The 101,098-nt window shown below is 43.6% G+C and overlaps 4 protein-coding genes and 1 long non-coding RNA gene across 6 annotated transcripts in view; 3 read left to right on the forward strand and 2 right to left on the reverse strand.

Moving 5' to 3' along the window:
- The first annotated feature begins 22,422 nt into the window (after positions 1–22,422).
- Positions 22,423–30,518, forward strand: serpine3 (serpin peptidase inhibitor, clade E (nexin, plasminogen activator inhibitor type 1), member 3). The gene is made up of 8 exons (XM_072444084.1): positions 22,423–22,684; positions 23,721–23,948; positions 25,835–26,086; positions 26,675–26,873; positions 28,594–28,694; positions 29,830–29,913; positions 29,985–30,068; positions 30,399–30,518. The coding sequence occupies exons 1-8, from the start codon at positions 22,423–22,425 to the stop codon at positions 30,449–30,451; spliced, it is 1,263 nt and encodes a 420-aa protein (XP_072300185.1). The 3' UTR covers positions 30,452–30,518.
- Positions 30,519–31,168: 650 nt separating this feature from the next.
- Positions 31,169–60,831, reverse strand: ints6 (integrator complex subunit 6). Of its 2 annotated transcripts, none has more exons than XM_072445260.1 (18): positions 60,171–60,831; positions 60,046–60,090; positions 57,753–57,902; positions 48,353–48,442; positions 47,455–47,638; positions 45,138–45,263; positions 44,062–44,213; positions 42,998–43,150; positions 42,497–42,629; positions 41,095–41,189; positions 40,905–41,015; positions 39,398–39,610; positions 37,951–38,077; positions 37,098–37,240; positions 36,009–36,195; positions 35,416–35,793; positions 34,724–34,817; positions 31,169–34,554 (listed from the first exon to the last, which is right to left on the reverse strand). In XM_072445260.1, the coding sequence occupies exons 1-18, from the start codon at positions 60,279–60,281 to the stop codon at positions 34,461–34,463; spliced, it is 2,586 nt and encodes an 861-aa protein (XP_072301361.1). In that variant the 5' UTR covers positions 60,282–60,831; the 3' UTR covers positions 31,169–34,460. The 2 variants fall into 2 exon arrangements, with proteins under 2 accessions (XP_072301361.1, XP_072301360.1); XM_072445259.1 differs by having other exon boundaries at positions 60,013–60,090; positions 60,171–60,829.
- A 3,597-nt stretch (positions 60,832–64,428) lies between these two features.
- On the forward strand, positions 64,429–80,777 carry wdfy2 (WD repeat and FYVE domain containing 2). The gene is made up of 12 exons (XM_072445261.1): positions 64,429–64,672; positions 68,451–68,518; positions 70,582–70,655; positions 71,753–71,807; positions 72,726–72,876; positions 73,571–73,683; positions 73,800–73,926; positions 74,790–74,895; positions 74,975–75,076; positions 76,865–76,995; positions 77,316–77,424; positions 78,261–80,777. The coding sequence occupies exons 1-12, from the start codon at positions 64,533–64,535 to the stop codon at positions 78,288–78,290; spliced, it is 1,206 nt and encodes a 401-aa protein (XP_072301362.1). The 5' UTR covers positions 64,429–64,532; the 3' UTR covers positions 78,291–80,777.
- A 3,188-nt stretch (positions 80,778–83,965) lies between these two features.
- Positions 83,966–85,228, forward strand: LOC140359241 (uncharacterized). The gene is made up of 3 exons (XR_011926849.1): positions 83,966–84,081; positions 84,154–84,263; positions 85,132–85,228. It is a non-coding gene; the product is annotated as an uncharacterized lncRNA (long non-coding RNA).
- Positions 85,229–97,182: 11,954 nt separating this feature from the next.
- dhrs12 (dehydrogenase/reductase (SDR family) member 12) overlaps positions 97,183–101,098 on the reverse strand; it is a 13,211-nt gene continuing 9,295 nt past the window's right edge. Inside the window, exons 8-10 of the mRNA XM_072445262.1 lie at positions 98,414–98,504; positions 97,825–97,962; positions 97,183–97,740 (exon numbers count right to left, since the gene is read on the reverse strand). Coding sequence (XP_072301363.1) covers positions 97,628–97,740; positions 97,825–97,962; positions 98,414–98,504 — 342 coding nt within the window. The 3' untranslated portion in view covers positions 97,183–97,627. The remainder of the gene's footprint in view (positions 97,741–97,824; positions 97,963–98,413; positions 98,505–101,098) is intronic.

Raw genomic sequence — 101,098 nt, forward strand, 5'->3', positions numbered from 1 at the left:
CTCTCGGCTCCTCCTCTCAGCTCCTCCTCTCAGCTCCTCCTCTCGGCTCCTCCTCTCAGCTCCTCCTCTCGGCTCCTCCTCTCAGCTCCTCCTCTCGGCTCCTCCTCTCAGCTCCTCCTCTCAGCTCCTCCTCCTCACGCTGCAGTTTAAATCTGGTTAAAAACCTGCCTTTTCTCTCGGGCCTTTCAAACACAAACTGAGCCAAGTCATTATGTTTTATTCACTTCATGTGTATTTTAATTATATATAATTGTATATAATTGTATGTATTATTGCACTTTGCTGTACAGCACTTTGGGCCTTTAAACTTGTGAGTGTGTTTCATAAATAAACCGTGATATTGGGTCAGACGACACATTTACCTTGAGCCTCGTGGACATGATTATATTAAGTTTATAATGTTATTTCCTGGTTGGACATGAGCACAAATACCACATATGTTGAGGTAATTCCAACCACGATATAAACCATAATCCATACATTACACAGCACAATCTGACAGTAAATATGACCTGATAACACCTTTATTTTGTCATAAAAGAGTACGTTTAAATCAGATGTGCAGATACAATAACACCCGTGACACTGGTGATCAGAACAGAGGTGCGTTCAAAAGGTAAAGTTCCTGTGCTGTTTTTAAATCCAGAAATCATCTCCAGACTCCAACATTTCTGCCTCAAATCAACAGGTCGGGCGGGGCAAGCTAGCTTTTGCTCTGTTTCCCTCGTGGCGATTCCCTCTGCTGCCAGCAGATGGAGTGCTTTACTTAAGAGCGACTTTAGAGCCCAATAACAACACAAATAAAACGTCATATATGTTGTTTTGGACCCGGCTCTAAACTGAAACAAATCGAATAAACAATTGAATGTTCTGTAAAACGATTAGTCGACAAACAAACGTTTTGGCCGACTAAGATGGAATAAGACTTAAAAAGACTTTAGTTTGAAGACAAAGCATCTTTTGTGTCGACTCACAGTTATATTTTGTCGCTCCTGCTGCAGGTAACGTATCATAAATGTACAATAAATGTGTTTTTCATATATATGTACAACAGACTTCGCAAAGTATATATATTTACACAGTTTAACAATAAAGAAGATTATGTTGCACTGTCATTTGTGTTTGTGCCTTTCATATTTACTCCTGTTGTAGTAAATGTGTAATAAATGAAATAAATAGAAATAAATCGAGTTTTCTGTGCAAAAAAACGCAAAGGTTTTGAAATATTAAAGTAGAATTGTGTTTGAATCTCACACTGAAGTTGATCCACGACAGAAACGACCAGATTTATTTACTTTTGAAATAAATTGTACTTTTCGGAATAGATTTCTGCCTCTGTACTTGTACTTCTACTTGATACTTCTTGTTTGAAGTAACAGTACTCTTACTCTAGTCAAGGTTTTGGTTCCTTTTCTCACTGTGACTAAATCAGAAACAACAAAAATGGACTTTTGCGCTTCGTTCTTTCCTTTAGACATGATTTATTCTGATTTTTGTGTTTATTTTTAAATAAATACCATTAATATTGTGTTTGTCCAAATAGATTTAAATACATGTTACGTCCTAGCGGTTTTTGCAAATACATTTTACACTTAATCAATGATTATTTGAGTCACTACTTTAATATAATTTCAATAATTTCAAAGTAAATAGTAATAGTAATAGCGGTATAATTACACTCTTTCACCTTAAATTTTTAGTGTTTTTTTCTTCAATATTCTGTTGTAGTAAAAGGTATTTTCCTGATCTAGAGCAGTTAAAGTTCCGTACTGACCCTTTAATGTGCAACTGTCCGTCTTTGATCAAATATATTCCAGAGAAAAGTGTGTGTAAAATCTGAATTGTTTTAGCCAGAACGTCCTTTGTTTCTCCTTTTTTGAATTCCGAGTTCTTTTTGACCCTGTCATTGCGTCATCGCGTTATCGTATCATCGTGTTATTGTGTCATCGCGTTATTGCGTTATTGTGTCATTGTGTTATTGTGTCATTGTGTTATTGTGTCATTGTGTTATTGTGTCATTGTGTTATTGTGTCATCGCGTTATTGCGTTATTGTGTCATTGTGTTATTGTGTCATTGTGTTATTGTGTCATTGTGTTATTGTGTCATTGCGTTATTGCGTTATTGTGTTATTGTGTCATTGTGTTATTGTGTCATTGTGTTATTGTGTCATCGTGTTATCGTGTCATTGTGTTATTGTGTCATTGTGTTATTGTGTCATTGCGTTATTGTGTCATCGTGTTATCGTGTCATTGTGTTATTGTGTTATTGTGTCATTGTGTTATTGTGTTATTGTGTTATTGTGTCATCGCGTTATTGTGTTATTGTGTCATTGCATCATTGCGTCATTGTGTTATTGTGTTATTGTGTCATTGTGTTATTGTTTTATTGTGTTATTGTGTTATTGTGTCATTGTGTTATTGTGTCATTGTGTCATTGTGTCATTGTGTCATTGCATCATTGTGTCATTGTGTCATTGTGTTATTGTGTCATTGTTTTATTGTGTTATTGTGTTATTGTGTCATTGTGTTATTGTGTCATTGTGTCATTGTGTCATTGTGTTATTGTGTCATTGCATCATTGTGTCATTGTGTCATTGTGTTATTGTGTCATTGCATCATTGTGTCATTGCGTCATTGTGTTATTGTGTCATTGCATCATTGCGTCATTGTGTTATTGTGTTATTGTGTCATTGTGTTATTGTGTCATTGTGTCATTGTGTTATTGTGTCATCGCGTCATCGTGTTATTGTGTCATTGTGTTATTGTGTCATTGCGTCATTGTTTTATTGTGTTATTGTGTTATTGTGTTATTGCGTCATTGTGTTATTGTGTTATTCTGTCATTGTGTCATTGTGTCATTGTGTTATTGTGTCATTGCATCATTGCGTCATTGTGTTATTGTGTTATTGTGTTATTGTGTCATTGTGTTATTGTGTTATTGTGTTATTGTGTCATTGTGTTATTGTGTCACCGTGTCATTGCGTCATCGTGTTATTGTGTTATTGTGTCATTGTATCATTGTGTTATTGTAGTAGAAAAAGCTTCAGTTGTTTCATCTGGACTCAGTTTGAAAAAATAGACGTTTCGACTCTCATCCAAGAGTCATTGTCAATAAAAGAATTTAGATCGAGAACTCCGATATTAATACTGTTCTGTACGGAGTTATTGTGTCATTGTGTTATTGCGTCATTGTGTCATTGCGTTATTGTGTCATTGTGTTATTGTGTCATTGTGTTATTGTGTTATTGTGTCATTGCGTCATTGCGTTATTGTGTTATTGTGTTATTGCGTTATTGTGTCATTGTGTCATTGTGTTATTGTGTTATTGTGTTATTGTGTCATTGCGTCATTGTGTTATTGTGATTGTGTCATTGCATTATTGTGTCATTGTGTTATTGTGTTATTGTGTTATTGTGTCATCGTGTCATTGTGTTATTGTGATTGTGTCATTGCGTCATTGTGTTATTGTGATTGTGTCATTGTGTTATTGTGTCATCGTGTCATTGTGTTATTGTGATTGTGTCATTGCGTCATTGTGTTATTGTGATTGTGTCATTGTGTTATTGTGTCATCGTGTCATCGCGTTATTGTGTCATTGTGTCATTGTGATTGTGTCATTGCGTTATTGTGTCATTGTGTTATTGTGTTATTGCGTTATTGTGTTATTGCGTTATTGTGTTATTGCGTTATTGTGTTATTGCGTTATTGTGTCATTGTTATTGTGTTATTGTGTTATTGCGTTATTGTGTTATTGCGTTATTGTGTCATTGTTATTGTGTTATTGTGTTATTGTGTTATTGCGTTATTGTGTTATTGTGTCATTGTGTTATTGTGTTATTGTGTCATTGCGTTATTGTGTCATTGTGTTATTGTGTCATTGTGTTATTGTGTTATTGTGTCATTGCGTCATTGCGTTATTGTGTTATTGTGTTATTGTGTTATTGTGTCATCGTGTCATTGTGTTATTGTGTTATTGTGTCATCGTGTCATTGTGTTATTGTGATTGTGTCATTGCGTTATTGTGTCATTGCGTTATTGTGTTATTGCGTTATTGTGTTATTGCGTTATTGTGTTATTGCGTTATTGTGTTATTGCGTTATTGTGTCATTGTTATTGTGTTATTGTGTTATTGTGTTATTGTGATTGTGTCATTGCGTTATTGTGTCATTGTGTTATTGTGTTATTGCGTTATTGTGTTATTGTGTTATTGCGTTATTGTGTCATTGTGTCATTGTGATTGTGTCATTGCGTTATTGTGTCATTGTGTTATTGTGTTATTGCGTTATTGTGTTATTGCGTTATTGTGTCATTGTTATTGTGTTATTGTGTTATTGCGTTATTGTGTTATTGCGTTATTGTGTCATTGTTATTGTGTTATTGTGTTATTGTGTTATTACGTTATTGTGTTATTGTGTCATTGTGTCATTGCGTTATTGTGTTATTGTGTTATTGCGTTATTGTGTCATTGTTATTGTGTTATTGTGTTATTGTGTTATTGTGTTATTGTGTCATTGTGTCATTGTGTCATTGTGTCATTGCGTCATTCCGTTATTGCGTTATTGTGTTATTGTGTAATTGTTATTGTGTTATTGCGTTATTAGGCCCGAGCGCCACAAGCTGGCGAGAGGCCTATTAATCCCGTAAGGCCGTGCGAAGCACGGCTGCGAAAGTGCACACGTTTTGCGCACGAAATCGAGCGGGAAGCGCTCGCCCACTTCCAAACACTCACTAACGCACTCCTTCACTCACGCAAGCCCCGTGCATACTAATTAGTAGTAGGAAAATGGAACATTACCGTTGTAAACGGGCGAAGGCCGTGCAAAAGTGCGCACTAAACGAGCACATTACATTTGGATGACGACCGACTCATTTGCGCTAAGTAGCTCACGAATACATTCCCCATCTCTTACATGTTCCGTGCATATAAACATCCATCCATCCATCTTCTGCCGCTTTATCCGGGGCCGGGTCGCGGGGGCAGCAGTCTGAGCAGGGACTCCCAGACCTCCTCCTCCCCAGACACTTCCTCTAACTCCTCCGGGGGGATTCCGAGGTGCTCCCAGGCCAGCCGAGAGACATAGTCTCTCCAGCGTGTCCTGGGTCTTCCCCGGGGCCTCTTCCCGGTGGGACATGCCTGAAACACCTCCCGAGGGAGGCGCCCAGGAGGCATCCGGAACAGATGCCCGAGCCACCTCAGCTGGCTCCTCTCGACGTGGAGGAGCAGCGGCTCTACTCCGAGCTCCCCCGTGTGGCCGAGCTCCTCACCTTATCTCTAAGGGAGCGCCCAGCCACACGGCGGAGGAAACTCATTTCGACCGCTTGTATCCGCAATCTTGTTCTTTTGGTCACTACCCAAAGCTCATGACCCAAAGCTCATGACCATAGGTGAGGTCAGAACGTAGACCGACCGGTAAATAGAGAGCTTTGCCTTTCGGCTCAGCTCCTTCTTCACCACAACGGTCCGATGCAGCGACTGCATCACAGCAGCCGCTGCACCGATCCGCTTGTCGATCTCACGCTCCATCCTTCCCTCACTCGTGAACAAGACCCCGAGATACTTGAACTCCTCCACTTGGGGCAAGGACACCCCACCCACCTGGAGAGGGCAAGCCACCTTTTTCCGGTCGAGAACCATGGCCTCGGATTTGGAGGTGCTGATTCTCATCCCAGCCGCTTCACACTCGGCTGCAAACCGTCCCAGTGCATGTTGCAGGTCCGGGTTTGATGGAGCCATCAGGACAACATCGTCTACAAACAGCAGAGATGAGATCCTGTGGTCCCCAAACCGGACACCCTCCGACCCCTGACTGCGCCTAGAAATTCTGTCCATAAAAATTATGAACAGAACCGGTGACAAAGGGCAGCCCTGGCGGAGTCCAACATGCACTGGGAACAGGTCTGACTTACTGCCGGCAATGCGAACACAGCTCCTGCTCCGGTCATACAGGGACCGGACAGCCCTGAGCGAAGGGCCCCGGACCCCGTACTCCCGGAGCACCCCCCAAAGGACACACCGAGGGACACGGTCGAAAGCCTTCTCCAGATCCACAAAGCACATGTGGACTGGTTGGGCAAACTCCCATGAACCCTCGAGCACCCGATGGAGGGTATAGAGCTGGTCCAGTGTTCCACGACCGGGACGAAAACCACTCTGCTCCTCCTGAATCCGAGGTTCGACTATCGGTCGGATTCTCCTCTCCAGTACCTTGGAATAGACCTTACCCGGGAGGCTGAGGAGTGTGATCCCTCTGTAGTTGGAACACACCCTCCGGTCCCCCTTCTTGAACGGAGGGACCACCACCCCGGTCTGCCAGTCCAGAGGCACGGTCCCCGACCGCCACGCGATGTTGCAGAGACGTGTCAACCAAGACAGTCCTACAACATCCAGATACTTTAGGTACTCAGGGCAGATCTCATCCACCCCCGGAGCCCTGCCACCGAGGAGTTTGCGAACAACCTCAGTGACTTCAGCTTGGGTGATGGATGAGCCAGCCTCCGAGTCCCCGGTCTCCACTTCCTCTTCGGAAGACGTGACTGAGGGATTAAGGAGATCCTCAAAGTATTCCTTCCACCGTCCGACGACATCCCCAGTCGAGGTCAGCAGGCCTCCACCCGAAACCGTAAACGGTGTTGGTGAGACACTGCTTCCCCCTCCTGAGGCGCCGGACGGTTTGCCAGAATTTCTTTGGTGTCCTCCTCCATGGCCTCCCCGAACTCCTCCCAGTCCCGGGTTTTTGCCTCTGCGACAGCACGAGCCGCGGCTCGCTTGGCCTGCCGATACCCGTCGATGACCTCCGGAGACCTACAAGCCAGAGTGGCCTGATAGGCCTCCTTCTTCAGTCTGACGGCATCCCTTACTTCCGGTGTCCACCACCGGGTTCGGGGGTTGCCGCCACGACAGGCACCGGAGACCTTGCGACCACAGCTCCGAGCAGCCGCATCAACAATGGAGGCGGAGAACATGGTCCACTCGGACTCAATGTCCCCAACCTCCCCCGGGACATGGGAGAAGCTCTCCCGGAGGTGCGAGTTGAATACCCTACTGACAGAGGGCTCCATTAGACGTTCCCAACAGACCCTCACAATGCGCTTGGGTCTGCCAAGTCTGTCCGGCTTCCTCCTCCGCCAGCGGATCCAACTCACCACCAGGTGGTGATCGGTTGACAACTCTGCCCCTCTCCGGCCTAGGGTGTCCTGGTGCCATGTGCACTGATGGACACCCTTGTGCTTGAACATGGTGTTTGTTATGGACAATCCGTGGCTAGCACAGAAGTCCAATAACTGAACACCGCTCGGGTTCAGATCGGGGAAGCCGTTCTTCCCGATCACCCCTCTCCAGGTGTCACTGTCATTGCCCACGTGGGCGTTGAAGTCCCCCAGTAGAACAACGGAGTCCCCGGTCGGTGCACTGTCCAGTACCCCTCCCAAAGACTCCAAGAAGGCCGGGTACTCTGCACTGCTGTTTGGCCCGTAGGCTGCCACAACAGTGAGAGACCTGTCCCCCACCCGAAGGCGGAGGGACGCGACCCTCTCGTTCACCGGGGTGAACTCCAACACGTGGTGGCTGAGCTGAGGGGCTATCAGCAAGCCCACATCAGCCCGCCGCCTCTCCCCGCGGGCAACACCAGAGAAGTGGAGCGTCCAGCCCCTCTCGAGGAGATGGGTTCCAGAGCCCAAACTGTGCGTGGAGGTGAGGCCGACTATATCTAGTCGGTATCGCTCAACCTCCCGCACAAGCTCACGCTCTTTCCCCCCCAGCGAGGTGACATTCCATGTCCCCAGAGTTAGTATCTGTGTCTGGAGATCTGGTCGCCGAGGCCCCTGCCGTCGACTGCCGCCCAGATCTCTCTGCACCGGCCCCGCATATAAACATGTAATGCAAAAATTGAACATTATTACTGTATAGAGGGCCAAAAACACAAAGTGGGCGGAGCCCACTCAAAATTAACGAAAGTACCCGTCAGTGACCAGGGACCCACACCATTTCAGAAAATGTATAGTTTATGATATTTGAAAAATGGGAAACATTGTTTTCGCATCGGAATATTCTTCTTCTTCTTCTTCTTCTTCTTCTTCTTCTTCTTCTTCTTCTTCTTCTTCTTCTTCTTCTTCTTCTTCTTCTCCTCCTCCTTCTTCTTCTTCTTCTCCTTCTTCTCCTTCTTCTTCTCGGGACCAACCCCCCTATTTTTCACCCAGTGAACATTGACGAAAAGTGGGTTAGGGTTATTGTGTTATTGTGTTATTGTTATTGTGTTATTGTGTTATTGTTATTGCGTTATTGTGTTATTGTGTTATTGTGTTATTGTGTTATCGTGTCATTGTGTTATTGTGATTGAGTCATTGCGTTATTGTGTCATTGTGTTATTGTGTTATTGTGTTATTGCGTTATTGTGTTATTGTGTCATTGTGTTATTGTGTTACTGTGTCATTGCGTTATTGTGTCATTGTGTTATTGTGTCATTGTATTATTGTGTTATTGTGTCATTGCGTCATTGCGTTATTGTGTTATTGTGTTATTGTGTTATTGTGTCATCGTGTCATTGTGTTATTGTGTTATTGTGTCATCGTGTCATTGTGTTATTGTGATTGTGTCATTGCGTTATTGTGTCATTGCGTTATTGTGTTATTGCGTTATTGTGTTATTGCGTTATTGTGTTATTGCGTTATTGTGTTATTGCGTTATTGTGTCATTGTTATTGTGTTATTGTGTTATTGCGTTATTGTGTTATTGCGTTATTGTGTTATTGCGTTATTGTGTCATTGTTATTGTGTTATTGTGTTATTGCGTTATTGTGTTATTGTTATTGCGTTATTGTGTTATTGTGTTATTGTGTTATTGTGTTATTGTTATTGCGTTATTGCGTTATTGCGTTATTGTGTTATTAGTTATTGTGTTATTGTGTCATTGTGTCATTGTGTTATTGTTATTGCGTTATTGTGTTATTGTTATTGTGTTATTAGTTATTGTGTTATTGTGTTATTAGTTATTGTGTTGTTAGTGTTTTAAACTGCCGCGGTTCAGATTCAAAGCAAGAATCCAGTGGTTTTCTTGAATTACAGAGCGTTTTATTTCCTCTGCTGTTTCGACCAAACAACAGTCGCTCCGGATTTCATTTGGAGACTAGAAAACTAAACGTCTCTCTGACAAATGAAGGTAAAGATAAAGAAGTAAGACATTTAAAGCATTTATATTTGTTATAAACGCTTTTTCAGTCTGATCGCTCTGAGATGAATCAGGTCGATACAAGACCAGATGTAGTGAAAAGAATAAACACATAAACGCATTATTATTTCAGGGATATAAAGAGCATTTTAAGGCAATGCTGAGGTGGCTAAACATCTTGTAAAATGCCGCCCTCTAGTGGTGCGGCCTCGAAACTGGCCTCATGGAAATACACTGACTTTGGCGTGAGTTTAAGTTTGATTTAACCTCAAACTGTCTGAGATTCTTTTCCCGTTCAATCCAATCGATCAAATATATTCTTAAGCTACAGCGAGATGTTTGTTTGAAGTCCAATCATGGGTTTGTTTGGTCTGGTTTGGTCCCAAAAAAATCCAGATTTCACGAATAAATAAACATCTTTTCACTGAAGTAAAAAACACCTCAAATGTACAAAAAAGTTCACCACAATTATTAAAAATCCAAAGCGCCGTCTTGGATTTGCATCACTGTATTTAAATGAGAGGATAAAGCACGATTCTACAGAAGGTTAAAACCAAAACACTGCACATCGTCATGGAGATGGATACAGTACGTTTGTTAAATATTATCGCCAAAAGAAGATTTCCCGGTGGAAGGTTTGTGGAGGTGTAAGTCTCAGAACCTATTTTAGTGCAATAAACACTAGTTTAGTCTATTTTTTGGTTGAAAAGTGACACGGTGGGGCTTTAATCACACAATAGTGGTACTTTCCTTTCCTAATGTCTAACTTTATAATATATTACAATTGAATACATAACTGAATGTGAAAGTAGAATAGAGCATAAAGTACAGATGCCTTACAGTACTTTTACTTTAGTACCTACCAACCAGTTTAAGATTTTAAAATTTTTGATTCACTCTTTCCTTGTCGTAAGCACAGATTTTGCCCATGGATTCTGAACTTAACTCTTGAAATATTGAGTTTGTAAAGGAGACTGGGCGTGGTTGTCACACTTTTCACTAAACAGCGCATCGCTCATCATCAATACATCTCACAAAACATATTAAAGTTACTTTCCTGGACTTATCAGAGACTAAACCAGGACTAAACGTGTGTAAAAGCTCTTTCTCTTGCATGTGTTTTCTACCTCGCCTCGGCCCTGAGCGCGCTGTGGGGTCTTCGGAGCCGCAGAGGGGGAAATCTGAACATTTGCAGTAACTTAATCAGCTCCGAGGAAGAGGTGACGTCACCGCGGACCAATCAGGTCGCAGTCTGGTTTGAGTTAAGTCTCTGTGGATCTGGAACAGGCTCAGTTTGTGGCTCCGTTTGCCCACATTTACGCTGGAAACACGGCTCGTTATCACGGAAATGTACAAGCGAGTATGACTGTTGGACACGGAGACTTTTTAAAGACAGTATCGGACAAATACAAGTGGAAATACTCTGAACTGAATAAAGTGTATTCAAGTTAAAAATCAGTTACTCTTGTTGGATCTTTTGATTTCATATTGCTGCTGTATTTGTTGTTAAATGGTCTTTTGTATGAAGTTTAGTCCAGATAATGATTATGATTATTGAACTGGGATCATTCTTTAGTCGACTGTCACACGGTCGGGCAAATGTAGACGCTGTTTGGTAATAATTTTTGAGCAATAAAAACGCTTGTGATGAACTAAAAGCACAATAAATACTGTATGTCTGAAGACCTTTGAGTTATGTAGCTTTTTAAAGTACTTTTGGATCTTAGCAGAGGTGTTTCATGTTTTACTGCTTGGATGGCATCGGTTTGCTGAGAATGTTCCGCAGTGTGAACATTGAACGTGTCCGTCTCCATGGAAACAAGCAGATGGCGCCAACAGGCCTGGGCAGAGATTTGGTGAGACCAGCTCATTCTTCCAAATATCAGGTCCAAACCCAATGTAACCAGGTGTAAACCAGGTTTAAACAAGTCTAACCAGGTATAAACCAGGTCTAAACCATGTCTAAACCAGGTCTAAAGAAGCTTAACCAGGTCTAAACCAGGTCTAAACCAGGTCTAAACCAGGTCTAAAGAAGCTTAACCAGGTCTAAACCAGGTCTAAACCAGGTCTAAACCAGGTCTAAACCAGGTCTAAAGAAGCTTAACCAGGTCTAAACCAGGTCTAAACCAGGTCTAACCAGGTCTAACCTGGGCTAATCAAGTCTAAAGAAGCTTAACCAGGTCTAAACCAGGTCTAAACCAGGTCTAAAGAAGCTTAACCAGGTCTAAACCAGGTCTAAACCAGGTCTAACCAGGTCTAACCTGGGCTAATCAAGTCTAAAGAAGCTTAACCAGGTCTAAACCAGGTCTAAACCAGGTCTAAAGAAGCTTAACCAGGTCTAAACCAGGTCTAAACCAGGTCTAAAGAAGCTTAACCAGGTCTAAACCAGGTCTAAACCAGGTCTAACCAGGTCTAACCTGGGCTAATCAAGTCTAAAGAAGCTTAACCAGGTCTAAACCAGGTCTAAACCAGGTCTAAACCAGGTCTAACCAGGTCTAACCTGGGCTAATCAAGTCTAAAGAAGCTTAACCAGGTCTAAACCAGGTCTAAAGAAGCGTAACCAGGTCTAAACCAGGTCTAAACCAGGTCTAACCAGGTCTAAAGAAGCTTAACCAGGTCTAAACCAGGTCTAAACCAGGTCTAACCAGGTCTAACCAGGTCTAACCAGGTCTAACCTGGGCTAATCAAGTCTAAAGAAGCTTAACCAGGTCTAAACCAGGACTAAACCTGGTCAAAACAAGCCTAACCAGGTCTAAACCAGGTCTAAACCAGGTCTAAACTAAGTCTAAACTATTGGAACAAAGTGGAGGTCAAAGGCCAGTCATTATCCTCAGTTATTCAGGGCTGTTCTCGTGTTTTCACTGTTAAACGTTACAATGCTTCACAAACAGACGTTGCGTGCTCCGTCTCCTCAGGGGCTTTTCCCACATCTGTGCCCAGGTGTGGAGCTCTGCCGTGGGGCTCTGCGGCTCACGTCTCCCAGGCTCTGCCGTGGGGCTCTGCCGTGGAGCTCTGCCGTGGGGCTCTGCCGTGGGGCTCTGCCGTGGGGCTCTGCCGTGGAGCTCTGCCGTGGAGCTCTGCCGTGGGGCTCTGCCGTGGGGCTCTGCCGTGGGGCTCTGCCGTGGAGCTCTGCCGTGGGGCTCTGCCGTGGAGCTCTGCCGTGGAGCTCTGCCGTGGGGCTCTGCCGTGGGGCTCTGTGGCTCACGTCGCCCAGACTCTGCCGTGGGGCTCTGCGGCTCACGTCTCCCAGGCTCTGCCGTGGAGCGCTGCCGTGGGGCTCTGCCGTGGGGCTCTGCGGCTCACGTCTCTCAGGCTCTGCCGTGGGGCTCTGCGGCTCATGTCGCCCAGGCGTGGAGCTCTGCCGTGGAGCTCTGCCGTGGAGCTCTGCCGTGGGGCTCTGCCGTGGGGCTCTGCGGCTCACGTCTCCCAGGCTCTGCCGTGGGGCTCTGTGGCTCACGTCGCCCAGACTCTGCCGTGGGGCTCTGCGGCTCACGTCTCCCAGACTCTGCCGTGGGGCTCTGTGGCTCACGTTGCCCAGACTCTGCCGTGGGGCTCTGCGGCTCACGTCGCCCAGACTCTGCCGTGGGGCTCTAAGGCTCATGTCGCCCAGGTGTGGAGCGCTGCCGTGGGGCTCTGCCGTGGGGCTCTGCAGCTCACGTCTCCCAGGCTCTGCCGTGGGGCTCTGCCGTGGAGCTCTGCTGTGGGGCTCTGCCGTGGGGCTCTGCCGTGGAGCTCTGCCGTGGGGCTCTGCCGTGGGGCTCTGCCGTGGGGCTCTGCCGTGGAGCTCTGCCGTGGGGCTCTGCCGTGGAGCTCTGCCGTGGGGCTCTGCAATGGGGCTCTGCGGCTCACGTCTCCCAGGCTCTGCCGTGGGGCTCTGCCGTGGAGCTCTGCCGTGGGGCTCTGCCGTGGAGCTCTGCCGTGGGGCTCTGCAATGGGGCTCTGCGGCTCACGTCTCCCAGGCTCTGCCGTGGGGCTCTGCCGTGGAGCTCTGCCGTGGGGCTCTGCAATGGGGCTCTGCGGCTCACGTCTCCCAGGCTCTGCCGTGGGGCTCTGCCGTGAGCCGTGGGGCTCTGCCGTGGGGCTCTGCCATGGGGCTCAGCGGGTCACGTCTCCCAGGCTCTGCCGTGGGGCTCTGCGGCTCACGTCGCCCAGGCCGTGCAGTGCCAGCTCCTCAGGCTCTAATCCCGCTCTGTACCTGGCGGTTCGTTCTGGCGACACCGGCTCCTCTCTCTCTCCGCTCTGCAGTCCCTCTAATCCTCCACACTCCAGCGCCTCGGCCTGGGAAACCCGCACCGATGTGGGCCACAACCAGCCACCGACACGTGACCCGGTGCTACGTGGAGACGGAGACGCTGCAGACGAATCTGTGGCACTTTGGGTTGTAATAAATCTCGACTTTCTGCATATATTTGTGCCATTTTCTCCTGCAGAAGCTCAAACCTGCAAGTGAAATGTGAAGGAGCTGCTGTGGTCCAACAACACTTCTGAAGGCGCTAAATCGGTTCATGCCAACGTGTGTCACAAGAATTAAACTGCCACATTGTTGCTGCGGGAAGCGACAAGTGTCATTATAAAAACACAAAATTGGTTCACAAATGTGTCGTTTTCTGCCTGAAAACGTCTCACGGGGAAACTCTAGGGTAATGAATGAAGTTAGGACTATGTCAGGGAAATGGATGAAGACTGAAGGCGTCTCATTTCTGCTGTTGTCCACAATAAAAACTATAATCCAATGGAATGAGTCGACACTTCCTCCTGTAGTTGTTCTCCTGACCTCTGGTAGAGCCTGTGAAAGTGTCCCTGTGAGGTCAGAGGTCGGCCTGAATGGAGAGCCCGGGGACAGGTTCCACAGTGTAAGGATTAAGTTACTGCCGAGCGGCGAAAGGCGCAGGCGTCGCCGCGGACGACGCCGCAGGTCCAAACAAACAACAAGGTCCGAGTCTGAGCCCTTCATTGGATGAATGTGAGCGTGAGCGCGTCAGGTTTAAAGTTTATCAGAAGAAAATGTGTGCGAAAAGAAGAAGCTGTTACTTATGTTTCTTATGTACAGCTGCAAGAAAAAGTACTAATCCTGTAAAAGTGTAGTACTTTAAGAGTGACAAATACAAGTAATTCACACAGATCTGGAGAACTAAAGCATCAAATTGTTCTCATTTTTGGTCGACAGGAGCAATTTTCCTGGTCATTTTTACATAATCGCGCTCAAAGACTTAAAGTAACTAAAGGACTTAAAGGAACTTAAAGGAACATGCGAGATGTCTCCATAAACAAGCTAAAATTAAACCATTCAGGCCTAAAACCAGAAGAATAAATACTTTTACTTTTTAAATGGAGAAGAAAATACAGATATTTTCTCTCAAATTTGAAAAGTGCCGTTTTCTTTTTCTTATTTTCTTTTTCCTCTCACAAAGTTGTAAAGATCAGGCCTTAAAGTTGCTCCTAAACACTCCAAACTACTATCTTGAACGTCATGAAATGTTGATGGAATATACAGAAGGATTTGTTCATATCTAATTCTGAATCAGACTTATTCATTTTTAAATGTCATAAATGAGGCAAAATTTGTAAGTCAATTTTCGGTCAGATCAAATGTATTATTATTATTATTATTATTATTATTATAATAAGGCGTTGAAATCGGTCCATTTTTCAGGATTTAAATGTTCCAAATTTGTGCAATTTTGGCTTATTTCTATATGAAAACATGACATGATGAAAAATGTGTAATACATTTTTTTCCTTACATTTATGAGCGTAAACGACAGTAAAAATGTATGATTTTTTCCTCTTCGCCTGCAGCGTCTCACCTTGAACTTGAACATATTTTATCCAGTTGCAAAACCCACGTCAGCAATTTTGAGAGTTTGGGGTTTTGTTCTGAACCCAACTAAAACACGGCTTGTACGTGTTTGAAACCTTGTGTGTGGTAAATGCCTTGCGCTAAATATGAATTATTTTTTTGGGGGATTTTGAGCTTTCGATTTCCATCTTTGCCGGTTAAAAGTCTGTGTAAAGTCGTGTAAAAGCCGTTAAAAAGCCTCGACACACTTTTCAACATTTATCAACCAATTTTGGGTTTATGAAAAAGGCAAAGTACAAAAAAGTAAACACTCGTAGAAAGAACATGCCTCGACCAGCCTCAATTTATAATGAACCGATTGACCAACATTTAATCGTTCACGTTTAGTTTTTTAATATGTACAACAAAAGTTTAAAAAATGCTCTATTATCACATTTAAATTATACAAATGATACACAGACTAAATAAAATATAAAAAGTCAGAAACATAATGTATCCTTGTATAAAAAATAAAATAGAATGTCCGGGACGAGCGATATTTCATTATTAACTGTGCTCGTTTGATGCGGGAGTAATTATTGTACTTTATTAGATATGAACTTAACTGACCTCCGAGTGGCGAGAGCAAACGCGTCATTGTTTTTGCTGATAAGCTTGATTTGGCTGCATCAGAATTTAAAGTTTGGTGATTTTGGACTGTTTTACTCCACTGAATGTCCCTCTTGTCGTGTCATTGTCTAATATATGAACCTTGGATCTGCTCGTTTATTTCTGTCACAAGTGCGTTCTGACATCCCAAACACAATAACACTTAATTAAACACGTAATTCACAAAAAGCAAAAGGAAATTGTGCCATAAACTGTACATTATTGTCACAAACTAAGACTCAGCTGAGAGTTGCACATTTAAACTTCTTCTCAAACAACTCACGTGTTTGGTTTTGTCTTTACTGTTGATGGATTCAGTGCTTCAGGCCTCGTCCCAAAGGTATCCATATCTTCAGGAGTTTTGAGGCCCAAATGCATCAGGACGGTCCCAAAACACACACTTGACCACTGCAGTTTCTCCACCATCTCCCTGTGGTTAGCGTTAGCAGGTACTTTGACACCGTGTAGTAATACATTTTTCCAACAGAACTTTTATATCATTCACATTGCACAGGTTGTACAAAAATCTCCTCAACGTTCTGACTGAGTGGCAGGATTATGGATGATGAAATGTGTTCTTTTGTTTTTTTTGGTCTTTGCTTTTTATGTTTTGGTTGTAAAAGTCTTGATTATTAGAATCTGAAAACTCTAATATCCATTTGAAAGCCAGAACTTCTCTTTTAGCTTCTTCTAAAGCCACGTGTTGCTTAACCTTTGGGGCTGGTTGTCTCATGGAGCCTGGGGGAAGGAAGTTGGAGGAAGTTCAGAATCCATGGGTAAAATTTGTGCTCACGACAAGGAAAGAGTGAATCAAAAAACGTTATAATCTTAAACTGGTTAGTCTATGATCGAGATTTCACGCCGTACAGCACATGTTTGATATTTAAAGTCTGGGTAACAAACGGTATAAAGGTTATTCAGATTGTCCTGAGATCAATAAAGTGCTGTTTCTGACATCATCATCACACTCCATTTCAGAGCTATGTATTTGGGCCTCAAAACTCCTGCCAAGGACACAATCGATGGATACTTTTGGAACGTATTCCTGGAAGAGGATAATACAAACTTCACCAATGATCAAGGAACGGATTGACATGTGTAAAATGCAAAAAATGTAATTCAGCCTCAATTTGAAAATCAATTTATTCAACAAACTTTGGACTAAATGGGACGAGAACTTGGGACAATTTATGCTGGTGAGTCTTTTTATTTATTCATATATATGTTTTTTTTGTGACATATTTCTCTGTCATGTTCTGTGATTTTATAATTTGTTTATAATAATAATAATAAATATAGCCGCAAGCGGCAATGATCGGCCCTCGCCGCGCCGCCGCCACGCCGCAAGAGGAGGGGGCGCTAACGCACCCCAATTGTAATTTTATTACGCCTACTGCTGAATCTGTGACGCTGTCACATCTTCTCCCCTTTGTTTTACCATCAAAAAGCTATTTTATTTTGAATTCTTGGCAAAATGTGCAGCTTTGCCGCACAGACACCGTGACTCTTTGAATAAAAATGTGGATAACTTTTGATGGTCCACCCCTGAAGATGAGTCTCACCAAATTTCAGGTTAATAGGGCTAACGCCCTAAGAGGAGTTTGTGAAAGTCTAAAGTGTAAACATGTTCTGGCGATTTCCCCATTGGAATAACATGGGAGGTTTTGGTCATCGTTACGGCAAAGCCATAACAATTATGACATGGGTCTCATTGACTTTTCTGATGGGGATGCCAAAATTGAGTTGTGTGTCAAATTTCATATAATTTCGCAAAACTAAACATTTAACCTCCATATAAAATCTGTAGGGGGCGCTGTGGCGCCAAATTAATTTATTTCACTTCAAGTAGGTTTAGGGCAAAGAGTTTAACAACTGATTCTAATTTGACGCAATTCGGACTATCCACATTTTTATTCAAAGAGTCACGGTGTCTGTGCGGCAAAGACGCACATTTTGCCAAGAATTAAAAATAAAATAGCTTTTTGATGGTAAACCAAAGGGGAGAAGATGTGACAGCGTCACAGATTCAGCAGTAGGCGTAATAAAAGGACAATTGGGGCGCGTTAGAGCCCCCTCCTCTTGCGGCGTGGCGGCGGCGTGGCGGCTTGGTGAGGGCCGATCATTGCCGCTTGCGGCTATATTTAGGCCCGAGCGCCACAAGCTGGCGAGAGGCCTATTAATCTCGACTGCGAAAGCGCTCGCCCACTTCCAAACACTCACTAACGCACTCCTTCACTCACGCACGCCCCGTGCATACTAATTAAGTAATTTAGTAATATACATTACCGTTGTAAACGGGCGAAGCCCGTGCAAAAGTGCGCACTAAACGAGCACTTACATTATGAAGTGTAATTTATTTATTAGGCACTCGGGCCTAATAAATAAAATTACAAAAATTACGAAAATAAAAAAATAGATATTGTTGGCTAATTCTGGCACATTTACAGAAATGTTAATTAAATGCTCTGTCCCAGAAAATAAAAAAATAAATTAAAATTAAAATTAAATTAAATAAATTAAATAAATTAAATAAATTAAATAAAATAAATAAAATAAATAAAATAAATAAAATAAAATAAACAAAAATAATATATTGGCTAATTCTGGCATATTTACAGAAATGTTTATTAAATGCACTGTCCCTGAAATAAATAAATAAAAATACATTGACAAAAACAGAAATAAAGAAATGCCCGTCACCTTTTATAACCTGAGACGTGAGAACCGCGTGCGTGTTTCCCGCGCGCTCCGGTCCCGGGGTCGCTCCCGTGGCCGCTCCTGAGTGGGACGTGTCGGTCCGTGACATGCCTCGCTCCGCCTGGTCCTTATAGCCCCGAGCTCCGCAGCGGTGGTACGGACATCGCCGACGGAGATCCCCAACACAGAGCCTTAAAACGCGGTCCCATGACTCGTTAGAGTCGGAGCGCGCCCGGAGCGTTTTAGCCCGGAGACGGAGACGCAGCGGCGGAGAGAGAAGACGCACGACACAGCGAAGAGGCAAAGAGGATCCGAGGACAGGACACCGCGGGATTTGAACCAACTAACACCTGTTCTGGACCAATAAACACCTGCTCTGGACCAATAAACACCTGCTCTGGACCAATACACACCTGTTCTGGACCAATAAACACCTGCTCTGGACCAATAAACACCTGTTCTGGACCAATAAACACCTGCTCTGGACCAATAAACACCTGCTCTGGACCAATAAACACCTGCTCTGGACCAATAAACACCTGTTCTGGACCAATACACGCCTGCTCTGGACCAATACACACCTGTTCTGGACCAATACACACCTGTTCTGGACCAATAAACACCTGTTCTGGACCAATAAACACCTGTTCTGGACCAATACACACCTGTTCTGGACCAATAAACACCTGCTCTGGACCAATAAACACCTGCTCTGGACCAATACACACCTGTTCTGGACCAATAAACACCTGCTCTGGACCAATAAAAACCTGCTCTGGACCAATAAACACCTGTTCTGGACCAACAAACACCTGTTCTGGACCAATAAACACCTGCTCTGGACCAACAAACACCTGTTCTGGACCAATAAACACCTGCTCTGGACCATTAAACACCTGTTCTGGACCAATAAACACCTGCTCTGGACCAATAATCACCTGTTCTGGACCAATAAACACCTGTTCTGGACCAATACACACCTGTTCTGGACCAATAAACACCTGCTTTGGACCAATAAACACCTGTTCTGGACCAATAAACACCTGTTCTGGACCAATAAACACCTGCTCTGGACCAATAAACACCTGCTCTGGACCAACAAACACCTGTTCTGGACCAATACACACCTGCTCTGGACCATTAAACACCTGTTCTGGACCAATAAACACCTGCTCTGGACCAATAATCACCTGTTCTGGACCAATACACACCTGTTCTGGACCAATAAACACCTGCTCTGGACCAATAAACACCTGTTCTGGACCAATACACACCTGTTCTGGACCAATACACACCTGTTCTGGACCAATAAACACCTGTTCTGGACCAATAAACACCTGTTCTGGACCAATACACACCTGTTCTGGACCAATAATCACCTGTTCTGGACCAATACACACCTGTTCTGGACCAATAAACACCTGCTCTGGACCAACAAACACCTTCTCTGGACCAATACACACCTGTTCTGGACCAATACACACCTGTTCTGGACCAATAAACACCTGTTCTGGACCAATACACACCTGTTCTGGACCAATAAACACCTGCTCTGGACCAACAAACACCTGTTCTGGACCAATACACACCTGCTCTGGACCAATAAACACCTGTTCTGGACCAATACACACCTGTTCTGGACCAATACACACCTGTTCTGGACCAATACACACCTGCTCTGGACTTTACACAGGTGTAGCTCAGGTAAGTCCAGTTTGTCTTCTAAATTTTTTTGGGGGGGAAACATCAATCAATCAACCAACCTTTATTTATAGAGTCCTTCACAACACTTAAAGTGACCAAATCAACTGACCATTAAACTAAATAAAAACAAACTGTACAAAATAAAGTGACATTACATCACAGTGTTAAAAGCCAGGGGCTCATGTCGGGGGGCACATGTCGGGGGGTCATGTCGGGGGGCTCATGTCGGGGGGCTCATGTTGGGGGGCACATGTCGGGGGGCTCATGTCGGGGGGCTCATGTCGGGGGCACATGTCGGGGGGCTCATGTCGGGGGGCTCATGTCGGGGGCACATGTCGGGGGGCTCATGTCGGGGGGCTCATGTCGGGGGCTCATGTCAGGGGCCAGTTTGTTCCAGAGTCTGGGACCAGTGACAGAGAAAGCTGGATCCCTCCAGTGCTTGAGTCTGGCTCTGGGACGTCCAGTAAAAGCCAACCTGTCGACCTCAGAGTCCTGCTTGTGTCACGAGCAGACAGGAGCTCAGACAGATAAGGAGGTGCCAGGCCATTTATAGCTTTAAAAACAAAAGGTAAATTTTAAAATAAATTCTAAAAGAAACGTGAAGCCAGTGAAGAGTGAAAAGAACCGGGGTGATGTGCATCATTAAGTTTAACTACACAATTCTATGTCATGAAGAACGTAGATTATTACATTTACTATTAAAAGAAATATTTACTATTCTCTAAATATTTTCTGGCTGCATATACTTTTAAGTAAAACCTTTTCCTCTTGTCTATGTCGACAATATGAAATTATTAGTGTTTCTTGCGCCGCTTCTCCAGATGAGGTTTAGTTTTTCTCATTTTTGTCCTTTGAAAAAACTGATTTTATTTTTATTTATTTTTTTAGGCCAAATATTTTTCTTTCCGATGACATTAAATCACATAAATCAGATGTTACGATCAGATAGTTACTCTTTCATGAGTCGTAAATTTTCACCAAATACTTTACTCTTGGTTTCCTGGATCAGTACGATACGCAGTATGGCCTTAAAAGGCGTTATGGACGATTTTTCGGCGATTTGAGAACTCAGGCGGAAGTGCACTCCCCCCGTGCGGACTGATTCACCCAGTGAACATTGTCGAAAAGTCACAAAAATTAGCACACCTCTAAAAGTCGTGCTTCTCTACATTCTGGAGAGATTTTATTAATTGGCGCGTCTAGCGCCCCCAAATGTACCAAAAATGCATTGAGAGATAGGAAATGACCAAAAAAAATCTTATCGTAAAATCATGAAATTTGGCGCAGAGGAAGATGGTGACAAGAGAAGGACAAAATATTATTACGGCAACGCCGTCCGCCCAACCAAATGTCAGCCATATTGGTTCAAAAACTTGGGAGTTTTTCCAAATGTCGTACTTTTATGAACTCCTCCCAGGGCGTTGGCCCTAAAAAGCTGAAATTTGGTGAAAATGGTGCTGAGGAGTGGGACATCAAAAGTTATTCAAATTACATTGATACCTGTCACGGTCTCTGTGCGGCGAAGCCACAAACTTTAGCTAGAATTTCAGAAATTTCCAAAATTTTAAATTTGCTGACGTTTGCGCAGATAGAGTCCGAATTGCGTCAAGTTACAATCAGTTGTTAAACTCTTTGCCCTAAAACTACTTGAAGTGAAATAAATTAATTTGGTGCGATAGTGCCCCTGTGAACTCCTCCTTGGGCGTTAGCCCTATTAACCTGAAATTTGGTGAGACTCATCTTCAGGAGTGGACCATCAGAATTTATCAACTTTTTATTCTAAGAGTCATGGTCTCTGTGCGGCCAAGAATTCAAAATAAAATTGCTTTTTGAATGGTAAAACAAAGGGGAGAAGATGTGACAGCGTCATGGATTCAGCAGTAGGTGTGATAAAAGGACAATTGGGGCGCGTTAGTGCCCCCTCCTCTTGCGGCGTGGCGGCGGTGGCGTGGCGAGGGCCGATCATTATATTTATTAAAATTTGTATTAAGAGTATAAGAAGTTTTCTATAAAAGTGTTTCTACAAGAGTGTTTTTTAGAAGTTATACTATAAGTCGTACCTTTTTTCATAGTATTGGCCGGGGTTCGACTTATACTTATGTTTATACTTATATACCTATACTTAAACACCAGAGCAACTTATATGTGATATTTTTTGTTATTTTCACTCTTGCAACCGCATTTCATAGTCGCATTTTCAGTTTTTCTTCCCTATTATAATGTTTTGCCTGGTGCGACTTATAGTCCGGAAAATACGGTAATACACTTCTGTACCTACTCTGTGATGCAACCCTGGAGATTTCCCCATTGTGGGACAAATAAATAAAGGCTTATCTTATCTTAATCACTGATGCTTTTCCTCCTCCGCTCGCTCCAGATCTCTGCGGCGGCGGCGGACCCTGCGGCGGACATGCCCGGCCTGCGCCTCGTCTCCTCGCTCCTGCTCAGCCTCCTCGTGGCCCCGGCGCTCGCGGACAGCCTCCAGGAGAACATGAGGGACCTGCACTCGCGCTTCTCCCTGGCGCTGTACCAGTCCCTGAGCGCCGGGCAGAACCGGACCAACCTGGTGCTCTCGCCGCTCTCCGTGGCCCTGTCGCTGGGCCTGCTGCAGCTCGGCGCCCGGGGGAACACGCTCGCGCAGCTGGAGGGGACGCTCGGCTACAGCGTTCGAGGTGGGCGACACCCGGGGAGTTATTAATTCGGGGTTAGAAAAAGAAACAGCATTTAACTGTTCTGTCAATGTCACTGGGGTCGAGCCTGGAGCAAAGGCGACTTGTCTTGTCTTTGTGAGAGGCTTGGAGGAAGTAGTGGTGATGGTGGTAGTCGCAGTATAAGTAGTAGTAGTGGCAGTCGTAATAGTATTTGTTGTTGGTCAGTGCAGTTGGTACCAGGACTCGAGGGTCTGGAGCCGTCATACCAAATGTAATCTCATTAACAGCAGCGCTGCGGCCAGTGGGACACATCTACTTCACTTTTAAGAATATGTAAATACAGGTTGTGTCTGTGGGCGGGGTCATCGAGGTGTCCGCCCAGGGACCGCTGCCATCTTGGACCGCCGCCGCCCTGGACCGCCGCCGCTCTGGACCGCCGCCGCCCTGTACCGCCGCCGTCTGGGACCACCGCCCTGGACCGCCACAGCCACCTTGGACCGCCCCCTTGTGGATCTGGAGAGGGCGTTTGACCGTGTCCCTCGTGGTGCCCTTCGGGGGGAGCTCTGGGATAATGGGGTCCAGGGTCGCGGTATCGGACTGTGAAGGAGGAGCTGAGTCGAAAAGGTTCTCAATCTACATTCCGTCCCTCACCTATGGTCATGAGCTTTGGGTAATGACCGAAAGGACGAGATTACAATTACAGTTTCCTCAGCTCAGTCACACGGGAGGAGCTCGGAGTAGAGTCGCTGCTCCTTCTACCCGTGAAGAGGAGGCAGGTTGAGGTGGCTCCTGAGGTTCGGGCATCTGTTCAGGAGCCTCGTGGTGAAGACCCAGGACACGCTGGAGGGACAAAGTCTTTGGGGCCTGGGAAGTTCAAGTCTGATTTCTCAGCTCTGATGTGGTGAAGCTTGTTGAAACGTTCTGCTTTGTTCTGCTCTGATTGAGAAAGTGTAGAACTCCTCTCAATCTGACCATGAATGTAGCTACAGAGGTTTCACAGAAGGATGAAACATCTCTCCAAAGCTGAGATCTTTATTGCTGGTTCTCCTCTCCGCAGAGCCTCACGTGCGAGACTTCCTGTTCCTCTCGCGCTCCTCGCTAAACTCCTCGGAGGGCGTGAAGCTGCTGCAGACCTGCTCGCTCCTGGTCCAGTCCTCGGTGCAGGTCCAGCCGGACTTCCTCCACTCGGCGGCGGCGTGGTTCAGCGCCAACGTGGTCCAGGCGAACTTCAGCCAGACGACCGGACGAGAGCTGCGGGAGCGGAAGCACGATGAGCGGAAGCACGGTGAGCGGAAGCACGGTGAGCGGAAGCACGGTACGGTGAACGGAAGCACGGTGAGCATCCGCGCAACTGCAGCCACAACTCTGTCAGTCTGCCCCGGGGTAGCTGTGTCTACAAGTGTCTTAAGTTATGACCGAGGAGAAGGAACGTTTATGGTAGAGCTCCAATCGACTAAAGAGCTTTGTACAGACTAAATGGAAGACAAGGTGTAGGGTAAAGCATCTTGTTGGCGCGCTTGTTTATGAAAGAAAAGGCATGAATCAAACAGTTCAAATGAATGTTAAATCCCTGCCATGTACAATTCTAACACAGAGATAACAGAGCTCGCTTCCCATCTGTCCCTATCGAATGTGACGACGACTTACGCGGGCGCTCCAGGATCGCGCCGATTCCCCTGCTCTGCCAAATATTTACAACGTTCAGATATAAGGTGGAATATGACGGTTGACGCCTTCGCTCAGTCCCTCCGCCCAGGTGGCCCCCTAATCAAAGAGTGTCTCAAAAGGAACAATGGAGTATGTGTTTTGCGTGTAAGGAGTAAACCCTTCTAGTTTAATACAGTCTAAAATGAATGTAGTTGGTTATACTTTAATACAGTAATGGTTAAATCAATAAAATTGCTAATACAAGATAGTAATGGTTAACATATTTGGTTTCCCCTTCAATCTCAATCACAATATTTAGAGGATATTGTAATCGACGCATCATGAACGTGCATAAATGTGCATGTAAATGTTTTTAACGAGATTAAAGTATCGCACAAAAAGTGATTGGACCATCAGATTATCAACAAAAAGCTAGAAATATCACTTTATGTGGGAGATTTCACAAGACCAGGTGTAATTGTTGTAATTAACAATATTTAAACTGCGCATATCTTCAAAACAGCAATTGCGATGATCTATTTCTTCTTATCTCTAGCGTCTAGTGAGTGTATTTATGTGTAAAAGGCAGATTAAACTCGCAATTATCTCCCAAATTTTAAGATAAGATGATGCAAAATAATTAGCCGACTGATAAACATTTGGACAACAAAGACAGTATTGATTGGTTATTTGTCTAAACGACTGAAGCGCTAGTTTATGGCCAAAATGTCTTCTACAAAAAGTATAAAATGAGTTTATCTTATGATTCTTATGTTAAACATCTGGCAAAAATGTACCGGACGAGTTTATTCCTTTTACAGTTTAAAATAATCTTGATTTAGTCATTTACACAATTAATATAAATTGGAAAAATATGAGCTATTCAGTCATTTACTATAAAGACATGAACGACTAAAAAAACAAGAGAACCTGTTTTATGTTCTTTAAAGTCCAGATGAAAGTTCTGCTGTTTTTAGAATTATGACTTAGTTTGGTGGTAAAGAACCTGTGGTAAATATTTATCATAGTTTTACGTCCGTTAAGTTGCAGTTTGTGAAGAAATTGTGAAAAATAAGAGTTTAAAATGACAGGAAGTAGAGCTGAATCCCTCTGTGATGTCATCAGTGTGCGACACAGAGACAGTTTACACTCACACACTTTTATGACAGTTTAAACCGTCATTAAACAAAATGAAGCTGTTTTATGGTATTATTGTGTGTCAGATCAGAACTGGCTCTTGTTTACAGTCTGGTTGCTATGGTAACAGCTGTGGACTAACCTCTATGTCATATTTGTGCTCACGTCCAACCAGGAAGTACAATTATAAACTTTATTGAGATGGTTCAAACTGGGGACAAATGGGCAAAATGTTTAGTCAAATCTGAAATATAATTGTGTTTACTACGTTTTAGTGAAATGTGTATTCATATGTTCAGTACTTTTACTTTAGTACTTTAGTTACTTTTGCACCACTGTGATGTGAAATGACCATCGACTTGACTTAAACCCTTCCCTCTCCCTCAGACGAGCCGTGGGCGTCGTCGGGCGGCGGCGGCAGCAGCAGCGGCGAGCTCTCGGGCTCCGGCGACCCTCAGGCCCCGGACGCCCCCTGGTGGCCAGCGCGGGCGCAGATGGCGCTGGTGAACATGGTCAGCTTCAGGGGCGCGTGGCAGAAACAGTTTGTCTTCACGCACACGCAGAACCTCCCCTTCCAGCTCGCCGACGGCAGCGCCATCAAAGTACCCATGATGCACCAGGCCTCCGACGTCAGATACGGTGAGACTCCAGTGAGGAACTTTGACTTTGTGTTGGTAAAATACAAATAAAGTACAAATACAATTGGATTGGAGAAATTAAAGAGTGCACATGACTCTCCCTGGTGTTTGAAACTGAATATTACATAATTTGAAAGAGAAAAAGTCCTAAATATGTTAAGGCAAGGCAAGTTTTTTGTAGAGCACATTTCATAAACGAGGCAATTCAAAGTGCTTCACAGCAGGAAAAATGCATTAAAATCACAAAGAAATGACAGACCACATACACAGCATTCCAGACACTCTTTCCCATGTTTATTTGACATCGCAGCATGACAGGCGTCTGCGGGACGGACACATCACTTTTAGATTGATTCTTTCCCATATCAGCGCGAAACCAGAAGCCAAGTCCACATTTTCTCGTCTTGAAAATAAAAATAAAAACATTACATTCCCACAATCTGGCACTAAACGTCTGCATTTTGACAGCTAAAAGACAAAATGTACCTCAGGACAGTTTCAGCTCTTTGTCTGTGCCACGCTCACGTTTCACCTGAAGAAGAAGAACGTCCCGGTGCGAGCTAAAGCGTGGCTGCTGCGCCCCCTGCAGGTCAGTTCCGAGCCAGCTCAGAGCAGCGCTACACGGTGCTGGAGCTGCCGTACCTGGGCCGCGCCCTGAGCCTGCAGCTGGTCCTGCCCTCGGACCGCAGGACGCCGCTGTGGGCCCTGGAGGCTCAGCTCGGGCCCCGGCAGCTCTGGGCCTGGGACGCCGGGCTGAGGAGGACCAGGATGGACATCTTCATCCCCAGGTCAGACTCACTGCGTGTGTTTTACAATGTCTGAGGTCAAACATGAAGAAAACGCACGTATAAATGTAGATATAAAGGAGAATTATGTACCGTATTTTCTGGACTATAAGTCGCACTGGAGTATAAGTCGCACCAGCCAAAAAATGTATCATAGAGAATCAAAAAACATATATAAGTTGCACTGGAGTATGAAATGCGGTTGCAAGTGTGATAATAACAAATAATATCACATATAAGTCGCTCTGGAGTATAAGTATGAGTATATAAGTATAAATGTAAGTATAAGTCGCACCCCGGCCAAAACTATGAAAAAAGGAAAATACGGTACTTTCTCTACTCTTTTTACTTGATTCATAATAATTTAGAGTACTGTATCTTTTTCTGTGTTTACGTTTGGCTTCAACATAAAATATATTAAAGTTCAGTTTTGAGTGAAACCAGATTGAACTGATCTCTGAAATCTAATACTAACATTTCCCAAACGCAATTTTGAGGCTCGATACTCGATAGTCGATACCGATTTCGATACCGCAGTGAGAATAAAGAACGCTTTCCACACAAACAACAGCCTGTTCTCGATGTTTCCACGTGTTTTCTGACGGAGTTCGAGATCATTCTAAAGGTCCAACTTTGTTCCGTTTGTATCGTTTCTAGTATCGATATTTGTTCTCGTTTCGATATCGGTTTTGGCATCGATTAGTGTCCGATTTCCGATACTTTTGACATCCCTGGTCTCGTCCTCGTGGAGCCAACATTCTGTCTCGTCCATGATGAAAACCGTCTTAACATTTATCATACAATAACTTTATTATATTTATAAAGTAAATTATACTTTATAGTAATTATGTGGTGGATGAGTACATTTTATTTATAGTGTGTCGTCTTTTTATAGCTAAGAATTTATTTTACCAATCACATTTTTGCCACATTTATTATTATTTATTTTTAGTTCATTTCTGGCTATTTTACTTTATTTTGCGTATTGATCATTTTTTTAGATTATTTCTGTAGATTTAGTGCAGTAAATATGAAGTCGCTGTTTCCTGTTGTGTTTTCTGGAACGTCGTTTACTTTGTTTGTTGCTTTGGAGAACAAACTGAGCCCGATTCATCCCAGAACGTTTGATTTGACTGTAAATAAGAGTTATTTACAGCTTTATTTTTATATAGTTTTTAACATGTCCAGCCGTCCTTTCATCAGAGATGGACAAAAGGGAATAAATTAAGCACCCCTCATGTTACGTTTAGTGTCAATTTCATCTTTTTTATTTATTTATAAGTTCTATTGTGATTTGAAAATAACGTTCAAAAGAAAAAATACCAGCTAAAATAAGATAATGAGTTAAAAAGAGCTTGAAATTATTATCATTTATCTTGTTTTGATTATATTTCAACTGATTTGAAGTAAGATTGCAAATGGAACAAGCATAAAATATTTAGTTTGGCTTAAAATAAGAAAAATGCAAGCGTTTTCTAACTTGAAATGTGGGAAAAAAAATGCTAAAACTTGAAATAAGAACAAAGTGATTTTTCTATTGGCAAATCTTATTTAATAAAATCAAAAATCAAAATAAACTAAAAAATCTAGATAAATACAACTTAATTCGATCACTTTTCGACTTATTATTTAAGATAGTACATTTTCCCAGCGTAGAATTACTTTATGCACAGATTGCACTCGACAAATAAAGGTTTTCTCAGTCCAGTGTTGACGTTTCCAGGTTTAAAATGCAGAACCGGTTCAACCTGAGGTCGGTGCTGCCCGCGATGGGAATCGCCGACGCGTTGGACCCGACCGCCGCCGACTTCTCCAGGATCTCAGGTCAGGAAACAACCGCCTTTCAAACATTCACAACTTCACCGAGCCTCGTCTCGCGCGGCAGAGACGGAGCTACGCAAAACCACTTAAAAATGAAACGTCTAGAATAATATCCCAAAAGTGATATTTCTGCACTTTTGTGGTTGGTTCATGTTTCCGATGCATTCTGAAGGTGTTTGATGAGTAAAACGGACAAAACAGCACAAATTTTGGACATTTATATCTGAAAAATTGACAAAACCAGGTTTTTTTGGTGACGCAAGACACAAGAACATTGAGGGTTTTGAATTTCTTATTTACCGTATTTTCCGCACTATAAGGCGCACTTAAAAGCCTTTCATTTTCTCAAAAAGCGACAGTGCGCCTTATAATCCAGTGCGGCTTATATATGGAGTCATTCTGGTGGCGATTTTGTGTGGTACACGTTTTGTTTTGCTTAATGCGCCTTATAGTGTGGAAAATACGGTAGTTTTTGAGTAAAAAAGATCCGACTGAAAATGTGCCTGTGGGTGAGATACATTTGAAGAGAACTACTTTGGAGGTCAAAATGTCCCAAAAAATCTATGGACGAAGTGGATTTATTGAAATAATTAAGCATCTTCAGGAGAAGACTGGACAATGTCGTCGTTTCCACACGAAAATGTTTCATTATTTCATTTACAATGTCCATAACAATCAAACCCAAATCCCCTCTGTGCAGTTTCAAATCCAACGCCTCGACAAAATGAAGAAGGAAATGTAAACCTGGCTCTGTTTATGCTCCAAACGTAGGACATTTTCACACATAAAATGCCCAATTTAAAAAAAATATGAAAACATGATGAAAAATGTTAATGAACCACACGAGAAGATTCAAATTTAAATCTTTAAATCAAAGGTTTTTTTCCTTTAACCTGAACATCGTTATCGAGACTAAAAAAATCAACATATTAATTTATTTTAAGTTTTTTTGAATGATTAGTTTGTTTTTTAGTTTGTTGTTGTATTTTTGTGTGTGTAAATAATGGTGAAGGTGGAATATCTCGTTTAGTCTATAAAAATGAATAAAACATAAAACCTCTGTTGCCGTCTCTCGGTCTGAATAAACACAAACAAAAAGCTCAAAACCGGACTAACTGACCGAGCATTTGTGCCGCAGACGAGGGCCTGTACGTGTCCGACGCCTTTCACGACGCGAGGATGGAGGTGACCGAGGGCGGGACCAAAGCGGCGGCGGCGACAGGTCACAGATATTACTCGTACGTCGTTCACCGGGCGACGGGCGAATACTGAACGATCTCGTTTCTTTTGCAGCGATGGTGCTCCTCAAGCGATCCCGAGCTCCCGTGTTCAAGGCCGACCGACCGTTTCTGTTCCTGCTGCGGCAAAGTAAAACAGGTAACGCCTCCGTCGCCGCGGGTTACGCCCAGTTCTTTTGTGGATTTATTGAAAAAAAAGAAACAACAAAAAAGCTGCAAGAAACATTTGAAATCTAAACATAATCACAATGTGCAGTTTAGAAGATTGCAAAAGATTTTTTTTACATTTTGCCTAATTATCTTTAATTAAGTCCAAATAATCATGTTTCTTATGTCAAATACGGCTCAGAAGGAGTCAATATTAAAAAAAAACTGATAAATTACTATTTTTTTAATGTTTGAAGTTCTCTTTCTGACTCGTTGTTGATGAAACGCTCTTGGAAACAAACACTTTCACCTTGTGTTTTAGGTTCAGTCTTGTTCATGGGTCGAGTGATGAATCCAGTCACCCAATCATCGTGAGTCTTTTCTCCTCCAAGCCCCGCCCCCAAACGTTACGCGCTGGTATTTATTCAGACTCCAGGAAGAGACTTTATTTTTGTACAGATCTGTAAATAAAATTTTATTACATGTTTTTACAACACGTTTGTTTTTGTGTCGTTCTTTAACCTGTTTCATGAAACCTGCTCCGCAAATAACACGTTTATGACACGTTTATAACATGTTCATAACACATTTCACACATTTATAACATGTTTAACACCTTTGTAACACGATTATAAGATGTTTGACACGTTTATAACACGTTTATAACATGTTTATGGCCCATTTATGAGTTTGACTTGTTTGACACGTTTATAACACGTTGATAACACACTTAGAACACTCACTACACTATAGTCACCGGGACAGGCTCGTCACATTTCGTAAATAAAGTTTTCACAAGTTTGGTGATTTAATTTAATTTATATAGATTTTTTAATCCTCTTGAAAAATGCATTAATGTAAATATGCTCCATCTAGAAGTCTTCATATTTCAACATTTGGTTGATCAGGCTTTTGAAATGTACTAAAATAAAAGTTCGCAGCGCCAATATCATTTGTGTTTGTAGTTTTCAGGTGTAAATCAAGTTATTTTATTAAAAAAAAAAAAACTAAAATCCAACCACTTCATTTATTTTAAAATCATTCAATTTAATTCCTGAATAAACGTGGAGCAAAGACGATGCAGACGGCAGATTGTAACATGAACACTTTATTTACACGGCCCTTCACAGTGTAAAATAGAAACTTTATCCATGGGAATACTTACATTAATACATAATACAAAAAGGCCATTCCCCTCCGAACACTCGCCTCCTTAAATAGTTACTCTAGACTTATTTACATCTTTACAGTGTATTCAAAATACTCTTTTGGTAGCGACCGCTCGACGACGCACAACACGTATGGCAGATTTTGGTCCCTGTCAAAGTAAGAAGTGAGAGGAGGAAAAAGGGAGGAAAAAAACTGCGACTTCCACCAAGAATCCAAACTCCAGCTCGACTCTGACGTTTGTGCAATGAAAGGTCAAAGGTCGCGCGGCAGATTTCAGCTTTCACCGTGACCATTTTAGACATTTCAAATCCCCAAAACACGGCTTTTTAAATGTTCAGTGGAGTTTTAATAACGTTTAAGTTGATTCCGATTTAGTTTATGGGGTAAAAGTGGCAAATTGTCGTACATAAATCTGGTTTTCTTGTTATTTACAGTCGAAGATGGTTTTAAAGGACAATATATATAATATTAAGCATTATTTGTATCGTTTTTAGCCTTCAAACCTGCTCTCGAGTACCTTTAGTTTGGCATCTCATGATTTGGGACAAAAAAACCAAGGCGACTTCTTGTCACTCTGGCTTTTTCCACACCAAGAACTGACTTATGGCTCCATCTACTGGCAGCAGAGGGAATTACACAAGTGCGACGAACGATGACCAGCTTTCCTCGGACGTGCTAATGAGGCGGCGCAGTTGTACCCATCGCGATTTGGCGAGTCCGTTGGCGATTTACAGACTTCAAACAGGCACAGAAGATTCTCGGCGCCACGTCACAGGTAGAATATGACATCACACATCGGGGGAAGTCAGAACTGAGCGCTGCCGACGCTGAATAAAGCTAAATGTGTGGAAGATGATTTGTTCGATCCGATTCGGTATTTTGAACACGGGTGACGTCCTAGTTCTGAAGTTTTTTTTTTTTCCTGAACCTTTTAAATGTCAAATGTGCAGATTTTCAAGCCCTCAAACTGAAAAATAAATTCAGAGTGACAAATTTGCAATTGAAAAATATTCTAGATGCGAAGATTCACTCGATCAATTTTTTTTATTCATTCATTTTACACTCTTGGAAACTGGTGGGTTGCTGGCCTCGCATTGCCTGGAATATTCCACAGTATGGCATTAAACGCAGGTTTAAACTCAAATATTCAGAGATAAAAATTCGCCGGCGTTTAAAATTCAAAACAAATCTTCTGTAAAACTCCAGGTGTTTTTGAACAATGTTTGTGTCCTTTATTATTAATTATTGCCGATATCAATGAGAAAACTGCATTTTCTTTCGATTCTGAACACCACTAAATGGGTTAAAACGTCATTATTCTTTACGTTCTTTTTTCTGGTGTGTTTTCCAGATTGAATGGAACAATGTGAGTTTGTAGGCGATTCATTTCCACTGTAAAAAGTGCTACAATGTTGCCATTCGATCCAATAGCGCAGCAGAATTTGAATTTAAAAGTTGAATAAAACATCAAACTGAAGATGAAGATTTTACTGGAAATATAGTTTAATATTAAACTAAGATAATGTACTTTTTGAACAGTCATTTTTGGACAATAAATGTTTAGTTTCAATTTATGCACATTCATGACCATGTTCACAGAATTAATGATGTTTTACCTGCTTTTTTGCAATTATTTTTGGATTAATTTGAATGTAACAGTGGAGGGAATCTTCACAAATTCTGCGTTAATTTTTCTTTTTTTCCCCCATTAAAAACAGATTATTTTTTCCCCTTAAATTTTCCATTAATTTCCTTTTTTGCATTGAAAACCTAAAATTTTTCTTTTCCCCCATTGAAACCCGAATCCCCCCCCCCAAATTTTCATGAATTTCCTTTTTCAATGAAAACATATTTTTTTCTCTCTCAAATTTCCTTTTTTAACATCAAATATTCATACATTTTCTAAGCAAAGTCCTATTTAACATGGCAAACTCTTTAAAAATGTGACTTCAGATGGAAATAACTCATATTTTAAAGCAGTCTCGCCTCTTCACAGAGCCGACCCGTAAGCTGCTAGTCCCCACGGTGATAGACAGGTTTAATGCCACACTACGGATCGTTATTGCATTCTAGGACGTCGACACGTTCTAAACTTATTTAATATGCTTTTTTTAGCATTTTAGCGCAAAGTTTTCCTGGTTTAGAGTCTTAGTGGAGTGCTGAGTTCAAGGGGTGCGGGAAAAGTGCATTTGTATCTCCGTGGAAACCAAAGAGCGGAGAGTTTAAGACCGAACGGGAGGCGATCCGAATCCACCCTGAGTTTTTGACCCAAACGTACGAAAAGAACGACGGCTTGGAACAGCTTCTGAACGTCTCAAACGAGTTCCCCAAAACCTCGTCAATTCTTCTTCTTTGTTAAATTAGTATTCTTATTCCACTCGGACAAAAAGACCAGCAGCGAAACCGACAAGAGCTCGAGCCCAGAACTCTCAACGTGAGACCAACAACCGGATTGTTCTGAAAGCAGCGCCAAGACCAGGTTTAGTCCCAGTTCAGACCCAGTTTAGACCTGGTTTATCCCTCTGTTCAGACGCAGTTTAGACCTGGTTTATCCCTCTGTTCAGACGCAGTTTAGACCTGGTTTATCCCTCTGTTCAGACGCAGTTTAGACCTGGTTTATCCCTCTGTTCAGACCCAGTTTAGACCTGGTTTATCCCTCTGTTCAGACCCAGTTTAGACCTGGTTTATCCCTCTGTTCAGACTGGTTTTAGTCATAATGGTCAAGACTGCATCATGTAGATCTCGTCTAAATCAGTGTTAGTCTCAGTTTAATCCTGGTTTAACCCGGACTTGAGCCTGGGGTTTTACCAAGTCCCGGTTAAGTCCCGGTTAAGTCCCGGTTAAGTCCCGGTTAAGTCCCGGTTAAGTCCCGGTTTAACACAGGTTTTTCCATTTTACCTTTGGATTTCAACCATGTCTGACTGTTCTTTGCCCTTTCAAGGTGATGAACAGTAGAACAGTTTGCAAATAACTGGTCTAAACACAGGTGAAGGTCTGGACCTGGTCTGGACCCGTTCTGGACCTGGTCTGGACCCGTTCTGGACCTGGTCTGGACCCGTTCTGGACCTGGTCTGGACCCGTTCTGGACCTGGTCTGGACCCGTTCTGGACCTTGTCTGGACCCGAGCTGGACCCGAGCTGGACCGCAGCAGGACCTGTTCTGGACCCGGTCTGGTCTCTGTGGGTCTTAAGCGTCCATGATCCGGGGCCCGGTCTCAGTGTGAGTCCACGTGGTTCATGTTGTTGGATCTGTTGTGAATTTCCTCCAGAAAGTTCTCCAGTTGCTCGATCAGAACTCGCTTCTTAAACCTGAAGAACAAATATTTAAAATGAACGTTACACTTTTTAAACAATAATAAATCAGGTTTGTAAAGAAGCTCATGAGACACTAATGATGAGTCTTTACACATTACACTGTACAAATGACCATGAAGTCACATGACACGTGTAAACAAAGTGGGAGGGGCTTCATCCTGACCTCGCCGCTTCTTTGATGATGTTTTGTAGGAAAATGAGCCGCGTGTCCAAAGTTCCCTGGATCTGTTTCAGGAAGTGGAAAATTTTGTCGTAGTCTAGGAAAAAAAAAAAAAAAAAGAGGAAAAAGTTAACGTCACAGACTCGTCACACACGAGCAGACTCGTCACACGCTCTCAGACTCGTCACACGCTCTCAGACTCGTCACACGCTCTCAGACTCGTCACACGCTCTCAGACTCGTCACACGCTCTCAGACTCGTCACACGCTCTCAGACTCGTCACACGCTCTCAGACTCGTCACACGCTCTCAGACTCGTCACACGCTCTCAGACTCGTCACACGCTCTCAGACTCGTCACGCGCTCTCAGACTCGTCACGCGCTCTCAGACTCGTCACGCGCTCTCAGACTCGTCACGCGCTCTCAGACTCGCCACGCGCTCTCAGACTCGCCACGCGCTCTCAGACTCGCCACACGCTCTCAGACTCGCCACACGCTCTCACTCGCCACACGCTCTCAGACTCGCCACACGCTCTCAGACTCGCCACACGCTCTCAGACTCGTCACACGCTCTCAGACTCGTCACACGCTCTCAGACTCGTCACACGCTCTCAGACTCGTCACACGCTCTCAGACTCGTCACACGCTCTCAGACTCGTCACACGCTCTCAGACTCGTCACAGACTCATCACTCACGTCGCCCTGGCTTCCTGATCTCCTTGGTGATGAGCGCTCGCAGCTCGTTGTTGACCTTGGCCGTCTCACTGTGGATGTGCTTCTTCAGTGTTTGTGGGGACAGGTATCGAGGGGGCGGATCCTCCAGCTGCATTTCCTCCTCCGCCGCGCCTTCGTTCTCCTCCGGATGCTCGGCGCCGTGGGCCTGGCCGTTATGCTCCTCCTCCTCCGGCTCCTCCCCCTCGTCCTCCTCCTGGTGTTTGCTGTTGTGCGACGAGTCTATGTGGTTTTCTTCACATATCGAGTCCGTGTCCGAGTCAGAGTTTTGGTCAGAGCCGCAGTGATTCTCGTTCAGATGGTTTATGACGATGTCCGGTTCAGGGAGGTCATCGGGCAGCTCTGAATGTACAGGAAATGTAAAGGTCACTAAATGTTAAGGTCATTAAATGTACAGGTCATGAGAAAAACACTTTTATTCAAAAGTCCAAAAGCCACGATTAGTCAGGCCCAGTCTCAGGTCAGGCCCAGTCTCAGGGCGCCCCCCGTCCCGTCTCCGGCCCCCCGTCCCAGCCCCCCTCGCCCCGTCTCCAGCCCCCCCCCCCGTCCCGTCTCACCAGTGTTGTGGCGTGGGCTGCTGGCTGGACTCACTGGCGGTGTGTAGGCCCGTCCCAGTCTGAGCAGAGGCGACATGCAGCGCCTGCGTTTGGGACCGCCCCCCTGAAGGTTACTGCTGTCCACGGGACGTTTGCCCTTGTTCTGAGGCCCGGTCACAAACTCATCCGCCTCGTCGATCATCATGCCCTGAAACCACAGAATTTATGATACTTTCCACCATCACAAGCCAGATACTTCAACAAGTATTAAAACTAGATTAATTTGAATAAATATTGGAGTGTCCACGTTTAACTGGTTTACCAATTAACCGCTTGTAACGAGCTTGTAGCCCCGGCCTCGTGTCGTTCTAGCCCCGGCCTCGTGTCGTTCTAGCCCCGGCCTCGTGTCGTTCTAGCCCCGGCCTCGTGTCGTTCTAGCCCCGGCCTCGTGTCGTTCTAGCCCCGGCCTCGTGTCGTTCTAGCCCCGGCCTCGTGTCGTTCTAGCCCCGGCCTCGTGTCGTTCTAGCCCCGGCCTCGTGTCGTTCTAGCCCCGGCCTCGTGTCGTTCTAGCCCCGGCCTCGTGTCGTTCTAGCCCCGGCCTCGTGTCGTTCTAGCCCCGGCCTCGTGTCGTTCTAGCCCCGGCCTCGTGTCGTTCTAGCCCCGGCCTCGTGTCGTTCTAGCCCCGGCCTCGTGTCGTTCTAGCCCCGGCCTCGTGTCGTTCTAGCCCCGGCCTCGTGTCGTTCTAGCCCCGGCCTCGTGTCGTTCTAGCCCCGGCCTCGTGTCGTTCTAGCCCCGGCCTCGTGTCGTTCTAGCCCCGGCCTCGTGTCGTTCTAGCCCCGGCCTCGTGTCGTTCTAGCCCCGGCCTCGTGTCGTTCTAGCCCCGGCCTCGTGTCGTTCTAGCCCCGGCCTCGTGTCGTTCTAGCCCCGGCCTCGTGTCGTTCTAGCCCCGGCCTCGTGTCGTTCTAGCCCCGGCCTCGTGTCGTTCTAGCCCCGGCCTCGTGTAGTTCTAGCCCCGGCCTCGTGTAGTTCTAGCCCCGGCCTCGTGTAGTTCTAGCCCCGGCCTCGTGTAGTTCTAGTTTTGGCCTCATGTAGTTCCTGGTAAATCCGCACCTTCTTGTCGAGTTTGAAGGGGTTCCCAAACGTGTGCAGCCGCTTGGGCTGCTCCGGGTCGGCGTCTCGGAGCGGCTGTGGAGCGGCTTTCAGGAAGTCCTGGTAGTTCCCCATCTGAGCGATCGGCACGCTGTGGAGGTGGTCTGAAAACGCCGGACAAACGTTCAACATCACGAGGACTAGAAGTAGTTGTTAAGAAAATAACTAATCTCAAACACTGCCATTTAATACCCGAGAAACGCCTTTAAAGCTAAACTATGAAAGAGAATGAACCACTGGCATTTTAGCTTCTTAATACCGGCTCCAGTTGATAGTTTTTCCTCATTCTAATGGTTCTGCCGGGCAAAGATTGCACTTGTAACGATGGAAAATAAAGGCAGAGCGTTTCCTTTAGCCTGGCGCGTGAAATAAGGCTGCCCCAAATAAATTGTATGCTTGCTGTAACCCTACCCAACATTTTTCAAGTGGGTTGGTCGGTAGGTAAATTCTTCTTTTTATTTTTTTTTTACTTTGAAGGCAAAAAAATTAAAAAATCCAAATCGTCGCCATTTTTTGATTCTGCCAGTGATTCTTCCGCAGCAAACCGCAGAGAGTTCTCCTTCGTGTTAAGTTTCATTTCTGGACAGTTTTTGCGACATTTTCGGCTTTAAAATATTTCTAGCAATTTCCAGTGCTACAAAATTATTGAATACGGCGTTTAAAAATAAAATAAAACGGTCGTCGAGTAGGCGAGATAAGAAAAGAAAAAAAGGCATTTTTTTTTTTCCAGTCGGCTACCGAGTCGGTCGGGTTACGGCAAACAGACATATTTTTTTGCTCTGGATAAAGAGGCCTGAGCCCCGTGGCCGCTCACCAGAGTCGTGTCCTCGCAACGTGCAGACGGTGGTCTTCAACATGTTCCTCCTCATCCGGCTGAGCTGGTCCAGGAGGTGCGAGCGCGGGATGTCGTACGGGTTCCTGAAACTCTGCGGCTTCAGACCCTGACGGAGGAAACACACGGGATTATACAGACCGCCGATTGTGACTGATCTACGACACCCGCGGATTACCAGGTCAGAGTTTGGACATTTTAAATTGAAACTGGCAGAAGAAACAATAAGTTACAAAAATAATAATATTACGAGTGTAGAATGAGCTGAAATGACTAGTTTGTACGATGTGGCCTGAATAACTTTTATCAAATATGCGACATCTGTACAATCGGAACAGCTGAATCTAAATCTACTCCATAATAAAAGTCAATTTTGCGTTTTCATTTTATGCTTTTGTTTCAGAGGAAGTAACGAATGAGAAAAAAAACAACACGATCTAACAATGACTTTGTTACTGAAATCAAGACAAAGTAACAGAAAATATAGGATTTTCTTTCATTCTCATTGTCCAACACGTTACGATTCCTCAAGTTTGTGGCCAGTTTTATGAAATGTGACTTTCAGAACCACAAATATGAGACAAAAACAGTCATAAACGTTTAGGTGCATCGTTTCGACAATCGATCGAATTATAAAGACTTAAAAGATATGCATTGTTTGTATAATTATTTTTACTATGAATTATTTTATTATTGATTATTAATTTTATTGTTATTGTTCATTTTTCAATTATTATTTATTTTTTGTATTATTATTGATATCTCATGGTTTTGAACTAAATAAACAAACAAAATACCGATGCCATTTCCCACGGCGCTGAGTTTTGGCAGAGGGATTTACACGTTTAAAATAAACAAACTCGCCTGCTGACTCGCTGTAGAAGCTAATGCTAATGCTAGGTGTACGTATCGTGATGAAACGGGAAAAATCTAGAGTCTAGAGATGATTTATGGATTTAAAAACAGCAGATGATTCTCAGCCGCGTCACAGATGGAGAAAATGTCACAGATGGAGAAAATGGAGAAAATGTCACGGACGGAGAAAACGTCACAGATGGAGAAAATGTCACAGGTGGAGGAGATTCAGAACGGAGTGTTTTTGAGGCTCGGAGGGAGAGAACTTTCTAACCAGGATTCACCTGTGAATGAAGCTAAATGTGCTCCAGGTGTGTTTAATATCCATCCATCCATTTTCTACCGCTTGTTCCCTTTCGGGTCGCGGGTGACTGGAGCCTATCCCAGTGACTTCGGGCTTTAGGCGGGGTACATCCTGGACAGTGGCCAACTCGTCGTGTTTAATATTGCTTAGAAAATAGTATAGATAATAGTATTTTTGTTTTGTTCTTATAATGAATGCTGAAAAATCCTGATCGATTAACCCAAACATCTTGACATAATAAAAGGCAAAGCTCTCGGCGCTCCTCTTTACCTTGTTGAGCAGAGCGAGCTGGAAGCCCTGGAACTCTTTGGGGTTGAGCTCGATGGGCAGAGGCAAGTCTCCGGTCAGACTGTGCAGCTGCTGAATGAAGTCCCGCCTCTGGGCCAACGACACGCCTCCTCCTCGCCACCGCACCTTGATCCCAGCTTCAAGAGGCGGCTTCTTCCCGATGGACGAGATCAAGCGGTCGTACTCGATCTTTGTCTGGAAGGAAATGATGAATTAAACACCGAACCGCAGGAAGAAAAGGAGCCAGAGTCAGGACTAAACATTGACCAGCCTCCTGCTGGTGCCAGATTCAGGACTAAACATGGAGCGGCCTCCTGCTGGTGCCAGTCAGGACTAAACATGGACCGGCCTCCTGCTGGTGCCAGAGTCAGGACTAAACATGGACCGGCCTCCTGCTGGTGCCAGAGTCAGGACTAAACATGGACCGGCCTCCTGCTGGTGCCAGAGTCAGGACTAAACATGGACCGGCCTCCTGCTGGTGCCAGAGTCAGGACTAAACATGGACCGGCCTCCTGCTGGTGCCAGAGTCAGGACTAAACATGGACCGGCCTCCTGCTGGTGCCAGAGTCAGGACTAAACATGGACCAGCCTCCTGCTGGTGCCAGAGTCAGGACTAAACATGGACCGGCCTCCTGCTGGTGCCAGAGTCAGGACTAAACATGGACCGGCCTCCTGCTGGTGCCAGAGTCAGGACTGAACATGGACCGGCCTCCTGCTGGTGCCAGAGTCAGGACTAAACATGGACCGGCCTCCTGCTGGTGCCAGAGTCAGGACTAAACATGGACCGGCCTCCTGCTGGTGCCAGAGTCAGGACTAAACATGGACCGGCCTCCTGCTGGTGCCAGAGTCAGGACTAAACATGGATCGGCCTCCTGCTGGTGCCAGAGTCAGGACTAAACATGGACCGGCCTCCTGCTGGTTCCAGAGTCAGGACTATGAATATCGAACGTCAAATAAACCACATTTACAGATTATCCTCTTAACAAAATCAACCTTTTCCAGGCAAAAAAATAAAAACATTTAAATAAAATGTACTGTATTTTCGGTATTATAAGTCGCACCTTTTTACATCGTTTTTGACGGGGAGCGACTTATTTGTGATATAATTAGTTATTTTCACACCGACAACCACAAGAGGGCGCTCTAGGCTCTAAGCGATGAAGAAGAATCTGCACTTCCTCTACCTCTGGAGTTTGTGGAGTTGTTTAGAAGTGACACAGAGGAAGAAGAATTCAATGGATTTAGTGATTTGGGGTAAAACTGATGCTTTGGTAAACTTCTTAGCATGTTCTTTATGCTATAGTTATCTGAATAACTGTTCATATGTTACGTTAACATACCAGACGAAGGTGTTAGCGTTAGCATACGTACACCTATTCACCATGTTCTCTTCTGTAGTTTTATTCTTAGTTACAGTTGAACCCAGCATTGTTTGGTAAATATCTCCACACGCCGACTTTAAACTATTAAACTTTTGATTGTTGCAAACCTGTTGGCTGAGCTTCTTCAGGTACGACACGACGCTGTAGCTCAGGCCGTACTCCATGTTGTCCGCCAGCAGGTTCGGCGCTCCCATGATTCTAAGCGCCTTTTTCAACGCCTGAAACAAGACAGCGGTTAGTCCCGGGCCGAGTCGCTTTGTACCGTAAACTAGCGAGCATCGTGCGCCGTCCACTGACCCCGATGTAGTACGGCGGCATCGTCTTCAAGTAGTTTTCAAAGGACTGTCGCCATTTTATAGTTGGCTTGAACTTGTGCACTTTTATCAAGTCGTCTGCGGAGGGAAAAGAGTGGGAAAAGTCAGATTACATGAGTCATTTTCGATAGCAGAGGCGCGTTCCATTCACCAGTGTCACTTTGTGAAGAGATTCGACTTCTTTGAGTAGCACTAGACGTCCTACTTTAAAATCAAACTTGAGCGATGATGAAGTCGCTTTACGTCGACAATTATGACATAATCTTAGAGTTTCCGATATGATTCAGCTTTTCTAATTTTTAGCGTCCATAGTTTGAAAACACCAGATTTTGTGCTTTGTTTAACGCATTGTCCTTTCAATCACGCTGACGACTCAAAAACTATAAAAACGACGCAAGAGAAACTAACAATTACCGTATTTTACGGCGTAAAAGTCGCACCAGCCATAAAATGCATAATAGAGAAGAAAAAAACACATAAGTTGCACTGGAGTATGAAATGCAGTTGCAAGTGTGAAAATAACAAATAATATCACATATAAGTCGCTCCGAAGTATAAGTATAAGTATAAATATAAGTATAAGTCGCACCCCGGCCAAAACTATGAAAAAAGGTGCAACTTATAGTCTGGAAAATACGGTAATACATTTTGACTCTTACTTAGTCGTTCCTCGGTCCATTTCTTTGTACTTCTACTCAAGTAATATTATGATACGTAGAGTTGTCAAAAGTATCACAAGTCAGATACTAATCGATATCAAAACTAGTACATAAATTTGATTGTTTGCTTCATCAGAACAAGACCACATTAAAACAAAGAAAGTAGCGGTTTTGTGTTGAAAATCAGTGTCGTATTATTACCGTATTTTCCGGACTAGAACTCTTATAGTTTTGGCCGCGGTGCGATTTATGCTTACATTTATACTTGTATACTTATACTCCAGTGCGACTTATACTCCGGAAAATACGGTAAAAGGGGTTTTCATTGTCATTGTGGTATCGAAATCAGTATAAAGCCTATTCCTTTGCATCAAAACCGAGTTCAACCCTTAAACATCACAACTTTTATACTTTAAAGTGACGTAACTCTCACGCGACTGTGCGATTACAAAAATGACTCAAACGTGGCGTGTTTGAGTAGAAGAATCTCTCGGAATGGGGCGTGTTTGGCTGCGGGGGGCGTGTTTGGCTGCGCGGGGGCGTGTTTGGCTGCGCGGGGGCGTGTTTGGCTGCGCGGGGGCGTGTTTGGCTGCGCGGGGGCGTGTTCGGCTGCGCGGGGGCGTGTTCGGCTGCGCGGGGGCGTGTTCGGCTGCGCGGGGGCGTGTTCGGTTGCGCGGGGGCGTGTTCGGCTGCGCGGGGGCGTGTTCGGCTGCGGGGGCGCCTCACCGAGCAGCGGCAGCAGCACGGGGTAATTGTAGGGCATGACGAATAGGTTGACGCAGTTGAGAGCCGTGCTGGCCTTCAGGTAGCCAAACGGTTGACCCAGGTCGCTGTATTTGGCACTGTTGCACACGAACACCTGCAGGGGGCGACAGAGAACACATGCTAGACACAGACTGACCAAAGCCTCTGACCGGTTGGACCATTCGCTCAACTAAAACGCAGTCAACAGAGAGAATTCACTTTTAGAGGGTTCAAAAAGTTTTGTTGTTGTCTTCATAAAAGTTGTTTAATGTAAAAAAAAAAAAAAGTCTTTATAAACTTTTTGACGCGTTTAAGATGGAAAAATCTGTTTTTGCAATACGTTTTATTTATTATCTGGCTTTATTAAACTATCGCAGATTTTCAGCAATATTCTCAGTAAAAAATAAATAAACCAACAGAGCACAAAAAGAAGAAACTAAACAGAAACCAGACCCTCTTCCCTGTGGCCGCAGTAGCACTGACCTGCCAGCAGGTGTGTGGAGACTTCCTCTCCAGGATGAACTGTGTGAGCGGCGACGGCTCCAGCTCGTATTTGTCAAACGGGACTTTGTCGATGACCATGGGCTCAGAGTCGAGGCAGGAGAAGCGCACGTGAGGGTGGGCCGAGCGCGGCGGCTAAACAGAGACGTTTAAGTCAAGACTTTACACCAGTTTAACACATAATCAGCTTCATCTCAGTAACATATAGAAACAACACTTTCTTATGGGCAGATTCAACTTGGCAGAAAAAGTAAGGCAACAGAGCCTGGTTTAGTCCTGGTTTAGGGCCTGTTTAGGCCTGGTTTTAGACTGGTTTAAGTGCTTCACACCTCTATGTTATGCCGTGTAGAGACATGTAATTTTGTTCTGTCAATTAGGAAAAATATAATCACCTATGATAGAAAGTCTAACAAGTCATAACATTTAAATACATTTCTGAATGTGTCCGCATGTCAGCTGTGAATGAGACCATTTGTGATTAGTCGTGACCCTCCCTCAGCCCTTCTCCCTCAGCCCTTCTCCCTCAGCCCCTCTCCCTCAGCCCTTCTCCCTCAGCCCTTCTCCCTCAGCCCTTCTCCCTCAGCCCCTCTCCCTCAGCCCTTCTCCCTCAGCCCTTCTCCCTCAGCCCCTCTCCCTCAGCCCCTCTCCCTCAGCCCCTCTCCCTCAGCCCTTCTCCCTCAGCCCCTCTCCCTCAGCCCTTCTCCCTCAGCCCTTCTCCCTCAGCCCCTCTCCCTCAGCCCCTCTCCCTCAGCCCCTCTCCCTCAGCCCCTCTCCCTCAGCCCCTCTCCCTCAGCCCCTCTCCCTCAGCCCCTCTCCCTCAGCCCCTCTCCCTCAGCCCCTCTCCCTCAGCCCCTCTCCCTCAGCCCCTCTCCCTCAGCCCCTCTCCCTCAGCCCCTCTCCCTCAGCCCCTCTCCCTCAGCCCCTCTCCCTCAGCCCTTCTCCCTCAGCCCTTCTCCCTCAGCCCTTCTCCCTCAGCCCTTCTCCCTCAGCCCTTCTCCCTCAGCCCTCTCCCTCAGCCCTCTCCCTCAGCCCACTCCCTCACTCACCAGCGTGGGCGAGTTCTGGTCGGGCCAAAAGGCCTCGGGGATCGGCCAGTGTCCGACGGGAACTCCAGTTTTGGGGTTTGGTCTGACGTAGATGAGTTTGTGACAGCAGTGCCAGGTCTGGAGGCCGGGCTTCAGCGGCTCCACCGGGGCGTCTGCGTCAGGACAGAGGAAAGACACGGATTAGGGACGAGACAACACCAGACTCTGGCATCATGTATAATAAACAAATGGTCCGACTCAGCTTCACTTTCATTGTAGATTATAGTCAGAACCGTGTCTCTTCTCCGCTTTATCTCATTTAAATCAGTATATCATCCTTTTCATATCGAATTTCAATTATTTTTGAGCGACATATCTTATATTATTTGTTATTTTCACACTTGCAACTGCATTTCATACTCCAGTGCCACTTATGTTTTTTTCTTCTCTATTATGCCTTTTTTGGCTGGTGCGACTTATACTCCGGAAAATACGGTAAACAGTGCAATAATGGCTATCTGGACAATAAACAGACTCCAGATCATGCCATGTGCCAAAGGAGAGGTTTTATGACCCGGACAGAGCAGTATTCACACCAAAATGACACAGGAAATGTATAAATGTCATGTGTTTCTCCATCAACACTTTAGCCGAGTCAAACGGAGTCAAAATCTCATTGAATTACACAATCTAAATGACAGATTTATCAAAATACTTCTGCTGGATTGATAATATAATAATCGTGAGTTTCCACCCATGGAATGTTTAAGCAGATTTTTGATGGATTTCTAAAACACAAAAATGACAATTCGGACCATTTTAGAAGCAAAAAAGCAGTTTCAATTCAATCTGTACTCAAAAAAAAAAAGCTTTTATATTGCTTACATATCATAAGTGCATTAATAACTTATTGACTTGACTATCATTCAGAAAGTTTGATTTCGTAAAGCTGTGCTCGATTAGACTGGAGGTTTCAGATTCGACGCAATTAAAGGATGATATGGGGGAAAAAAGGTTTATCTCCATGTCTTGGGATTATCTCAATGGCGATATTCATCATTGTTCCACGTTGGTTGGAGTTGGCGGTGGCTCCTCACCCTCGAGAGGCGGCGGGTCGGGTCCGGTCTTCTCGAAGTTGATGACGACGCCGCTCTGGATCTTCTGGACCAGAGACTCCAGACACTGGTTCAACATGCGCTGGGAAAACACGCTGTACGAACGACCTGGAAAACACACACACCAACTGATGAGCGTCGACTCTTTGTCCACCAGACGGCGCCAGAACGCTCCAAATGCATCCGTTTGAATTAGAAGATTGGGAAATAATATGACGTGTACTTGGATCACGTGGATATCCTCATAAATGACCTGAAGACATGAATAATAACGTTGCAACTGACGATTAGTTGAGTAGTTATTTATATTGTAAAGAGACATTTAAAATACATTAGCAACCAATTAAAAGCTGAAATATGGTGATTAAAGGCTTCTAAAACAATTAGATTTACAAATAAAAGTCATTAATTAAAAACAACAAATTCTTTATAATTTTTTGCCATTTTGATTTAATAATGCTGCCGTCTTTGTTATAAAAAGGTCTTTTCGTACGTGTTTTAGAGTCTATTTAGTCCAGATAATGATTAAGATTAAATACAATTAGAGGTGGATGATAATGGGGAACAAAGGTTTATCTTTATATGTTTTGGGATTATCTCAATGACAATATTCAGACCAATATTGCATGATCAGACCATATGCGCTAAAACATGCCACAAATGTAGTTGTTTTAGGCTTAAGTATTGAATAAAACCTAATCTGAGAGTAAAAAAGCAGAAATATCCCTTTGATGCTTGGAGTTCACACTCAGATCACAGGTAAGTGATGTCTGAGAAAGCAGGTGCTCATCGAGGTCATTGAGGGCAAAAATCTAATCCAAAAATCAATAATAAAAAGGTCTTTTCTAATACTTTATCAACCCACGGTCTTCAACAAGGCAAAGTGCACTTCAAAAACAACATTCACATGTACAAACATCCTCTAAATTTGAATATATTTCACACTTCTACTAAGGAAAACACTAACAATTAACATTAAACACACATTTTGTCATTATTACAAAATGGATATTATTTGCAAACAAGTCTAACAATCAACAATCAATCAAACGATGCACGGTGGCAAAGCGGTTAGCGCTCCTGCCTCACAAGAAGGATCTCTGCATGTTCTCCCCGTGTTACTGTGGGTTCTCTCCGGCTCCTCCCACAGTCCAAACACATGCATGTGTTAGGCTAAACTGGCCCTAGTGAATGAATGTGAGAGCGAATGTTTGTCTGTGTCTCTGTCTCTATGGTAACCCTGCAATGAGCTGGCCCCTGTCCAGGGTGTGCCCCGCCTAAGGCCCAAAGTAACAGGGACAGGCTCCAGTCACCCTTGACCCTGAACGGGAACAAGCGGTAGAAAATAAATGAATTAATTCTCCATAATGACAATGTGAAAGAATTTTTTTTTTTTTTATTTAAAAATATGAAAAACTGAACTAGTTAATGTAAAATCACTTTCCTAACGCATTAGTGGCGTCCAGATTAAAGTTTATAAGTGCTTTTCACACTGCCACGGTAACGCCAACAGCTAGTATGCCAACAGCGCGTTTTCTTGGTTTGCGGCCGATAAAAACCCTCTATAATTAGTTTTGTTAAAACCTTGACGTGATCTGTGATGAACTCAAGGATCGTAAACGTTCCACGCTGCTCAAAAACAACACAAAACACGACCTTAAACTGAGTCATCTGCGCTCCCCTGGCAACGGGAAGCGAGACACGCCGAACAGAACGCTCCGAACGTGATTCATCGAACAAACTTGAGGAGTTGTGCTCTAAACCTGGAGCTTGCCCCGGCCTGTTCCTCGCGGAGCCGCAGTTTGAGGTCGGCCCCTAAGACACTGAGGATATTACAAGCAGCTTCAGTGGATGGTTCAGAACACGAACCACTCAGCAAAGTTACTCTAAAGGAACGTTGAACAGGTGGCTTGTAAAACGGTCATAACCTTTATCAAAGTGTTACGTTTTGGCTAAAATAAATCAATAAAATACATACCAAAAAGTAGGGATGGAAGTATGTGGTTATTGTATCGTCAAAAGTCTAATCGAATTATACGATCCTTTGCTTAAAAGTATCGCTTTGTTACAGCAACAGCTAAAGAAACAGAGGGAACCACACATGGACCATGATCCTTTGCTCCATTTCAGTGCAGACAAAGATAACGTTTATCGCAATAATAATATATTGTATCGTGAAATGACGATATCGTACGGTGAGATTCGCTTATCTTTACATCCTAAACGTGTAAAAAAAGGCGCTGATGAATACAAATAATGATCTCAAAGTAGACTCCTGGTCGTTGAGGATCGCTCTCACCTCCAGTGACCTCACACATGGGAGTGATGGGCGAGTCGTCGGACGGGACGCCGCCCAAAGGCTCCGGCTCCACGGACGACACCCCCGGGATCCGGAGCACCAGCGCGAACAGACGCTGGTCCCACCGAAATGGCTCCTTGGTCAGTTCTGAGCCGGGCAGGGGTGTGGTCAGAGGCAGGTGCAGCTGTGGAAGAGAAGAAGAGAAAGTGTTCACTAGATGATCTTATACTACCGATTGTTATGTCCGTGTCATTCGGTCCGGTCCAGAGTCGTCTGCTCACGGCTTAAGGGAGCGGTACGACAGAGCAGTACAAGAACTGACCACTGGGGGCAGTAGTGAACCCAGCGCAACAGAGGAAGCTCAACGTTTTAAACAAGTGACGAGCTGCAAAACAAAACGCGTCTCTCGCCTCGTTTTCTTGGCTCTTTCCCAAAAAACGTGATCTGAAAACTGTCGTGGTCGCCTCCATGTTTGTTTTTCTTGTTGCACTTTTGTCTCTTCCGTTTAAACTATTCATATAGTTTGTATATATATATTTTCTTACATTTGTGAAATAATTATATGAATAATAATAAAGATATACCGTATTTTCCAGACTATAAGTTGCACCTTTTTCATAGTTTTGCCCGGGGTGCGACTTATACTTATATTTATACTTATACTCCGGAGCGACTTATATTATTTGTTATTTTCACACTTGCAACTGCATTTCATACTTCAGTGCAACTTATGTTTTTTTCTTCTCTATTATGCATTTTTTAACTGGTGCGACTTATACTCCAGTGCGACTTATAGTCCAGAAAATACGGTACTTTAAAACACATTTAAACGATGACATTTCTCGTAAAGAGTGCGACGCAATGAATCACAAAAGAGTTGTGACACAAAATGGCCAACCTCGTCTTGGACTCCTCCGGTGCTCGTCAGCTTGTTGCCGTCGGTGATGGCGATGATGATGGCGGGTTCGAGGAAAAAGGGATTTCGTCCCTGTGAAGACAAAATCACAAAGAACAGATTAAAACACAAAATAACAACAACACGCATATAATTCATCTATTTGTTGTGTCGATAAACGGAATTACAGAATGAGTAATCGAGCTCGTATCGAGTGTATTATTACTTATTTAGGTTTATTTGACAAGGACGAGTCACGCGCTACATTTGAGCCGGGGAAAATGCTGAATGTCCGTCCCTTGTTGGGCTTTTACGTGGAAAAGAGCGTCATAAACAGCACAAAGACGCAGGCATTTGTACACGTTTTAATTGTGTAAATGTGATGTAGTTTTCTAAAGTTAAAGTATTCAAACTAACGGTGGTGGGATTTATTGGTTTCTTAAGCAGAAGTTGCGTCCACAAATGTCCACTACAGTCAGTAATCTGAATGGTCGTGGATCACAAAGGGCATCTGACGTAAACACCTGCTGAATAAGGGCGTGGCCGTGTCAGGTTTCCGTGTTACGATACAGGGCAGTAAACACTAAAACACATAAACTTAGATAAATCTTAGATAAACATGACAAGGAACTAATTAGAAAACAGAAGTATTAGCAAACAGCGTCATCATAAACAGTCCCTTCTGCTGTTGTGCGTTTAAAGCGCCCCCTACAGGTCGGACCACTCACTGAACTAAAATGCGGTCAAGATAAATGTTTGGAATTTTGCTAAAAGTTATTAAAATGTCATCACAGAATAGCACGTTTTTCCAAGTTTTCAAATTTCACTTCCTGTTGGTAATTGATGACATCGCACTAGGAAATTACCCAGCAAACACTGGGCCAAAAGTCATTTGATGTCACTTTTGTTTATTTCCCAAATTAAAAAATGAGAGCCACTTTAAATTTGTTGAATTCATGTTTAAAGATTTAAAAAAGTTGTTTCTTTGTGTAAATTATGCATAAACTTTGACTAGTGATGTCACTTCCTGTCATTTTCAACAGATTTTCATTGTTTTCTCCACAAATACACACTCGATTGGTGTAAAACTATAATTAATATGTACTGCAGGTATAAATACACCAAATAAAGTCAAAATTAGGAAATAGTAAAAACCTGTCAGTCATTCCTGTCGTACGTGACCAGCTTTACATGTTTTGACTTATTTGTGCTCAGTTCTTACATTAAGTTACAGTTAGCTCTTAAAGTGAGCCATGTATCATCCCGATTCTGGGTCTAACAAAACGATTTTGTGGCAGTGAAATGAGACAAAGTACCAGGAGTTAATAGTGCATGTTCATCAAGCCGAGATTTATACTGCGCTTACGACTTATACTGTGACTCAGACCCACGGAGCGTCCAGATGAAGAGCGATGGGTCACCGAGCGGAAGACGGGGAGGACTCCCACATTCATCATGTTTAGGGGGAAACAGGTGCGTCGAGGAACCCCACAGAGAAAGGTCCTGGACTTGCACTGAACCCAGGCTCAGTGTGGAAAGACTTAAAGAGCTTGTGACTGGGTTTTGAGATGTTCTAATTTTGACTTTATTTAGTGCATTTGTACCTGTTGTACATATAAATTCAGTTTTATCGTCTGGACTCTCATCCAAGAGTCATTCTAAATCTGTGAATCGAGTCTGGGAATTCAGGTTTTATATCCAACTCTGTGTAAGCCCCGCCCACTGTTGTACAAGTGGCATAAATTGTAAAGAGCGTTACATATGTGAGACTAAACAGCTACAAGAGGCTCATCAGCACAGAAGACACTGGAGTTCAGGACCACAGAGCGACGTGCATCTTCATCTTAAAGCCACAAACCATCAAAGACGGTGAGAAGATTCTGAGCAGCAGAAAAGACGGTTTGAAAGAGTTAAAGAGGCAATCTTTGTTAAAAAAAAAGAATGCCTCGTGTTTTGAACCTGGAGCGGGAGACGCCCGGGGCATCTGATGCTAATCAGGTACACAGTGAGGAGGGAGCCAAAGTCAGGTGACAATAGGAGGCTGATAGCCCATTACAGGGCTGCTAGTAAACAAAGAGAGTAGTCTCAAGTGAAACCAAAAACTCCCTTCAACAGGAGGTCCCGCCCAGCGGGAGGAGTTTCCCCAGACCTGATTCACAGATTGATAATGACTCTTGGATGAGAGTTTCAATGTTTTGTTTTTCTAAAAACAGTCCTGAAATACCTGGGATTCTTCTAGCATCTGAACACGCTCAGCAGGTTTTATAAGTAACATTTGATTGTTCTGCTTAAGCAATCAGAATAAACACTGCTCTCCAAATAGTAACGTGGATGTGATTGTGATGATTCTTTTCAGCCCTAGTGAAGCACTTTAAAGCGTGCTTAGAGCATTAGCCGCCGCTCCGTCAACCTTGACTATATTTAACGAGTGCTTCACACCAGAGACTGAAAGTGGAGCAGGGCGTGTCCATCTCTCAGGGCACGAGATGATTTGGAGAGTGGATTGTGCCAAAGGTTGGGCCCAAAAAGAGAAAACTAATATCATGAAGTTACGTTGTAAAAAACTGTAGGAGTTTAAATGGCCTAGAGTCGGGCGGAATGGATCTACAATTGTTTTATTTGGTGTATTAGATCGACTCTTTAAACATTTGTAAAAAGAAGTCTGGGATAGAGTCAAAAGTGAAGAGAAATATCATGTGAGTTCAATGAGAAAAACGGATTATCTCAGAAGTTGTTTGTGTCAAATGAAAAGCACTCCTACAAAACATTACATTTGTTTATACGATTATAAAAAGATATTTGGGGTTTTTGATGAAGGCAAATACTGGAAAAATGCTCACAAAAATGTCAAACCTACAAAAGATTTTCATTTTATCCACAAATATATTACACATGATTCAGTTACGCATTTGCATCGTAACATTACACGTCTTACCATGAATTATACATTTGTGAATCTCAAATACAATTCTGAAGCCTAACCAACATAAAAACAGAATTCAACTGACAATTTTACCCTGAAAATGTCTTATTTTTTGTAATAAAGACTTCATTTGCATTTAAATCCGATGTCAATTAATCATGAACAATCTACACAATGTTTTTCTGAATTACATTCAGAGTAACTTTCCTCAACAGAAATTATAAAAAAAAAAGAAAAAAACGTTTAAAAATGTGTTTTTCGCTGACAGAGCATTGACTGTGGACTTCTACGTTGAAAAATAGATAAATCGCAGTCCTAAAATTGCAACTTCTAATGTTTAAAATTAACAAAGGCAGTAATTATCATGTTTTGAGGGATTCTTGCATTAGTTTAACAATTAATATTTCAGTTTACTTAGATTCTAATGCTCGAACAGACGTATTTTCCTGCCCTAACATTACAACAACGAGCCAAATTTCAAGGTCACATTCGACAAATCTTTAACTCGACTTTTCAGGGACAGAAACAACACAACACATACTTGAAAAATCTCAAAAAAAATCTCAAAAACAATGATCGGGTGCAGAAGAAATAAACCGTTATTCACTCTTCACCCTAAAGAAGCTGGAACAGAATGTGAACTGGACTGAACTCTAAACACGGCTTTAGTTTCAATAAAAACAGTTTTGAAACGCGTTACTGTAATTTAACACCTCAAGAAGAAGAGGAACATCTCGTTACCGCGGTTACTCAAATCTCACCAAACCATTGCTTGATTCTTTTCTTTCTAAATTCAACAGTCTCTTTTACATCATAATGATCACCGTAAACAACATTAAAGGACATTTATTGCGCATTATTTGTGTCGTTTTTGGGGCTTAAAAATGCTCTCCAGGACTTTCACTTTGGGATCGCATGTTAAAATAATGTAACAACCAAAAGCACAAGTTCAATCATCAGCTTTTGGTATCAACGCTCCATCCAGGATACGTCATAAGGCGCTGGTATAGCTGGCAGCCCGGTGTAAACGCTCTCTCTTCTTTCTCACACTTATTGTGCTTTATCTCCTATATTTTGTAAATATAGTTAGTATATTTTTTCTACTTTACTGTACGATAGGGACACGCGCTGGAATAGTTTTTTAATTCAACTGTTTTTGACTTTTTTCGGCTGGATTTGAGCGTTTTTCGTTGCGTTCGTTGTGTTGTTGTGACGTGAGCTAGCTCCGAGCGAGGCCACCAGCCTTTCTGGTGTTCTTTCTGGTCTTGTTCCGGTTTGTGCGTTTGTCGTCAAGTGTTTTAACAATGAAAAAGAGAAAATATAAACATTAAAAGAAAATTAGATTAGTTGTTGTTTTTTTGTCATTTTGATTTAATATGATCTTTGTTATAAAAAAGCATGCATTTGAGAGTCTGTTCAGTCTAAATGTCACGAGGCAAATAAGATATAGACCAATCATTATTTTTCTGATTCAGTTTAATTCAATAATAATTTAATTGTGTTTAAGAAGGTTAAATATGGTCGTTGACATAAAACGTCACGAAAGAGCCGTTCAGTCCATTAATCGGTCAAAATGGTGTTTGTTGAGTACTTGTGTTGGGATTCATATGGACCACAGCAGAAAAAGGAAAGCGTGGAGTGATTTAGTTTGAGATTTGAAAGTAAATTTAAAGATAGAAATAGTAGTAAGTCTTATTGTGTGAAGTTTGATCGTAAATATAGCTTTGCAGCGCCCTGATTCAGCCCAAGGCGGCGTGCGTTTAGTCCAAAACAGCACTTTGCTCTTCTGTCTTTCCTGCTCTTCCTCCTTCTGAGTGACATTTGTCTCATTACTTTATTTAAAACTGATTTAATTTCAAAGCATATTTTTGGTTTGTGAATCTGTGCCTGGGATGTCAAGACTATCAAGTTAAATCTATAATTGGGACGTTTTAGAAGGAAAATTTAGTATTTTTAGTTCTATCCATCGTCCATAAAATAGACAAATGTAACAACTTTATGTCTTTCAAAAAGGTAAAAGTTTGTAAAGCCGATCACAAACTGGAGGAACAGTAACATGTCAGACCTCGGGAATGACAGAAAATGAAAGGTTTCACTGTCATTTGGTCTCAATAACGGTGAAGAATCCTTAAATCGTGATAATCATAACTTTAAACTGTTATATTGTGACATTTCTAACCTGCGCTTGAATCTGAATCGAATCTCTCAAGTTTCAAATCACTTTAAATAACTCATTTGATTTGTAAATCTGTAGTTTTGCATGAGAGTTTGAATTTGCATTTGTGGATCGCTTTTGACACGAGCATTCTGCCTTTCTGCTTTTTTTTAAAATCACAATTGTAAACACGCAAATCTAAACTGAAATGTAAATCCGGCCTTATGAGCACTTGCTGCATCGATAAGTCAATACGAGACTCATTTCACCACGTAGCCTCCCGCTTCATACCAGGCTCGGTTTCCTTCTCAAACGCCCGGCAACGCGACGTACACAGCTTTTAGTCACCCCTGTCATGAAAAACAAAAAAAGGGCACGATTCTGATGTGTCAGACCCTAAAATATAACACCAAGTGTTGGAAATGAAGCTCATTAAAACTGTCTGGGAGTAGACCAACGTTTATTAGCATAGCCACGCAAACTAGCATTAGCAGCTAACGACCTGACACAAACAGCTCAGTCTGGAGTGATATCTGCAAGTTCCACCGTCACACACTTCTGGACAAACGGGGTCTTTGGGGACGCGACAGAAGAGAAAGAATCCTTTGTTTTGAGATGTTTTGTTGGCAGAGCCCACAGTGAACATGCAGCTTTTGTCGTCAAGATGGCAGCAGAGTGCGTGACATCACTGCTGACTTATTCAATTTTTTCTTAACTTTCTGAATCACGCTTTTAAACTGCTTTAAAAACGCACTTTATTTTCAAGTCTCTAAAGTATTCGACTCAACACAAGTCAACACTATGGACAGATCATGGACCGGCATGTTTCTGGGTAAATGTAATAGTCGAGGTAGAATTACCAGACAAAAAGGTCAAACGTCTGTAAAATGAATCACAAAATTGCGGAACGATCAACATATTTTTAAATCAGCTTTTTTTGTAGGCATTTGTTTTGTTTTAATTTTACTCCATTTTTCCACACATTGTTCATCTTTAGATACTGTATTTCTGCAATTTTGTGGTTATTTTGGTTGTAATTGGCGGTTCTTTAACAGTCACAATTGAAAAACAGGAGAACCTTCATATAGACTTTAGATTACAATGGCATTACCTATTTTTAATGTATTAATTTGATTAATTTGACTCATTTAATGCAATTTTATGGTTTTGCTTTGGAGTATCGTCGTCTTAGCCGGAGATCGTCACGTTATCCCGGCGGACATCCTAAGGAAAACGCAAAGTTTGACATGGTCTATAAGAGATCTTCTACTGAGAGTGTTTTTCAAACTTCCTATAAGTGATCTGTTCTTTTCTTCTGTGTCTACCTCTGTATCTATCTGCGTTGCATCAATGAAATTTCCCCATGTGGGACAATAAAGGAATATCTTATCTTATCTTAATATTATGACTCTTTATCGTTTTAGGAGCACTAACGTCCCATTGTGCACTTTTACTTGATTTATAGTTTATTAAATGAAATATAAATAAAAAGCGGCTTTGGATCAAACAAAATCTCTTGTTTCATTAACATTTCATAAAATTAACATTAACTGATGACATAAACGTATAAACCTCCAATCAGAAGATCACGCGGTTGAATTGTGAAATACATTTTTAAACACTTTTCTTAAATATTGACGAGTCCATTTGAAATTAGTTGAATAAAGCGTTTATCTGCGCTGGGCTGTGACCTTTGACACGTCACGTTATCATTTGTAAACTCCAGAGATAAACGCCTTTCATGACAACAACTAAACCACTAAAGACGCATTCTATCAAGTTTTACATTTAATTACGAGTTTCTAACGAGCTAATATTGAGTGCATTGAATTATTAACACATTATCCACATTAAACGCAAAAAGTAAGTCTGTTTATTGACAAATGTGGGAAACCCCGAGCGACCGTGTCCTCAGCTAAACCGAGGGCCAAATGATGAAGGAAAAGACGCAATTTTCAATAACCACGTTCAGTATTTTTGCTCCACTCGCGAGAAAATGATCCGAGCTTTTACTCGTGGTCCTGTTTTAATCCTTCTTAAACGTTTGAATTTGTAAATGACTTGAATAAAAGGTGTTTCCATTCATAAAAAGGAGACGTGGCCCAATGTCTAAAACAAACCAAACATTATGACAATACATGTGTTTTGCGGATTAGTCTTAAAAAGCATAAAAATAAACTACAGTGTTCAATCACAACGTAACATTTATAATCAAACATTTGTATAAAATAGAAATGCGTTCACCTTTGCCACACTGAATAAATGAATATTGCGATGATATATTTTATTATACTGTACTTTTCAGACTTTAAGCCGCTGATTTTTCTCCCCCCACACTTTGAACCCTACGGCCACCGGGGGGCGCTCTAGCAGGAGGCGCACACTCTCCCCCTCCTCAGACTCTCTCTCTCTCCCCCACAGACTCGCACTCTCCCCCTCCTCAGACTCGCACTCTCCCCCTCCTCAGACTCTCTCTCTCTCTCTCTCTCGCACTCTCCCCCTCCTCAGACTCTCTCTCTCTCTCTCTCGCACTCTCCCCCTCCTCAGACTCTCTCTCTCTCTCTCCCCCTCCTCAGACTCTCTCTCTCTCTCCCCCTCCTCAGACTCTCTCTCTCTCTCCCCCTCCTCAGACTCTCTCTCTCTCTCCCCCTCCTCAGACTCTCGCGCACTCTCCCCCTCCTCAGACTCTCGCGCACTCTCCCCCTCCTCAGACTCTCGCGCACTCTCCCCCTCCTCAGACTCTCGCGCACTCTCCCCCTCCTCAGACTCTCGCGCACTCTCCCCCTCCTCAGACTCTCGCGCACTCTCCCCCTCCTCAGACTCTCGCGCACTCTCCCCCTCCTCAGACTCTCGCGCACTCTCCCCCTCCTCAGACTCTCGCGCACTCTCCCCCTCCTCAGACTCTCGCGCACTCTCCCCCTCCTCAGACTCTCGCGCACTCTCCCCCTCCTCAGACTCTCGCGCACTCTCCCCCTCCTCAGACTCGCACTCACCCCCTCCTCAGACTCGCACTCTCCCCCTCCTCAGACTCGCACTCTCCCCCTCCTCAGACTCGCACTCTCCCCCTCCTCAGACTCGCACTCTCCCCCTCCTCAGACTCGCACTCTCCCCCTCCTCAGACTCGCACTCTCCCCCTCCTCAGACTCGCACTCTCCCCCTCCTCAGACTCGCACTCTCCCCCTCCTCAGACTCGCACTCTCCCCCTCCTCAGACTCGCACTCTCCCCCTCCTCAGACTCGCACTCTCCCCCTCCTCAGACTCGCACTCTCCCCCTCCTCAGACTCGCACTCTCCCCCTCCTCAGACTCGCACTCTCCCCCTCCTCAGACTCGCACTCTCCCCCTCCTCAGACTCGCACTCTCCCCCTCCTCAGACTCTCCCTCTCCCCCTCCTCAGACTCTCCCTCTCCCCCTCCTCAGACTCTCCCTCTCCCCCTCCTCAGACTCTCTCCCTCTCCTCAGACTCTCTCCCTCTCCCCCTCCTCAGACTCTCCCTCTCCCCCTCCTCAGACTCTCTCCCTCTCCCCCTCCTCAGACTCTCTCTCTCTCCCCCTCCTCGCACTCTCTCTCTCTCCTCAGACTCGCACTCTCCCCCTCCTCAGACTCGCACTCTCCCCCTCCTCAGACTCGCACTCTCCCCCTCCTCAGACTCGCACTCTCCCCCTCCTCAGACTCGCACTCTCCCCCTCCTCAGACTCGCACTCTCCCCCTCCTCAGACTCGCACTCTCCCCCTAGTTAATTGCCAGTATTTTGATGGTATTTCCAAGCCTTTTATTCTGCCGTAACTGAACTTTCCCAGACACAAAATAAAGCTGCACCGTCCCTCACCCTCAACCCCCGTTCTGCCCCCCTCACACACCAGAGGCCCCCCCTCACACACCAGAAGCCCCCCCCTCACACACCAGAGGCCCCCCTCACACACCAGAGGCCCCCCCTCACACACCAAAGGCCCCCCCTCACACACCAGAAGCCCCCCCTCATACACCAGAGCCCCCCCCCCCTCACACCAGAAGCCCCTCCTCATACACCAGAGCCCCCCTCACACCAGAAGCCACCCCTCATACACCAGAGCCCCCCCTCACACCAGAAGCCCCTCCTCATACACCAGAGCCCCCCCCTCACACCAGAAGCCCCTCTCATACACTGTTTGTCGTGGATGCTTGTGTCTTGCATGTGGGCGACAGTATGCGGGCGGTGCTTGGACAGTGGGCGGGGCCGGGACAGGAGGGGGGGAGTCACTTGTGTTTTTGTGGGGGGGCGTGTGGCACTTTATGCACAGCACGTTCACACGCCGTGGTTCGCCTCGTGGGGGCGGGGCTTACGTACCTGTCCGTAGTTGTCTATCCCGCTCACTAATCTATTGAGATTGAGCAAATCGAAGGAGGTCCTCAGCGAGTGGCCGATGGAGGTGAGTCCGTTGGCCTGGAGGTTCCTCAGCTCGGTCATGAACGTGGCGTGGCTCTCCTTCCAGCCGGCCTGAAAGAGAAAATGACCCGCGGGCCGTTAAGACGAAGGCGATCTGATCATTTTGTTACGTTTCATAACTTCTTTCCTTCACGGTTTCATTAGAGTTTGTGTTTTACATAATTTTTCTCCAATTTACTGCCTGTGAAAGTCATATACATTGATAGAATTTTTGTATAAACTGCCGTACGGTATCTAAAGTAAATATATGTGATGTGTAATATGTTGTGTACAGTTTGTCTCAGTTAAAAACAAGATGTCACCTTCAAATAAAATGTAATGTCGTGTCAGTGAACGTCTTTGTGACCTCAAAAACATTGTAATAAAGTTGTACCGTATTTTCCGGACTACAAGTGGCACCTTTTTTCATAGTTTTGGCTGGGGTGAGACTTATGTGATATTATTTGTTATTTTCACCTCATTTCATACTCCAACTTTACTCCATACTTATGTTTTTTTCTACTCTATTATGCATTTTTTGGCTGGTGCGACTTATACTCCGGAGACTACATCTGATGTGTAATATGTTAAGATTAAAAATAAGATGTCACGTCAAATAAAATGTAATATGTCAGTAAACGTCTTTGTGTGACCAAAAAAAATAAAAAAAAAACAGCATCAAGTTGTATTATGTAAGAATTGTATGGAACACGGGCTCATGTGTTTTATTCTAGCACTTTAAAAACTTGTGGCATATTATTTTGTGCTTTGACAGAGCTACAATGCATTAAAAGTCCTTGTTAAATGACACACACACACACACACACACACACACACACACACACACACACACACACACACACACACACACACACACACACACACACACACACACACACACACACACACACACACACACACACACACACACACACACACACACACACACACACACACACACACACACACACACACACACACACACACACACACACACACACACACACACACACACACACACACACACACACACACACACACACACACACACACACACACACACACACACACACACACACACACACACACACACACACACACACACACACACACACACACACACACACACACACACACACACACACACACACACACACACACACACACACACACACACACACACACACACACACACACACACACACACACAAGTTGAAATTTCCTATAATTATATATAATATAGACATGAATATCATTAAAACACGAACATACACGCCTAATAACAATAATAAACAGATGATATACTATAATAAACTGATTTAATGCTTAAATCCAAAGTTAGTAGTTACTCTGAGTGAGAGACCAAACTCAGGAGGCACCTGAGATAAAAAAGCTCAGTCCACATCAATAAAATATCTTTTTTTGTTAAATAAAAAATAAATCAGTGTTTCCGAACCAAGGAAATGTTGTAACGGCTTGAGACTTCCAAAAGAAGGTGACATTTCATTTAATTTGCAGATAAAAATGTCATTTGGGGGAAAAAAATAAATAAATCATATTTTTGGTGGATTTTAGATACAAATACCTAATAATAATAATAATAACAGATGACATACTACAATAAACTGATTTATTTGCCTAAATCCAAAGTCAGGAGGTACTTTGAGGCACTAGAGATAAAACATCTCAGTCTACACCACTAAAAACATGATGTAGATTTGAAAATGATGAACTTTAAAGTATCTGCTCAAACTTCCATCATTTCCAGAGCATTTTTAGCCCAAACAGAGCGCCAGTGCCACGAGCTTGATCTGATCCAATAAAAGCTGTCAGGAGTGTCATTGTTCCCATAATAGAGTGGAAATGGAAGTCCAAAACAAGTGTAGTGTCCCCGCGTGTGTCCCCCCCACCCCGCGTCCCCGCCCCCAACACCGCCTCGCTGTATAAATAACACCCAGAGTTCCTTGCTGGACACATTGAAACAAAATGTCGGCCATGTTTTAAAAGGGGCATGAAAAAGCTGCTCCTGAAGAAGATTTCCTCCGCACAATACGATACTGGAGCGTTTCTGGACGGCGGGAGGACGCGCGTGGGGAGGGGGGGGTGGGGGGGGGGGGGGGTGGACACGGACACATAGCGAGCCGCGTAAAGCCGGACACGTCCACGAAAGACAAAACTCTACCTTAATTCCGAACGGAACCTCTTCAAAATTTACCAACATGTACCGGTCCCCGCGGCTCGCCGGATCTCTGCCCCGGAGCTGCGGACACAAGAGCGGGTGCACGGTTACGGACTGCGCCGGGAGGGAGTCCCCCGCGAGTGTCCCGGTGTTTACAGTACCTTCATAAAAGTCTCAACTGCGCCTTTCGCTATGTCCAGGAAGGTAGTGCCCAGATGGGTGCGCTGGTTCATTGAAGCGGACGTGTCTATCAGAAAAAGTAAAACGGGCATTGTGATGGTATGACACGTTCTGCATGGACTCGGTGTCAGGACAACGCTGCCAAAACGCAACAAAAATCTTTTGTTCTCCCCAGCGCCAGTATCACCTCTCAAAGAGCTAGCTAGCGGCTAACGGCTAACGGTCTGTCTCACACATTCTTTCAAAAAAGTGTCAGAATACTGAGTTCAGAGGCCCTTTCCGGGCAAACTACACTAAAAAACTCCAACCCCGGGGGCAGGTTATTGATTTGCGAGGGATATTGATAATTTGAACACTATATTGTAAATATTTCTAAGTTTCATCGTCACAAAGTTCCCCCACAGAGTGTCCTGCTCTGCCTGCACTGACTGTGCGCTGCTCGAGCGCAGCTTTTATACGAGGAGCCGCCGCAGGCTCCGCCCCCACAGCGGGCTTTGCCTGTCACGTGGACAAGCTCTGGTCTGCCATTGGCCGCTTTGTGTCCTTCATTACCATATCCAAATAAGGCAAAAGCCCAGGGCCTGCTGCGCATGCGCGGTTTGTCTGAGAGGAATGCAAGGAAAATACTCTTTACAGGATAAAGTGTTAAAAACAGCCTAAATCAGGGCGCGCTTTGTGTTTCCGGCCGCGAGACAGACGCGGCAGCAGCTCCGTCATGTCCGCGGCGTCAGGTTCAGGGGGAAGCGTTACATAATGTGTGTTCTTGTGTGTACTCGGGCGTGGGCTCAAAGACAGTCCTTGAAAAAGAGCTGTGATCTAATACATCCTGCATCTGAGCCGTGTGCGCGGCTCTAACGCCACTTATTACACACATGCTTCAGGCACGAGCCCACTTCATTATATATGTCACTGAACGTAAATAGGCCATGATGTCCTGAGTGCGGGACATGCGGGAACATGCGGGGAACATGTGGAGTATCGCTGCGGGGACACGCGCTCGCCGCCCCCCGCGCGCCTCCACACTTTCCCCCGGCCCGTCTCGGGGGGTCTCGGGGACTCCTCTGGGGGTTTATGAGCCGCTCAGGCGGACGCGAGGCCCGGGATCGAGCCACAGCGTAAATACCCTTGACAGGCACACGGCTCCTCAGCGCCTCTCACGCGGCCAGAGCAGGTTCAGACACAAATACTGAAGTCAAACTGAAGTAAACACGACACGCGCGATGATCTGGCGCCATTTGCGTAATCAGTCCGTGGAAAACATGATGACTTCCGTGAAGAATGCGGAGCCGCGGTCCGAGACTGTTGACAGCGCGGAGCAGAACTGTCTTTTGTCTGACGTTTCTTGGAGACACTTGTTTTGGAGGATCGACAGCAAGCGACAAAACCGCAGCACTTCCGGTTAGACGGAGCTTCACAATAAAACAAGCTTGTCCGAGTATAACTTGATTTACTGCATCAGACAGTGTGTAAAACCACGGGACAGTCACTATGTTATACAATCACGTGGTGAAATAAAATGTTTAACCGGGACGTATGTCGTACATGACTTTTATGAGCTTTAGCATTGTTAGCACGTGTTCCCTCATTAGACGCTTACTCAGAGTTTGATTTTCATCCACTCGTTCATGTTTGAGTAATCTGGTATTGTCCAGCGTTTGAGGCTCGAGTGCTCTGACAAATTCTGTCTTCACCTACCCCTTATGTCCGCCCACATCTCTGCACTGGTACTGTCAATTATTGTAAAAAAAACAGTTACCTGTAGAATTTATCTAATTAAAACAAAAAAAACAACTGTAACTTACGGATTTCATGTAGTTTAATGTACGTAATTAACATATATCATATTTTTAAATACTCTGCAGTGTCTTGTAACTTCAAAAAGAATATGTAGAAGATTAATTGGTTTGTATACTATAAACATAAGAATATTGTGTTATTTTTGACATTATTGCTTTGGGTTTTTATTTTATTGTGATCTTTTACAATATAATAAGTAAATGTCGCAGCAAATGATAAACATAACTTAAGCGGATGTGTACACTTGTAAAATAGCGTTGGCAAATGCGTTCAAACTTCCACAAACTCAACCTAGCTTGAATTAATGATATTTAATAGATCAATAAAGCAAAAGGAGTATGTTATAGAACGCTTATTATTTTGCTAATTCTTATGTTTATCGGTCAATCAGGAAGTTTTATTGTGACAGGGCTCCTCTTTGACAAGGAGGGGCGGTGTTTCGGTACTGTAAATAGAACGCTAGAGAGATATTGCCATGGCAACCCACAGTAACAAAATCCAGTTCCAGCAGCCATGTTCGAACTGTAAAATTCAACTCCAGAATTCATATACAAACAGGAAGTTGCATTTTTAATTACAACTTTCTTTTACTTTTATAATCGAACCTAAACTGTTGTATTTCTGTTTCATCTAATTTACTTTTTCTACCATAAAAATGTCCCTCCTCTGTCTCTCCTCTGTCCCTCCTTTGTCCCTCCTCTGTCTCTCCTCTGTCTCTCTCCTCTGTCCCTCCTTTGTCCCTCCTCTGTCTCTCCTCTGTCTTGAAGTCTAAAGAATGCAGTCTGAAGAATAAAGCCTAAGATGTACAAGTACAGTAGGTGGCGGTTTATGTAACACTTGGATCCCAACCTCCATAAAACAGCAAAGAACAAGAACAAGAGAGTGGACTCATACAAGTACCTGTGTGTTCATCTGAACCACAAACTGGACTGGACTCATAACACAGACGCACTGTACAGGAAGAGCCAGAGTCGGCTCTACCTCCTGAGGAGACTCAGGTCTTTTGGAGTGACAGGGCCACTCCTGAAGACCTTCTACGACTCTGTGGTGGCATCAGCCCTCCTGTACGGTGTGGTCTGCTGGAGCAGCAGCATCACAGAGAGGGAGAGGAGGAAGCTGGACAAAGTCATCTAGAAGTCCAGCTCCGTCCTGGGCAGTGCTCTGGACTCGGTGCAGGAGGTGGGGGACAGGAGGATCCTGGCTAGATTCACATCTATGCTTGACCATGAGTGTCGCCCCCTGCAGGACACTCTGTCCGCTCTGAAGAGCAGCTTCAGTGAGAGACTGATCCACCCTCGCTGTGTGAAGGAAAGGTTTCACAGGTCTTTCCTTCCTGCTGCTGTCAGACTTTATAACAAACACTGTTAGTCCTGAACATGTGTATACTGGCTTAATCATGTGCAATACTGACATAACCATGTGCAATACAGACATAATCATGTGCAATACTGTCATAATCATGTGCAATACTGTCATAATCATGTGCAATACTCTGACATAATGTCAATCATATCGGTACAACATTCTCCGTCCATATAACTGCTGTAAATAAGAGTGTTACTTTTGTTACTATTATTTTTTTAAAACTTTTTATTAAAGGCGGTATGGAAGATTTTTCGGCGATTTGAGAACGCAGGCGGAAGTGCGCATGCCACTCCCCCGTGCGGACTGATACAACACACACGTACGTTTGTTTATTAGTGCAATGGCGCGCATCGCATCGTTCGTCTCCCGTAGATTTCTGTCCACTTCTGCGTCAGCTCGAACAGTCTTTCTCCGTCTTCATTTTGCCCTGTACACTGAGGGAACTATATTATGATAGATCCATGCGCTTAGGCACGCGGAAACGTGGGGACGAGCCTGACGCGGCTGCAGGTGAGCAGTAGGTGCGTTTTATGATTTATACGTGGCAGGACAAATGATTTATCCACGCCACAAGGAAATATGATAAAAAATTTGCTGAAAAAAATCGTCCATACTACCTTTAAGAATATGAGTTAAAAAAAAGTTTTGGATAAATTATCTGTTGTTTTACTTCTGTACCTACATGTGTTGCAACACTGGACTTTCCCAATTGTGTGGACGAATAAAGGCATATCTTATCTTATCTTAAGAAGAAGAATCAGGAAGTAAAATTATGAACCAAACCGGGGTCAAAGTTTACAGATAAATCTAAAATATACTCGTATTTTAACTGCGTTTTATATTTTTGAATCAGTAGTTCAACTAGTTCTGGGCCTGTATTTACATTATTTCCATTAAATCTATGCTGTTGTTGCAGTCACAACATGGCCGCCGCAGATGCCAGACCCTCGCGCATGTCTCTAGCGTCCCTTTACCACGTGGTCTTTACGCCGTGACGCTGTCAGCTGACCGCCCGTGACCGCCCCGCCGCCGCCGCGCGCTCCTCTCTCGCCCCGGCCACAACACAGCCGCCGCTCCCCGCTCTCTCCTCCACCTCCAACCCGCCTCCGGAGCTCCCGTCTGCGGTTATGCTCTCCCCGGGGCCCCGGCTGGAAGTCTCGACACCGGCGGAGCGTTGACCCATGGCGGCGGAGACCCAAGGCGCGCCCCCCCGGGATCGGACGCCGTCTCTGCGGAGCTCCGTGGACGCTTTCCAGGATGTGGTCAGCGCCGCGGTCATCATCCCGAGAGAGGATGGGGTCATCAGCGTGTCCGAGGACAGGTACGACCGGCCATGGCGCGAGCTCCGAACACGCGCGTTATTTACGTTATTTTTGGACCAGTTTGCGGTGTTTTTACTGCGCTTTTTACGGCGCTGCCTCTTCTTTCTTGCGTAAAACGCGCATTCTGGTTAAATATTAGCTTATTTTGCACCGCGCGCAGTGTTTTGGCCTAAATCGCGTGGCTGAATTATGCAATAGTCTTTGGAATCGACTTTATTTTTCACCATTTACATAAGTTATTGGTTAATCCGTAGTGAAGAGAAGAAGAGGACAGTTATATTGTAATGTTTTATACTAATGTGTTACAAATTATAATTACAGTCGCATGTGTTGACAGTTTTTCCACCAATAGACGTTGTATACTTATTATATTTTGTTATAAAGTGTTTTTTTCCGCTTGCATCAAACATGTCTTATAGTGTTAGCTTTATGCCATATGGTGGAACGTTCAAGGCTTTTAAGTCGCATCTCCATGGAGACGAGCGGGTTAGCGGCCCTCCTTTGGAAAAGTTACACAGTGCACCTTTAATTTAACCCCCTAATACTCAGGACGCGTGGGAGTTTTTCTTTATTTTTTTCCATTTTGTCCAGATAAAAGGAACTCTCGAGCTGCTTTGATGTGCTGTGTTTGAAAATAAAGCTATAACTCCCTTATTTCCAGTTAAATCAATCATTCTGTGGTCAGTTTGTTCTCTAAACACGCAAATACAATTACCGTACTTTCCGGACTATAAGCCACACTTGTTTCATAGTTTTGGCCAGTGTAACTTATACTTATATATTTATACTCCGGAGCGACTTATATGTGATATTATTTGTTATTTTCACACTTGCAACTACATTTCATACTCCAGTGTGACATATATATGTTTTTTTCTTCTCTATTATGCATTTTTTTGGCTGGAAATAGTTAAAGTCCGGAAAATACGGTATTAAGACTTTTATATGGATTCTGCCTGGATATTTTTGCTTTAGTTTTACCTGAAACTCATTTTTAGCATATTTACCTTCAGCTTTTAAAAGAGAATTGTCAAAACTCATTTTAGTGTCAATCAGACCGCCGTCCAACACCAGATTTACTCATTTATGTGTTTAACAAAGTAAATATAGATGGGATTTAAACCAGATTTCCTCTGAGCAGCGCTTTTTTCTACTTATATCAGAGTAAAACAGACGTCAAGAGTCAAAAACTTCAGAGTCTCAGCTTCACAAAAGCTCCAGAGGGTCAGGAACTGCTTCAATTTAAGGGTTTTTAATAATAATTTAGCGTAAAATACAGTTCAGTCTTCTCACTCTAGATACGTTTGTTTCTCTTTTTTACATCCAGACAAACACTTTATATTTTCACTCATTAGATCTACACACGCTTTTGGAGTTATGTTTGTGAAGCCATCAAAACATCCCTTTAGTAGTTGTTTTACAGAAGAAAAGGTGAAATTGTGTTGTCCGCCGCCGTGTGGACCAGTGACGTCTGTGGAGAGTCGTAAACCTTGTCATTTGCGAGGCCGTTCGGTGTCACGACGAGGCTGTAAAGACGTGTTTGTTTGTTTCACGACGAAAAACCCAACGCCGACCTACGTTTTTGTTTCACGTTGTCCTTTTTTATGTAATGATTTGACGTCGAGTCGACCGAATGTGTTGGACTCAAGCGATTAACGCGTTCGATTAACAGACACGGTTCGAACAGAGGTCAACATTTGCTTTTACGACCGCGCAAGTGGACTTAAAAAAAAAAAGTTTATTTTTTTTGTTTTTTTTGTTTTTGTTTTACAAAAAAGAACCAACACAAAGAACATGACCAGAGAGCAAAACTGAAAAAAAGAACAGACGTCAACTAAACATTTAAAGTAGGAAAAACAGCGAGTCCAGTGTTTATTATTATTATTATTTATACCGTATTTTCCGGAGCATAAGTTGCACCAGCCAAAAAATGCATAATAGAGAAGAAAAAAACATATATAAGTCGCACTGGAGTATAAGTCGCATTTTTTGTGGAAATGTATTTGATAAAATCCAAGACCAAGAACAGACATTTCATCTTGAAATGCTGTTTAAAATAATAACAGATAGAGAACATGGTGAATAGGTGTACGTATGCTAACGCTAACACCTTCAGCTACATGACGTATGCTAACGCTAACACCTTCAGCTACATGACGTATGCTAACGCTAACACCTTCAGCTACATGAGGCACAGACAGAACTGTGGTAAGTGTCTGGTATGTTAACGTAACATATGAACAGTTATTCAGATAACTATAGCATAAAGAACATGCTAACAAGTTTAGCAAAGCATCAGTTTTACCCCAAATCACTAAATCCATTGAATTCTTCTTCCTCTGTGTCACTTCTAAACAATGCCACAAACTCCAGAGGAAGAGGAAGTGCAGATTCTTCTTCTGCGTCGCTTAGAGCCTAGAGCGCCCTCTTGAGGTTGTCCAGTTTCCACGCCGCCAAAAGTACTTTCCAAACGTATCCATCCACTGTGTCCGTGGCAGGAGATTTTAGGCCCAAATACGTTCATTTTCACCTGTTAATTCGCACTCTAAAACGTTTCCAGTTTCCTGTCGATTTGTTTTGCGACGGAAAGTGCTCAGTGGTGTTTAGAACCACAATACAAAATAACTAAGTAGTAAGATGTCCAGATTATTAGTTTGTATTAGATAGTCGACGATTGTGATTTGCTAAGGTCACAATATAATCATAAAGAACCAAATACTCACAAATTTTGAAGCAACGTTATATATTTTTATTGCAATTTATTGTCCAAAAAATAGACCTAAATGTAAATAACCTTTTTTATCCGGCTGTTTCTGTCACATTTAACTTCATTTTGACATTCAGAAAGCTACATTTCGTAAAGCTGCTCACAAACTTGAGGAATTGTAACATAAAGAATGAAAGAAAATTAAAGATTTCACTATTGTGGTCTGTCCTAAACCAGTAACACACGTCATCACATGCAAAGCCGTAAACACACAATGCTGTGTCTGTAGCATCTATTTATGATTTGCATAATCCTTTACAGCTTCTAGAATGTGCACTTTTATCAGGAAGGTGCTCAAATGTGCCCGTAAATGTCTGGTTCGAGGTTTGCAGGAGTGCGTTTACACAGCGAGGGTCAAAAACTGCCTTTAATTTACAGAGAGACGTCGCGGTTTTGCCTGAAATGTTCCGTTTTTGCCCGTAAAATCTAAAATATAGTTGAATAAATGAAAAGTACGTAGGTTTTCGACCCGTGCGTCTTTAAACTGTTCACGCCAGGCACCTTCTAAGAGGACATTTGACCTTTCTAAATTCAAACCTGGCCTAAAACACATAGTCATCTAGGTCTAAATTAGAGCTCAACCAGATTTAAAAGAAGACTATTCATGCACTTTGCCAGTTCTGAACCAGGAATGACCCAAGGGAGGACAAAAATGTGGATTAAATTTTCTCTGTTTCAGCAAATATTGGAACTGTGGAGGGATTTTAGACCATACTGTTGGACATTCCAGGACAAGAAATAACATTTTCTACATTTTGGGACGAGCAGGAAACTCTAATATTGCATTTTTACACATCACACGAATGTAAACGTAACACAAACGCACAAATATCACCTTGGACGCTCGCTTTTTGTACATTCTCGAGATGATTTTCTGGATTTTGTGACCCCTGTGACCCCTGTGCATACCTCTCGAAGCATCAATTGCGTGTTTTCTTGTATTTTCTTGATAATAGCACGTTTGATGCCGTTTGATGCATCTTAATGATGTACACGTGGTATTTTTCCAGGACTATTCGGGTTTGGCTGAAAAGAGACAGCGGTCAGTACTGGCCCAGTGTTTACCACACCATGCCATGTAAGTACTTCATCGTCTGATTGTAGTTATTTAACGATTATTCAAGATTATTGAGACTGTGACCAAACAGTGGAATTTTTCATTTTCTTTCATTCTCGTGGTCTAACATGTGACTGTTCTTCATTTTGTTGCGGCTGTCTGAAAGACAAAACAAAGTTGAAGGTTGAAAGTTTAGGTCACAGAGCTCCCACCGCAGGCCACAGAGCTCCCCCTGCAGGCCATAGAGCTCCCCCTGCAGGCCACAGAGCTCCCCCTGCAGGCCATCGAGCTCCCCCTGTAGGCCACAGAGCTCCCCCTGCAGGCCACAGAGCTCCCCCTGCAGGCCATAGAGCTCCCCCTGCAGGCCACAGAGCTCCCCCTGCAGGCCATAGAGCTCCCCCTGCAGGCCATAGAGCTCCCCCTGCAGGCCATAGAGCTCCCCCTGCAGGCCATAGAGCCCCCCTGTAGATCATAGAGCTCCCACCACAGGCCACAGAGCTCTCCCTGCAGGCCACAGAGCTCCCCCTGCAGGCCATAGAGCTCCCCCTGCAGGCCATCGAGCTCCCCCTGCAGGCCATCGAGCTCCCCCTGCAGGCCATCGAGCTCCCCCTGTAGGCCACAGAGCTCCCCCTGCAGGCCACAGAGCTCCCCCTGCAGGCCACAGAGCTCCCCCTGTAGGCCACAGAGCTCCCCCTGTAGGCCACAGAGCTCCCCCTGCAGGCCACAGAGCTCCCCCTGCAGGCCACAGAGCTCCCCCTGCAGGCGATAGAGCTCCCCCTGCAGGCGATAGAGCACCCCCTGCAGGCCACAGAGCTCCTGCAGGTCATAGAGCTCCCCCTGCAGGCGATAGAGCTCCCCCTGCAGGCGATAGAGCACCCCCTGCAGGCCACAGAGCTCCTGCAGGTCATAGAGCTCCCCCTGCGGGCCACAGAGCTCCCCCTGCGGGCCATAGAGCTCCCCCTGTAGATCATAGAGCTTCTCCTGCAGGCGATAGAGCTCCCCCTGCAGGCCATAGAGCTCCCCCTATAGGCCATAGAGCTCCCCTATAGGCCATAGAGCTCCCCCTGTAGATCATAGAGCTCCCCCTGTAGATCATAGAGCTCCCCCTGTAGATCATAGAGCTCCCCCTGCAGGCGATAGAGCTCCAGAGCGCAAAGTATTCAGATTTTCTCGCATTTCACTCATTTAAATCGACTGTGACGTGTCAGATTTACGCTTCCTGTTCGAGCGTATAACCCGTCTCTTACTCACCGGCTCCAGGGAAGTTCCTCTTCGTTTTTGCAGCCGAAGGAAAATTCGAGCCGCCGTCAGCACAAAGTCCAGATCACAGCGCTGCGTTCAGTCTCGGACAAAGTGGATGAGTGCTTAAGTTAACGACGGAATAATCATTGATAGTCACTTCCTGGTTATTAAAACTCCTTCATTTCAAAGACAGTTTAAGACAGATCAGACCTTAAAGTTAATCCTACACATACCAAACTTTACAGACGTGTATGTAATAACATTTTGACGGATTATACAGAAGGATTTGTTTGTATCTAATTCTGAGCCTGATTTATTAACGTTGAAAGTCTAAAAAAATGTGGCAAAATTTCCATTTTTAGGCACATTTTCAGTCAGATTTAGTGTACTCAAAAACGAAATAAGAAATCCAAAATCCCCTTTGCACATTTTGTTCTGTTTCGAATATGTCAACAAAATTAAGCAATACATTTAAACCTGGCTCTGTCGATTTTTCAGATTTAAATGTCCCAAATAAGTGCAATTTTCGCAGTTTTCACACACAAAACGCCTTATTTCTATATGAAAACATGACATGATGAAAAACTTGCAATACATGTTTTTCTTACATTTGCGCGAGTAAACGACAGCAGAAGTCTCAAATTGATATATTTTAATTTCATATTTTTTCCTATTCCCCTGCAGCGTCTGGCCTCAAGCAGTTAAAGGGGAACTGTGTCGTTTATCACGTGTTAAATGCTATTGTACCGTTTTTTCCCTCACGTTTCTGGTTTTACATTTGGTTAAACACTAAACCGTCTTGACTGAATGAATTTAATCATTATTTGTTGTGTTTTTCGCAGCCTCTTGCACGTGTATGTCCTTTAATCCCGAGACCAGGAGACTTTCTATCGGGATGGACACCGGAAACGTCTCTGTAAGAATCACACTCTCACACAACAGTCAGTTAGCTTTAGCATCTTTAGCAAGGAGAGGCTACATTTGCGTTAGCATTAGCATTCGTCTAAACTTGGCAGACACAGGAAGCATCTCTGTAAGAATCACAAAATAGTCAGTTAGCTTTAGCGTTTTTAGCAAGGAGAGGCTACATTAGCGTTAACATTAGCATTGGTCTAAACTTGGCAGTATCTCAAATAAATGGTCAATAATGGTGTTTTTTTTTTTAAATTAGAATGACAAAACTGACTAACGTTGCCTCTAACAGAGTCTAATTCACTTTTATAATTCCTTTTTGTTTTTGTGATAATGTTTAGGGAATTGACTAAAACCTGTTGCTAATAAGCGGTTTACCGTTAGCGTTCTTAACACTGTTGTAAATGTAGATTTTAGCTGCAAAATCGCAACAATTATGTGAATAACTGTGACTAGTCGACTATTATTATAACCGTAATTGTATTTTGATCATTGTAGTTGTTGTCTGGACTTTACAGACGCTTAACACACGACAAAAGACCTTTTATAACAAATCAAAGTGTCAAAAATCAATAAAACATTTCTGATTTAAAAAATACACTTAATTTATTTATAGTATTTTCTATCTAGAAGCTTTCAGTTGCCACATCTCAACCTTTATTTGGTTAAAATGTATTTAAAATTCTACTGAAGGAATTGTTAATTGCAGCTCTTTTTGTCTTTTCAAGGACGGCAGTGAATATATTCTATTTAAATGTGCGTTATGTTACTGTTGTGCCTCCATTGATGGCATTAACTTGTCTATCCAACCAAAAAATAATAATCGTGACCATTTTTAGAAGCGAATTACTTAGTTATTAATCTTTTTAATTCAACCTCTAGTAAAAAAACACACACATTTAAGTTTATCTTGTCTTTCAGAAAGTTGGATGTCATAAAGCTTGTCACAAACATGAGGAACAGAAAGAAAATGAAAGATGTCACTGTCGTTTGGCCTCTTTAATAATCATCAAACATCAGAATATGTGATATCGTGAGGATTTTCTGCATTTTTCTGTCTAAAGAGGACATTCTCTTTTCCGTTTCCTGTCTTTGTTCCAGGAGTTCATCCTGTCAGAGGATTACAATAAGATGACCCCGACCAACACCTACCAGGGTGAGTGCACATGTGAACCGGTCCTACACGTCCAGAGACTCACATTTATCTACGATCTGTTGTTCACGCCAAAAAATGCATAATAGAGAAGAAAAAACATAAATAAGTCGCATTTTTGGGGGAAATTTAATCTTAAGAACAGACATTTCCTCTTGAAACACAATTTAAAATAATAACAGATGAGAGAACATGGTGAATAGGTGTACGTATGCTAACGCTAACACCTTCAGCTACATGACGTATGCTAACGCTAACACCTTCAGCTACATGACGTATGCTAACGCTAACACCTTCAGCTACATGAGGCACAGACAGAACTGTGGTAAGTGTCTGGTATGTTAACGTAACATATGAACAGTTATTCAGATAACTATAGCATAAAGAACATGCTAACAAGTTTACCAAAGCATCAGTTTTACCCCAAATCACTCAATCCATTGAATTCTTCTTCCTCTGTGTCACTTCTAAACAACGCCACAAACTCCAGAGGAAGAGGAAGTGCAGATTCTTCTTCTGCGTCGCTTAGAGCCTAGAGCGCCCTCTTGAGGTTGTCAGTGTGAAAATAACAAATAATATCACATATAAGTCGCTCTGGAGTATAAGTCGCACCCCGACCAAAACTATGAAAAAAGGTGCATCTTATAGTCTGGAAAATACGGTACTTTATTTTGTCCGTCAGGAAGTTAAATTTCGTAAAAGTCGGTCACAAACCTGAGATTTCACCGTTGTTTGGTCTCAAGAATCGCTAATTCGTGACGTTTTTCTCACAATAATCGTAGCATTTAGCTTTCTACCGTGTCGATACTCTTGAGTCCAACTTGCAGTGTATATATAATTTAAACGTGTCCGATACTGACACGCATCTTGTTTCTCCCTCCCGCCCCGCCCCGCCCTGCCCCGCCCCGTCCCGCCCCGCAGCTCACCAGGGAAAAGTGTCGGCGCTGCTGTTCGTGCTGGAGATGGAGTGGCTGCTCAGCGCCGGGCAGGACAAGAGCTTCACGTGGCACTGTTCCGAGAGCGGGCAGCAGCTGGGCACGCACCGCACCTCCTCCTGGGTCTCCGGGCTCCAGCATCCTTCACCGCTCCTATAGTGCAGCCGCAAGCTTGGAATAACGACTCGCTGCGATTTGATGCATGTCCTCCCCTCTCGCTCTCTCATCCCCCATTTCACGCTGTCCTCTCCTGTCTATTAAAAAAGAAAAAAGGAAAAGGAAAACAGACAGCATTACCGTATTTTCCGGACTATAAGTGACACCGGAGTATAAGTCGCACCAGCCAAAAAATGCATAATAGAGAAGAAAAAAACATATATAAGTCGCACTGAAGTATAAGTACAAGTACAATAAGTATAAGTTGCACCCCGGCCAAAACTATGAAAAAAGGTGCGACTTATAATCCGGAAAATACAGTATTTCTGCACTCTTTTGGGTCCGTTTACGTGATTTTTTTGCGCAACACTTGAACCGCGCACGATACATTTAAAGACACATTTTGCACATTTAAAACAAATGTACAAATTGTGCTGTTCGGTGGTTTTTAAGGCTCTTGACAATTTGCTGCATGCCCTCCCCTCTCTTGCTCTCATCCCCCATTCTCACCCTGTCCTCTCCTGTCTATTTAAGCCTACGGGCCACAAAAATCTTGAAAAACAAACGTACTGAAACGCGATAGAAGAACACCGACGGGGGTTTCGCGGGCGATGTTCGTCTTCATCGAGCTAACCGCCGCCCATAGCGTCAGTGTCGGCCCTTAACCGGCGCCAGGTTCGACGTGGAGACTCGCCATGCGTTCGTGGGGGACCAGTCGGGACAAGTGACCATCCTGAAGCTGGAGCAAGACTCGTGCAGCCTCGTCACCACCTTCAAGGGCCACACCGGTAACGAGCACCGCACATTCTGTCTTATTCTGTCTGTTGTTTGTACGCTAAATCAATAATGTCCCCGTGCTGCTACGTTCATCCTGTTGCATGTCGGTATTTGTCGCCCCTTGCAGGCAACGTGACGGCGCTGTGCTGGGACCCGGTGCAGAGGGTGCTGTTTTCGGGGAGCTCGGATCACTCCATCATCATGTGGGACATCGGGGGGAGAAAGGGCACCGCCATCGAGCTGCAGGGCCACGGGTAAAGGCAAACGCAAGGTCGTACGGCGCGCGACGGGGCCCAATGGTGTGGGGGCCGAGCGGTTTAAGGGCCGAGCGGTTTAAGGGCCGAGCGGTTTAAGGGCCGAGCGGTTTAAGGGCCGAGCGGTTTAAGGGCCGAGCGGTTTAAGGGCCGAGCGGTTTAAGGGCCGAGCGGTTTAAGGGCCGAACGGTTTAGGGGCCGAACGGTTTGGGGGCCGAACGGTTTGGGGGCCGAACGGTTTGGGGGCAGAACGGTTTGGGGGCAGAACGGTTTAAGGGCCGAACGGTTTAAGGGCCGAACGGTTTAAGGGCCGAACGGTTTAAGGGCCGAACGGTTTAAGGGCCGAACGGTTTAAGGGCCGAACGGTTTAAGGGCCTAACGGTTTAAGGGCCTAACGGTTTAAGGGCCTAACGGTTTAAGGGCCTAACGGTTTAAGGGCCTAACGGTTTAAGGGCCTAACGGTTTAAGGGCCTAACGGTTTAAGGGCCTAACGGTTTAAGGGCCTAACGGTTTAAGGGCCTAACGGTTTAAGGGCCTAACGGTTTAAGGGCCTAACGGTTTAAGGGCCTAACGCTTTGGGGGCCGAACGCTTTGGGGGCCGAACGCTTTGGGGGCCGAACGCTTTGGGGGCCGAACGCTTTGGGGGCCGAACGCTTTAATAGCCACATCACAGACACGTCTTCACGGTGAAGCGTCTGGATGCCGTTAGCGTTACCTCGGCGACGCACAGAGCCGTAACTCCGCTCCGTTTCGCCGCGGCGTTGAACCGTCCGGGACAAAGCCATTACTACGCCGCACATTTCGCCCACAACCGAAATGTGCCGTCCCGTTATCGATCGATACATTCTGCTCTTTGTCGGCAGCGAGAAGATCGAGGGCCTGTGCTACGCCACTCACACGCGACAGCTCATCTCCTGCAGCTCCGACGGCGCCATCGTCGTCTGGAACATGGACGTCGCGCGGCAGGAAGTGAGCCATATTTGGACGTTACGAATGTAATTGTAAAAAGTCCCGTCCTCGTTATTGTGAGTGCGCTTTGTGCTCGCAGACTCCCGAGTGGCTGGACAGCGACTCGTGTCAGAAATGTGAGCAGCCGTTTTTCTGGAACTTCAAGCAGATGTGGGACACGAAGAAGATCGGCCTCAGACAGGTAAACGCGCCAGAACGGATTCGTCACGAGTAAAAGTGACAGTCAAAAGGGGGCGTAGATCAGAGGGACGGCTTGTGCTGGTCTTTTTGTCTTCAGAACGGACAATGTGCAGGTTTAGAATCATTTAAAACTTGGGAATTTGTATTTGTTTTTAATGTTTTGGCTCGAAACCAATGGCGAGGGAGGAAATAGATCATATATGGAATCGGGACGAAAGTTATCGGAATGGAAGTTACAAAGCAGAAAATCAGGCGGTTAAAGACACGGCTTGGGAAATAGGAGATCATGGGTTTCGACTCCCGCACGGAGCCCAATTTATTACTTATATATTGCACAGTCTGTTTTGGGATGAGTTAGCTCGCTAATACAGAGCCATGGCATAAACTAGTTTTAACCAGACTAAGTAAACCTAACTTTCCTCATTCATTGTCATTATTCAACTTCAAGAAAATAATGGCTAAAGTTTCTATTTTGTGTTCAATTGCTTTTCTTTGTACTCGTTTATCCCGCGTTCGTTCATTTACGAGCGCTGCGTTCGAATGTCCTCCCTAGTCCCTGACCCCTCATTCACTGCACAGTCCTGTACAGTGCGCTCAATCACTCACTACGGGTCTGCAAATGTCAGATAAAAATGGATTTCTGTAACACATGTTGGTCAAATCTATGTATTTATGGACTAATAATCACCGTACGAGTCATGGCGCTCGCATGAAATGACAAACGGACCAGATTATGGACGAGTATGTGTCTAAATATACATTAAATCATTCAACTTTTTCCCTGTGATCTCAAGCTAAGCTAAGCGGCTAACGCTAGCAACTTAGAGGTGTAATGGTTCATTTAGTGTTGAGTTAATATTCTCGAGTCAGTAGTGTGATTAAACAGTTCATCTGTTGTGTGGGTCCAGTCAAAGACCTGTCAATGTTGTTTTTCCGACACTTGCAATGCATTGTGGTCTATATTGACGGGTCTAGTGGCCATCGCTGGACACTACTTTTCAAGGTGCATTATGGGACATTTTGTACGCATTAGTTTTTCAGCTGTTGGACATTGGAACAGCACTACAAACGGCGCCCTCTGTAGGTAAGAGTGACGCAGGTGTTTTTATTGCCTCGTGCATTTGTTTTTGTTCTGACATTCGCTCACCGTTGGGTCTTGTATCAAAAGGTCGGTCGGCCATTTCTTGCCTCATTTTTATTCACATCGTGCTTGTAAGGTCGGGTGTCCCGGGCCAGACCGGTGAACGGGCAGTGGCCAGAAAAAGTGTGATGCCGGTCGGGCCAACTACACAGTCCTGTAAAAAAGAACAATGTATAGCAGAAGGAAATGTAATCTGATGAAACGTAAAGCGCGGTAGTGGAAGTTGCGAGGACGTTACCGGGCCGATAAACTTCCACATTACTCGTCCTCGCTCATCGACACGGTTGAACGTGCTCAGACTGGAGCGACTGGTCCACGTGCACACATGAAGGCTTTTGCTGGAGGGAACATCTAGTTTTGAAGTACACATTTTTCTGGTCTGTTGTGTTTTTACGTCGTATCGTGCTAACCGAGCGCTCTCTGATGTGAGCGCTTACTGTCACAGGCCCCGCAACTGCATGAATAAAGAAACAAATATGAGTAAAACATGACGAAAAAACCTGTTCCACATCTATTTTCTCACATCAATGTCAGTAAACTACAGAAAACAAATCCAAAATGGCGTCTGTAGCGTTAGAGTTAAGCTTTTTTTTCCCCCTCTTTTCAGCCTTTAAATGTCTGTCGTTCTCCCTTGTCTGTTCCCCTCAGCACCACTGCAGGAAGTGCGGTCAGGCCGTGTGTGGGAAGTGCTCGTCCAAGCGCTCGTCCATTCCCCTGATGGGCTTCGAGTTCGAGGTGCGAGTGTGCGACGGCTGCTTCGGCTCCATCACGGACGAGGAGTGAGTCATCAATTAGACTTTATTTCACATTCTAAACATAATTCAACAAAATAAAGTCGCTCTGATACATTTTAATTATTATTATTATTATTTTTTTACATTAGATGAGTTTTGGCCCAGTGTTTGCTGGGTAAATTCCTTGTGTGATGTCATCGATTACAAACAGGAAGTGAAATTATAAACCTAAAAAATTGCTTTTGTGGGATAACAGTTTTAAAAAAATAATTTTAGCAACATTTTAAATAAACCGTAACTGCATTTCAGTTTGAGTCGTCCGACCTGTAGGGGGCGCTTTAAATCAGTTTTCTCTTGTTTTTCAGCCGCGCGCCCACAGCCACCTTCCACAACAGCAAGCACAACATCGTTTACATGCACTACGAGCCGGCCACGGGCTGCCTGCTGACCTCTGGCACGGACAAGGTCATCAAGGTACTGAGGAAAGACTCGCTGTGTGGTTCAGACCCCTGTGACTGCTGGTCCCATCCACATGTGACCAGGGTCAACCAAGGTCAACCAGGGTCAACTGAGGAAAGACCCGCTGTGTGGTTCATACCCCTGTGACTGCTGGTCCTACATGGAACCAGGGTCAACGTCTGCTCTGTCAGCGTAAATGCACCAACGCCTCAGACTCAACCCCAAAGACACCATCGTTGTCAGTTGAAAGGACTTGAAACCATAAGATTAATATGGCAAGTTTGTGGAGTCAATTCCAAACTAATAATCATAAAGTTCAACATTTGAGAATGATGAGGTCCTATGGACAAGATGCAACACAAAAACAAAGCAATGTAGTTTATTCAATCCAATGCAGTGAATAAAAGCATAAAGAGCGTTACATAGTGAGACTGAAGAGCCACTGCACAAGAGGCTCTATCGGCACAGAAGACACTGGAGTTCAGGACCACAGAGCGCCGTGCATCGTCATCTTAAAGACACAAACCACTCTATAGAAGACAGCGAGGAGAAGATTCTGAACAGGAGAAAAGATGGTTTGAAAGAAGAGTTAAAGAGACTATCTTTGTTCAAAAAAGAGAATCCTTCTTTAAACACAAATTAAGTTTAAGGTTCAATTTACCGGTCGTATACAAGTCTGGTATATCGTGTTTTGAAGCCGTTGGGCGATATGATAACGATATGATTTCCATGACCCATTGCAGGGACGTGAGGGTAACAAAGAAGATTAGTGTAAACGGGACAGGCTGTAATCAGGAGGTTCTGCTTCTGACCTGCACAACTTTAACGTGTTTCTGTTTTCTCGCTCACAGTTGTGGGACATGACGGCCGTTGTGTCCTGAAGTCGTTCAACACCTGGACGGTGGAGAAACGGGCGTGTTCCCCATTTATCGAGCGGGACGATCGTTTTCTGGTGCACGTTTACATCGAGAGTTACCGCGGCGACGGACACGGCTCGGCCTCTTCTGTTTCCTGCACGTTTGGTCCTTCTACACTCGCCGTGCCACTTAAACCAACAAAATAATCCAACTTAAACTCATTTCCCGGCTCGATCGATACACGGCACATCTACGTTTGCGTGCGCACTAAAAATCCAATCGATGATCTGGTTTCTCGTCATTGGATGATTGAAACGCCATGGAAACGGTCACATCTGACGTAATCTGATTTCTCTGAGCGTTCGTGTCCGTGCAGGTTTTGAGGATGGATATTAAGCTGAACAAAGAGACAAAAATGAAAGAGAAAATCGTCTTTAGTCGTTGGGTCGATTAATCGGTCGTTGGAGTCGTAGTTTTGGTCGACAAATCCTTTTATTGAGATTAATAGGAGTTAAATGGACAGCAAAAATGAGAGAGTATGGCGTAAATTAGCTGTTTTTTTTTTTTTTGTATTTTTGGCGGTATTTATACGTAAAAAGGCAGATTAAACGCATGATTCACAAAATGACTCCGTCTTTACACATGAATACATCATTTCCCACTACTTTTTCCTGCATTGACAGTTGTTTTTGTGCATGAATGTCGTTTTATAATCACAGTTTTTGTCACATACATAAAGTTGGGTTTGACAGTTTTGGCCACACCCCCTTTTCGTCGACCAATCGCGCGGCAGGGCGCGTCTTCAGTCGACCCGATCGAACCTATCGATTAACCGGCACGTGTTTCAATCAGATTCGCTGTAAACTCGCCGCCAAAACAATCACGTTTTCTGATTATTCGATTTGTCTGCGGCGCCGCCTACAACCTGCAGAGGGAGCCAGAGAGTCTGTGTCAACCACGCGCTAAAAGAGGTGAACTGTAAAGACAAAACTTTCCGAGCGGTACGTTGATTTAGAAGCTGTTTGATGTGAATTTTCTCTTTTCTTTGTGGCAGTTGGACAAATTTGTCACTCGAAATTCGCCTCTCGCTCAATATAATTCGTGAATTGGTAAATTTGCGCCGCGTAAAGGTGCAAGACGTAGTTAGTTAAGTGAAAATACTTATCGTGGGCATTGACGGACGATGATCTGCACCAACTTACTCCATTTATTCAGTTCATGTGTCATTTCTGTTTGGCCGTTTTGGTCTTTTTTTTCTCCCAAAGCTGTGTAAAAATGTAAATTATGATTATTGTTACAGTGTTTTTTTTTTCTGTTTAAAGCGAATCCAAACAGTCCTAAATCAAGTGCGATTATCGAATATGAACTCGAACCCACTGGCGTTGTACCCGAGACCGTTTGAAGTTTATAACGACTATAATATGTAACTTAGAAGGACGAGCAGGTAAAACTGTACAAAGACATGAAAATAGCTTGAATTATCAATCGTTTCAACTTTCAAACACAAAGAGGCGTGTGTTAGTTTACGAACTCAAAACGGCCTGAAAACTGATTTCGTACAGATAAACCTGGTTTAGACTTGGTTTAGACTTGGTTTGGACCTGGTTAAGACCTGGTTTAGACCTGGTTTAGACCTGGTTTAGACCTAGTTTAGACCTGGTTTAGACCTGGTTTAGACCTAGTTTAGACCTGGTTTAGACCTAGTTTAGACCTAGTTTAGACCTAGTTTAGACCTAGTTTAGACCTGGTTTAGACCTAGTTTAGACCTGGTTTAGACCTAGTTTAGACCTAGTTTAGACCTAGTTTAGACCTGGTTTAGACCTGGTTTAGACCTGGTTTAGACCTGGTTTAGACCTGGTTTAGACCTGGTTTAGACCTAGTTTAGACCTAGTTTAGACCTAGTTTAGACCTAGTTTAGACCTAGTTTAGACCTGGTTTAGACCTGGTTTAGACCTGGTTTAGACCTGGTCCAGACCCGGTGGTACTCAGAAGGGAAAAAGCTGGTATTGTAGTTAAAGTCTCTGTGGAGAGCAGAAAAGTTCCGTAGTGAAGCTTTTAAGAGGAAGACTAAAGGGTCGAGGGTGCAACACCAGCTCGTGAAAATGCGCATGAAGGCGTCAAATCTCACTTTTAAATCAAGTCTTTTCTGTTTTACGTGTGCTTGAATCATTCCTTGTTTTGGAGTAATTTATTGTTGTTTTGTGTCATTATCAGTGCTGAATAAAGTTCCCATCATGCAACAGAATGAAACAAATGGCTAAATGTTAATGCGTTTCATGTTCGCGTCTCAAACAATATCACGTATCCTGGAAGCACTGATAAAAATGAAGCAAAGTCGCTGCTATGAAGTGAAATTATCAACAAAAAAAATGTATTGATCATTTTGTTTGTTTGCTTTTAAAATCCTTTTGTTTGTGCAGTTGGAGTTGTACGTGGTGTATGTGTACATGTACTTTATCGTGGCATTTCAGGTGTTAAAAGTTGAAGATATAAAGCAAGATTTATAAAGAATTGTTCGAGTGGTGGTGTTTTTGTCTGTTTGTTGTTCAAAAGACGTAAAATCTTGACGTCCGTTTTGACTTTAAGATTTATTGAGTTTGTAGATGTATTTTAAGGTTTTCATGAACATTTTCTATTGTAAATATTGTGTATTCATAGTAGAGTGTGATGCGGTTGATACGAAGTCCAATGTCATCAGGTTTTAGGCAGATTTAGCTCATTATTGTAGCATGTCGTCTATTGTTTGTTATATTTTCTTGTTTTACTGATATTGACGTCCAAAATTCTCCAAAACATGCTCATAATGTAGTACAATTTACTACTAAGTCATTTAAAAACAAAATCCTAATAATTGTTGATTAGTTGACTACTGTAGACTTTTTAATCAAATAAAGCGAGGGCCACATTTTGTGAAACACACACAGCAGAAGCTTCAAACAACAATCGAAATGTGACACAGTTTTAATAAAGGACATTAAAATCAGGCCTGTATCACATCAACATGTTTATATATATTAATATGATGCAGAGGTTTTACAAATTATACAGTAAAGAGTGATACGTTTAATTAATATAGCACCATTAGGGCGCTGGACCATAGTCAGGGCACCCTAAGATAAAGGGTGAAATATGATGATGGAAGGCTCCATATTTACAAATGTAAGTGTGATCCGTGTGATATGATGTGTATTATTATTATTATAAGTGTTTTATTGATGAAAAGCAGATGTTTTTTCTTTGTTGTTTTGTACATTTTAGATAACAACGTTGCTGTGTGCGTGTGTGTGTCTGTGTGTGTGTGTGTGTGTGTCTGTCTGTGTGTGTGTGTGTGTGTGTGTCTGTCTCTGTGTGTGTGTGTGTGTGTGTGTCTGTCTGTGTGTGTGTGTGTGTGTGTGTCTGTCTCTCTGTGTGTGTCTGTGTGTGTGTGTGTGTGTCTGTCTCTCTGTGTGTGTCTGTGTGTGTGTGTGTCTGTGTGTGTGTGTTTGTGTGTCTGTGTGTGTGTGTGTGTGTGTGTGTGTGTCTGTGTGTGTGTGTGTGTGTGTGTGTGTCTGTGTGTGTGTGTGTTTGTGTGTGTGTTTGTGTGTCTGTGTGTGTGTGTGTGTGTGTGTGTGTCTGTGTGTGTGTGTGTCTGTCTCTGTGTGTGTGTGTGTGTGTGTGTGTGTGTCTGTGTGTGTGTGTGTGTGTGTCTGTGTGTGTGTGTGTCTGTCTCTGTGTGTGTGTGTGTGTGTGTGTGTGTGTGTGTGTCTGTGTGTCTGTGTGTGTGTGTGTGTGTGTGTGTCTGTGTGTGTGTGTGTTTGTGTGTGTGTTTGTGTGTCTGTGTGTGTGTGTGTGTGTGTGTGTGTGTGTCTGTGTGTGTGTGTGTGTCTGTCTCTGTGTGTGTGTCTGTCTCTGTGTGTGTCTGTGTGTGTGTGTGTGTGTGTGTGTGTGTGTGTCTGTGTGTGTGTGTGTTTGTGTGTGTGTTTGTGTGTCTGTGTGTGTCTGTGTGTGTGTGTGTGTCTGTCTCTGTGTGTGTGTCTGTCTCTGTGTGTGTGTCTGTGTGTGTCTGTGTGTGTGTGTGTGTGTGTTCACGTCTGATTGGTCCAGATTCAATTATAATGATTAACATGTGACTCATAGTTTTAGAGTTGACTAATCACAATTAGTCAATTAATCGTAATGTCAAAGTCAGAATGCGATTGGAATTACGCGGACACAGCGGCCTCTAGCGGTGATGAAGAACAAAACATCAATTATCCTATTTATCTATTATTTATAGATTCAAAACACTTTTAATATTGGTTCTAAACTGTGTCAACCAGTTACATAGGACAAAGCGATGAATTCGACCCTCACTTGTGTGAAAAGGTGAGTTTTGTGCAGTGAGAGGTTATTTGTGGCACCTGCGCGCCACTTCCGGTTTTCCTCCTCCGGCGCAGAGCCGCGGTTCGGGGCAGAGCCGAGTGGACCGGGCCCAGGCAGGACGGTACCATGAGGGCCGCTCTGCAGCTGGCTTGGGTTTGGATCTTCTGGAGTCTAGCCCGGCCAGTCAGCGCGTGGCGGCCCCGGGATAAAACACTCGAGTTTTGGCCCGTCCGTCCGTCCCCGGGTCACGGACACGGACCGGACCAGGGTCAGGGCCAGGGTCAGGACCAGGGTCAGGACCAGGACCAGGACCAGGACCAGGACCAGGACCAGGACCAGGGTCAGGACCAGGGTCAGGGTCAGGGCCAGGGCCAGGGTCAGGGCCAGGGCCAGGGTCAGGACCAGGACCAGGGTCAGTCCACACCGCCGCACTCCGCACAAGAAGCTCTGCCAGGCTTCACTGCGCCCGTGTGGGACAAAGTACAAGGTGAAACACACTGACGGGGTCCAGGGGGGGCAGAGGTCCAGGGGGGGCAGAGGTGTTGACATGGTGATGACGTCATGTTGGCCCACATTAGTCCCAATGGCCCACGAGTCCAAGCCCTTTCAAGTCATTAAACTAAATGACTGAATATAGTTCATATTTGTACTATTTATATGAGTTTGTTTAATGAGCTCATTTAGAAAAGTCCTGCTCACAAATATACAATATAATATACATACAGAAGAATGATCCACTCTGAATGATCCACTCTGAATGATCCACTCTGAATGATCCACTCTGAATGATCCACTCTGAATGATCCACTCCTCTGGACTTAAGAGAATATAAAAGTTGGAGTCATCTCACTCCATAACTTGTGCTTTTTGTTGTTGTCCCATAGAAAATTTTGAATCTATCTAAAATAATGAATCAACTCATGAAACTGTTTGTAAACTAAGACTGAGCGACTAAAGGATTCAGTATGCGTTATGCCAAACATGTGTAACACACGTTGTAGTAGTAGTATGTAGTATGTAGTATGTAGTATGTAGTATGTAGCATCTATTCTATAACAGTCTTGCCCTGAAGAGGGAGCTAAAGTCAGTGTTTTGTGTTGGTTGAATCACAGCTTTGGTGAAGTCTTTGTTTGAATCACAGTCTGGTGATTTTTACCAAACTCGTTACAGGAATGAGCTCAGGGTTTGGCCCCGCCTTCTTTCTAAGCACAAACCTTGGATCTATTCAAATATCACCACAAACCACTCAACGTCGTCATATTTGCATTTGCCGCCTCACATGAACAGACTGTAAAATCTTTACTGCTGTTCTTGTAACATTACAACCAGTGATTCTGTCCTTTTGTCCTTGTGTTCACAGTGAGTGGACAAAGCCGTGAGCCGTCTGATTTTAACCCTCTTTGGTATCGCTGCAGCAAAGAAATGCTTCACCTTCGCTTCTCTCTTTCGCGATACAAAAGTCTTCGATTTGAAGGTGGGTCCGTTTGAACGTCTGTGTCACACCGGTGCATGTTTGATTGTGTTTTCACGGTTTGTTCCTCCGCAGACGGCTCTCAGCTGCTGTCGCTGCCTAGAAGTTGCAACAGCTCCACCAGTTTTTACAAGAAGTGGTTCTTGGTGAAGCTCAACTTAAAGAATTGTGGTCCCAAGAAACAGGTGCTCGCTCTTCTCCTTCTGCGTCGTGTTATTTACCACAGCGTCGCTTGGATGTGGGCAAAGACACCGTGTCGTCCGTGTGTCGGCGCGGAAACTATCAACGAATCTGAGTGGGAGAACTGCTTTGTATTGAATTTTGTCCCGTTGACATGGTAACTGTCACTGCCGGGTCGTTGTCATGTACTTGCATGTGTAATAATTGGCCTGTCTTTGTCTGTTCTGGTGCGTCTCTGTGCCCGCTGCTCGTCCCACACGTGTTCTGAGACAATGAAGACGAACCTCATGGCACCAGCCAAAAAAATGCAAAATAGAGAAGAAAAAAACATATATAAGTCGCGGTGGAGTATAAGTCGAAATTGATTTGATAAAGATAATAACAGATGAGAGAACATGGTGAATAGGTGTACGTATGCTAACGCTAACACCTTCAGCTACATGACGTATGCTAACGCTAACACCTTCAGCTACATGAGGCACAGACAGAACTGTGGTAAGTGTCTGGTATGTTAACGTAACATATGAACAGTTATTCAGATAGCTATAGCATAAAGAACATGCTAACAAGTTTACCAAAGCATCAGTTTTACCCCAAATCACTAAATCCACTGAATTCTTCTTCCTCTGTGTCACTTCTAAACAACTCCACAAACTCCAGAGGAAGAGGAAGTGCAGATTCTTCTTCTGCGTCGCTTAGAGCCTAGAGCGCCCTCTTGTGGTTGTCAGTGCAAAAATAACGAATAATATCACATATAAGTCGCTCTGGAGTATAAGTCGCACCCCGGACAAAACTATGAAAAAAAGGTGCGACTTATAGTCCAGAAAATGCAGTATTCCTCTCATTGCGCGCTACAGCTCTCGTCGTTTTCAGATTTCACCAGAAGAGACGAGACTGAAGCTGTTTTATTTCGACGCGCTCCTGAAGAAGACGAGGGCGGGCTCGGTCCGGTGTGATCGGACAGAAACGGAGGCGGATGTGACCTGTTCAAAGACGCACGTCACTCTGAAACTCCCCGCGGCGGCTGAACTCGGGACGGTCAGAACACACGGTACGACCCAAACAAACAAACAAACAGACATGTTGTGTAAATGTGATGGGTTTGTGACGGCAGCGCTCTGTCAACAGCTCGACCCGGCCGCCAAAATTTTCCCGTGAGACGATCGAGAAGAAACAGAGATTTGACTGTGGAGATTACTCGACCCGAGGACACGGTGAGGATTTATTCAACTGTATTTGACCCGGTGACACGTGCCAATTATAGCCGTGTTTCTCCACCAATCGTATTTAAAAGAAACGCTGCATTAAATTGCGTTTTTATAGATTTGTTTAGTTATTTGAATTGGGTCAGTGCATATTATTTGATTATGTCAACAGTGGCGTCGACGTGAATATGCCAGAGTTTACTCAAAAGTTCAATTTCATCCATCATTTCCGGCAGATAAAATAATTAAACATTCAGTGGGACAACAACAGACACATTACTTGACATTAAAACATTAAACTTAATAGATAACGGGCACGTGTCAACACATTTGTGGCGTTGCGGAGAAAACTGAGATTGTTTACGGTCAAAGCCACAGTCAGAAGTTAAACAGGCGGCGCATAAACAGCATACAGCGGGTGACCTTTACTGGTTTCATTGTTTTTAAAGAGTTTGAGTCGTCGTCGTGGTTTCCGATGCGTTCCAGCAACGGCGTGTTCCATCATTTTGTGCCTCTGATGGACGCCCACGTTTGTCTAAATTTAGTCCTGCGCCTTTGTACGTCGCAGTAAACGCTCTGGTGCTTATTCCAGTGGCTTTTTTTAAAGATAAAATTAACATTAAAGGGGGCGGGGCAAGACCATATAGAACTTTAAAAATGAGACGGGCATTCAAGAACACGTTTGAATATAAAATGTTCTTTCTCGTACATTTCACGTGGTTTAATTGTGTTTATGTGGGAACATTTTCCACCATTAAAACAAGAAAAAGTAACGGATGAACTCCACGTGTTTCCGTTGTGAAGTTTATCCATGTGTCAGAAGTCGGAAGTATTTTCCTTAGTATGGAAATAATTTATTTTTGTACCGTTTCAACGTTAACGAGCACATGCTAACATAGCACCTTCAGCTACATGTGTCTAATATGTTAACGTAACATATGAACAGTTATTCAGATAACTATAGCGTAAAGAACATGCTAACAAGTTTACCAAAGCATCAGTTTTACCCCAAATCACTAAATCCACTGAATTCTTCTTCCTCTGTGTCACTTCTAAACAACTCCACAAACTCCAGAGGAAGAGGAAGTGCAGATTCTTCTTCTGCGTCGCTTAGAGCCTAGAGCGCCCTCTTGTGGTTGTCAGTGTGAAAATAACTAATAATATCACATATACCATATATTCCGGACTATACGTTTTTTCATAGTTTTGTCCGGGGTGCGACTTATACTTATATTTATACTTATATACTTATACTCCGGAGCAACTTATATGTGATATTATTTGTTATTTTCACACTTTCACCCGCTTTTCATACTCCAGTGCGACTTATATATGTTTTTTTCTTCTCTATTATGCATTTTTTGGCTGCTGCGACTTATAGTCCGGAAAATACAGTAAGTCGCTCTGGAGTTTAAGTTGCACCCTGGCAAAAACTATGAAAAAAGGTGTGACTTATAGTCCGGAAAATACAGTATATCAGTAATTTGGCGAGTGTGCATGTCCTCCCTTCACTTCAAAGACAGCCGTGTATTCTTGTCCCCTTTTTTTTTCGTTTTTTTGCAGGACTCTGACTTGGAGGTCATTTACTTTGACCGGAGACAAAAACCTCACTCGGTGTTGGTGACGTGTTTCCCACATCGGCCAAAACGTGAAGAGAAAAGGGCTCTGCGTCCACACTCCCGCCACGCGCCGCGCTCCAGAACGAAGGCCATCCCAAGATCCAGGGCCAAAGGCGCGTCTCCAAACTCAAATCGACAAAACGGACGTGCAAGATTTCAGAATTTATGGGGATTTCGAGAAATACCCCAAATGCCGTTTAATGGAGTAGTTGTACCAAAAACTACTACTACTTCTACTACATCTACAACAACAAAAGCTGCTAGAAGGGCCAATAAATGCAAAAACTGTGGTACGAGAAAGAAGAAAACAAACAATTACCAAGGCAGAGAAAGGTTCTACAATATGTGGGGATTTGCTACGATTCCTAATAAACCGTTTACAGGATTTAACGAGGTCAAGCCAACTCTTCCGCCGACTACTACAACAAGCAAAGTACAAACGGACGATAAAAAAGCTAGAACTACAACTCTACACTACTCTTTCGTAGATGTTGACTGTGAAAATTTGAGGATTCAGATCAACAGAAAAAGACTGTACAACATGTGGAGCTTTGACACGCTTCCCAAGTTTGACACGACCAAACAAGCTACTAGCACTACGCCTCCAAGCACGAGTTCAACCACGAGTTCAACCACGTCTGGCGAAACGAACGGACCGGAACATAGTGGAAGAGTTACATTATCGTCCAGCGCGGTCAATCAATCGAATGGAGACGTTTTAGAGGTTACGCGAATGAATCTGGCACCCGCAACAAGTGACGCGACAGTTATCGAGGGTTTTCGATCTCCACAGACCTCGAGTCCAGTTCTCTCAGCCACGACTCTAAAACATGCAAGCTCAAGTGGTGCTAGTGCATTTAACGCGTTACGGACAGAAATGGCCAAATTAAGTCGAGCTACATTGAAAATTACAGATGAAATGGTCAATACGGATTCACAGACCAGCAAAACGTCTGTGTACGTGGACAAAGGAGTAACGGGAGAAACTACAACTCCCACATATCCATATTCAACACTGCACATGGAGTCGACGACCACTGATCGAGAAAGCTCAACTATATCAGATGTCAAAAGTCCAGGTTTTGCAGACACTACTGTAGAAATTGTGAGTTTGACCGTAAACGATGCAGTTGCCCACACGTCGTCAAGTGCGGAGACGTCCAAAACCAATACAGAGTCAACTTTTTCAAACGTTTTGGCAACAACAAATGAAATTGACAATAAAAGTGAGCAGATGAGCAAAAGTCCAGTTCCTTCAGATTCTACCGCCGAGACTCTCGGTTCACCTGTAAAGAATGTTTTTCATTATGCTAAATTAAAGCTGGAACCAACTACAATTCCAGGTCAAATAACCACATCGAACGCACTATTTACTGTTGGCCACTTGGTCGTTGCGGATCAACTAGCCGGCTCAGGTCCAGCTCTTGCAGATAATGCAATTGGAACGACAAATCCAACAACGTACGATGACATCTCCTCAACTGTGCCAAGAAGTCGAGACGTTTTGCCAAATACGATGTTGACGACAAGTACAACGGTCAATACAAACGCACAGACTGTTGAAAGTGCAGTTCTTTCAGACGCTCCTGTTAAAACTGCGAGTTCAACTAGAAGTGGTGCAATTCCATTTACAACTTCAAAAGCAGATGTAACCAACCAAAAATTGGACTCAACTCCAAGTACTACTATTACTTCTGCTACTCCTTACAAGTACTCTCCTAATGCTACGATTAGTACTTCTGCTATAACTACGTCTACTAGTGCCACTAGCTCTATTCCTTATACTACTAGTACTACTACTTCTTCTAGCACTACTGTTCCCCCTTCTATTACTACTACTTCTTCTAGTGCCACCACTATGATTCCTAATCTTACTACTGCAACTACCAGGTCTACTACTCTCATGGCTATTACTACTACTGCCACTACTACTACAACTCCTAGTCCTACTACTCCTATTACTGCTACTAAAACTACTATTTCTTCTACTACAAACGCAACCGTGTCAACGATCAACAAAATGGCCAACGATGACTTTGCCGTTTATGACGATCCAGTGGACACAACAACAAGAGCTACCGCTACTCTCTTAACAAAAACCATAAACGTAACTCAAAAAATGCATGCTAAAACGACTAACTCTTCTACATTGATAACCAGCACTAAATTACCTTTAAAACTGAGGGGATTTGAGACTATCGAACTACAAGAGAAAGTGAATACACCAGCTTATGCTCAAGAAACCAAAACGTCTACTTCCGAGCCACTTTCTCCATTTTCTTCTTCTACAAAAACCTCAAGGTCGTCTACCACCATAATGTCTACCAACATCCAAGCGCCAACGACAAACCAGCACAAAACGGCAAAACCAGAGCATGCTTTGTACTGGGACTACGATTACGGATTTAGTTTCACTGAGATTTATGATTTGCCATATGAAGATTCAGACACAGCCGCTAGTCAAGAGGATGCGACTAGAAATACCCCAAACAATACGATCAGTTTTCTTGCATCCTTTGCCCCACAAAGAGAAATAAAGGCTACTTCTGTTCCTGCTACACCTATTGCTACTACTACTGCTACTACTGCTACTACTACTACTACTACTACTACTACTACTGTTGCTGCTTCTACCTCCATTACAAAGACAAATAATGCAACCTCTACAAGTGCTTCGAGTTTAATCTCCACTATTGGCAATGTAACAAGCAGAAGTCCAGCCTCCTTAACAATGAGTGCTACTACTGTGAGTACAACCAATGCAACTTTGGCAACCTCAAAGTCAACCAGAAATGTACCCACTTTGAAAGCAAAGGTTCCAAGGAGGAGGACAAACTTATCAAGAAAGATCGGTTTGTCAAGCATAAACGGAAAAGCAATAGCTACAACACCCTTGGCTTCCTCCGTAGCATCATTTTCCCCTGCAAGTGAAGTACAAAATGCCAGAAATACTTCAATGCCTATGACTACTGCAGCGCCTATTTCAAAGACATGGTATACTGCGCGAAGTACAGCCTCCCTAACAATGAGTGCGACTTCTGCGACTACAAACAATGTGACTTTGGCCTCAACAAAGTCCACCAAAAATAACATTCCCACTTTGAAATTAAAGATTCCAAGCAGTAAAACGTCATCAAAGAACAATGGGTCTACAAGAATAAATGCAAAACCTATAGCCATAGCAACATTCATGGATTCTCACATGGCGTATTTTGCCCCTACAAGTGAATTTATGACTATTAGAAAAACGATTCCTACTACCACTACTACGACTACTACTACTACTACAACTAGTAGTTTATTGTCTATTATCAGAAATGTAACGAGCAGAAATCCCGCCTCCCTAACAATGAGTGCTACCTCTGCAAGTTCAACTAATGCAATTTTAGCAAATACAAAGACAACCAAACATGTACTTAGGATGAGTACAACTTTGTCAAAAAAGATTGACTTGTCAAATCAAAATGGAAAAATTACGGCCACAACAACTTCCATGGCTTCTCCCATTGCACTCGCACTTGAAATTAAGACCACTAGAAATACTGCAGATACATATCATGCCTCATTGTTATCCATTATTGCAGGAAACATAACAAGCAGAACTCCAGCCTCCCTCACAATGAGTGCTGCTTCTGCAAGTACAACTAATGACATTTTAGCAACTACGAGGTCCAAAAATGTACCAACTTTAAAAGAAAAGTTTTCAAGGACAACATCAACTTCATCAAGAAATAACGGTTGGTCAAGCATAAATAGAAAATCTACTGCCACAACAGCTTCTCCCAAAGCAGCCTTTCCCCCTACTAGTGGAATTAAGACACTTACTATGGTGTCCACTGCGAAGACAAAAAGCACAACCTCGACAATTGCCTCAAGTTTATCTGCAGTTGTGGAAAATGTAGCTGGCAGAAACCCAGCCTCCCTAACAATGAGTGCTGTCATCCTGCCTACTACAACCACAACTAATGCAACTTTGGCTAGTACAAAAGGTACCAACAATATTATACCAGCTTTATTAAGATATACTGGTTTGTCAAGGATAAATAGAAAACCTGCCTCGTCTATTTTTGTTGAAAACGCCAGCAGAAATCCTATCAGTAAAGGTACTCTCTCAGCTAGTGTCTTGCCTACCACCAAAACATTGTTAAAACCTTCAACAAAAATGATTTACACAACTTCAAATACACTTTCAACTTTAAGAAATGTGACAATTTTACGTGAAAGATTGGCTTCAAGGAAAAGAACACCAAGCAATACTACAAAGCTACCAAGGGTCTTGCCAACACCCAAGACAATGTTGACCACTTTAAGACTACTTTCAATGCCAACTCCCAGAACTAAATCTAATATAGTTTCCCTTTTCACTAAATTGGCATCAATGAAAAATATAACTGAAGTCTTGCCTACCACCACAGAGTCGTTACGTAGCAACCATGCTACCACCACGCCTTCATCTAAAATGAATATGGCCTCAACTACAAGAGGGATAACTACAGTAGTGAAAAAGAAATGTTCCAAAAATACAAAGTCAACAAGGGTCTTGCCGACAAACAAGACAATGTTGACCACTACAAACCAAACTTCACCACCAAGTACCAGTTCAGATAAACTTTCAGTGTCATGGAATACAACTGCAACGTTGACAAAAATAACCCCAATCACAAATGAAACTGGCTCAAACAGGGTCTTGCCTACCACCAAGACGAATACCAGCAACGACACGACTTTGTACAGAAAAGTGGCATCTACCAAATGTGCATCTTCCAATAAAACTTACTTTCCCACAAAGATGGTGGCCCCAAATTCAGTATCAAATACAAGCCCTACCCTCTCCACCAATGTATTCTCAATCAATAGTACAGTCTACAAAATGACCAAGTCGACAACAATCTTTCCTACCATCAAGCAGAAGACCTTCAATGCTACTTCTTTCTACACAAGATTAGCGTCCGTCAAAAGTTCAGACGCTAATGATGACCCGCCAGTAAAAGTCTTGACTACAAAGAAAGCGATGACCGTTTCAACGCAAACTTCAAGGAAAGTTTCTTCCTTGTATGCAAAAATATATTGTAGCAAAAATAAACCCAACTCAAGAACGGTTTTTCCAACTCGCAAGACAACGTTGACATCAAGTAGCGCAAATGCTTCGAATACAGCTTCAATCAACGAAAGCCTTGGTTCAGTCAAACCGTCAACTCAGTCAACAAGTATATCGCCTGCTAATAGAATGACTACCACGCACTCATTACTCGTGAAAGCCTCCTCAAGTTCATCAAATTCGATTTCAACGACAAGAAACGCGTTGATTCTATTGACAAGATTAGCCACGGTCAAGTCAACAACCATCTTGCCCACCACCAAGACGTTTTTGAACACCTTGAACGACCGAATTAGCTCAAATGTATTCTCGACCTCAAGAAAAACAACAATATTTGAAAGAAGAAAGTGTACAAAGCCTTCGCCAACGACCAAGACTACCTCCAGAACGTTAAATTCAGTTCTAACAACAACCAAAGCGACTACGTTTGTCACAAGATTGTCCTCAATTAGGAGTCAAGTGTGCAATAAATCTAACTCAATGCATTCAACGACCAAAGACTCAAATATGACAAGACTCTTACCAACTACAACGCCTTTAGCTGTGAGTTCTTCATCTATCCTGAAAAGAATATTGACTACAAAAGGATGTCGGTGTAAATGTCCAAATAAAGTGTTGTTGACGACGACGACAACAACAATGAAATCAACAGCAAACAAGAAATGTGGCAACGCTATTCCGTCTTGTTCAAATTGTTTAGTCCAAGCTACAACAAAAAGAGTGTCCACTACCTTTAATGAATCTTCAAATTATACAACAAAAGTCTTGCCGACGAACAAGACAATGTTGAGAAGTCCAGAAATTGAAAATGCATCAAATGATAATAACAGAAGATGTAGTTCAACAATAGTCATTCCTATAAAAAATAGTACTACAGATAGAAGAACCACTCGAAGAAAAATGTGTACGAAAAAAACGATTACAACAAGTACAAGAAATGCATCAAATGTATTCACAAGATTGGCCTCTTTCAAAACGACTGACTCAACTGAAGTCTCGCCAACAAACGAGACAAAGTTGACCACCTTATCGCCAAAACGGTCAAATATAAATACAAATTATGATGGTTCAACTTTAGTTACTATTGGTTCAACATCCGTGCCTAGGATTTCAACAGAAATTAAAGCGATAAATGTCATAACTACAAGAAAAGCAGAAAAAAATGCTGCCAAATGTTCAAGTAGTGTCCATGGTACTTCAACTAGAAAGGCGACTGCAGCTAAAAAAAAGTGCCAAAAGGCTGGAATTGGTACTACTTCTTCTTTAACTTCAACTAATATTGTGAGTCCAACTGTATTGCAAAGAAAATTGCCATCAACCAGTTCAACCAGCATGAGAATTACCAAAATATATTATTCAAACAAAGGCTCAACCACAACAACCAAATCTAAAGTGAAGAAAGTATGTAATGCGCCAAAAAAACAAGATTCGATCGCCAAAACAAAGAAGCCCGCCCCTTTGAAATCGATTAATCTAACTTTGCCTTGCACAAAAACATCTGCCCAGTTTACAACGGTGTCCACAGCTTCTACCAAAACGAGCGCAACTTTGTCCACAAGTAAACCTAAAACCAATCCAACGTTGACAACCTTCAAGACCAAGTCGTCTGCTGTCTTCGCAAGTTTATCTCCGACGAAAAGGCGAGGCTGCAGGAAAAAGAACGACGACGCCACGGCCTCATCGAATGTCGCTACGACCTCAAGTACGAGATGCGCCTCGAGATTCGTCGCAAGAGATACTCCAGTGAAAAGAACATCCTCCAAAGTTACTCGGTTGAAACGAGCCTCGCCAACAAACGAGGCGAAGTCGACGAATCTGAAAGCGGCTGCAAGTAGGAAGGCAAAAGCGAGGCAAAACTCAAACATGACAAGACGTGTATTGACCAAAACAGCTGTGAAGAATACTCGTTCAACGGCGAAAAGACTAGAAACTTCGCTTGGAACGACAAATTCGAGTTTCGCTAGACTGATCAAGGTGTGTTCGGACAAAGAGTTGACGACTTCAGCGAGAGCCTCAACGACGACGACCACGAGACAAGTTCTACGTATCACAAGTCTATCAGATTCAAGAAAAGCATCAAAGCTGTTCATTGAAATTAAACTCGGAGGTATTACTCGGTCGACAAAGGTCTCGCCAACTAACAAGACGAAGTTGACAAACTCCCGTGGTTCAGCGTTACCGACAAGAGATTCTGCGTCAGATAGAAATGACACGACCAAAATCTTTGCTTTTGATCCCATATTGTCGACTTTACCGTCTTCTGTCACCAAACGGCTCCCAGAACGAGAAAGTGTATCTCTTTGACTACCCTTGCCTCCAAAAAGAGATGCGGCAATGCGTCTGCTCTTTTGACGAGTCTGTCTCAATAAACAGAACGGCATCGTATATTGTTCGGTCTGCTACGGTCTTGCCTGCGAACAAGATCAGAGTTTTTCTGGACATTTTCTGTGGATTTGCTGGCGTAAAGGTTGTCAACTTGAATAGCTCAACACGGAGCACAACAACATCGCCAACGAGGAATACAGTTTGCCGATCCACCGCTACCAAAATGGCAACTACAAGTCTTGCTCAAAGACATTTCAAAAGTTTGGGAAATCAATCCCAACTTCAAAATCAACTACTGAGAGACACGTTTAACTACAATTACAACCAAAACGTGAACAAATTCAGTCGCAGGTTCACGAAACGCAGCAATCTTTTTCACAAAACTGTCGTGCCAAAGCACTCAACAACTGTCTTGCCAACAAACAGGACAATGTTGAACACCCAAACGCGACTAAACGGTTCATATATAGTCGATAAACCAATATTAAACTTTAGGCAAGTTTAATATTGCCTAAAAATAATGTAGTTTTGAATGGAAACTTGACTAAAGCAAGCAAAACTGCCACTAAGAAGATGCGCATCCTACTTGGAGAAAAGAAAAAGAGGAAAGTATATAAAAAACTTGGAAATGGAACGGTTCAAATCATATTCACAATTATTTGTGTTTCCAAGAGAAATTAAGATGGACAATGTAAGGATATATACTCTTAACTCTTCAACTTACGTCTTGCCTATCACCAAGACGATGAGCTGAACAACCCACGAAATAACGCCCCAAATCTGGTCAGTTTGGCGCATAATATTGCCAGAAATGAAACTATGATCAGTGCCAGAAATGATGTGGAAACGTCAAAGTTTTAATCAACTGTAACAAACGTAACAAATGAAAAGAGAAATAACATTTAAAAAAAATATTTTGCAAAATTGCTACAAGAAGAGAATTGCCAACAAATCGCACGTCTTACAAGTTTGTTTGGACACGAATACGAAAGTGCTCATTTTAAAGAATACACGTGCAAAGATTTCAAGATGGAATCAATCGCAAAGGAAAACGGCATCTATAAAGAAAAGAAAGCAACATAAAGAAATGGACATTATTAACTGCAAAAAGTGTAAAAAGGCAGATTAATAACGTGTTTACAGATCGTCCTGGACTCGTGCTGAATGGAAACGCAGCAGGACAAACGTGTCTTAATCCAGCGCTTTCGTCTCCAGCGTGTCCCCATGCTGTGGGCGGAGCCTCCTAAAACCTTTTAAAGATTATTTAATAAACTCATTTTTATACTTATTTATCTGCGTCTGTTTATTGCACACGGAAGAAGCTTGAAATGTTTAATTTATTGTGTCACGGTATTATTAGTCCTGTCTTTCTCACTCTAATCTTATGTTTATTGGTTTTATGATTCATTATATTGAACAAAATGCACCTTTTTCTTTACATCGATATTACAAACAAAAAAAATCGATTGAAAATATCTGGTGTGCTCTAAAAAGATAAATTAACATGTGCACACAGTTTATAGAATAATTAAACTCTTTATTTACCGTAGTTAATCATAGCGCTGCATCGACTAATTGTGACTAGTCGCCTATATACAATAACTGCAGTTGTATTTTGATATTTATAATCTAAACTAAAGACTCTTAAAACACAATACGAAAGACCTTTTTCTTAATTAACAATCATCGTTCTGTCAAAATGACTGAAAAAAAGGAGAAACAATTTCTGATAATCAACTTTATTCTTGTCGGTGTAATCCCTCATTCGTCCAGGCGTGTTCCATAGTAGAAAAAGCTTCAGTTGTAGTCATCTGGACTCAGTTTGAAAAAGTAGACGTTTCGACTCTCATCCAAGAGTCATTGTCAATAACAGAATTTAGGTCTTTATTCTTATATATTTTCCTTCCACAAGTTACATATTTCATGTATTTGGTTAAAATGTAGTTAAAGTCTCACTGTGCAATAGAAATAACAGTTTGACTCATCGAAAAATTAATCGTCGACAAATAATTGTGATTTGTGGCTCTGGGAAGTGCAATTGCGGCTGATGCCACCAGAGGTCACTGTTTTCTAGATAAATCGCGCATAAATTGTGTCTCACGTAAACAATTTTCAAATAAATTTACCTTTTATATGAAGTTCAATAGGAAAAATACAAATTATTGTTTACTTTTTTCCTTAAACTATTTATTTCTGACTATATTCTACAAGTATTATCTGTGACCGTTGTTTACATTTATTACATTTTATACTTATTTTATTGTTCCAGTATCACTTTTATATGATTGTAACATCTTTTTAATTTATTGGAGCTGCAGCAACTGGATAATTTTATTTCTGATGTTTAATCTGCTCGACTTTTATTCACAGACGACGTTTCTGTGATATTGGGCTTTGCTAAAATAAATTAAAAATTCAATTGACGAATTAACGCAACATTTTGTACGTTTAGTTTGCAGTTTATGGCTTCGCATCTGCCACGTTGTCTTTGAAATCGTCATTAGTCTAATCTGAATCTGCCACTGCGTTCAAAGTACAAAAACGACACTCAAAAACACACGTTAGACATGTTTTCAGTCATAAATATTGATTTATGGCAATTACATCGACACAGTGAGTTAAACACTTCAAAATAACAATAGATTTTAACTTCTGAATCAAATATAAGTGACAATCTCATAAGCAAACACGCTGTATATCATATTTTAAAGACTTTCTGGAGGATGATTTGTCTCCATGACGTTGCTGCTGCTTTACAGAGAATGTTTCACACTGTGGCATTGAACATCGTCGCCATGGAGACGAGGAAATTACCGTTTAGAGCTGAAAGCTAGTATTCCGAGGTATTTTTTGCGCAATAAACCACACAAAATGAAATAAATGCTGTGTAGAACATTCTAGGCAAAGCAACGGCGTCTTCAAGTAGTTGGAGGAGCAGAAAAGTTACATAGTGCAGCTTTAATACCAGGCATAGTTTGATTATTTAAAATCACAAAGCACACTTGAGTTTATAATCCAAAGTAGACGTTTATGTTGAAAATGTTCATTAATAAAAAACAACAGTGATATTTGTAAAAGTAGTGCTCGTTTTGTTCTTTGTTATTTGACTTTGGCCGAACGATTTAAGGTTTAAACTTCTGAGCGAACTCTTCCAAAACGTTCATGAGTTTTTCTTCTTCCTGCGGAGTGGCTCTGGAGGCGGCAAGAGGAAGATGTGTGGACACAGCCGTGCGGTCTGGAGAGAAGAAGAACGGGTTTAAAGAGAGAAGAAGAAGAAGGACGGGTTTAAGAGTCAGACCCGTTCACACGTCTGACTGACCCTGGAAGAAGAGTCCGCTCTGCAGTTTGGAGGCGGCCGCAGACACCGCTAACCACACCGCCGTGTCGGCCCCCATGGCCTCTGTGCGGAGCCGGGACTGCATCTTAGCGTGGAACGAGGGCATGGACGTCTGGACGGCTGCAGGAGCAGAACGGAAGAAGAAGACAAGTGAGCGTGGCGTTTAAACAGATGACTTTATGTAGGGCAGAGTGCGTAGTGGGCGGGGCAGAGTGCGTAGTGGGCGGGGCAGAGTGTGTAGTGGGCGGGGCAGAGTGTGTAGTGGGCGGGGCAGAGTGTGTAGTGGGCGAGGCAGAGGCGGGGCAGAGTGTGTAGTGGGCGGGGCAGAGGGGTGTAGTGGGCGGGGCAGAGGGGTGTAGTGGGCGGGGCAGAGGGGTGTAGTGGGCGGGGCAGAGTGTAGTGGACGGGGCAGAGGGCTGTAGTGGGCGGGGCAGAGTGTGTAGTGGGCAGAGGGGTGAAGTGGGCGGGGTAGAGTGTGTAGTGGGCGGGGCAGAGCGTGTAGTGGGCGGGGCAGAGCGTGTAGTGGGCGGGACAGAGCGTGTAGTGGGCGGGGCAGAGGGGTGTATCGTGCCTGGCGTGTCGGCCCATCCCGGGTGCATGGACGAGAAGTGGACCTCTTTGTGCTGCGCGGCCCATCTCTCTGTGAAGATCACCTGCTGCCTCTGCACGGACCAGACCAAGAACACAAACGTCACATAAAACAAGCACACAAACGTCACATACACAAAATCAGAAAAACGAAGGGCACGTTCGTTTTTTTGGCCCAAAGACAATTATTGTCCAGGTTTGGGCCAAAAAAAATTATTTAATCCCAGTTTAGTCCCAGTTTAGACCCAGTTTCATCCCAGTTTAGTCCCACTTTAGCCCTAGTTTAGTCCCAGTTTAGTCCCACTTTAGCCCTAGTTTAGTCCCAGTTTAGCCCTAGTTTAGTCCCAGTTTAGTCCCACTTTAGCCCTAGTTTAGTCCCAGTTTCATCCCAGTTTAGTCCCACTTTAGCCCTAGTTTAGTCCCAGTTTAGTCCCACTTTAGCCCTAGTTTAGTCCCAGTTTAGCCCTAGTTTAGTCCCAGTTTAGTCCCACTTTAGCCCTAGTTTAGTCCCAGTTTCATCCCAGTTTAGTCCCACTTTAGCCCTTGTTTAGTCCCAGTTTCATCCCAGTTTAGTCCCACTTTAGCCCTAGTTTAGTCCCAGTTTAGTCCCACTTTAGCCCTAGTTTAGTCCCAGTTTAGTCCCACTTTAGCCCTAGTTTAGTCCGAGTTTTGTCCCACTTTAGTCCCAGTTTCATCCCAGTTTAGTCCCACTTTAGCCCTAGTTTAGTCCCAGTTTCATCCCAGTTTAGTCCCACTTCAGCCCTAGTTTAGTCCCAGTTTCATCCCAGTTTAGTCCCACTTTAGCCCTAGTTTAGTCCCAGTTTCATCCCAGTTTAGTCCCACTTTAGCCCTTGTTTAGTCCCAGTTTCATCCCAGTTTAGTCCCACTTTAGCCCTAGTTTAGTCCCAGTTTAGTCCCACTTTAGCCCTAGTTTAGTCCCACTTTAGCCCTAGTTTAGTCCGAGTTTTGTCCCACTTTAGCCCTAGTTTAGTCCCAGTTTCATCCCAGTTTAGTCCCACTTTAGCCCTAGTTTAGTCCCAGTTTCATCCCAGTTTAGTCCCACTTCAGCCCTAGTTTAGTCCCAGTTTCATCCCAGTTTAGTCCCACTTTAGCCCTAGTTTAGTCCCAGTTTCATCCCAGTTTAGTCCCACTTTAGCCCTTGTTTAGTCCCAGTTTCATCCCAGTTTAGTCCCACTTTAGCCCTAGTTTAGTCCCAGTTTAGTCCCACTTTAGCCCTAGTTTAGTCCCAGTTTAGTCCCACTTTAGCCCTAGTTTAGTCCGAGTTTTGTCCCACTTTAGCCCTAGTTTAGTCCCAGTTTCATCCCAGTTTAGTCCCACTTTAGCCCTAGTTTAGTCCCAGTTTCATCCCAGTTTAGTCCCACTTCAGCCCTAGTTTAGTCCCAGTTTCATCCCAGTTTAGTCCCACTTCAGCCCTAGTTTAGTCCCAGTTTAGTTCCACTTTAGCCCTAGTTTAGTCCCACTTTAGCCCTAGTTTAGTCCCAGTTTAGTCCCACTTTAGCCCTAGTTTAGTCCCAGTTTAGTCCCAGTTTAGTCCCAGTTTAGTCCCACTTTAGCCCTAGTTTAGTCCCAGTTTAGTCCCACTTTAGCCCTAGTTTAGTCCCAGTTTCATCCCAGTTTAGTCCCACTTTAGCCCTAGTTTAGTCCCAGTTTCATCCCAGTTTAGTCCCAGTTTAGTCCCACTTTAGCCCTAGTTTAGTCCCAGTTTAGTCCCAGTTTAGTCCCAGTTTAGTCCCAGTTTAGTCCCACTTTAGTCCCACTTTAGCCCTAGTTTAGTCCCAGTTTCATCCCAGTTTCATCCCAGTTTAGTCCCACTTTAGCCATAGTTTAGTCCCAGTTAGTCCCACTTTAGCCATAGTTTAGTCCCAGTTTAGTCCCAGTTTAGTCCCAGTTTAGTCCCAGTTTAGTCCCACTTTAGCCCTAGTTTAGTCCCAGTTTCATCCCAGTTTAGTCCCACTTTAGCCATAGTTTAGTCCCAGTTAGTCCCACTTTAGCCATAGTTTAGTCCCAGTTTAGTCCCACTTTAGCCCTAGTTTAGTCCCAGTTTCATCCCAGTTTAGTCCCACTTTAGCCCTAGTTTAGTCCCAGTTTCATCCCAGTTTAGTCCCACTTTAGCCCTAGTTTAGTCCCAGTTTCATCCCAGTTTAGTCCCACTTTAGCCCTAGTTTAGTCCCAGTTTCATCCCAGTTTAGTCCCACTTTAGCCCTTGTTTAGTCCCAGTTTCATCCCAGTTTAGTCCCACTTTAGCCCTAGTTTAGTCCCAGTTTAGTCCCACTTTAGCCCTAGTTTAGTCCCAGTTTAGTCCCACTTTAGCCCTAGTTTAGTCCGAGTTTTGTCCCACTTTAGCCCTAGTTTAGTCCCAGTTTCATCCCAGTTTAGTCCCACTTTAGCCCTAGTTTAGTCCCAGTTTCATCCCAGTTTAGTCCCACTTCAGCCCTAGTTTAGTCCCAGTTTCATCCCAGTTTAGTCCCACTTTAGCCCTAGTTTAGTCCCAGTTTCATCCCAGTTTAGTCCCACTTTAGCCCTTGTTTAGTCCCAGTTTCATCCCAGTTTAGTCCCACTTTAGCCCTAGTTTAGTCCCAGTTTAGTCCCACTTTAGCCCTAGTTTAGTCCCAGTTTAGTCCCACTTTAGCCCTAGTTTAGTCCGAGT

Source organism: Eucyclogobius newberryi, unplaced genomic scaffold, assembly GCF_026437365.1.
Source record: "Eucyclogobius newberryi isolate DKJ021-1_F unplaced genomic scaffold, fEucNew1.0.hap1 SCAF_14, whole genome shotgun sequence".
Lineage (NCBI taxonomy): Eukaryota > Metazoa > Chordata > Actinopteri > Gobiiformes > Gobiidae > Eucyclogobius > Eucyclogobius newberryi.

What these genes read in the sequence shown, in the direction of transcription:
- serpine3 (XM_072444084.1), top strand. Translation starts at nt 22,423, where the DNA reads ATGCCCGGCCTGCGCCTCGTCTCCTCGCTCCTGCTCAGCCTCCTCGTG. An exon ending in GCACGATGAGCGGAAGCACG is followed by an intron (nt 23,949 to 25,834) that starts GTGAGCGGAAGC and finishes CCTCTCCCTCAG; the next exon opens with ACGAGCCGTGGGCGTCGTCG. An exon ending in ATGGACATCTTCATCCCCAG is followed by an intron (nt 26,874 to 28,593) that starts GTCAGACTCACT and finishes TGACGTTTCCAG; the next exon opens with GTTTAAAATGCAGAACCGGT.
- ints6 (XM_072445259.1), bottom strand. Translation starts at nt 60,281, where the DNA reads ATGCCCGTTTTACTTTTTCTGATAGACACGTCCGCTTCAATGAACCAG. An exon ending in GATCAGGAAGCCAGGGCGAC is followed by an intron (nt 34,818 to 35,415) that starts GTGAGTGATGAG and finishes TTTTTTTCCTAG; the next exon opens with ACTACGACAAAATTTTCCAC. An exon ending in ATCATCAAAGAAGCGGCGAG is followed by an intron (nt 34,555 to 34,723) that starts GTCAGGATGAAG and finishes TTTGTTCTTCAG; the next exon opens with GTTTAAGAAGCGAGTTCTGA.
- wdfy2 (XM_072445261.1), top strand. Translation starts at nt 64,533, where the DNA reads ATGGCGGCGGAGACCCAAGGCGCGCCCCCCCGGGATCGGACGCCGTCT. An exon ending in ATCAGCGTGTCCGAGGACAG is followed by an intron (nt 64,673 to 68,450) that starts GTACGACCGGCC and finishes GTATTTTTCCAG; the next exon opens with GACTATTCGGGTTTGGCTGA. An exon ending in TGGACACCGGAAACGTCTCT is followed by an intron (nt 70,656 to 71,752) that starts GTAAGAATCACA and finishes TCTTTGTTCCAG; the next exon opens with GAGTTCATCCTGTCAGAGGA.